Source organism: Triticum aestivum, chromosome 5B, assembly GCF_018294505.1.
Source record: "Triticum aestivum cultivar Chinese Spring chromosome 5B, IWGSC CS RefSeq v2.1, whole genome shotgun sequence".
Classification (NCBI taxonomy): domain Eukaryota; kingdom Viridiplantae; phylum Streptophyta; class Magnoliopsida; order Poales; family Poaceae; genus Triticum; species Triticum aestivum.
Genome location: NC_057807.1, coordinates 377262467 through 377406645, shown reverse-complemented (window position 1 = coordinate 377406645; position 144179 = coordinate 377262467).

Genomic DNA, 144179 nt, shown 5'->3' with positions numbered 1-144179 from the left:
GATTAACAAATTCACGAACATTTTTCTAATTCCGTAACATTTTTAAATTTGTGAAATTTTTGTATAATCCATGATTTTTTCAAATCATGAACTTTTCTAATGTGTGCTCATCTTTATTGAATTCATGTTTTTTTTTCAATTTTTGAATATAATTTTTTATCTTTTAAAAAACTGACTTGATATTTTCCTCACTCTTTAGTTTGTATATTTTTCCGGAAACTGGTGCGACCGAGCAATCGCTAGCACTGGAAACGAATGAGGCGACCAAAAATTCATGGCTTGCGGCATGTTTACAGGCCCGTGATCTACCGCAGAAGGGAGAGCTCCTATCGTGGCGACTATATGCGAGAGCTATTTCTCGCTTTAAGAGAGACGATAGCTTGCTCTCGCTGAAGGAATTGGCCTCTCGCGCAAGAAACTTGACCTGCCCATCAACACACTTATAAAACAAAAGGAGGAGGAAAAAGTTGCACACAAGAGGGATTGATCCCAGTACCTCCAAGAAGGAGACCACTGCTGCTAGCCAGCGCTGTTCATGTCTAGAACTGGGGGGCGTCCTTCTTGAGGTAACTAGAGCCTTTTTTTTTTCTTCTCTTTTTTTCTTCTCTTTTTTTATTCTTTTTTGCATTTGTTTCTCTAGTTTATTTTCATTTTTTCTCTAGTTTTTTCTCTAGTTTTTTTTCAGTTTTTATTTTTTTGGTTTTCTCTGGTTTTCTGTTTTTTATTTTATTTATTTTGATTCTACTTTCATCTTTCTTTGCTCTTTTAGTTATTATTGTACACTTTTTGTATATGGCGACAACATTTTTCTAATACACATCTAATATTTTTTTCAATACAAATTATGCATGTTTGTAATACATGGTCAATATTTTTTATACTACACAGTATTGATATTTTCAAAATACAAAATAAACATTTTTCTCGACATTTTAATACAAGATCAACATTTTCTTTACATATTCTTAACATTTTTTAAACCTTGATTAATAGTTTTTAAATAAAATGACTAAGATTTTTGAAATACATCATCAACAATGTTTCTGTACGCGCTTAGCATTTTCCAAACGCTTGATCAACATTTTTCAAACACTTGTTCAACATTTTTTTCAAGTCTTGGTTATTTTTTTATATACCTGATCAAATTTTTTCATCATTTATTTAATACACGGTCAACATTTTTGTATACACATTTAACATCAGGATATCAACATTTTCTTCAAATGGTTGATCAACATTTTGTATGCATGATACAAAATCATCATATTTTTCATAAGTGATCAACATTTTTTGTATACACATTCAACATTGTCCGAACGCTTGTTCAAATTTTTTCAAATACTTGTCCAATATTTTTTAATACTTATTCAACATTTTCAAATACTAGGTCAATATTTTTCAAATACTCGTTCAATATTTTTCAAATAATTTTTCTATATTTTCAATGTTTTTGTAGAGTATTTTTATAATATATTTTTAGAATATTGAAAGTATAAACAAAATTACTACCTACATTTTTGAACTTTTTTCATACACATTTGTATTTTTGTGTATACATGACAAACATTTTCTCTGTATGCATTTAACATTTTTTTTGCAAATGTTTGGTTAACTTTTAAAATGTTTTGTATGGAACCAGGGTTCGAATCTTGGTACTCCATTTTTAGTTTTTCGGTCTGTTCCACCAGCACTATAAAAATTCTTCTCGGGCCGGCCCATTAGCAAGTTCGCTTCTGCAAGAGATCGATCTAAATCGCGTGGAGCAGGACATATCAGCGTCCGCAACTATACCTCGCTTTACGCGAGTTGCGACTGTATCTCACAGTACGTGAGTTGGAATGATCTTTCGCGGCTGTAGGACTTCTCTGTCTAACGTAGCAAATGGCCGGACCCATTAGCACAGATTAATAAGAGAGATAGTGGATGAAAAGAGAGCAAAAGCGGGAATCTGACACAGGTCTCCTCAATAGTCGCAAGCAATGCTAGCCACTGGGTCCGTGTCGAGCTCGACATACTTGAGGTAAAGTAGCCGGGTTTCTCCACTGTTTTTTTTTACATCTGTTTTCTTTGTTCATTTCTCTTTTTTATTGGTTTTTTATTTCCCCTATTTTTTCTTTGTTTCTTTTCATTTTTATTGGCTTATTCTTTCTTTCTTTTTTCTTTGATTTTTTGTTTCTTTCTTGTTTTTCATAGGTTTCTTTTTCTCTCGGTTTTCACTATTTTCTATCCACAATTTTGGTACATATCCAATACTTTTTTCTAATACACATTAACATTTTTCAAATACAAGACCAACATTTTGAATACTTGGTCAACATTTTTGTTGTACATATCCACACTTTTTCATATGTTTGACTATTTTTTTTCAATAAATGTTCACATTTTTCGAATACATGGTCAACATTTTTCCTATTAGCATTTATTAATTTTCAAATGCCTTTCTAACACTTTTATATATACATGTAACATTTTCCAAATGTTTGATTAACATTTTTCAAATACCTGTTCATCATTTTTTAAATGCTTGATTAACATTTTTATATACATAATCACTTTTTTTATTCCAGGGTCACCATTTTATCTATACAAATTTAAAATTTTCCAAATGCTTGATTAACCTTTTTGAAAGACTTGTTCCATATTTTTTCAAGTGCTTGATTAACATTTTGATATACCTGATCGAGAAAATTTCATCATTTTTTTAATACATGGTGAACAAATTTTCAAATGTTTTTTGTTGAGTTTTTTTTGTAATATTGATCTGGAAATATAAATAAAGTAAAATAAAAAAAGTATAAATAACGAGAATATGACCGGTGGACTGTGATCTGTAGCGTGATGGGCCTACCCGCGGAGCTCGCCTTGAGAGAGAGATCTCTCGTCTCGCTCTAGGCCAGACATATGAAAGCACGAGCTTCTATTCGCCGACCAGGAAATAGAAAATGTTCCCAGATATCATAAAATATTTAGAATTTTAAATAATGTTCGGAAATTTCGAAAATGTTTACGGATTTGAAAAATGTTTTTGGGTTTCAAAAAATGTTAACGAATTAGAAAACATGTTCTGAATTAAAAATAATTTTCATGGGTTTCATTTGTTTCTTAATTTAAATGTTAAATTACTTATTCTTATATTTCAGAAAACATACATGAATCCTAAATTGTTCCGGTATTTCAAAATATGTTCCAAATTACAATTTTTTTCATGAATTTCAAAGTTGTTTGAGAACTAAAAAATGTCCATCGATTCAAAACTATTCACGAATTTCAAGTTTTTCCTTAATTTTTGAAATGTCCTAGAATTCGAAAAATCATGATTTTTTCTAAATTTCAAATAAACAATTGTGGATTAAAAAACTTGAATTTAGAAAAGTTAGAAATTATTTTAAAACGAAAAAAGTAAAATGAAGACCGAAATAAAAAAATCGTGAATTCATAATGGACAGGAACATATACCTATTTACATAACAAATCATATTGCAGACTAAGGCATAGCCTAGTGGTGGGAAGAGGCTGATGCCTTCCCACCCACCCAGGTTCAAGACATGGTACTTGCAATTTGGATTTGTTGCACCAATTATACTGTAGGGGGTTCACTTACAGTTTTTCTGTTAAAAAAATACATAACAAATCATATTATAAGCCCTTGCCTAATCAGCATTTCATGAGTTATCAAAATGCAAGAAAGGGTACTTAATCTTGTTGTTAAGTTAATTGTGAATGAAAAGATAAAGAAAAAAGGCTAGCAAATTTGAAAAATGAAAGAAACGAAAAAAATTAAAGAAAACCAAAAGAGATCAGAAGAAAACAAACAGAAAAAGAGATATAGGAAAAACAGTCGAATCCGGTAAATGAGCTTGCCCATTCAGCATCGGTAGCGTCCAGGAGGTACACGTTTCCGTGCTATCTATTGCGGTATGCAGGAAATAGGAGACACTCACAGAAGACACTCAATAGCGATCTTCTATCAGCAACAAAACCAAAGCTCTCACAAACTAAAAATTGGGACCACCTGTTTGGCGAACTGCACGCCAAATAGGGAGGAAATACGTACCCCCGCCTCCACGCACCCGTTCTTGGGCTGGCCCATGTACGGGGCGAGACGCCCCCGTCATTTTCATTTTGTTTTTTTGTCTTTTGTTTCTTATTTTCTATTTTTTAAATAATTTAGGATTTCAAGAATTAGTGAAATTTGAAAAAAATCTTTGAGAAATCATAAAATGTTCATGATTTAAAAAATGTTCATGATTTTAAAAAATGTTTGAGAAATCATAAAATGTTCGCAAATTCAAAGAAGGTTTGTAATTTTCAAAAATAATATTCAGGGTTTTGAAAAAATTGTAGCATATCAAGAAATGTTCGTATTAAAAAAATATTAATTTGAAAAATTATGTAGCATATCAAGAAACTTAATTGGAGGCTCCCAACACCACCACGAAGGTTCACCACAATGGAATGTATCTCCAAGGTGACCTCTTCCGTCTAGGGTGCCCAAACACCCAAGAGAAACAAGATCCGCAAAGGATTAGTGGGGGAAATCAAATATATCTTGGTGGAAGTGTAGATCGAGGCCCTCTCCTCCAAACCCTAGAAGATCAACAAGTTTTGATGGCTAGGGAGAGAGATTGGGTGAAAATGAACTTTAGGGCAACAATGAAACTTGGGGGATAGGAGGCATATATTCTTGGGGAACAAGACCCCCTCTATATAGGGGGGGGGGGGACAAATCCTACCGTTATCTGCTTTGCTCACACACAAGTGGTACTATCACTTAGTGTGGTAGTTCCATCTGTTACCTATGAGAACAAAAGTTCTGGAGCGGTAGTGTCGCCGGAGCTATAGTTTCGTCCACACGAGTGGCACTACCGCTAAATGTCATAGCAAACAGAGGAACCAATGGTAGTGTAGCGGCATTGGAGCGGAAGTATCGCAGAGAGTGGTATTAGCGTCCAACTATCGCTAAAGCAAATTGGGCAACAGAGACATGCATACCATTCGATTCACAAGCGGTACTAGACACGGTAGTAGCAAGCAGAAGTACTGCACCAGCGGTACTACCGCGCTACTACCGTTCTACTTCCATTTAATAAAATCGGGCAACAGAGAGTTGCACAGAAGGGATTTCTCGAGCGGTCGTAGCTACGATAGACCACAGTGGAAGTACCGCCTATGCGGTACTATCGTGGTAGCGAGCGGTACTACCGCTTGGGTGCAATCAAATTGCCCAAACAAACAAATGGATACTCCAAGTTGTGGGAAGGGTATGTGGGTGCATATGAGGTTGTGTGTGTGTTGATTCCACTCAAACCTTTCCAAAGCGGATCCCTCTTAATAGTACGGATTTCCTATGAATCAAGTCCACCAAAAAGGAATGTCGGAAAACTGTCTTCACTCTTTCTTTCACCGAGGGGAATAAAACGTCTTGTGCCATATAATAATATCTGAAATGCTAAATGCACATGGTTAGTCCGTAAAACACATTGTCATCAATCACCAAAACCATTAGAGAGAAGTATTCCATAACACTTGTGGTGGTGATAAAAGTCTTTCGGCTCTTTCTTCGAGGGTTTGTGAATATTTGGAAATTTATAGGTCAAGAATGATGGTAAGCAGAGCCACAAGGGGCCCACAAGCTAGGGTGGCACGCCTTATCCCCAGGGCATGCCCCCGCCTTGTGGGGCCCCCATGGGTCTTCTCGTCCTCCCCAAAAGCTTCTAGGGTCTCTTATTGTCCAGTAAAAATCATCCAAAAGTTTCGTCGTGCTTGGACTTATGTAGGTATGGATTTCGTGGAAAAGTAAAAACATGCAAAAAACAGAAACTAGCACTGGGCACTAAATTAATAGGTTATTCTAAAACTAATAATATAAAATGACATATAAAGTATACAAAAGTGATAAAATAATATGATTAACAATAAAAAATTATAAATAAATTTGAGATGTATCAGCACCCCCAATCTTAATTCCTACTCGGCCTCGAGTAGGTAATGACAACAAAAGAATTCTTGATGTTGAATGCTACCTAACCTATTCTTGATAAATTGATGGAATCATGGTATGAATATTGGGATACGAGTGATTCAAGGCAATAGTCTATCAATTTGACATTGAGACAACAATACATAAACATGCAAGTAAGCAATCATCGCCTTTGAAAAATAAAGATGCTAAATAACATGATCTCTACACACTTAATCATGGTGAGCATGGCATTCTTAGTCTTGCTAGCATAGAGATATCAAATTAAGAACAACCCTGGTGCCAAACCAAGCAATTAAATCAAAATTTATCTTGCTTCAGCTTTTTAAACTTTCACGCAATACTTGAGTGTGAGCCAAGGTCTTAGCATTGTATGTCAAAGAGAATGATGATAGGGGTGTACAAGGGAAGACAAAAGGTATGAGAAAGTCTCACATCAACGAGGCTTGATTGTTAGGCAATGCAGAGGCCTTACAGTCGATGTTAATGCGAGGAGAAGGGATTGCCATGCAACAGATGCACTAGAGCTATAAGTGTATGAAAACTCTCTATATGAAACTAAGTGGGTGTGCATGAAACTTACTTGTTCATGAAGATCTCAAGAATTTTGAGGAATCTCATCATCGGAATATGCAAGTCAAGTTCTATAATGTAAAAAATCCCACTAGTATACGAAAATGAAGGTCGTGAATATTCTCTATATGAAATGCATGGTGCTACTTTGGAGCACAAGTGTGGTAAGAGGATAGTAGCATGCCCATGTCTCTTTTCTCTCATTTTTTTGAATGGATTCATGGACCTCATCCCCTTTTTTTGAGGAATCATAAGTCTCTAATTCATATCCTCACAGGTAGGGGCATGTTACTTATGATGACTTGTTGGATTTCCCCGAAGTGGAAGTGTGAAGGAGTATAGTAGCAGATAGTATTTCCCTCAGTTAAGAACCAAGGTTTATTGAACAAGTAGGAGGCACCACACAAACAACTTTAACAACACCTGCACACAAACAAACCAATTGCTTGCACCCAACAAAGGCAAGGGGTCGTCACTCCTCTTGTTCTTGCTAGCCACACGATTAAAAGCAGATAGAAATATGCAAAGTGACAAAAAGTAAAATAACAAATGAGAGGGAAATTTTGGAGACTTTTGTATTGATGGAAATAGGCCCGGGGCCATAGGTTCACCAGTGGAATTTCTCTCGAAAGCATGGCAACCGTGGGTAAACAAATTACTGTTGGGAAATTGAGAGAATTGAGCATAGTTATAATTGTGACCATTCATGGCATAATCAATACATAGGCATTATTTCCGTGGCAATTATATGGTTAATCCAACTGCATCTACTACTATTACTCCACCCCAAGACAACTGTCCATCATGCATATTAAAGTATTAAGTTCACGATAAACAGAGTAACGCTCTAAGCAAGATGACATAATGTAGACAAACCCCAAGATCAATAAATATGACCAAACCCTGTTGTTTTATCCTTAGCAGAAACAATACAATACGTGCCTTTGCCCTCTTTGTCACTGGGCAAGATCACCACAAGATTGAATTTACCACAAAGCACCTCTCCCACTGAAGATAAATCAATCTAACTTGGACAAAGTAGACAGATAGATTGGAGAGAAAGACAAAACTATAAAATTATGCAACAAAGGAATTTCAAGAGGTGCATATAAACTCAATGAATAATCTAACCATAAACCCACAATTCATCGTATCCCAACAAACACACTGCAAAAGATTACATAAGATTGATCTTAGAGAAAACCATTGTATTGAAGATCGAGAGAGAGAGAGAGAGAGAGAGAGAGAGAGGTCTAGCTACTACTATGGACCTATAGGTCCTGAAGGAACTACTCACACACCATCATGCAGGCATCAAGGTTGATGAACATGGCCTACCCAATGACCCCCCCTGCGGTAGAGCACCGGAACAGGGCTCCGGATGGGATCGCTTCAGAACGGAGGCTTGAGGCAGCGATAAAATATTTTCGGGTCTCACTCCAAGTGACGGTGTCCTGGACTAGGGGGTGCTAACCTACTCGGCCCATACTCCTTGAGATGGGCCCATTGGTCCTCATTCATCTCGAAGTGGACCCTGGAAGCTACATAATGGGGGCGTGATCAGGACCGCATCTACCGAAGACTTGACGTACACTCCAAGACTTCTCCTGCCGCCTCCACGCCAAGATACACTACAAAAAAAGACACATCTGTGACATTTTGGGCCGAACGATTTTTTTCCTGTCATACTTATGAGACTTCTATGACGATAATTGTGACAAAACCCAGTAGCATCATAGATGTGGTGGGCTCCTACTTCTATGACAAAAAATCATGACAGAAAATAGGCTTTTCGTCCTGGGCGGGCCAGAGACGCAGTTGCATGACATTCTTTGGGCCGTCCATGATGGAAAAAACCATGGTAGAAGCGAGGGCGAGGAAAATTTCGGGGAGTTCCCGGTTATGGTGGGTGGTCGGGGGCCGAGCGATGCATGTTTCTCTCGTATACGTACGCGCGTGTGTGCGAGGCGTCTGGCTCTAACTGAACCCGAGCGATTACACTAGCTACATTACTGAACCCGAGTGATTCCTTCGCTACTATTGCTAACTGAAGCTTATCGAACCCTGCTGCCTCCTTCCCTTAATGAACAGTGAGCATTGCTAGGGGGTTTGGATGAACAGTTCCCGTTGGGGGTGGATGAACAGGACCCCGTGGTGTTGCCTCTGGATGAACAGGACCCCGATCGATCGAGCCGGTTGAGGCTGGATGAACAGGACCCTGTGGAGGGCTGGATGAATAGGACGACCCCATGGAGGCTGGATGAACAGTAGACGGTGGAGGGGTGGATGAACAGTAACCTATGGAGGGGTGGTTGAATAGGAGACTATGGAGAGGGCTGGTTGAACAATGCCGCTGGAGTAGCGCGCGGTGGAGGCTGGATGAACAGGAGCCCGTGGATGAACTGTCGCAGGTGGAGGCTGGAGGAGGTCGATGGTGGATGAACAGTAGCCCGTCGAGGCTGGAGGAGGTCGACAGTGGAGATGAACAGTATCCCGTGGAGTCCCGTTTTGCGGTACGCCACACCCCTCCCAATGAACAGGACCCCCGTTTCGACCGTAGAGCTCCAACACAAGTCCGTTTCCTCCGTTTTGCGGTACGCCACACCCCTCCCGATCAACAGGACCCCGTTTAGACCTTAGGAGGTCCAACACAAGTCCGTTTCCTCTGTTTTGCGGTACGCCAGACCCCTCCCGATGAACAGGATCACGTTTCGAACGTGGCCGGTCGAACACAAGGCCGTTTCCTCCGTTCTGCGGTACGCCAGGCCTCATTTCCATCGGCTGTTCCGTCAAAGCCCTCCCGATGAACACGACGACGCATTCCGTTCTGTCCAAGCCGGTTGGCTCCCACGCGTTCCGTTGGCTCTTGATGAACACGACGCGTTCCGTTGCCTCTCGATGAACACGACGCATTCCGTTGCCTCCCCATGAACACGACGGCGACGCAGTTTCTCTGTTCCGACCCAGCCATGTACACGAGCCCTGACCATACGTATGCGCGAGTAGACATTTGAGACCCCACCCGTATGTACGTACGTGGCCGTATTTTCTTTCTTGCACACTGGCCGTTGTATGTACATGTACATGCTACGTGCGCGCCTCTACTACGACACGTGCGCGCCTCTACATAGACCAGTATGTACGTACACGTTCGCGACCAGAATGACAAAGCTACGTACGCTTCGACCAGGTGGGTCCCGACTGTCATGCACTTCCTTGCGTGCGAAGATGTAGCTGGTGGGTCCCAGCAGTCAGGGGGGCGAATCGTTTTTTTGTCCGTAATATGGACACACTTCCTTGCGTGCGAAGATGTAGCTGGTAGGTCCCAGCGGTCAGGGGGAAATGTTTTTTCGTGAAATACGGTGGCCCGTCCGGTGGGTCCCTGCTGTCAGGTGGAGGAATCATTATTTTCCACGTAATATGGAGGCACATCCTTGCTGCGGCCGTGGACCTAGCTATTAGCCTCTCCACGTACAACACTCTTCTGATGGAAGTCGTTCCTTGACCACGTTGACTACGCTGCGCCAAGAGCACTAGGGCGGTGGACGATGGCGAGGCCTAGGAAGGGGACGACGCGGAGTCGGGGAAGACGTGGCAATGGAAGCTCGCGTGGGGAGGAGTATGAGGGTTCACTGGTTCGGCTGCGGTGTGAGGCCGCCGTCGCCGTAGAATAACAGGGGGTGTGGGTGAGTAGAGGGATGGCCTGGCCAGCGGTTTGAGTAGTAGGGGGTGGTGAGGCCTCCGCGGCATCATAGCCGACCATGGGAGGCAGGAGCACGCGGCACGACCGACGCTGGTTTGGGCGGCTGGAGCAAGAAGACCAGAGGTTGAAGAAGCACTACGGCCGTTGGATCAACATCATACGGTAACTGGAGCTAGAATCGTTCATATTGACTAAGTTGACAGAGCCCTCCGTCCCCGTCAACTTGGTAGGCCCACAAGTCAGCCTCCCACTATGCTGGGTTCCAGCTAGCAGGGGAGTATTCATTTTTTGTGTGTGTAATAAGGAGGCACTTCCTTGCGTGCGAAGATAGATGGTGGGTCCGACCTGTCAGCGGGGGCACGTTTTTTTCACAAAATACAGAGGCCCTTCCGGTGGGTCCCATATGTCAGGTGGAGGAATCATTATTTTGCGTGTAATAAGGAGGCATTTCCTTGTGTGTGGTCGTGGACCTAGCTGTCAGTCTCTCCATGCACAGTCTACTTCCGATGGTGTCGTTCATTGACCATGTTGACCACGCCGCGCCGAGCGCATCCAAGGTGGTGGACGACGCCGAGGCCCCGGACAGCAACGAGCCGGAGATGGGAAGACATGGGAGTAGAGTCACAGACGGAGAGGTGTACGAGTGTTAACTGGTTCTGGTGCGGTGTGGTTCGGCAGTCGGTGGAGAAGAACAGGAGGTGTAGAGGGGTGGCCTGGCCAACGGCAGAGTAGCGCTTCACAGCGAAGCGTGCTAAGAAGAGCTGCTAGCAGCAGGAGGCGGGAGGTGGTCCCGGCGGTGCTGGAGGAAGAAGACGAGAGATTGAAGATGGATGTGGTCGTTGGATGTAAATCCAACGGCTAACAATTTCAAAATCATTTTTTGACTAAGTTGACAACGACTTGCGTTGGCTTCGACCTATTGGCCCACATTTCAGCCTCCAAAAATATGGCACGTATTCAACCCATTTTTTCAGAATTTATAGTCTTTTTTGCGGGGTAGAATTTACAGTCAATTTGATATTTTTTTGAATTACAGTCCATTAGCTGGGCTGGGTGAACAAATAATGTAGCGTCCATGCGGCCCATTTATTTATTTTCCTAAAAAATTACAGGTCATTTGCACTTTCTCGAAATACACGATTTTGCTGGGCTGATTCTAATTATAATGTTGGGTTGGGCCAGCAATGTTATCAAAAAATAAACAGGGGCTGGCCATTTTGTTATAAATATATTTAAATAATAAGTGATTTATTATTACATTTTTTCTTAAATCTTACCAAGCTTTTGTACACAATCACTAGGATTTTCGTGCCAAAACAATCCAGGATTTTATTGTTAAGAAATTATTTTTATAAGTTAATAAGATGTGGGATATTGTTTTCTTACATATGTAAGTATATGTTAAATATATGATGAAAATAAAAATAATATATAATAACATATAAAATAATTTAAATATATATAATATAGTTAGAAGGGAAACATAAGTTGGAACAGGCATTCCTATTCTTACATAGAAAAATAGAACAGACCTCCGCGTTTTCTTCAAAAATATACATAAATTGGGCTGCTGATGTTTCATGAAAAAGAAAACCTTGGATGGGAGGTCCATAGGCCGGTCGATACATGATGGCCCTCAAGAAAATATAAAGAAGCCTATGGACCTCCCATCTGAGGTCGTGGGCTGCGCATGTTAAAACAGAAAGCCTAGACGGGGCAGCCCAAAACCCAGCTGATACTTGCTGCCCCAGTGATAATAAATGATACCTGCCAGCTCCCTGGCTTCATTGTGAATTTATCTCCTATAGTAACTACGTTGAAGAACCTAAAAAAATGTAACTATGTTGACAAACCCATGGGCCCCAACGTCAATATAGCATTAGGAGGAAGTATTTTTTCGATGAGGCACTTGCTTGCGTACGGCCATAGACCTGGTGGGTCCCGACTGTCTGCCTCTCCACGTACAATCCTCTCCAGATTCCTCTTGTTTGTTCAGCATGTTCACAACGGCAGACAACAGCGTCGTGGCGAGCGCACAAAGACGTAGGAGGGGATTCGACCACCTGAGGAAGTGCCTTATTATTAACGAAACTACTGAACTAGCCTAGTGGCCAAGTGACACTACCCGACAACTGTTCCGCCCAGGTTCAATTCCACCTATGCAGGGAAAATATCTCCAATTTTTTTGCCTCTGCCTTTATTGACATGTGGGTCCCCATTGTCATCTACGCACACCACGTCCAACACTTGCCAAAAATTCGTCCCTCGTTTTCTCTGTGTTTTGCACACTCGACATTGTGTGGGCATTTTGAAAATAACATATCTTTTTGACTGTGCATCATATGAAGATGTGCTATGCATGAATGTTGATCAGCATGATGTTAACTGGTTGGTAGTTCCATTTTCGACCATGAATAAAACTTCCAACATGATGTTAACCCTGTTTGAAAAGGCCGTGTTAATATAAATGCTCTGCCTCTGAAAGTTGTAGTTTCTTATCTGAAACTGAACTTGCAGTTTCTTATCTAAAACTGAAACTTGCAGTTTCTTCTCTGAGAATCACATTGTCTGCACTTTTATACTCCTATGAAACTAATATTTTTAAGTGCTAAAAATAGATCTCTAGAATTCATAAAATACTTCATATGCTCAATACTGCAAACATGAAATTCAAAAGACATTCATATCTGAAAGTACTCTCAAAATACACAACACAAAACACAATTCACAACCTGCAAATACTGACAACCCTAAGCTCCTCCCGACAATTCACAACCTGCTCGACTATTGGGCTGGGGGAGGGGGGCAGTCCCCTCCTATTGCTCGGCGGGAGACAGCCGCCCCGTGAGACGATGTGAATGGCGAGGGAGAGGATGACGGGGAAGCGTCGTTGGGCCAACTGCTTTTCTCCTCTTGCAGTTGGGTTCGGTCGACGAAGACTCCACCGGCTCGCTCTGGCACGACACCCTCACAAACGGCACCCTATAGATGCTCGATCCTTCAATCTCTGGTGGATGCTCCATCTGGGATCGATACTCCCACCACCGCTCCCTCACGATCGGATTCGGAGAATCTGTTTGCTCCATGGCCCAGAGGAGCAGCTCTATGTACTCCCGCGCGACTCCCTCCGGGAGTATCGCCGCCTTATCGCTCTATTGCAGATATTTGGCCATGGATGTCGCCGTCGATGCTAGTTGGTCCTTGTTGTCAAACCAAGACTATATCTCCAACATCCTAGCTAGCTTCACAGGGTCGCCGTCTGCAATCCTCACGTATCGGTTGTACTCCTCCATCGATCTACTTCTCCACAGAACCTTCACTCGCCGGTGGTGGTTTTTGAATGGAAGAGGAGAGGAGCAACGCTGGTTTTGGATTACAACAAGAGAGGAGTGATGCTGGTTTTGGATTGGAATAGGAGAGGAGGGGCGGTGGTTTTGAAATGGAAGAGGATAGGAGCGGCGCTGGATTTAGATTGGAACAGGAGAGGAGCGGCGGTGGTTTAAGAGGAGAAGAGTGAAAGAGCGACGCTGGTCTTGGAAGTATTTTTTTGTTTTGCGTATTTTGGGTCAAAGTTTGACCACGTACTGTATTTGACAAGCAAAATGTGAATGCATGTCACCAAAAAATGTATCGTCTGGTTCGTATCTGAATGTACTTTCAAATTATATGATTTTTGCAACGTATAACATATATTTTATTTGCGAAAATCATGGTCAATTATGACCCAGAATAAAAGGGATACTAGTTAATGTGGGGTCGCTTTCTTAATTGAACGGTAAATTGATTTTGATTTTGATCCAGTCACAGTGCGTCGGCCCTCTCGTCCAATCCTAAATCGCTGCCGTGCGCTCCTCTCCCTCTTCTCCATTGAAAAACCACCTCCTCTCCTCTCCATCATCTCCATTCCAAAACCACCGTCTCGCCTCTCCCACTTCTCCATTGCAAAACCACCTCCTCTCCTCTCCATCATCTCCATTCCAAAACCGCCATCTCGCCTCTCCCTCTTCTCTATTGCAAGACCACCGCCTCTCCTCCCATCTTCCAAAGCTAGCACCCGACCACTCAGAAGGACATCTATGGAGAGGATGCAGCAGTGAGTCAGGAAGATCACCGGCGGCGACCAAGCAAAGTTAGCCAAGTTGAAGGAGATCCTTACTTGGTTTGACAATAAGTGGGAGATTTCAAGGATGGTGAGGGCCATGTGGCAATGTATGCGAAAGAGCGAGATGACGGTGATGTACATGTACTCCTCGGCGGCAGTCACGCCGCATTCCTCTGAGTTCATCTAGTATCTTCCCTGGGTGATGGAGCAGACAGATTTTCCCGAGGCGACAGTCAGGCGGAGGTGGTGAGCGTACAGGTCGAAGGTCGAGCACCCAGAGGATAACGAATCGATCGAGTATGGTGTGCCGTTCGTGAGGGTGCAGAGCCAGCCGGGGCCACAGAACTATTCGTTCTCCCACCGCAAGAGGAGGCCGGATGGCGCGACATCGCTTCCCTGTCGTTCTCCATGGTTCCCTCGATGCTCGCCTCGTTTCAATGGCGGTGGTAGGGTTTAAGGTAAGCTTCGTAGTAACCTAATCTTCCACCTGCTCATGTTTACAATCAGTGTGACAGCTAATGAAAATCATGCTTAAAATCAGTCTCCAAGTACTATGCCAATCACCCTAAAATAGGTCTGGACCTTTGGGTCAAAGTTGTGACACAGTGTACAAATAAAGAAAAATAGATTGGTGCTTCTTTCTGAAAAAGGAGTACTCCCTAGAAAACTGCCAATATAAGCTACTAGTATTTGGTTAGAGGATTTGCTGCCGAGAAAGTTCCGTCCACAGAGAGCGCCACACATCCCACTGGTTGTGGCACCCCGGCTCAGAGCGACCGGTTTACCTTGCATTACCAGCCCAGAGATCTTGTCTTCTGGCAACACACAACAACTTGGTACAGAAAAACAACTGCTTTATTCATGCTAGCGGAGCATAGTTTATATTACAACAGTTAGCGAGGCCAAGCGGCACACACGGTGCGGCTGAACAATATGTACATTATTTAGTGAACATAAAGGGGCCTTGATCATGACAACTACACGACAGCGAAACAACGTCGTAGCGGAACTCCATAGCACATGGACACCGATGTGGACACGATCTAGACTCGGACATCACTCCTTTCCAACGAGACTTTCCTGAAATCTGGCATGACACGCCAGGTCAGTACATTGAATGTACTTGCAAGCTCACAACAAGCATAAACATAATGACAAACAATATCATGATATATAACCATTTAATCAACAATGCAACCATATATCCAACATGCTGTGAATATGCTCAACTGGTACTCGTACCACGAAATTGCTTACCGGACGTGATCATTTCCAGACCACAAACATGATGATCTCAAAAACACACTCGTGATCCTTACAGCGATCACAACCTGACCAACTCATGGCCCGTGATCCTTACAGCGATCACAACCCGACCAACTCATGGCCCGTGATCCTTACGGCGATCACAACCCGACCAACTCATGGACCAACTCAACACGATGGCCTCACTGCCATCCTCAGTACAAACTTACTGTGCAAATTTATAAGTGTTGACCCATGGTGTACCCTACTTTCGAGCATGTCCGTAACCGTGGACTCAGCTATCGATAGATTAAAACACTCTGCAGAGGTTAGTACACTGTACCCACACTACGGAACCCATGGCCTCGCACTCCCATTCGAGTGGACCAACGGCATTCCGACGAAACCATTTCATTGTCATGACACTCTCCCGGCCACTCCGACTCAGTCCCCATCGGGCTAGTCCTGGGTGTCCCCGTGTCTACCTCCAGACACCTCAACCACCGTCATGGCCACGATCCACTCTGGGACCCGGTACCAAAACTTAACTTAACAACGGGCTCACAAGGTTATGCCTGCCTACCAGGCCAGGGTACAACACGCCCATAACCTTCCCTAAATGGAGGCACCGACCAGAGGCACGACAATGAAACACATTAAGGCCGTCCCATACCGGCAAATGTGGTTGCACTAGGAAAGACTTGTTTCAACGGCACCATGACCCGGTGAACAACATATTCGAGTTGAGTTACTTATTAGCTTCAACTTAATGTGAAAATAACCAGTGTCATAATGCCATGCTATGCATCACTTAACACATGCATCACGTAACCATGCAAATAACTGAATCAACCATGCTCCCACGGAGCCATCATCAACTCATGCTACTTCTCTGGTTAAGATCACACCTCACTTAAACCAGAATCATTTCTAGCAATCTCATCATTTTTCATCATGCAAAGATAATAATTAAACTCCATGACCATATCCTTAATTCATTACTTGTAACTAAGTTCTTCTTAGCTTATCAACAAGATTTACTTCAAACTTTCTGTAATTCAAGCATTTTAACATGACAAGCATCTAATAGAATAATATCATTATATAACTACTTTTAAATGCATAAATATTCATAAGTTCAAGTAGGAAAATCACAAATATTGAAGTGGCACTATGAAAATGTTGATGTGGCTTGCCTTAGTGCTGATGAGGTTCAGAAAGCTCCTGGTGATCCTCAAGATAAGCTGGCTCTTCTAAAAATAATCAAAACCACAAAAAGAAAACCTCAAGAAACCTTCTGAAAATTACTAGAAAATCTAGACATTAAGGAAAAATCCCATCTTTTGGGCACTGTTAGATTTTTCGACATAGAACACAATGCGAAAAGAATCAATGCATTTGAACTTATAGATAAAAAGTTATGGCCATTTGAAGTTTCCTGGATTTAAATGAATTTGAAATAAATATTAAACAGACAGGTGGTGGTGGTGGTGGTGGTGGGGGGGGGGGGTGACGTCAAAGGCGTAAACACCCGGGGCGCCACCACTCATACCGTTAGCACGCGTAATGAGTGGCTGACTAGCGGGCCCCGCTAGTTAGGCCAGAGGGAGGGGAGAGATAAACAGAGGGAGGCAGCGCTTCGCTGGAGCACACGCCATCGACGAGGCTTCTTGGAGTCAAACGAGAGGGGGGGATCGATGTAATAGAAGTTTGCGCACCTGCCCGTGCTCGTAGCGTAGCTATAGGTGACCGGACGGTGTCGGAATCGTCCTCTTCGGCGGAGGAAGAGGGCGTAGGTTGCCGGAGACGAAGACGACCGTGGCTTGGGGCGGCTCCAGGGGCTCCAGCGGGGTGGGTTGGCCTCACCGATGAGTGGTGGAGGCCCTGGCAGGGTCACCTTGGCTTGGGAGGGGTCGTAGCTGCGGGGACGATCCGGAGGGGATCGTCGGCGAGCTCGACTTCAGGACGGCAGCCCGCGGCCTGCCCGGCTGGGCTGCGGCTTCTACTAGCTCATGCAGGATGTGGAGTGGCTGCGGGTGCTCCAAGAGGCTGGGGGTGGCGGATTTTATAGGCGGGCGGCGAGGAGGGTTCGGGCTCTGCCGGAGGACACCTATCCACGGCGCCCGGTGATGAATGGCGCCAGAGAGAGAGGGAGAAGATGACAGAGGTCATACAGGAATTGTGCGCGGGCGCCGGCGAGTACAGGAGCGAGGGGAAAGCGACGAGCATAGTGCACCGCGCACTGTGCCATTGGCCGGACTGTGCCCGTGCTCGCTGTGGCGAGCTCCGGCGTCGGCGAGTGCCAGGGGGAGTTAAGGAGGTGGAGACGAGGATGGTGGCGAGGCGGGGCAGGCTTTGGCCAGCTGGGCAGCGAGCACGCGCTCAACAGAGCGCCGGGCGGCACGCAAAGCGCGTGTTTTGCATGCCAGCACGCCCGGACGAACGCGGTCACCGCGTGAACCGTGACATCAGGCCACCCTAAGCGCTAACCAAGATGTCTGGCGTGAAGTCCTTAGTAAACTGAGGTGTTACCATGGTTTGGCTAGGATCTAGGTGCAGTAGAAATGAATTTGTACTGCTGGTAAGTTTCTGGACAGTAACTTTGGAGAGTTACTATGGTCAAACTACTGGGAGTTAAGGGCTGAGCTTTGGGGTTTTACTTACTCTTACTAAGGTAAATAGGTATAGGAAAAACCAGCTACAATGGAGCTAGTAAAAAGGTAGTTGCTGTAGAAACTGCCATTTCTGTCCAGAAATGACTTTATTTTCTGTAGCCAAAATATTCCAAAGAGTGGTGAAATATTTTTGCTCAGAAAGGTGCCCTAGGGTCCAAAGAATAATTGGGATTTTTCTCAGGATTTTTGGGGCAAGAAAAATTAGGGTTGCTTTGGAGCTCAAAGGGCTAGCTAGGGTTTTGGAGGGTAAAATGAATATTTTTCATTCAAGAAAAATATTCCAAGCAATATTTTGGGTTGAACCAGAGGTGAAATGATGGTTTTGAGGAGGAGAGGGAACACTTGGGTGAAAATCAAGGGGCACCCAAGTGGTTAAGTCCAAATGAAATGATTCAAAACTCCAAATTCAAAACCAACTCAACTGAAAATCAAGCAAAAGAAAGGAGGGCAAAAACCAGGCTGTCACAAACCCCCCCACTTAGAATGAATCTCGTCCTCGAGATTCGGTTGCTTTGGAAAACCATTCTGGATAACATGCCCTTAGAAGTTCTTCTGATTCCCAGGTTGATTCTGACTCGGTATGATGCTTCCATTGGACCTTGTAAAACTTTCGTGCTTTACTGCGAGTGACTCTTTCCATTTGATCCAAAAAATTTACTAGCCTCTCTTCATAGGTTAAGTCCTTTGCCAGCTCTATCTCTGTCAAATCGGTCTTTTTCTCGAGCGGTGATATGCACCATCACAATTGTGAAATGTGGAACACGTTGTGCATGTCTGACAGTTCAGGGGGCAACTCCAACTAATATGCCACATCACCTACTCGTGTCATAACGGGAAATGGACCAATAAATCTGGGTGCCAATTTTCCACAGATTTGAAACCTCTTGATTCCTTTCATAGGCGTGACTCGAAGATAGACATGTTCTCCGGGTTCAAAGCTGACCTGTTGGTGCTTTGCATCGTAATAACTTTTCTGTCGCGATTTGGCCAATTGCAATCTGTCTCGGATCTCCTTGACTTGCTTTTTGGCTTCCAGCATGAGATCCATTCCGAAAATACGGCTATCTCCGGTTTCAGACCAATTTAATGGAGTGCGGCACTTACGACCATACAAAGCTTCATATGGTGACATCTTTAAGCTGGTCTGGAAGCCATTGTTATACGAGAACTCGGCGTATGGCAAGCAATCTTCCCATTGTGGGCCTTGGGCCAAAGCACAAGCTCGGAGCATATCTTCGAGTATTTGATTTACCCGTTCTGTCTATCCATTCATCTGACGGTGATAAGCGGTACTGTATTTCAATTATGTTCCAAGGTCCTGATGGAGACGGGACCAAAAAGCGGAGGTGAAAAGCGAACCTCGGTCAGAAGTGATGGTTCGGGGAACTCCATGCAGACTGACTATTCTGGATACATACAGTTGTGCAAGCTCATCTGCTCGGTATGAGGTTTTGATTGGGAGGAAGTGGGCCACCTTGGTTAATGTATCCACTGTGACTCAGATCGCATTATTGCCTCGTCGGGTCTTAGGTAGTCCTGTGATGAAATCCATACAGACATCGTCCCATTTCCATTGTGACACTAGCAGCGGTTGGAGAAGTTTGGCTGGCTTCTGATGTTCTGCCTTTACTTTGCTGCATATGTCGCAACAGGCCACGAAATAAGCAATGTCTTTCTTCATTCCATCCCACCAAAATATTTGTCGAAGGTCTTCGTACATTTTTGTACCTCCAAGGTGGATTGAATACGAGGATTCGTGGGCTTCTGACAGAATCTTCTACTTCAGATCTACTTGATTAGGCACATAAATCCTTCCCCCACCCCACCCCTTTCTTCCTTGTTTGAACCAAGTAGTACTAGATTCGAGTGCATGAACTAGTTTGACCTCTTAACTGTAAAAATTTAGGTGGTTTTCGAATAGCCAATCGATCCTATCTACGGGGGGGGGGGGGGGGCTGAGAAGTAGTAAAAGATATAAATGCAGCGATGTCAGGAGCTTGTGAAGTAGAGCAAGGCCGGTTTTGAAGGAAGTTATACCTGAGGGTCGCCGGGATGTCGCTAGGTTGGCGGCGGGAGGCCGGATCTGCCCACGCTACGACAGCGAGGAAAGAAGGGGTCGGAGGCCCTCCCTCGCCAGCAGTGCTTGGGAGAGAACGGCAAGGCACGCCGATCGGGACGCGCCGACAGTGGGTAAGAGCCATCTTCGAGGACAACCGCGTGAATTTTGCACCTTCTCACCTTCCCCAGCGGAGAGATCTGGCTAGATCTGTGACCAGCGGTGAGCAGAGAGTGTGGCCACCGCTATCGTGTTTATATCTAGAGAGGACGGGACAGTATGAAGAGAGCAACACTAGCAAGCAAGTGCGGAGGCTCCTGCCTATATAGTGGAGTACTAGTTTTCTTTTGTCTACCGGAGCCAGCTTGACCTCGTCAATGACTGTCGAGAAGTCTTCATGCACGTGACCCGGAGGCGCAGTTGTCGTCATTTTGATTTGAAGCACCGGATTATAACATATAACACGAAAAAATGCCACATGACAAGAAATTATAACCTCACTGCCCAAAGGAGACAACATGAATCCCGCGGACAAACTAGACAAGGATCAAAGCTCAAATTAAAGATAAACTCGTAGAAAAGGGGTCCGTTGATAGATGTCCTAATTAACATAGTCGGCTTGACCTAGATGACAGCCTAGTAGTCTTCGTGCATGTGCCCCCAATGATTATCCCAACTCAGTTGTCGCTGTTTAACCCTCGCAGTGATCCAAAGCACATGACACCTAATTTTTTCAAAATGACAAGAAACCTTTTTTTAGATTTCTCACCAGAACTACAACCCTGTACAACACAACCTGCATGATATGTAAACGATAGCCAATCCAGGCGTGTCTGCTGGAGTCTGGTCACATGCATGGACGAACTAATCTTCCGTGTCTTGCAGGGATCGTCCATGCACCAACGTAGTACAACACTTCTCCTATCGCTCGTCTCTCTCTTCTATTAAGTCACCCGACTTGCGGGGCTGGGGAGTGTGCCTATGGTCGGTTCTCAATTGCGGTCCCACATGTGTGTGCAAACGCAATATGACGCGCGCTCCATTTGGAGAGCAGTGTGCCAGACCGGCCGACCATCTGGGGTGCGACGCAAACGCGACGAGCGTGCTGTATACTCCGTACATGTGTACCGCCATTTTCTTGAGGCTTTGCTCCATGGCGCAATCCATGGATACAAAATTAGTATACTGTACTATTTAAAAGTTGAGGGCGGGGCTTTTCCTGCGCGGTAGGCGGGGCAGTTCCGCCTAGTTGGTTCTGCAGAGACGTGAGAAGATGAGGGAGTAGGCTGCTGCAAACATAGGGCTGTGTGATTTGATAGCGAGTTACTACTGGACAGGTGGGGCCCCGTGATTTGACTTGCCATTATCATTTTAACTACGGCGCTACGACCGGCGTGAGTCTCCCGATTCCTGACCACCTCCATACAGGTGCCTCTCCCAATGCTCCACCATGTAGAGGCTGGCTCTTGCATGAGAGCCCACTTCTCCACTTTTTCCTTGCCTCTTTCCTCCACATATGCAAAAATGCCATGTAAAGCGGGCTTATATCCCACTATTGTGCTTACTTGCTCCTACATGTGCTAAGCTTGCCACATAGGCATAAAGTCTGATGTGGCAAGTTAATTAACAAGAGAGAGACTAGTTTGGTAACCTTAGTATCATACACCCGAGGAAGAAATGGTGCTAAGCGCATGTACCTAGGTGAGAAGATAATTTTGAGTCTATAGCTAATTAAATGAAGCAAACTTAGCAACAAAAAACTAATAAGCACCTATGCATTGTGGACTTGATTGCTAAGCCATTTAATGCTCTTAGCACCTCATCTAAGCACCATTTCGTTGGAAGAGGTCACTCCTTGGCAAATGCAATAAATACTACTGTACAAAGAAAGAGATTGAGAGAAGTAAAAAAATACACTTATAGCCAACCTTATAGCTACCTTGTTGTAGTATGAGTGACTAAGTGATGACTATGTATGACATGCCAACATCAGATAGCCTAACACACCATGTTAAATCTCCAAGGGCGCGACCGCACGAGCGAGCCGACGGTCGTGGTAGGCGCGACCATGATACGTCTGGCAGCCCTTGGATCTGAGATTGAACGGTCGCATGCTAAGTTGCTGAAAATTTGCAGAATAACCCTCCAGGATAGGATATTCACCCATAGGTCTAGAATCACGCCATGCAACCATTCGATCTCAGATCCAAGGGATCTTAGAAGCCCGTATCATGGGAGAATGGAAAGCCACTACCCTGCCGTTCGCATGCTGGCAGTTTGCTCCTACTCGTCCCTACACGTCCTTTAATATTACGGCAGTTCGCTCCTAGTCGTCCCATCCTTTCACATTATGGCAGTTCCACTAATCCTAACCCTCCTCCCAAATCCATGGCGTCCCAAACCTCCATGATCGGCGGTGGGTACAAGGTTAGAACCATCACCAGCGATGAGTTCGACATCATCTACACTCGTTCTTCCGCGACGATGAAATGATGCCTTGCTCGCTTCAGACGCATGTTCGAAAACTCAGATGATGAGTGGGTCGCTGGGCTAGCTGTTGAGTACACCACATTCCTGGGAGGAGAGAAGGATCTAAAGGAGGAAGAGAGGAAGAAGCCCACCGTGATCCAGGTTTGTGTGCATGACTTATGCTTCGTCTACCACATATGCCATGTCGATGTTGAATGCCAGGATTTTAAGAACTTCCTCAAGAGCGACCTAGTCAAATTCGTTACTGTAGACTTTACGAACGACAAAAGAGTCCTAGGTCGGATAGGCCTCGTTGTAGGCAACCCCTTGGACCTCCAGAAGAATAGGATGCTGCCCTCTAGTGGTCAGCCTTCAATGCTGACCCTGGCAGGAGCCATGGTTCATCCTTCGTACGGTAAACTGGAGAAACCTCATTACACGTTTCATCATCGTGCATGGCAGCGGAATGTACTAGATATAGACCACATCCACTATGCTGCAATGGATGGCTACCTTTGTTTCAATATCTACAAGGGTTGGATGAAGCGCAAGAGTCAAGTGTGCGGTTCAAGCAAAGAAGTATCGGCCAAGAGGAAGAGGGATAAGGACGAAGTCGAGGACGTGGGCGAGGACTCCGAGTAAGGTGGCAGTGTTGTTGCTCATGGTGGTTCTAATGCAGTGTCTACCGGATTATTTGCATAGTTTAATTTCAGGTGTGCTTAGTTTAATTTGAGGGGTGTGTTGTGCTGAGCCCCCAGCAGAACTATGTTATGTTTCTTCTCGTTACTTTAAGTCTTTAGTACGTACATACTAGTATTTCTTAAATTTCATCTTTTAGTTGGCATAGTACTACCACTCGTTTCTTCACATCATATACGTACAATATATGTGGCCAACATCATATAGCCAGCAGTTTAGTTGTTAAAGAATTTCAGGGTGCTTAGTTTTGTCAAAGAATTCCAGGATGCCTAGTTTTATTTGAGGGATGGGTTGTGCTGGACACCATTATTGTGACTAGCTTTTTTAATAGTACTATATGCATAATTTGGCGACGAGCGCTCTCTATATGTACTACCTTTTTTTTAATTTCAAGTTTTGCTCCATGGCGCAATCCATCGATACTACTCCATCCGTCCGGAAATACTTGTCATCAAAATGGACAAAAAAAGATGTATCTAGAACTAAAACATGTCTAGATACATCCTCTTTTATCCATTTTGATGACAAGTATTTTCAGATGGAGGGAGTACTACTGTACAAAAGTATACATTTTTTAAAAGGCTAGAGGGCGGGGCAGTCTAGCTTGGTCGGTTTCACGAGAGGCGAGGGCCTTTCTAATTTGATGGATCATTACTGCTAGAAGGCAGGGCCTTGTGATTTGATTGATCGTATAAATGTGCCGACGACCTGAGGAGGAGCAAAGAACCGTGCAGTATACTCAAGTTTCCACTGGAGTAGTACTACGACGGAGGAGCACGAAACACGGCAACCCAGTGCCATATGGCGATAAAAATGATCTAATTTGCTAGTCATCTTATTGTTAGCATTGTTCTATTCATGCCTTGCAGAGAACATGACACGTGAAGTGAAACACCTGAAGAAAAAGATGAAACACAGGAGCAAAAGAAGAAGGAAGATTATCACCCCAAATGATCTAATTCTCCACGGAGTCGTAACTGCTTCTTCATCGCCTCCACGACCTCCATCTCCTTGCGCGTCTCCTCTGCCATCTTCTTCATTCTGTCCATGAAGCGGGATTTCTCGACGCAAGCCTTCATCATATGTTCCACGGCCGCATTACGTACCTTGACAGCAGCCTGGTTCTAGATGCGGAGCTTCGCCAACTCCTCCTTCTGTTCCATGACGAGGGCCTAAAACATCTTCATCAAGGAACTACTATTATCATGCAGCTTCTTCTAGCCGGTGTTCTTCTCCTTCAACAAGTCGAGCTCGTGGCAGAGCTTCGCCTTGTCCTCCTGAAGTTGCAGGATTTCGCCGGTCGCCTTCTTCTTTGAGGCAATGCTCTCTTCAGCAGCATCACCAAGACGGCGGTCAACTCCCCCTGCTTATTGAGCTCAGTGGGCATGTCGTCGAGGCTCTCCTTCAGCAGCTCCACCAAGCCGTGGATGAACTCCTTCTGCTTATTGAGCTGATCGGGCATGCCGTTGAGGGATAACGACTCCAGCACCGCCGGCTCGACATGTTCGCCTCCACGGCTAGGGCGCTCCTGGGAGCCATCGCCTGCCCGTGAGAGATCTTTCGGGGTCTCTGCTGGTGGCGAGCCCTCTTTTTTTCCACAGCCTTGGTTGCCACTCCCTTGTTACGAGTAGTTCTCGACCTAGAGCTCTGCTCACCGGCCATGGCAAGGACAAACGAAGAAGAAGTACTTATGAGGAAGAAAGGTAGAGTAATTTTCGATTAGGTAGTTCCCCTTTTTATAACCTAAGTACTAGCACTAGTACTAATACCTGCATAGTGGGAACACGTTCAGGTTTGGTACGTACTAGTAGGTGTGGGCAGGCTTTCAAATGTGATGGGAACAAGGTAAAGATTAATTGATGGTTTTGGTTTTGAGGCCCGAAGCGGCTCCCGATGAGTTTAGTGGAACATAAATTTCAAGTAGACTACATTGCTCAAATGCGTAAATATTATGTTATTATCAAAAATTGGCACAAAATACGAAGGAGACCAATGGAAGTACTACTAGCAAACCATGATTTAACTACTCGCATGCGCGCAGTGGAGTAGTAATGTCTTTCTTCCGCCCTCACGACTTTACATGTGTCAAATTAACACATGGGGTGGATCTTGGTACAAAATTGCGTCCGCCCATGTACCCGCGTGTGCGTGCGAGGGAATGAGTGCGTGCGTGGCGTGCGTGCACATATTCACATTGTGCATGTATCGACAGTATGGCTCAGGGAGGACGAGTACATTCTTCTGGAACCAACAGCACGTCACTGTGATTAATCCACACAAGGAGGTCGCGACAACGCCTCCACATGTGCCACATGGCTTCATGAACTGTAAGAGAGACACTGTGTAGCGTGCCATTGGAATTCTAATTTACGTGTTTTGCACATACTCGAAGTACTAGTAAGGTACACGTACATTGCACGCATCAGATTTTGCAACCAAATTATGAATTAATACCACAATATAGCATGTAAACTCTGAGTCATATATGCCTGATGTAGATCTTCATTTAATTCTTATAGTTCATCTCATTCAAAATCAATTAGTTTTTATAAAAAAGCTAGGGCCTCTTGGATTCGTAGGATTTCCAAAACGCGGGAATAGGGAAAACATGGGATTATAGTAGAATGTCGGCTTGAATCCTACAGGATTGTACGAGTGTTTGATTGTGTAGAAAAAGCGCAGAATTCTTTCAAAGAGGTTTGAGTGGATGGGATGTTTCCTATGAAATCTAGTGCAAATGAATCATATGGAAAAATCCCTATGGTTTACAATCCTACGAATCAAACAACCAAGATAGAAAAAATTCCTAAGGATTAGAATCCTCCAAAATTCCTTTGAGAATCCTTTGAATCAAAGAACCTCTTAATCTATTTTATGATTCATGGAATTGAGCGTTGTAAATCATAAAGTAAAAACAAATAATGGCAATTCAACTAGAAAAAAAGTTTGGGCAGTTATGATACAGAAGATTCTAGAACAAAGGAGAACCACTGTTGTTTTGAGGTTTGTGCATTATGCTTAAGTTCAACCAGGAGTCTGCTAGATTGTACATGTGGAAAAATCCGGTGGGGGGCTAGAAGATGGTACGAGGGGCTGAGTGGAGGGAGACTATGAAGGAGTGCACAAGTGCGAGATCGATATTTAGAGAGAGGGGGCGAGAACGTGCACTATTGCGCGCAGTGGCGGAGCCATGAAAAATAAATGAGCTAGTGGGCCACGCATTGCTAATCCTTTACGAGGAGGGCCAATTCATGAACTTAAACCATTTTGACCAGCAATTGTCTAATGATCACATTCATACTAGCCTTAATATATAGTGATGTTGGGGGGGGCAGGGCCCTTGCTGCCCCCTGTCTTCGCCATTGTGTGCGCGTCTGAGAGATGAAGCGGAAGGCATGGATGATGAGAGGGGGACGTTGGATATATAATTAATGTGGGTGTATTAGCTATATATGTAGGGGTTGTTTGGTTCTAGGCCTAGGAGTGCCACACTTTGCCATACAATGTTGCCAAACTTGCCTAAGGTTACTTCTTCAAATGAGAGCCACAAGTTAGCAAGCCTAAGGGAATCTTGCCACACTTGTTGTGTGTATGTGATGTGGGACCATAGTGTGGCTTGCCTAAGATGTGGCTTGAACCAAACACATACCTAAGTTGGTCAAATTTGCCTAACCTTAGGTGTGGCAAGCTTTGGCAAACTTAGTCTCAAACCAAACAACCCCGTAATCCTATATAGAGAGGTATAGATTGATCGATGTGGACGTGGAAAAGAGGGTGAGACCTCATTAGATATATAGATTGATCGGTTTGTGTGGAAAACTATGAAAGACCTAGCTATATACACACACATAGAGGAACATCGATCGTTGCGCATGCACGCGTGAGAGATAAAGAATGCTCGATATGATGGAGAGGGGGATGTGTGTGGGTGTGTGCCTTCATGGGAGACGGACCTGAAGAAAAAGATTGCATGTGTGCGATGGATAATGCCGACTGGTAGTGTGTGTGCATGCATGCATGAGAGAAAGTTAGTGATACAATTATAAAGAGAAGACGACTGTGTGGTAAGACTAGGTGAGGTCATAACCAATGTAAAGTTGAATTCAAATATTTGAATAAGAGATCATGATGTTTGAAATCCATGCATGCATGAATATAACGGAGATCCGCGCAGTGTGGTTTGGAAACAAGCATGTTGTAATGTATACACATTGAACAAGGTCAGACTGATTTGAATTTGAGATACCGATGAAAGACATCGTTTGGCCACATTGCATCCGTGCATGGACACACTATTCTAATTGGAGATGATGGGTGGCTTTCGCATCACATATCTATATCTATACCCCTATATATATTATATATTATATTTTTTATATTGTGTGCGGGTAACTTTAACTTTTAAAGATGGTCGTTGGATGAGGCGAATCCGATGGTGCAGAGATGGCAAATTTGAGCACTATTGGCCGTTGGATATCATCTAGATTCCACCAGATTTCGCCACATGTACAATCTAGAAGACTCCATGGTTAAACTTAAGCATAATACACAAGCCTCAAAACACAACCACTTCTTATTTGTTCTAGAATCTTCCGTATCAGAATTGCCCAAATGTTTTTCTACATGATTTTCCATTATTTGTTTTTACTTTATGTCTTACAACGCACAATTCCATGAATCTTAAAAAAGATTAGCTTTCTTATAAAAACTAGATGATTTTGAATGAAATGAACTATAAGAATTAAACGAACATCTACATCATGCATGTCGGATGTTGGGTTCCGGCAGACCCTTGAGGTTCGAACTCTGGGGTGCGCGTGAAGATCTCTCCCCTATCTATCTACGTCCGATCATCTCGTGAGATCTAAGCTGAAAACGATGTACACCACAAGGGACACGAGATTTATACTGGTTCGGGCCACCGTTGTGGTGTAATACCCTACTCCAGTGTGTGGTGTGGTGGATTTCCTCAGGGGCTGATGATGAACAATACAAGGGAAGAACGGCCTCACGAGAGGTGTTCTTGAGCTGGTGCGATGAACTTCTTGGGTGGGTTCGATCGCCCCTCTCTCTCTTTCTAGTCCTCCAAAAGTCTCCCTCTTACTCTGTGGTGGCTAGCTCTATTTATAGAGGCCCTGGGCCTCTTCCCAAATATTGAGTGGGAAGGGCGCCAACAACGGCCATTTCGAAGGGGAACATCTAGTACAAGTTATCCTGACTAAAGTTGGTCTTCGGCTGCCAAAAGCACTGGCGATGACGCCGTCTTGGGCTCCACGGTGACCTCCATCCTACCGCTCCGCTGGTCTTGGTCTCGTTGCACTGAAATGGCAACCTTTTCCTGATGCCTCGATACTCCACGTATGTGCTTGCCCCCTTTGCACCAAAGAGGAAACAAGGACACTGCGCAGGCCGGCGCCTGCCTGGCGCCCGCCTGGTCTCGATCGTCATGGCTTGCGTCACGAGTACCTCACGAGGTACCCTGCCTTGATCTCTCCGCCTCCTCGCGAGCCTGCCTGGCGAGGCTGTCCCCGAGGAAGCCTTGCATCGTCCGCCCCACGAGGCTTGACCCCTCGCGAGGGTCTTGAGTTTGTGCTAATGAAGACGGGCCGTGCTGGGCCACCACTTGAGCCACGCCGCAGGCCACAGGCAAGCAAGTCTGGGGACCCCCATTCCCAGAACGCCGACATTAGCCCCTGGGCCCAAGGCGCGCTCGGACTTGGCTTAGCGGAGAAGCGAAGGGGCAAGTGCGGAGAGCCGCGGGCCCCATCAGCCTGCGGCCTTGGGCGCCGCGTGGCGGTTGATTGGACGTGGGCATCTCCACTTCCCTACGTTGCCTCGGCAACTGCTCGACTGACAAAAGGCTGGCTCTGGGTTAGGCTTACCTCATTACCTTCGTTCTCCTTGCTCGACATCCCCTTCCTTGCTCTCCGCCTACCTGCCTCCAAAATATCCAGATCTGCCGCATTCTTTCTCCTCCAGTGAACTATGCCCCCCCCGCAAGACTTCGGCCGGGGCTGCATCGGCCTGGTACTCACCAGCCCTGGTCTCTCCCAATGTGACAGAGAAGAATCTCGCCCTCACGCGCCGGATGGCGACGTCGCAAATCAACGAGATGGGGGAGACCGAGCTCTGCCATGGCTCCGCCCAGCCAGAGGACAAGGGGAGCACCTTCTATCCCCTCTTCATGAACGCCATCATCGCTGGTCTGGTTCCTCCCTTCTCTGAGTTTTTCCTTGCCGCCCTTCGTCAGTATCAGTTGCATGCTCTGCACATCCACCCCAACTCCATCCTCCTCTTGTCAATCTTCGCCTACTACTGCGAGGCGCATGTCGGGGTGGCGCCTTCCGTGGCCTTGCTGTGCCACTTCTTCCCCCTCCGGGTCTCCGGCGGCAATATCTCGGCGTGCGCGAGTTTTGTCGCATACTCCAAGTCCAACGCTATCTCGAAGGCCGGGAAGAGGGCCGAGGGCTTCCGGAGCAAGTGGGTCATGGTGGACGCCACGCATAGCGACCCCCTGCTGGAGGTGCCGACAAAGCAGGCCGAGGCCGTTGAGGCGTGGTCCCGCGCAAAGCTCGACGACCGGCGGGTGAAGAGGGTGTTGGAGAAGATGAACGCCGACCTGAGGCTGAGCAGTCTAAGGGCGGCGAAGCTGACCGGGGCCTCGCTCCTGTGGGAGTTTCTGTCACACCGGGTGGCCCATCTTCAGGTGCACTCGCGCTCGCTGTGGAGGCCTGCAGACGTGGATGTCGTCCTCCGCCTGAGCTTGGACGCCCTGAGCGACGAGGATTTGACCGCGGCCCTGTGCTGCTTGGTTGGAGAGGAAGTGGTAGGCCTGGTGGGTGCTCCAGACCCTTTGTTTCTCTGTGATGACTGGGAGCCGATGGTGGACGCCATGCCCACATTCGACAGGGTTGGCCTGGTGCCGGCGGAGGATCCTGAGGGTCAGGCGGCGATGACGACAGTGAACCTGTCCTTCGATGAATCCAGCAGGGAAGAGGAGGGAGATGGCGACGAGGATGAGGAGCGTCACTCGGAGGCGACCTTCGAGGGGTCGCGGGAGACTTCCCCCTGGCGCAGGTCCAAGGCCCTCCGCTCCTTGCCTGACGACGACGAGGCCGACACTAGGCGAGAGGGGGAGGACGCACCCCTGATCCCGAGGAAGGACAGGTCCGGACTGATCCCCCAAGGGTCTACCCGGCCCCTGCATCGGCCGAAGTTAACTCCAGCCCTTCAGGAGCGCCTTCTCCTGCAACTGGGCCTCCCGAGGCTGAGCCCCGCAAGAGGCTTTCAGGCTTAAAGCTTGGCCGGAGTCCGTGGGATCCAGCGGTGGTCAATCAGTAAGTGTTCGAATTCCGCCTTGCTCCTGGCTTTTGCTGTCTAGACCTGACATCTTCCATTGGACAGGCTACTGCCTGTGGCGAAGAGGCTGAGGGGAGATGCGGCAACCCCGCCTGGGACGGCCCCCTCGGCCGCGAGCACGTCTTCACTTGCGGGAAAGGGAGGTAGCGGAGCCCGCACGTCCCCTGCCCAATCATCCTCGCGAGGCCAGCAGGGATGCTCCGGCAAGGAGTCAGCCCCCATGGCCCCGTTGACTCTGGAGGTGCCTACGCTTGACGCTGTCGCCGAGGTGGCCCAGGCTCAGGGGGGTCCCTTCCTCCCAAGCCGTGATCATGCTGCCGTCCTCTCCTCCTACTCCACAGGCTCCCGTCTCCTCTGCTTCCTCTGCCGCCTTGGACCGTGCTGCCGACGAACTAAGCCGACTGCGTGAGGATCTCCGGAGCGCGGACCTCCGCCTGGTGGCCGGGCGCCTGGAGTTAGTCTCCAGCTAGGCTAGCTCCGACGCCTCCATCCGAACGGCGCTGAGCCAGGCTGTGGCGGCTTCCGAGGAGGGGAAGCAAGCCACCTCCCAGGCCATGGCTGCTCGCGACGAGGTGTTGAAGGATGCCTCTACTGCCAAGGGCCACTACAAGATGCTGGAGGGCGAATTGCAAGGGCTGCGTGATGAGCTCGCCAAGGAGATTCGCGACCGCAATGTGAAGGAGGAGGAGATGAAAGCTCAGGAGGCTGCTGTCAAGGAGCGCGACACCGAACTGTCAGCCGACCGTGACCAGCTGAAGACGCTGGAGTAGGCGCTGAAGGTGGAGAGGGCCGAACTGGATGGCAAGGCGAAGATCCTGGCCGAAGACCGCACGACCTTCACGCTCTACGAGGAGAGGGCCCGTGTAGCGCTGAAAACGCTCTACGACGGGGGCCTGGAGAAGCCACTGGCCGGAGCCAAAGAAGGTCCCGCTAAGCTGGTTCCCTTCCTTGTCGAGGCACTTGAGGAGGTCGTGATCGGCATCGGCCCCATTGCTGAAGTCGAGGCTCGCGTCCTCTCCTCCGCAGCGCTGATGCGGATCCTCAACCACGTCTACCTCCGCAACCCCGACGCCAACCTTGATGACCTGTTGGAGCCCGTGGACGCCAAGCGCTCCGCCGCTGCTGCTGAAGCCATCAAGGGTCCAGCGGAGGCCTTGCTGTCGAAGTTCCATGCCTTCAACACCGCACCCAAGCGAGGTGCTGCCGGCCCCGCAACCCCAGGAGGTGGGGCTGCCAAGCACGACTCTACCACGAGTGGTGGCGCGGCCCAGGGTTGATCCTCTCGCAGCCCTTTTCCCTGATTTGATTCATGCAACATGCACCATGCCTCGTGGGGGCGTTTAAATTCGTGTCTGGTATTGTGAGAACAATTTATGGTCTGTAATATTTGCTTCTAGATTTGCTACATTTTGCGATTTCCTTCCAATTTGCTTGTGTTATATGTCGGCAGAGCCCGACCCGACGCATACCTTAGCCGCCGTTAGCCCGACCGGATCACCGAGACGGGACTAAGGAGTGAGAGGCTACGTGACAAGTTAGGCTCCCGAGTCACGATGCTCAGGAGTCCCCCTTGACGTGCGAACAACAAATAGGGAGGGGGTGACGGAGAGGATTTGTCGTTCTACGTTGGTAGGGCCCGGCCCCGCGCATACCTCAACCACCGTTAGCCTTTTGGAACTAAGGAGTGAGGGGCTACGTGATCAGTTATGCTCCTGAGTCGCGATGCTTAGGAGTCCCCCTTGACGCTCAAATAAGTCTTCATACCTAGGCTCCGCTCGGGTTGGGCGCGTGATGACCAGGTCCGAGGGACCTGGCTGGGTGGAATGTGCTCGGGCGTGGCCCGGTCGTAGCCCCCGTGTCCACCCCCCTCGCGCGGCACTCCCGAGGGGAGGCTTTGCGATGGTGCCATACACTGAGCTCTGGGCTCCCTGAGGTTGATACAACCATGGGCTGCCCTTAGTTGTTTATCACCAGCGCGGAGCATAGTGCTTCCATATGTGCACGGGCATAGCCGCTCCTCGGCAGTGTCGTCAGCCAGCACGGAGCATGGTGCTTCCACTGGTGCATGGGAGGGGGGATCCCCTCCGGGAGGAGCCCCCGAGGTGTGTACAGCCCCGCCCTGACACGTGGCCAGCACGGTAGGGCTAGGAGAGGTGTATCTGGGCACCCGTGAGCCAGCGCGGGACTCACGAGGCCCTACCTCGAGGCGGGTTGCGCCTGGCTCTGGGACTTTGTCGGTGGTATGTTCCTGCAAGGTGGTTAGAATGCAAATGCTCTATCTCCTCAGGTCCCAGCCCTCGAGCAAACTCAGCCGCCGCTGGTATGACAGGTCGCGATGCCGTGGGTCAAGGCCAGGGGGTGAGGGCTGGAGAGCCAGTAAGGGCCCATGAGTTGTGATGCTCAGACACCCCCTTTTAACGTGCAAGCGCTTTGCATGAGAGTGGAGAGGTCCACGGTAGGCAACAGACGATAATCATGAGTAGGTTAAGCATGAAGGAGCAAATCCATTTAGATAGATGCGGAAAAAGCAAACACCATTGGGTTAGGCCCGAGCGGCTTGGGGATGATGCAGCCCGAGGGGGCGCGACGATGCGGGGTAGCTGATGATGCGGGGTGAAGGAGCCGATCCTCACGAGCCCTCGGGACTCCGAGCCTCGGGAGGCTCGGGCGACCCGACAAGGTCCATCTGCATCTCCTCCATGAGCGCGTGATGCTGAGCTTCCAGAGTGCTCCTCATCAGGCGCTGGTGGGCTGCAGCCGCGTTCGACAAGCTGAAGGGCATGCGAACGTAGCTGTGCGGCGGGCCCCCGCAACACCCCATGCGCGAAGGCCAGAAGCACTCCTAAGAAGCGACTCAATTGAGCCCTGGGTAGTCGATGAAGACGCGCAGCCCGCCATCCTCGCCTGGATGGGGAGCTACGCCAGGCAGACGGCGGTTGCTGCGCATGACTCTCGATCCTTCCAACTCCTGAGCGGCCTTGGTGATGAACTCCTGAGGGTTGGGTCCTTCTTTCCTTACGCCTTCCCGAGGGAAGCGTGCCGTGAAGCACGCCCCCAAGTGGTGCCCAAGTGCCTCCCTTGTGACCTTGGCAAAGTCGGTGGCTCCCCAGGAGAGAGCCCCCGAGCCCTGCCCGAGGAGGGCGCCGGGTGCGCCTTCCTATGCGATGGAGGGTGGCGCCCGTTTGGCGGGCGCATGTCCAGATGCGGCGCCTCCGGGGGTGCCTGCCTCCTGAGGCCTTGAACCAGGTGGTGTCTTCTTCTTCTTGGGAGATGCTCCAGGGAGGTTTCCACTCTTGCTGTCCGGGTCCTCGATCGACGCGGCCTGGAAGGCGCGCTCGAGGGAGCACACCGCATCCTTCTCTTCACAGGGGACCGTGATGACCCCACCACTTCCTGGCATCTTGAGGATGTTGTAGCCATGGTGAGTCACTGCCATGAATTTGGCTAGGGCTGGGTACCCGAGGATGGCATTGTATGGCAGGTGAATGTGGGCGATTTCGAAGTCAATGAGCTCGGTGCGGTAGTTGTTGTGCTATCCAAAGGTGACAGGAAGGCGGACCTGCCCGATCGGGATAGTGGGACCATCAGTGACTCCTGAGAAAGGCTTGGTCGGATGTAGCTGATCATATGGCACTTGGATATTGTTGAAAGTCTCGACGGACAGAATGTTGAGTCCTGCTCCGCCATCGATGAGGGTCCTGGTGACTTGCACATTGCTGATGACTGGGAACAAAGCATGGGGAGGACACCGGCCATTGCCGCGCACTTGAGCTGATCCGCTGAGCTGAACGTGATAGCGCACGCAGACCACCTGAGAGGGCGCGTGGCCTCAAGCTTGGGGAGGACTGCATTCACCTCGCGAGCAAATTGCTTGAAGATGCGCTATGAGGCTGGGGCCTGAGCGCCGCCAAGGATGCAAGCGATCGCACGTGGCTCCTAGAAGCCCCCAGCCCCCTCATTCTGATGATGGTCTTCATTCCTCCTTGGTGGTGGTAGCAGAGGAGGAAGGCCTGCGTTGCCCTGCGGGCGGTCCTCGCGAGGCTGATCTCTCCAAGCTCCCTCGTGAGGCTGGTCCTGCCAGCGGTCCTCGTGAGGTCGGTCACACCACCCTTGGCGAGGGCCACGGTCGTCCCATCGTGCTCCACCTCTTGCTCTGCCTCGGCCATAGCCCCAATCGTTGCGCTCGGGGCATCATCCGACACGGCCTTCTCGTACGGCCCTGAGCTCTTGGCATTCGTTGGTGTTGTGGGTGTGCAGATCGTGGTACACACAGTACCGACTGCCCTTGGACGACTCCGGCTGGTCCCTGCCGCGCTTGGTGTCCGGCTCTGCTGCGAGCACAACTGCTCCCTTGCGCTTCACATCTTTGGCCTTGGCTTTCTTCTCTTCTGGGTCTGCTGCTGGGAGCTCGAGAAGGGAGAGGCGTCCCTCCTCATCCCTTGCGCACTTGGTTGCCAGGTTGAACAACTCCAGTGATGTACATAGATCTTCATGGATTGCCAGCTCCTCCTTCATCTGGACGTGCGAACACCATCAGAGAACGCAGGGATAATGGTCTCCTCAGTAACCCTGGGAATCTTGAGGCGAGCATTGTTGAAGCGCTGGATGTACTTCTGCAAGGTCTCTCCAGGCTGCTGCTTCATGCGATGCAGGTCACCCATGACCGGTGGATGGTCGCGGGGGCCCTGGAAGTTGGCGATGAAGCGGGTGCGCATCTCGTCCCAGGAGGAGATCGTGCCCGGAGCCAGGTTCAGGAGCCAGGTGCGGGCATCGTCCTTGAGTGCCATGGGAAACCACTTCGCCATGAGCTTTTCGTCCCCGTTGGCAGCTTCGATGCCCAACTCGTAGAGCTGTAGGAACTCCGCAGGGTCTGCAGTGCCGTCATAGCGACGAGGCAGGTCAGGCTTGAACTTGCCTGGCCAGGCGACGCTGCGTAGCTCAGGGGTGAAGGCGCCGTAGACTGCGATGGCCACCAGAGCCCTCTGCTAATGCTGGGCTTGCTCCTGGGGATTACCGCGGACCGCTGCCTGGAGCAGCGCGGGATCTTGACGCGGTGGCGAAGGGATGTGTTCATGGCGTACCGGTGCCGGGAGCACGCGAGCACCTTCTTGGGGACGAGAGATTTCTTGGTAGCTCCTTTCTTGTCGCGCGGGCGCCGGACGCGGTAGATCTCGTCCTGGGGCCGCGCGCCTTGGAGCTAGGGCGCCTTCTTGGGGAGGAGCAGGCGGAGGCACTTCCTGGTCTGCGCCTACTGCGCAAGATGGAGGGCGAGGCAGCGAGAGGGACGGCATAGGAGAGCCCCCTGCAGCGCTAACGAGCTCGGTGATGCAAGCAAGCCAGTCCTCGTAGAGGTCGTCGACGGGACGGTAGTGGAGGAGCTCACGCGCCAGGAGCAATGCGGCGTGCGCATCCGCGGGGGCGCGACGGGCGTGGGCCGACGAACCGACTGGAGTCAGCGACGGGGTGGCGGTGCGGCCTTCCCGCCGCACCGAAGTATGCAGAGACGAGGCCTGCTTCTCGTTCCCCGCCGGGCCGGTGGCGGCGTTGGCGGCAGGCGACGGGGAACGACGGGGGCAGTCGCTGATGGGCGCCGTCTGGGCGACGCGGGCGGCGAGAGTAGCCCGACGCTCGGCGCGAGCCCGGCGAGCGTCAGCCATGGACACGACGGAAGATCGAACGCGGACAACGGAAGAAAGATTCCGGCGCACCCCTACCTGGCGTGCCAAATGTCGGATGTTGGGTTTCGGCAAACCCTTGAGGTGCGAACTCTGGGGTGCGCGTGAAAATCTCTCCCCTATCTATCTACGTCCGATCATCTCGTGAGATCTAAGCTGAAAACGATGAACAACACAAGGGACACGAGATTTATACTGGTTCGGGCCACCGTTGTGGTGTAATACCCTACTCCAGTGTGTGGTGTGGTGGATTGCCTCAGGGGCTGATGATGAACAGTACAAGGGAAGAACGGCCTCGCGAGAGGTGTTCTTGAGCTGGTGCGATGAATTGCTTGGGTGGGTTCGATCGCCTCTCTCTCTCTTTCTAGTCCTCCCAAAGTCACCCTGTCGGTGTCAAAACCGGCGGATCTCGGGTAGGGGGTCCCGAACTGTGCGTCTAGGCGGATGGTAACAGGAGACAAGGGACATGATGTTTTACCCAGGTTCGGACCCTCTTGATGGAGGTAAAACCCTACGTCCTGCTTGCTTGATATTGATGATATGGGTATTACAAGAGTAGATCTACCACGAGATCAAGGAGGCTAAACCCTAGAAGCTAGCCTATGGTATGATTGTTGTTCGTCCTACGGACTAAAGCCATCCAGTTTATATAGACACCGGAGAGGGCTAGGGTTACACAGAGTCGGTTACAATGGTAGGAGATCTACATATCCGTATTGCCAAGCTTGCCTTCCACGCCAAGGAAAGTCCCATCCGGACACGGGACGAAGTCTTCAATCTTGTATCTTCATAGTCTTGGAGTCCGGCCGATGATGATAGTTCGGCTATCCAGACACCCCCTAGTCCAGGACTCCCTTAGTAGCCCCTGAACCAGGCTTCAATGACGACGAGTCCGGCATGCATATTGTCTTCGGCATTACAAGGCGGGTTCCTCCTCCGAATAATTTATAGAAGATTGCGAACACCAGGATAGTGTCCGGCTCTGCAAAATAAATTCCACATACCACCATAGAGAGAACAATATTTACACAAGTTCAATCTACTGAGGTATTTTGTGGCGTGACGTCACACCACCACCAAGCTTTTACTCGAGTTGTTTTTATTGTACCACCTCAGCGCGTTTAGCGAAGCAGTTTCCTTGGCACGTCTTGTCAAAGCAGAGATCGTGTTCCCCTTATTCCGGGATTCCCATCAATACGGACGTGGGTAACCCAACCGCACCATTGATTGCGGCGCTTGGGAGATAAGCGAGTTTTATCAGGCCGGTGGGGACGCATGGTTTCGTCCGCCCATATAAGGGGATAAAGATCCACCCTTTTACCTATGCCTTCTTCCTCCTTTGCTTATCCATCTCCGCGAACTCGAGCTCCAGCGCCCAAGTCCGCACACCTCACCTCAACCTTCTCCAACTATGTCCGGAGTGGGAGGCAAGTGGATGGCCTCCTACGTTACGGAGGGGCACATCTAGAAGCTGCACGGCGCTGGATATCTGTCCAGCGACATCGCGCACCGGATCCCCGACGAGGGGGAGCTCATCCCCACCCCCAGGCCCCATGAGAGGGTAGTATTCTTTCCCATTTCCTCCGCGGACTGGGCTTCCCACTCCATCCCTTTGTCCGGGGGCTCATGTTCTACTACAGCCTGGATTTCCATGATCTGGCCCCGAATTTCATCCTCAACATCTCGGCGTTTATCGTCGTGTGTGAGGCCTTCCTCTCCATCCAGCCCCACTTCGGCTTGTGGCTCAAGACCTTCAGTGTCAAGCCGAAGGTTGTGAAGGGAAGCCAAGCGGAGTGCGGAGGCGCCATGGTGGGCAAGATGCCCAATGTTACTTGGCTCGAGGGCACCTTTGTGGAAACCATTAAGGGGTGGCAATTGGGGTGGTTCTACATCACCGAGCCATGTGACCCTGAATGGGCAGCAGCCCCCGAATTCAGATCTGGCATCCCCATACGGCTCACCTCCTGGAAAGAGAGTGGCCGGACATGGGGTGATTCGGAGGAGCTGACCGGACTTCAAGCCTGCATCCAAAAGCTAGTGAACAAGAATCTCAAGCTTGTCAACGTAGTCCAGGTCATGCTCATCCGCCGGATTCTCCCGTGCCAACAACGGGACTTCAATATGTGGGAGTTCGATCCAGCGCAGCACCAAACTTTAAGAGGGCTCTTCGACACTACGTACGAAGAGGCCTGGAGGGTGCTGTTTAAGGGCGCCGAGGTTCCCACATCCGCTACCGAAGATCGCGGATTCAGCTCGCAGCGTCCGGCTAGCGAGGTAAGCAATTTTGCCCTTTATGGGACACTTGTTTTCCATAGTTTGACTCTATGCTGGATCTAAACTCCCTCTCCTTTGACAGGACTGGCTGAAGAAGGCCGAGCAGACTAACTGTCCGACCCCTTTGCCAGAAGACCCAGCGGACGCCCGCTTAACAGGGCTGCTGGTTCCGGCACCCCACGTGGTGCCGGAGAAGAAGGCCAAGAAGAAGGCCACGGGCACTCGAAAGAGTTCCCGTTTTCAAGTGTCATCGGACGATGACTCCGAGGCGGACTCCTCCCACGAAGGCGAGGAGGAGAAGAAAGAGGCCTCTCCCCCAGCGGGGGGAGGGAAGAAAAGGAAGGCCTCCCCAACGAGGGAGGCCGAAGGGTCCAAGAAGGGAAGGACTCTTCCCCCGGACTGCTCTGCCAGTGCCAGCGACGACGACGAGGATTGGCCTCCAAGGGCCAAGCCCCTGGCAAGATCGTAAGTATCCGGACTCCTGAATAACTTCATGATTTTTCTTTTCACCACATGGTGTCTTTCTAATGCCACATACAACCCTGCAGTCCGCCGAAGGATGATCTTCCCGCTTCGTCGAGCGGGTCCTTGGGTGCGTCGGATATGGATTCCCTTCCGACCGCCTCCACCCCCCGTGATGCAGACGATGCCGAGGTGGGATCCCGGGAAGGGACCCGCCAGGAGGAGGAGGCCCCGGAGGTGCCGCAGGGCAACCTCCTGGACTTTGCACCTGAACCTGTAGTGGCTCCGGAGTCCGGCGGGCGGCCCCTTCGTAAGAAGGGCAAGACCGTGATGCCGGAGGCCTCCATCCAACCGGAGGCGCCGGATAGCTTGCTGGAGGCGCTCAACGGCGCTTCCATCAAAGAGGAACACCGCACCGTCATGAGTGCGGTGATTCAGAAGGTTCAGCTCGCCAAGAGCGGGCTGACCGAAGCCTGCAGCAGCCTTCTAACAGGCTTTGAGGTAAGAATTTTGATATATGTAAAATAGTACCGCATAGACAGTAGCCCCTGATGCTCGGTTCGGTGTTCGGAAAGAAAAGCCGGACTGAGGATCTAAAAAGATATACGCAGGAGTCATAAAAAATATGTCAACATGGGATTGCAGGCTGTGCTGCTGACCTCTGCCGCACTGACTGCGGAGGTCAATACTTTGAAGCAAAGCCTCGAGCGGTCTGAGAATGAGCTCGGCCGTGCCAAGAAGCAGCTCGAGGACAAGGAAGGTGAGTAACACCTTATTAAAATTGTACCTTACAGAAAAGGATTTGGTTGCAAGAAGAATGACAAGGATAACGTGGGTATTGTAGGGGCCACGAACGAGGTGGCGACCCTGAAGGAGGCGGTGTCCGCGGCCGAACGTAATGCGGCCGCGGAGCGCACCGAGCGAGAGAAGCAGGAGGCGCGGGTGGCGGAGGTATAGCAAGAGCTCCAGGCTCTCGTGGAAAAACATGAGAGTTTGGAGCGTGACTCGAAGACTCGAGAGTCCAAGCTTGCATCGGCTCTTGAGAGTGCCAAAGCCGCTAAGGCCGAAGCCTACAAGGCCCTCTAGGAAATCGAGGCGTTGAATAAAATAGCGGCGGGTAAGACATTTTTCATGCAAAGTAAGCATGTGAGTGTGAATTAGCTATCACTTACCCGAATTTGGAGCTCTCCAGGAGCGTTCGCAGATCTGCCCCGCAGCGTGTCCGATGCTGCCGCTTTCTATAGGGCCGAGGAGGGGAGCTCGACGGAGAAGGTCTTTTGGTCTTAGTATGCTGAGGCTAGACATCCGGTGCCCCTTAGCGACCAGCTGAAGCAGCTGGTCGAGCTCTACAAGGTGGCCGAACAGGCCATGAAGGGCCTCATAGTTCGGCTGTGGCCCAAGGAGGCCATGCCCGGGAGCTACTTTGGCCTGGTGCGGCGGCTGGTGGATGCGTGTCCATGGGTTGAAGTCATCAAGCACTCCGCCTGTATTGAAGGTGCCCGTCGGGCCCTTGCCCGCGCAAAGGTGCAATGGGCTGAGAAGCTTGTGACGGACGCGCCACCGCCGGGCAAGGAGTATCGCATGCCCGAGATGTATTATAAGAGTGTCCTGAAGGGTGCCCGCATTATTGCGGGTGAGTGCTCCAAAGATGTAATATTTGAGTAGACTCGCATTTTGTTATCCTGTGCACTGAAAACTTTGTTCATATGCGCTAAGAAACGCTTGTTAATTTAAAATATTGCCTTCTGTGCAGCCGTTTATCAGATCTGAGAGATGGCAAGTCGTCGGCTTTAGCCCCCATGCCATGAGTGCTGGGGTGTTCGGGATAAATTTGAGCACTCTTGTTCCCATTTTTGGGTCCATCTAGGGAGGCGCTCAACACAACGAACAAGGCAACCGGACTTATTATGCTTGAACACTCTCACTTAGCCATAGAATTCTATAATTTTAAATTTCGGCGAAGCCCCTAGTGTTCGGAAGGCCGAATTTGGGGCGCTATCCACGCCTGGGCCGGACAAAGCCGATTCCTCGCTCTAAGCGGCATAAGTCTTTAGGGACTCGAAAAAAACCTCTCGAACAGCGACCGGCTCTCGCCTCATCATGACAATTTTAGCTTTCTCCACTGAGGCGCTCGCCCAGCTCAACTGGGGCGCAATCGCAGTGGTTCTCCCAGTGCTACCTTAGCCGATACAACGGAACGTAAGGTACCAAAACATGGGAGCCGGGCAAACCCAACTATTGACCCAAGACATGATTCGGAGCCGATGCATATAATGCTATAAGTTCGGGGTGCCACACTTGTGAAAGTGTTTAGACTTATCACACCATGATGCGGGAAACATAAGCCCCTGGTGTATTTAGTTGTACCAAAGTGTACGGATGCAACATGTCATAGATGAACATATGTATAAGAAAGAAATGCAATTATAAGCAAAAAGGTGCTGCAGTGTTTATTCAAGAAATACTGCTGTGAATGCAGAACGATACAAATAGTGCGATAAGCAAGGGATGGGACTATTAAACATGTCCCCCTCCAGGGGTAGGCTGCAGAATATTGTATAAAACAGATTTAATGCTCGTAATGGTGACCACCTGGATATTCGTCGTAGCCTTTCTCCTTCCCTGGTTGTTGCATCGTGAGTTCGGCGGGTCTACTGCCGGACAGGGCCTCTGATGAACGGAGTCCTGTGGGTAAAAAAAGAAAAAGAGAAAAAAAGAACGACACACTTGAGAGCCCCTGGTGTGGTTAAGCCGCATTCTGGGCCTATCCTGGTCGTGCCCCTCCCCCTATGCCCATGGTATCTCCAGAGCGTAATGATGTACGCGAAGGACCAGTCTTGCAATTTTGCAGGGGCTGGGGTTGGGGCCGCATTGCTATGCATGCTCGGAACGTGCCAGGTGGTCTTGTTGTAGGTTACTCCGGGCGCGTTTAGCCGTGTCCGGTCGCTTAACGGCCGGACTCGAGAATTGCCTTAAGAGGCTGCACTGTACTTTTGCCACGAGAGCCGCTGTATGTTCCTCCATTCAGAGAGAGCGTTCAGTGTTTCCGTTGACCGTGATGACTCCTCGAGGGCCTGGCATCTTGAGCTTGAGGTATGCGTAGTGCGGCACCGCGTTGAACTCTGCAAACGCGGTACGTCCGAGCAGAGCATGATAGCCGCTACGGAACGGAACTATGTCGAAGATTAACTCCTCGCTTCAGAAGTTATCAGGGGATCCGAAGACCACTTCCAGTGTAACTGAGCCTGTACAATTGGCCTCTACACCTGGTATGACGCCTTTAAAGGTCGTCTTTGTAGGTTTAATCCTTGAGGGGTCTATGCCCATTTTGCGCACTGTTCCTGATAAAGCGGGTTCAGGCTGCTGCCACAGTCCATCAGGACTCTGGTGAGGTGAAATCCATCAACGATTGGGTCTAAAACCAATGCGGAGAATCTGCCGTGGCGGATGCTGGTGGGGTGGTCCCTTCGATCAAAAGTGATCGGGCAGGAGGACCATGGGTTGAACTTCGGGGCGACTGGCTCCATCGCGTATACATCCCTGAGTGCACGCTTCCGCTCCCTTTTGGGTATGTGGGTTGCGTATATCATGTTCACTGTTCGCACTTGTGGGGGGAAACCCTTCTGTCCTCTATTGTTCGGCGGTCGGGTCTCTTCCTCGTCATCGCTATGCAGCCCCTTGTCGTTGTTTTCAGCAATTAGCTTGCCTGCCTGCTTGAATACCCAACAGTCCCTGTTGGTGTGGTTAGCTGGCTTTTTGGGGGTGCCGTGTATCTGGCACGAGCGATCGAGTATTCGGTCCAAATTGGACGGACTCGGAGTAGTTCTTTTGAATGGCTTTTTCCGTTGACCGGGTTTAGAGCCTCTGAATCCAGCATTGACTGCCGTATCCTCACTATTGTCGCTATTAATGCGGCGTTTGTTCTTGTTGCGACGCGACCTGCCATTGCGGTCCTTGATATCCAGACTGCCAGAATTTTTGCTGAGGTTGTTGCTGCGGGCTAGCCAGCTGTCCTCTCCCGCGCAGAAGCGGGTCATGAGTGATGTGAGGGCTGCCATGGTTTTCGGCTTTTCCTGTCCCAGGTGCCGGGCAAGCCACTCGTCGCGGATGTTATGTTTGAAGGCCGCGAGGGCCTCCTCATCCGGACAGTCGACAATTAGATTTTTCTTAGTTAAGAACCGTGTCCAGAATTGTCTGGCCGATTCGTCTGGCTGCTGAATTATATGGCTTAGGTCGTCAGCGTCTGGTGGTCGCACATACGTGCCCTGGAAGTTATCAAGGAATGCGGCTTCCAGGTCCTCCCAACTCCCAATTGATTCTGCTGGCAAGCTGTTAAGCCAATGCCGAGCTGGTCCTTTAAGCTTGAGTGGGAGGTATTTGATGGCGTGAAGATCATCATAGCGGGCCATGTGGATATGAATAAGATAGTCTTCGATCCAAACCGCGGGGTCTTTTGTGCCATCATAAGATTCAATATTCATGGGTTTAAACCCTTCAGGGATTTCATGATCCATTACTTCGTCTGTGAAGCATAGTGGGTGTGCGGCGCCTCTGTATTGGGCTATATCACGACGAAGCTCAAAAGAGCTTTGTCTACTGTGTTTGGCCCGGCCGGACTTGCTGTGTCCGGCGCGACGGTTGTCGTCACATATCATGGGGCGCCCACGCGATCCGTAGATCGATCCTGATTGTCTTGCCTTATCCTCCAATATATCTCGCAAGTCCAGAGCATTCCCCTGTGGCCTTGTGCTTTTCGAGCGATGCTGGGGTACGGTTCTAGTGGAGGGCCTAGAGGCCTCTCTGTCGTGGCCACGGGGTGGTCGGTCAGCCGTATTGTCCGCTGGTGATGCAGGTTCATATGCCTCCTCCTCTAATCGGGGGAGCATCTTGCGTTTAGGGTAGCTTTTGGAGGGGCGTTCGTGCTCATGCTCTTCGGCCGCAAGGACTTCAGCCCATCTGTCGGCTAGCAGATCTTGATCAGCTCTAAGCTGTTGCTGCTTTTTCTTGAGGCTGTTTGCCTTGGCCATAAGCCTGCGTTTTAAACGCTCTTGTTCGACGGGATCCTCAGGTATGACGAATTCGTCATCGTCGAGGCTTGCCTCGTCTCCGGAGGGAGGCATGTAATCCTCTACCTCTTCGTTTGCCGCTCTCTCATGAGGACTGGCGTCTCCGTCCTCCTGTGCTGAATCTTGCTGGAGGGGGTTGTCTTCGACACTGTCTGGGGTGTTATTATCTCCGGTGCCGGAATCTCCATTCTTCCTGTGGCGGGATTTAGAGCGGCGCCGCTGATGGCGACGCTTGGGCTGTTTCTTGGAGGGGTCATCCTCCGCTGTTCCTTCGCCATTCCCATCCTTTGGGATATCCACCATGTATATGTCATATGATGAGGTGGCTTTCCAGTGCCCAGTAGGCGCTGGTTCTTGGTCGTCTCCGGCATCGTCATCCATACCGTCGATGTCTTCGGAGTCGAAGTCTAGCATGTCAGTTAGATCGTCGACAGTGGCTAGTAAGTGGGTGGTGGGTGGGCTTTGAATTTCTTCATCGTCCGCATCCCAACCGTCCTGACCGCAGTTCGGCCAGGGCTCTCCTGATAAGGAGAGATACTTTAGCGAACTCAAGATGTCGCCGAAAGGTGAGTGTTAAAAGATGTCCGCGGCGGTGAACTCCATGATCGGCGCCCAATCGGATTTGATTAGAGGGGGCGCTAGAGGTTCGGAGTCCGGCGAGGAGTCCGGCACCTCGGAGTCACGAGCTTCACAAGGGACAAGGTCAGTATTCAGCTCCATCGCCATAGAGGTTGCAGCCCCCGAGGCGGTGTCTAGCCACCCATCCTCGATCTGCGCAGCCGGCTCCGAATTGAGGGTCGGAGCGGACTCGTGTGCGGCCTCCAGGGCACTGTCCGGCTGCAGAGCTAAATCATGCCCATCGTGACAGTGCGGCGCGCTCGGCTGTGGCTCGAATCCATCGAAGATCAACTCCCCGCGGATGTCAGCGTGAAGTTCAAACTTCCAAATCTGACCTGATGGCCAGGGGCGTAGCTTTCGATCTGCTCCAGATGGCCAAGCGAATTGGCCCGCAGTGCAAAGCCGCCGAATACGAAGATCTGTCCGGGGAGAAAAGTCTCACCCTGGACTGCGTCGTTGTTGATGATCGAAGAAGCCATCGAGCCTATCAGTGACGACACAGAGGAACTCTCAATGAAAGCACCAATGTTGGTGTCAAAACCGACAGATCTCGGGTAGGGGGTCCCGAACTGTGCGTCTAGGCGGATGGTAACAGGAGACAAGGGACGCGATGTTTTACCCAGGTTCGGGCCCTCTTGATGGAGGTAAAACCCTATGTCCTGCTTGATTGATATTGATGATGTGGGTATTACAAGAGTAGATCTACCACGAGATCAAGGAGGCTAAACCCTAGAAGCTAGCGTATGGTATGATTGTTTTTCGTCCTACGGACTAAAGCCATCCGGTTTATATAGACACCGGAGAGGGCTAGGGTTACACAGAGTCGGTTACAATGGTGGGAGATCTACATATCTGTATTGCCAAGCTTGCCTTCCACGCCAAGGAAAGTCCCATCCGGACACGGGACGAAGTCTTCAATCTTGTATCTTCATAGTCTTGGAGTCCGACCGATGATGATAGTTCGGCTATCCGGACACCCCCTAGTCCAGGACTCCCTCACTCCCTCTTACTTTGTGGTGGCTAGCTCTATTTATAGAGGCCTTGGGCCTCTTCCCAAATATTGAGCGGGAAGGGCGCCAACAACAGCCATTTCAAAGGGGAACATCTAGTACAAGTTATCCTGACTAAAGTTGGTCTTCGGCTGCCAAAAGCACTGGCGATGACGCCGTCTTGGGCTCCATGGTGACCTCCATCCTGCCGCTCCGCTGGTCTTGGTCTCGTTGCACTGAAATGGCAACCTTTGCCTGATGCCTCGGTACTCCACATCTGTGCTTGCCCCCTTTGCACCAAAGAGGAAACATGGACACTGCACAGGCCGGCGCCCGCCTGGCGCCCGCCTGGTCTCGATCGTCATGGCTTGTGTCACAAGCACCTCGTGAGGTACCCTACCTTGATCTCTCCGCCTCCTCGTGAGCCTGCCTGGCGAGGCCGTCCCCGAGGAAGCCTTGCATCGTCCGCCCCGCGAGGCTTGACCCCTCGCGAGGGTCTTGAGTCTTGTGCTGATGAAGACGGGCCGTGCTAGGCCACCACTTGAGCCACGCTGCAGGCCGCAGGCAGGCAAGTCTGGGGACCCCCGTTCCCAGAACACCGACAATGCATATATGACTTAAAGCTTACATGCTATAATGTGGTATTTATTCATAATTTGGTTGCCAAATCTCATGCATGCAATGCACGTGTACCTTACTAGTCTAAATGGTGTTTGTGTGTGTGTTGTGCGTGTTGAGGTGCAAATTATCTTTTTTGGGTACACGTTAAGCTTGTTCTCCCGAAATTTCAAGCCGCGCCTTGTTATGCAGAAATTTCAAGCTAGCGTCTTTGTCTATCATGCTGCGAAACTCCCGCCTCTTCAACCCGCGCCTTTTTACCCCAAAATATTTAAGATATATCTTTGTCTCATTGTGCTTCGACAACTCCCTCCATCTCAACCCGCGCCTTGCTATTCCAAAATTACAACGCGCGCAAAAACTCCCACCTCTTGTGAAATCCCGACATGTGAAATGCCTGTGGTATCCCTGAACCAAAAGAACCGCCTCAAATTGGTGGGGGTAATTTCATAACTTACCCCACATTTCGGACAAGCGTGTCCCTAAGACATGGTTCCCCGCTCCCATCCCATCCGCCCACCAATTCATACACCGAGGCCGTGAAAACCCGCGAAGCCCCACACCCTCCTCCATCCGCCACCCAGCCGGAGCCTCTTCCCCGACGATGTCGTCCACAGCAACACCTCGACGTTGCTCATCCACCGTACCGGATGAGGATCCGTCGTCGATCTCGTCATCCTGCAGGTTCAGCCACCCCGTCCTCCACCTTCAAGGAGCTGCCTCGATGTTCCCATCGTCTTTTGCAATACCTCCATTCCCACACCGCCATCTTCACCTGTACCATCAAAAGAGCATCATCATCACCGTTTCCTCGGATGAAGCTACGACCTAATCAGCGCCACCAAAGAGGTTGTACACTAATCGCCGCATTTTCTTCTTGATTCGATCTCACGGTGCTGCCGGCGCTCGGCCCCGAGCCGACACGGCGTGGCTCCATCCACGGCGGCATCGCCGGCCACTTCCTCCACGGCGTCGCTCACTCGGCGGCGACGTCCACATCAGTAGGAGCTGCTGCTACTTTAGCTCTCACTCACGATGCTGCTCTGCTCTTGCTCTCGATCCCCTGCCTGGTCTGCTCTTGCTATTGCTCTTGCTCGCGCTGCTGCTCTCGCTCTTTCTCTTGCTTACGATGCTACTCCGATTTAGCTACACTTCAGTCGACTGAATCGCCTTTTGGGTCAGTCGATTTTCAGGGGGTGGGGGGGGGGGCTTGCAAGAATTAAGGAAGAACCAACCATAGCGGGGAGGGGGGCTCGGCAGAGAGGTACCCCACTATCCATCTTAGGGTTCAGGGCGGGGGAGGTGGCATGGGGATCGCTGGAGAAAAAGCTCGGCATGGGGGGCCTAGAGGGATGGCCGGGGCGGAGGTGGACCAGCGGTGGGGAGTGTTTTCGGGGCAGGCGGGGCGGCACACCGCCGGCCGTGGGCGGCGGGGGGCGGCTGTTTGGCCGGTGGTGGCTGGCGGCTCAGGGGAGTGGACGTTGAATATGAACTGGAGGCCCTTGATTTCGTATCCAGTGACTGCAAAATTGACTGACTAGAGATGAAAAGTCAGTCGACTGACGTGTAGCCTCACCACTAGTTCATTCAGTTTTGACAGTAAAATATAGTTTTGACAACAAAATTCAGTTTCGACAGTTAAGTTCAGTTTCGACAGTTAAATTTAGTTTCGACAGTTAAGTTCAGAGATGAGCGGCTGATGTATTTTACATCTAGCAGTTTTTGGTTATGTATTTTACGTCATCTATTGGAGATGCTATTAGAATTCCCCTCAGGTTAACATCGTCTCTCTTGTCCTGCTTCAGCCTCGGCGTCGTACAACTCACTGGAGCTGCTCCAACGATGAAACTCTCCATCACAGCGGGGCAGTACCTCGGGCTCCATCTCTAGATGCCTAAGATCTTCTTCCCCTCCTCTGACAACCAAGTCAGCCGGAGCATCCTCACCGGCCAACCCAATCACGCTGAGATTGACATGGCTTTGCCAAAGAGGTTGTACACTTGTTGCATCTCTTTTTTACTCTACATGTTATATATATTTTCCACTGAGCACACATAGTAACGTGAAATACGATTATTTTATCCTACTATATGACAAGCAATGAGGTACTAGGCAACTTAGCTATCCGTGATGGACTCTCTTGAATGCCATAATTATTTATCTATGCGTGTTTGAATTATGCATTTGTCGATGGGCCTGGGAGTTGAGCTAGTAGGGCAGTGGCCTGGGTCCAAAGTAATAGAAGTAGCACAAGAACATTTTTTAGTGTAGGATTTTCCTTGCTCAAGCCTGCCTACTAGAATTGCCAGTGCTTGAAAGGAGAAGTGAATGAAAAACATAGGAATTTGAAAGTTTCCTATGGTACTACTTTTCATGAATTTGGTGCAAAGGAATGGAGCAAAGGAAAACTATAGGATTTGTTCCTTTAGTGTCTCCTTGAATGAAGAACCATAGGAATTCTAATTTCCACTTGTCCTCCTTTTCATATTCCTATTAATGAAGCACAAAACTAAGAGATAGTAGCATAATAGCATTATAACCATACATTTTCTTGTGGTTTGACTTAATCTCACCATGCTTCTTTGCATCCTGTGATCTTCCAATTCTTGTGAATCAAACACCCAAATTGGCAGAAATCCTGTGTTTTCAAATTCTCTGTTTTGCACGTGCATTCCTATCCTATTCCTGTCAATTTCCAATCCCTGCATTGTTAGAATCCTCAAATTCAAACAAGCCCTTACACAATTACTTCTGTTACAGATATGTGTCAAAGAAAACCTTGTGTGGTTTGTCCTGCTCCTGCGGTGCTGTGTTCCACCCCAACTTAGCTGCTCCAACGATGGAAGGGTTCACCACAGCAGGGATCCGCTCTCCAGACTGTCTTTCGCTGCCTTAGATCTTCTTCCCCGCTGCCGGCAGCCACGACAACTGCATTACCATCATCAACTGAGCAGATGACCTTGAGGACTACACGGGTCCGCAAGAGAGGTGATACATCTTGAGCTTGCGTTGCTTTTCCTTGAAGAGGAAAGGGTGATGCAGCAATAGTAGCGTAAGTATTTCCCTCAGTTCTTGAGAACCAAGGTATTAATCCAGTAGGAGGCTCCTCAAAAGTCCCACACACCTACACAAACAAACAAGAACTCGCAACCAACGCGATAAAGGGGTTGTCAATCCCTTCACGGCCACTTGCGAAAGTGAGATCTGATAGAGATAATATGATAAGATAAATATATTTTTGGTATTTTATAATATAGATTGGAAAATTAAAGATGCAAGTAAAAGTAGATGGCAGACTTATATGATAAAAGATAGACCCGAGGCCATAGGTTTCACTAGTGGCTTCTCTCAATATAGCATAAGTATTATGGTGGGTGAACAAATTACTGTTGAGCAATTGATAGAAAAGGGAATAATTATGAGATTATCTCGGAATGATCATGTATATATGCATCACGGCCGTGACATGTAGACCGACTCCTGCCTGCATCTACTACTATTACTCCACACATCGACCGCTATCCAGCATGCATCTAGAGTATTAAGTTCATAAAGAACAGAGTAACGCATTAAGAAAGATGACATGATGTAGAGGGATAAACTCATGCAATATGATATAAACCCCATCTTTTTATCCTCGATGGCAATAATACAATACATGCCTTGCTGCCCCTGCTGTCACTGGGAAAGGACACCGCAAGATTGAACCCAAAGCTAAGCACTTCTCCCATTGCAAGAAAGATCAATCTAGTAGGCCAAACCAAACTGATAATTGGAAGAGACTTGCAAAGATAACTTAATCACACATAAAAGAATTCAGAGGAGATTCAAATATTTCTCATAGATAAACTTGATCATAAACCCACAATTCATCGGATCTCGAAAAACACACCGCAAAAAGAGTTACATCAAATAGATCTCCAAGAAGATCGAGGAGAACATGGTATTGAGATCCAAAGGGAGAGAAGAAGCCATCTAGCTAATAACTATGGACCCGAAGGTCTGTGGTAAACTACTCACAACTCATCGGAGAGGCTATGGTGTTGATGTAGAACCCCTCCATGGTCGATTCCCCTTCCGACGGAGCGTCGGTGAAGGATCCAAGATGGGATCTCGCGGATATAGAATGTTACGGCGGTGGAAATAGTTTTTCATGGTCGCTTCTGATGTTTTCGGGGTACATGGGTATATATAGGAGGAAGAAGTACGTCGGTGGATGCCCGAGGGGCCCACGAGATAGGGGGCACGCCCAGTAGGGGGGGGGCGCCCTCTACCCTCGTGGCCGCCTTGTCTGCTTCTTGGCTTGCACTCCAAGTCCTCTGGATCACGTTTGTTCCAAAAAGATCGCTCCCGAAGGTTTCATTCCGTTTGGACTCCATTTGATATTCCTTTTCTTCGAAACACTGAAATAGGCAAAAAAACAACAACACGGGCTGGGCCTCCGGTTAGTAGGTTAGTCCCAAAAATGATATAAAAGTGTAAAGTAAAGCCCATAAACATCTAAAACAGGTAATATAGTAGCATGGAACAATCAAAATTATAGATACATTGGAGACGTATCAAGCATCCCCAAGCTTAATTCCTGCTTGTCCTCGAGTAGGTAAATGATAAAAACAAAATTTTTGATGTGGAATGCTACCTAGCATAATTCTCAATGTAATTTTCTTTATTGTGGCATGATTGTTCAGATCCAAATGATTCAAGATAAAAGTTCATAAAACATAAAAATCATAATACTTTGAAGCATACTAACAAATAATCATGTCTTATCAAAATAGCATAGCCAAAGAAAGCTTATCCCTACAAAATCATATAGTTAGGCCATGCTTCATTTTCATTACACAAAATACTCCCATCATGCACAACCCCGATGAGGAGCCGAGCAATTGGTTCATACTTTTTAACGCGCTTCAGCTTTTTCAACTCTTATGCAATACATGAGTGCAAGCCATGGACATAGCACTATGGTGGTATATGGTGGTGGTTGTGAGGACAAAAAAGGGAGAAGATAGTCTCACTTCAACTAGGCGTATCAACGGGCTATGGAGATGCCCATCAATAGATATCAATGTGAGTGAGTAGGGATTGCCATGCAACAGATGCACTAGAGCTATAAATGTATGAAAGCTCAACAAAAGAAACTAAGTGGGTGTGCATCCAACTCGCTTGCTCACGAGGACCTAGGGCATTTTGAGGAAGCCAATCATTGGAATATAAAAGCCAAGTTCTATAATGAAAATTCCCACTAGTATATGAAAGTGAAAACACAAGATACTCTCTATCATGAAGATCATGGTGCTACTTTGAATCACAAGTGTGGAAAAGAGATAGTAGCATTGTCCCTTCTCTCTTTTTCTCTCATTTTTTGGTGCGCTCTTTGGCCTCTTTTTTTGGTGGGCTCTTTGGCCTCTTTTTTTATTTGAAGTCCGAAGTCTCATCCCGACTTGTGGGGGAATCATAATCTTGATCATCCTTTCCTCACTTGGGACGATGCTCTAATAATGACGATCATCACACTTTTATTAATTTACAACTCGAGAATTACAACTCAACACTTAGAACAAAATATGACTCTATATGAATGCCTCCGGCGGTGTACCGGGATATGCAATGAATCAAGAGTGACATGTATGAAAATTATGAAGGTGGCCTTGCCACAAATACGATGTCAACTACATGATCATGCAAAGAGCAATATGACAATGATGGAGCGTGCCATAATAACAGAACGGTGGAAAGTTGCATGGCAATTTATCTCGGAATGGCTATGGAAATGCCATAATAGGTTGGTATGGTGGCTGTTTTGAGGAAGGTAAATAATGGGTGCATGATACCGGCGAGAGTTGCGCGGCATAATAGAGGCTAGGAAAGTGGAAGGGTGAGTGTGCGTATATCCATGGACTCGCATTAGTCATAAAGAACTCATGTACCTATTGCAAAAGTCTACTTAGCCCTCGAAGCAAAGTACTACTACGCATGTCCCTAGAGGGATAGATTGGTATGAAAAGACCATCGCTCGTCCCCGACTACCACTCATAAGGAAGACAATCAAAAGAGTACCTCATGTAACAAATTTGTCACACAACATTTACCATACGTGCATGCTACGGGACTTGCCAACTTCAACACAATTATTTCTCAATTTCATAATTACTCACTATCATGACTCTAATATTACCACCTTTATATCTCAAAACAATTATCAAGCATCAAATTGATCCTAGTGTTTAATGCACTTTCTATGATAGTTTCTATTATACCCAACTTGGATGCTCATCATTCTAGGACCAATTTCATAACCATAGAAAATACCATGCTGTTCTAAAATACTCTCAAAATAATATAAGTGAAGCATGAGTGATCAATAATTTCTTCAAAATTAAGCAACCGCCGTGCTCTAAAAGATATAAGTGAAGTACTAGAGCAAAAATTATCAAGCTCAAAAGATATAAGTGAAGCACACAGAGTACTCTAATAAATTCTAATCAAGTGGGCTTCTCCCAAAAGGTATGTACAGCAAGGATGATTGTGGAAAACTAAAAATCAAATACTAATATCATACAAGATGCTCCAAGCAAAACACATATCATGTGGGGAATAAAAATATAGCTCCAAGTAAAGTTACCGATAAACGAAGACAAAAGAGGGGATACCTTCTGGGGGCATCCCCAATCTTAGGCTTTTGGCTATTCTTGAATATCTTGGGGTGCCATGGGCACCCCCAAGCTTAGGCTCTTGCCACTCCTTATTCCATAGTCCATCAAATCTTTACCCAAAACTTGAAAACTTCACAACACAAAACTCAACAGGAAATCTCATAAGCTCCGTTAGTGAAAGAAAGAAAAACCACCACTTAAAGTACTGTAATGAACTCATTCTTTATTTATATTGGTGTTAAACCTACTGTATTCCAAGTTCTCTATGGTTCATACCCTTACATACTAGCCATAGATGCATCAAAATAAGCAAACAACACACGAAAGTCAGAATCTGTCAAAAACAGAACAGTCTGTAGCAATCTGTAACTGTCGAATACTTCTGGAACTCTAAAAATCCTACCAAAATAGTAAGTCCTTATAAATTTGTCTATTGATCCACAGCAAAAAGAATCAACACTAAATCATGTTTCTGTGAATAACTAAAATTATTTTCATGCGCGCAAAGTTTCTGTTTTTCAGCAGAATCAAATTAACTATCACCATAGGTTATCCTATAGGTTCTGCATGGCACAAACACTAATTAAAACATAAAAACACATCTAAACAGAAGGTATATGCAAAAATTTATTACTAAACAGAAACAAAAACAAAAAACACAAATAAAATTGGGTTTCCTCCCAACTAGCACTATCGTTTAATGCCCCTAGCTAGGCATAAAAGCGAGGATAGATCTAAGTAGTGCCATCTTTGGCACTCAATTCTTCAATGGAGCACTTATAATCCTTAGGAATTTCTTCCTTTTTAGTAATGATTAAGATTTTAGGCAAGAAATCGAGAATTTCGTTTGTAGCAAAAGGTTCCTTAATGATAGCAATAAGATTGGGATGAACACTTATTAATTTGAGATCGACATTTCCTTTGCTAGAAGATTTACCCTTATTTTTAGGAATATACATGACCTTGGCAATTTTGGTAGGAGGAGTGGGAGTATTTTTCACAGAAGAAAAGGCAGACCCTAAGTTGGTGATAATATCCTCCAATTTACCAATTCTTGTAGAATCAAGATCTATTCTTTCATTAACTATCGGTTCTTTTTCTCTAAAAAATTTCAAAGTAACTCCAACCCTAGATCCATATTGGGTAATTTGATTGTGGATCTTTTATCCAAATTTTCAATTAACTCAACAGTGGCAACTTTATTTTTAATAATTTCAAGCCTTTGCATAACATGCTCCAAAGTTAAAACGGTTCCATTAACCAAAAGAGGGGGTGGACCGAACAAGTCTAACGTAGCATTATAAGCATCAAAAGTGTGGCTACCCAAAAAGTTCCCTGCAGTAATGGTATCAAGAATATATCTATTCCAAGGAGTAATGCCTACATAAAAATTGTGAAGAAGAACGGAAGTGGATTGCTTCCTAGTAGATCTATTTTGAGCATAGCAAATTCTATGCCAAGCATCTTTTAGATTTTCTCCCTCCCTTTGTTTAAAATTAAGAACTTCATGATCGGGAGTACTAACGACAATAGGAGGACTAGCCATAGCGACAAGCAATCCAACACACAAGCAAACAAAAAGGCAAGCGAAAGAGAGAGGAGATTGGGAAAGAGAGGGCGAATAAAACGGCAAGGGTGAAGTGGGGGAGAGGAAAACGAGAGGCAAATGGCAAATAATGTAAATGCGAGGGAGATGAGTTTGTGATGGATACTTGGTATGTCTTGACTGGAGTGAAGACCTCCTTGGCAATGGCGCCAGAAATCCTTCTTGCTACGTCTTGAGCTTGCGTAGGTTTTCCTTGAAGAGGAAAGGGTGATGCATCAATAGTAGCAGAAGTATTTCCCTCAGTTTTTGAGAACCAAGGTATCAATCCAGTAGGAGACTCCTCAAATGTCCCACACACCTACACAAACAAACAAGAACTCACAACCAACGCGATAAAGGGGTTGTCAATCCCTTAACGGCCACTTGCGAAACTGAGATCTGATAGAGATAATATGATAAGATAAATATATTTTTGGTACTTTATAATATAGATTGGAAAAGTAAAGATGCAAATAAAAGTAGATGGCAAACTTATATGATAAAAGATAGACCCGGGGCCATAGGTTTCACTAGTGGCTTCTCTCAAGATAGCATAAGTATTACGGTGGGTGAACAAATTACTATCGAGAAATTGACAGAAAAGCTACTAATTATGTGATTATCTAGGCATGATCATGTATATAGGCATCACGTCCATGACAAGCAGACCGACTCCTGCCTGCATCTACTACTATTAATCCACACATCGACCGCTATCCAGCATGCATCTAGAGTATTATGTTCATAAAGAATAGAGTGACGCATTTAGAAAGATGACATGACGTAGAGGGATAAACTCATGCAATATGATATAAACCCCATCTTTTTATCCTTGATGGCAACAATACAATACGTGCCTTGCTACCCCTGCCGTCACTGGGAAAGGACAACGCAAGATTGAACCCAAAGCTAAGCACTTCTCCCATTGCAAGAAAGATCAATCTAGTAGGCCAAACCAAACTGATAATTCGACGAGACCTGCAAAGATAACTTAATCACACATAAAAGAATTCATAGGAGATTCAAATATTTCTCATAGATAAACTTGATCATAAACACACAATTCATCGGATCTCGACAAACACACTGCAAAAAGAGTTACATCGAATAGATCTCCAAGAAGTTTGAGGAGAAGATGGTATTGAGATCCAAAGAGAGAGAAGAAGCCATCTAGCTAATAAATATGGACCCGAAGGTCTGTGGTAAACTACTCACAACTCGTCGGAGAGGCTATGGTGTTGATGTAGAAGCCCTCCATGGTCGATTCCCCCTCTGGCGGAGCGCCGGCGAAGGCTCCAAGAGGGGATCTCGCGGATACAGAAGGTTACAACGGTGGAAATAGTTTTTCGTGGTCGCTTCTAATGTTTTCGGGGTACATGGTTATATATAGGAGGAAGAAGTACGTCAGTGGACGCTCGAGGGTCCCACAAGATAGGGGGCACGCCCAGTATGGGGGGGGGGCCTCCACCCTCGTGGCCGCCTTGGCTGCTTCTTGACTTGCACTCCAAGTCCTCTGGATCACGTTTGTTCCAAAAAGATCGCTCCCGAAGGTTTCATTCCATTTGGACTCCGTTTGATATTCCTTTTTCTTCGAAACACTGAAATAGGCAAAAAAAACTGCAATACGGGTTGGGCCTCCGGTTAGTAGGTTAGACCCAAAAATGATATAATAGTGTAAAGTAAAGCCCATAAACATCCAAAACAGGTAATATAATAGCATGGAACAATCAAAAATTATAGATACATTGGAGACGTATCAAGAGGCTGCACTCTTCCGTGTCTGCTTACGTTATGCATCGCTTAATATGATGACATGCTACATTATCGTCGTGTTCACCTATTAGACTCCGAGTCAGGTCCAAACTAATGCTGAAACTTGAGTTTTTAAATGGTTGTGGGGTACATATTGGGGTAGCAATCAGTACTATCTGTCTACTATGTGGTTAATCTCGGGTGTCTACTATGAGTTTCATGTTGGGTGCAAACAAACATTAAAGGAGCCATTATATGTATTTTTTAACTAAAGCTATTATCTGCCTGCTATCATTGGTTTTGGGTCTATCCACAGTTTTCTACCATCACTCTGGATTTGTGCATGCACTCCTTACATAATCTCACTATGTTTTATTCCTATGCATGCCAGTTATTGTACACAATGGAACTGATCATGTAGAGCAAAAGAGACAAGCCTTGCGTGGCAATAAAATTTCATGCAGACGTCGCTCCATGGTGGGCGCAAAGGCAGCCCCCTCCACCCATTTCGGATCGTAATCAAGAGAAAGATAACTGTTCTGAGGGGGATTCAGAAGGAGAAGACCACTCCTATTTACCCCATGAGGCTTCACTCTAACTTGGCATGCTGATGTTGGTAATATCATGCATATGGTGCCTTGCATTGCTTACTGTATACATCAAAGATGTCATCTGCTTAGTTTAGACATGCTTTGTGTCAATGCCATCTGTTTAGTTTCTTTATCGTATATGTGAATCATGCAATGCCATCTTGTTTAGCCAGACATCATATATGTGAATTTTGCAATGCCACCCTAGTTAGCCAGTCATCTTATATGTGAATTATATCACGCCATCAGTTTTTATTGTGTGTTAAATTTGTCAACAATTTTAGTACATTCAATTACTCTTCCTGTGCATCAGCCATTCGGCATGGTCATGGAAAAATCTGGAGTGGAAACAAGGTCTTGGGAGCAGACAATGCTATCTGACGAAGCGCATGTCTTGCTGGTTATAGATAGATCCTCAGAGGAGGATTCAGAGACAGATGACCAGTCCTATCCCCCCCGAGGTGCATGATCTAACTTGGCAGGGTTATGTTGCTCATATCATGCGTATGGTATCTTGCATTGCTATGTCATTTGCTTAGTTTAGACATGCTTTGTGTGAATGCCACCTGTTTAGTGTCTAATTACCATATATGTGAATTGTGCAATGCCTTCTTGTTACAAGACATTATATATGTGAATTATGCAATGTTATCTTGTTGCAAGGCATTATATATATGAATTATGCAATGCCATGCTGTTTAGGCAAGCGTCATATATGTGAATTATATCATGCCATCCTTTTTTTGTATTTCTCATTGCTTTTCTCGACAATGTTTGTATATTCAACTGCTCTTCCTGTGCATCAGCCATTTGAATTGGTGATGGAGAAATCTGGAGTGAAAACAAGGTCTTCAGAGCAGACAATGCTACCTGCTGAAGCAGATATCTTGCTGGTTACAGATAGCTCTTCAGAGGAGGAGTCAGAGGCAGATGACCAGTCCTATTATCCCCCTGAGGTGTATGCTCAAACTTGGCAGGGTTATATTACTCATATCATGCATATGTTGTATTGCAATGCTTAGTTTTTACATCATATACTCAATATTGAATGCCATCTCCTTAGTTGACACATCATATATGCGATTGCCCTCTGCTCACTTCCTTAGTATATAAATCATATATTTGAATTATATCATGCCATGATTTTTACATAGACAGCATGTATCTGAATTATGGCATGCCAACCCATTTTCTAAATACATAATATAGTTATATCATCTCATCCTATTTACATAGTCATCATATTTTAAATTATGTCATTCTATCCGTGAATTATATCATGCCATCATGTTTCCATCGACGACATGTTTGTGATTTATGGCATGCCAACCACTTTAATAGACACATTGTATAGTTATATCATGTCATCCTGTTTACATAGTCACCATATTTTGAAGTATGTCATTCTATCCTGTTTAGTTAGCCATCACACATGTGAAATTGTGTCATGCTATCCTGTTTAATTAGCCATCATATATGTGAAATTATGTCCCCCTATTCTGTTTGCTTAGACAACATAAATGTGAATTATTTCATGCCTTGTTTTCTTCCCTACTATCCATTGCACATGTCTATCTTACAATGTCTGTACATTCAATTACTTTTCTTGTTTATCAGCCATTTCAATTGGAGGGGGTGATGGAAGTATCTGTGGGAGTAAAAACACAGTCTTCAGAAAAGATCGTGCTACCTGTCGATGCAGATAGAACCATGGTTGTACTTGCCCAAGAACCAGCCCCACAACACATACCCTAGATTCACGCAGATTGTACCCCTACCCAGTTGGACAGAGAACCAGCTACACCCCTTCTAAACCCAACCCCAGCAGATAGTAACCCAGTTCCCATTGACACAACATCATCTCCACCACAGAGCACCCAAACATGAGCAGTTAGTAAGGCATCTGCAGTGCCCAAAGCACAAGGCCACCACTTCGAACCCCAAGTCAACGCTTAAAGAAGAACAAGAATTGTTCTCAGGTCAGGTTCTGTAGCTATGGTTCATAATACTTTGCTCTTGCATCACTGTATTTACTCATACCAACTAATTTCAAATTTGAAGGATGTAATTGAAACTCCAATGGTGCAACAGGTATGTTTTAAACTTGTTTCTTTAACGTGTTTGCCGTTGTAACTTGCTCTATGTTGATTTCAGTTTCAATTGAATAAATAGTTATGTTCTCATGCCATGCACATTACAAGTGTTGTTATTGCTGTGTAGTTTCCCACACTTATATTCTGTCTATGCTGCTTTGTCTTAAATAGATATGATTCGAATTGTATCTATCTTGATTTGGCAACATAAACTAGAATGATATAGACCATACAGTGACCATACTACATAGATATATGTTTGTTTCATGCTGTTATCCTGTCCACCTTACTACTGAACTGGTTTACCAAAATGAGTTTCATATACTACATTGTAAACCTGTGATGTGTTTGTTTGTTTGTTTGTTTCTCTTTTAGAACACGGATACAATATTGGAGAAGAGTACCCCGTTATGCAATGGTAAAGGAAGTAATGCAGATAAGGTTCAAGATAGTGAGACATCCCTGTTGGTATCCAAGAAAGCTGATAAAAACTATACTGAAGACACTGAGACAACCCCAAAGTCCTGTCTTGATGTAGTGTTCGAGTTACTGGCTACTACTGCTGGCACCAGCTCTTCGAACTTGTTGCCTGAATCAGTTCAGCTTCTTGAGTCTCAACTTCAAGTTGAAAGACATCGATCAGATGTTATGCGACAGGAAGCCGAAGGACTGAGGAAGTCCCTGCAGAATTCAGATGCATACTTTTTTGTGCAACAACAAGTGTTGGAGGATTTAAGCACCAAACAAGAGAAATTTAATACTCTTGCTAAGCATCTTGCCAGCATTATGGGTACCTAGGATATTGTTTCTTGATCTCTTCTGAAGTGGTTTCAGTTCTGGACTTGTTTTTCTGCGGCGTTTATATGCTGCTATGTTCCCTATATTTGCACTGGTGGCGAACTTTGATGCCCAGTGGATGTAATATGTGTAATAGCCGTGATAGCCTGGCGTAAGTTGCTTGCTTCTTTATTTCCTTATTGTCTTGTTTATTTCTTTGCTTGTACTCAGTGCAGTTCTTTTTCCACGGTTTGCTAGTGGCCGCAATAACCTACTTTTTAAAACTAGGCCACAATAACCATGGGCTACATATTTACTGTAGTTACAATTCCCCTCCTACGGGCCATAGAAACAATGGTGTTTCTACGGGTCGTAGAAACAATGGGCCTTATACGGGTCGTAGACACATTGGGCCTTCTACGAGTCGTATCATCAATGGGACTTCTACGGGCCGTATGATCGATTGGCCAAACATGGGCCAATAACAGACCGCATTATGGCCATAAATGGGCTAGAGTTGGAATCGTCCGTTCATGGGATGACCATAACGAGCCGTCATTAATCAGCCATATTTGATGACGCTATGAAAATGGCCCAACGTATTAATGGGCCACAAACAGGCCGACTGTAACCTCAGGCTGAATTTGGCCCACAAGCAGAAAATGACAGTAAAGGGTCATAAGTAAACGAATGCTAGAAACGAGCCCAAGAATAAATGGGCCCTGAGAAGGCCGAAAGATAACATGGGCTGGAAACGGCCCAACGGAATGGCAGGCCGTTAATGGGTATAAAGTGATACACTGTTGATTACAGTCCAGTTTCACCACGGACCGTTAATGGGTATAAAGTGATACACTGTTCATTATGGGCCAGGTTAACCACTGGCCGTTACTGGGCCAAGAGTTACAAAGGGCCTCATATGCGCCGAAAGACGTCATGGGCCATACATGGGCCAGAAGTTAAAACGGGCTGGAATCATATTGGACGGCCCAGATGACGCTACTGCGTCTAATTTGGATAGGTCGTAACGGGCCCTGGGTTAGCGGGCTGTAAATGGGCTATATGCAAACAGGCCGTTAACAGGCTTTCCATGGGCCGGCCTGCCACCTTTTGACCAAGTCAAACGGGCCAGCCTTTTCACAGGAATGGGCCTCTGTTGGGTCGTGCCACATGTTGACGTATCATAGGCGCCTTCTGTCCAATGAGTGGATGACATCTGTCCCAACGGTGAGCCGACACGTGTTTCCTCCACCCAACGATGATTTTACACATGGAAAATCCCCATTGGTCGGGGCTGTTAATGGGTTATCGGATCCAAAATCGGCCCCGATAGCTTAACGGCATTCCGTTACGGTGGATGCCACGTGTCAGTCACCCTTGACGAAAGCACTTCTGTGACGCGTGATTTATCGTCATGGAAGTGGACAGTTCCGTGATGATAATTTTGGTAATGTCATGGAACACTTCTACGATAGCACAGGTATGACTATCTTGATTCTGTCATAAAATCGTCATGGATGTAGATGCATGACAGAAAACATGACCTACTGTGACAAATATGTATCATCACGGAAGTATATTTTTTTTGTAGTGATACCGACCTTGTAACCCTATGCAATCTCATTCACCTAGACCTAGAGTTAGAGCACATCTTATGATATTGAGGTAGATCAACTCTATACGATACATCTCCATCCATATAAACAAGAGCAGGACGTAGGGTTTTACTTCCATCAAGAGGGCCCGAACCTAGGTAAATAGCATCTCCCTGTTCCTGTTACCCCCAATCCGAGATCCATAGCTCGGGACCCCCTACCCCTAGGTCTGCCGGATTTCACACCAACACTGGTGATTTCGTTGAGAGTTCCACTATGAGATCGGCAAAGGATCGATGGGATTGTCGATTAACGACTCCAACCTCACGTGCACAATTCTCATGCCCAAGATTCCTGTCACGGAAACACCCTTCCTCCTTCACGAGCTCGAGGCAGCCCATTACTCCTCTCCGGCCCCGGCCGAACCCCCTTTCAAAGGTGAAGGGCCGATGTACTTTTTGGAAAGCGACTCGGACAGCGGCCGACTAGACGTAACCGATGAAACTGATCTTCAAATCAGTCCAGCCAATTTGACGGCCATAGGCCTGCCACAGGATGAGGATGCTAGGGCTTTGAGCCCATGATCCCTAGAGATCAAAACTCACCCACCCACCTCCCACATCAAGTATCGCCGCGATAACTCGGGCCCACCAGATGTCTGGGATCTAGCCTACGTGCAACAACTCCCCGACGAATCAATCATACATTTCCGGGTCAGGTTCTTGTCAGTCAAAAACAAGATGCCGGACTACCAGGACTCAGATATCATAACAACTTTCCAGCGCAGATGAAAGGATACATGCATTTTGAATGCCCTCACCCGCCTTGTGTTCAAACACTCCCGGAATTGTCCCATCCGGTGTCCAAATTCTGCACCACCAAAGATGCTTGCCTGGTTAGGAAAAGCACAGATTCGATATGTGAACACAACTTCAAACATGATAGACCAACACCTCAGTGCGAGTCCCGCACGCAGAACATACCGGCCAAGCGACCTCGGAAGAACAAGAAAACCTCTAGTCACCCCGGGACTATCCTTGATGGCCTCCTGGATAAACCATGCTCGATACATGTTATTCTGCTTAATTCCTGCCCGACCCACAACCTTTGTTACTATTGGATGGTGAGGCAAGGGGATAAAGGCGGACCCACCATCCTAGCGGGCACCCCTGGTCACACAGAAGAGTCCTCGGGCAAGGACGAGTCATGATGATCTATGAGACCTTTACGTCCAACAACCAGCACAAATGGGCCATGTGGGAAATCAATTCTATTCGACAGGTGCCAACTCAGGGTGCATGGATAGGCATGTCAATCACCTTTAATCATAAAGCTGAGGACGACCCCGAACAGGTGCCCAACCATGCTGGTCCTTGAACCAATTTCGGGAAGCTACCGTCTATAGAAAGTACTCATGGACGGAGGCAACAACTTAAATCTTATATACACAGACACTCTAGAAAGAATGCAAATTGATAAATAACATATAGAATAGAGTAGCAACACCTTTAATGGTATCATACCTGGGCGAGAAGCAAGTTGCACCGGGAACATAACCTTGGACATGGTCTTTGGAACGCCGGACAGTTATCGATCCGAAGAAGTTATGTTCCACATAGCGAGTGGATATCATGCCCTCCTAGGGCGGACACCTTCTCCAAGTTCCAAGAAGTACCACACTACGGCTACATGAAGCTCAAAATGCCGGGCCCAAACGGAATCATTACCATCTTGAGCGACCCCGACAAAGCACTCAATGCCGAAAACAAAATGGTGCCGCTTGCCCTCAAGTCCCTGTCTGAAGCCCTCGTGGCCAAGGAATTAAACACACTATGAGCCAAATTCGATCGAGATGATGCCATCCTCTACAAATGGCCAAAGGCCCTGTTTGTTTCAGCTTCGCTTGGATTTTAATCACATGTGGATTTGCTTCACCGGCAAATCTGATTCTGAGAATCTGCTTCACCACCAAAGTACACTTTGAGGTGCTTCAGGAAATTGCACTATAAATGGTCCAAATCCAGATTTGGCTTCACTAGCAAAGCTGATTCCAAATAGCTATTTGTTTCAGATTCCAGATTCGGCTTCACTGGCAAAGCTGAAATTGCTCCTAGAATCCGAAACAAATAGGGATAATATATAGCTCATTCAAGCTACCTGAGGAAATAGTTAAATTCTGAGTACACCCCACAGACCCAGCTAAAACAACTTTCGTAGGGACAAACCTAGATCCCAAGATTGATGAGGCTTGCCGCCACTTCCTTAGTGTAAATTGGGATATATTCGCCTGGCACACCTCGGGCAAGCCAGGAATACCCCGCAAGCTTGTGGAGCACAGCTTGAACAAACTAAAGGGATATAATACCGTTAAACAAGCACTTCGGCATTTCTTCAAACCCAAGTGTCAAGCAATGGGCGAGGAACTGGACAAACTACTGGAAGCCGTGTTCATCTGAGACATAAAACACCTCGACTGGCTTCCCAATTTGGTCATAGTACCAAAAAAGGATAGGTCATGGCGCCTCTGCGTCGATTTCAAAGACCTCAATAAGGCCTGCCCCAAGGACCCCTTCCCCCTACCGCGAATTGACGAAATTGTGGATGCCACAGCCGAGCATGATTCACTATGCTTTCTGGACGCCTATTCAGGATATCATCAAATAAAGATGAAAGAATCTGACCAGGGGGCAACATCATTCATCACACCTTACGGGTCGTTCTGTTTTAACACGATGCCCTTCGGCATAAAGAACACTGGTGCCACATACCAGCGCATGATTCAATCATGCTTGGAGAAACACATCGGGAAAAACATCGAGGCCTACGTAGATGATGTTGTTGTCAAAACCAAACACGTCGGACAGTTGGTAGAAAACCTCTGCGACACATTTGCCAGCCTACGGAAGTATCAAATTAAACTCAATCCGGAGAAATGTGTCTTCAAAGTCCTAGATGGAAAACTCATTGGCTTCACTGCATCCAACCGAGGAATCGAAGCCAACCAAGAAAAATATGAGGCTTCGATCGCTTAGAGGTACCAATAGAGCTCAAACATGTACGAAAATTAGCAGGTTGCGTGGCGGCGTTAAGCCGCTTCATCTCAAGACTCAGGGAGAAGGCCTTACCCTTGTATCAGTTGTTAAAACAAACAAAGACCTTCGAATGGACCGAGGAGGCCGTGAGGGCCCTCGAAGATATCAAGGCCCTACTCGCCACTAACCCCATCCTCGCACCACCAGGTATATGTGAGCCAATCATATTATACGTCTTAGCCACAAAATAGGTGGTCAACGCAGTACTCGTGGTCGAACGAGATATGGAGGGTCACAAGTTCCAGGTCAAAAGCCCGTTTACTACGTCTCCGAGGAATTTACCCCATGCAAGACACACTATCCTCACTATCAAAAGATAGCCTACGTCGTTTTTATGGCGTCACAAAAAACTTCGGCACTACTTCCAAGAGGGCTTGGTAACTGTTGCATATGATGTCCCGTTAAGTGACATAATTAATAACAGGGATGCAACGGGGCCTATAGCCAAGTGGGCCATAGAGATCCTACCCTTTGAAATAACTTAGCATTGAGCTATTAAATCTCAGGTGCTGGCTGACTTCGTGGCCGAATGGATGTAGCAGAACTCTCTCGAGAGTACAACAATTATTCGCATTGGACCATGTACATTGACGGTTCCAAAATGCTTGCTGGCCTAGGGGCTGGCGTAGTGCTTACGTCGCCCACGGGAGACAATATTTGGTATGTGCTACAAATTATGTAGACCGACTCCAATAACGCGGCCGAATATGAAGCCCTGTTACATGAACTCCGGATAGCAGTCTCTATGGGTGTCAAACGCCTGGAGGTCCGAGGTGATTCCAACCTTGCCATCTCACAAGTTAATGGAGAATTTGACGCAAAGGACCCGAAGATGAGAGCCTACTAGAATGTCGTCTGAAAAATCTCGGCCAGGTTCGAGGGGCTTGAATTCCATCACATACCCCTAGATAGTAACCAGGCTGCAGATATACTCGTCCAAATGGGTGCTAAGCGGGACAAAGTCCCAAATAACACCTTCCTCGAACGACTCTTCAAGCCATCCGTAGTCTGGTGAGTGAAACGTCTCCAACGTATCTATAATTTTTGATTGTTCCATGTTATTATATTATCTGTTTTGGATGTTTTATATGCATTAATACGCTATGTTATATTATTTTTGGGACTAACCTATTAACCTAGAGCCTAGTGCCAGTTTCTATTTTTCCTTGTTTTTAAGTTTTACAGAAAAGGAATACCAAATAGAGTCCAAGCGGAATAAAACTTTGGCGATGCTTTTTCTTGACCAGAAGACACCTGTAGGACTTGGAGAGGGGGTTAGAGGAGTCCAGAGGGGCCGATAAGCCCTCAAGGTGCGCCCTAGGGGGGGCCTGGCTTGTGGACACCTCGGGAGTCCTCTAACCCTAATCTTTGCTCCATAAATACCCAAATATTCCCCCAACATCAGAGGCATAAACCAAAATACTTTTCCGCGGCCGCAACCTTCTGTTTTTGTGAGATCCCATCTTGGGACCTTTTTTGGTGATCTGCCGGAGGGGGATTCGATCATGGAGGGCTTCTACGTCAACCCCATTGGCCTTCTGATGGTGCGTGAGTAGTTTACCACAGACCTACGGGTCCATAGCTAGTAGCTAGATGGCTTCTTCTTCTCTCTCTCTCTTTGATCTTCAATACAATGTTCTCCTTGATGTTCTTTGAGATCTATTCGATGTAATACCATTTTGCGGTGTGTTTATTGAGATCCGATGAATTGTGGATTTATGATCAGATTATCTATGAATATTATTTGAGTCTCCTCTGAACTCTTTTGTGCATGATTAAGATATCTTTGTATTTCTCTTCGAACTATCGATTTGGTTTGGCCAACTAGACTGGTTTTTATTGCAATGGGAGAGGTGCTTAGTTTTGGGTTCAATCCTGCGATGTCCTTACCCAGTGACATAGTAGGGGTAGAGATGCACGTATTGTATTGTTGCCATCAAGGGTAAAAAGATGGGGTTTTCATCATATTGCTTGAGTTTATCCCTGTACATGTAATTATTATGGGAGATGGAAATATGGTTGTAGAAATTTTCATGTTACTAAATTACCTCTCATTATGTTGAGATTACTATTGTTTCTTTCTTCTTCCTTGCATATGCTAATTTTTGCTTGTCTTGATAATTTGTTTTCTTATAATGTGCCTATGCATAGGAATTACGTTAGACTTAAACTTGTTTTTCACATGCTACATGAGGCTCTCTTCGTGTTTCAATTATTATCTTTCATGTGAGCATCATTGAAATCTCAATGCCTAGCTAAAAGGCTTTAAAGAAAAGCATTTGTTGGGAGAAAAATCAATATTTTTATTTTCTTTTTTATGATTTCACATATTATTATTGTTGTAGTAATTGTGTTTTGGTGTTTTAATTAGTGTTTGAGCCAATTAAGACCTTTGGGATGGGCTATGGTGATAGTTGATTTGATCTTGCTGAAAAGCAGAAACTTTTGCGTCTAGTAGCAGAATTGTTTAAAATCACAGAAGCGTGATAAAATTATGATTTTTTTACACAATATTGATATAAAAATTGCCCAGGTTTTCCTAATTTTTAGAATTTTTGGAGTTACATAAGTATACGAAATTTCCAGATTGCTACAGACTATTTTGCTTTTGACAGATTCTGTTTTCTTTGTGTTGTTTTCTTATTTTGATGAATCTATGGGTATTATCGGGGGGTATGAACCATGGAGAAGTTGGAATACAGTAGATATAACACCAATATAAATTTAGAATGAGTTCACAATAGTACCAAAAGTGGTGATTTATTTTATTATACTAACAAAGCTTACTAGTTTTCTGTTGAGTTTTTCGTTGTGAAGTTTTCAAGTTTTGGGTAAAGATTTGATGGACTACGGAATAAGGAGTGGCAAGAGCCTAAGCTTGGGGATCCCCAAGGCACCCAAGGTAATATTCAAGGACAACCAAGCATCTAAGCTTGGGGATGCCCCGGATGGCATCCCCTCTTTTGTCTTCAATTATCGTGGGACAAGATGGCCACCTATGGGGCCATCGACCCCTTGTGATTTAGTAGGGGGGAAGAGAACATTGCACAAAGAGCGGAGGGTGCAGCACAGCAGGACAACAATCACACGTGTAGTTTTACCCAGGTTCGGTCTGCCGCGAGGTGTAAAACCCTACTCCTGCTTTGGTGGATTTATGAGAGGACCATGGTGGAGACACAATGCTCTAGCCCGACAAGGTCGCCTCGGGACGAGAGCTGCTACGTGCGTATGAGTGTACAAGGGTCCGAATCTTTCTACGGTTGCCACGACCCTCCTTTTATAGGTCAAGGGGTCACCACAATGGCAAATCTGTCATTGCATACTGATTAGATAGCAAATAGTGCTATCATACCTAACTCCGCAGGCAGGACAAAGCGCATTAAATGCGCTGCTTAGTGTCACATCGTAGCGCAGCCCAGTAAGCCTTGCCAGCGGCCACCTTCTCGCCTGCCTGCATGATATGTCTCTGGACGGGTGTCATTTGGAGGTGATTTTCCTTCGGAAGTGGCCGCCACATGCCAAATAACTGCCACTTAGTCACTTGGGGGCTCGACACCGCACCGATCGGTGACTTGCGTTGCTGTGAGGTGGAGCAGTGGAGCCTTGGCGGGGTAGTTCGCCCTTTGTGTCCCCGCCAAGCTTGCCGGGGCATTCTTGAGACTTGTCTTCGGGGCAACCTCGACCTCGCCAGGCTCGCCTGCTCGGCAAGGGAGGTTTCTCCTTAGTGGTATCTTGCTTCATTAACTTGACTTGGTCTTCTTGATCCACCCTTTGGTTTCCCAAAGAGCCATCTGTCTAGCTTGATCTTGTCTTGGGTGTTGTAAGTTGTTGGTTTGGTGGTTTGCCGTCCGTGCACCAGTCAGGGGGAGACATACACCCCTGTTTGTGTACCCCGACAGAAGCCCCCGGGCATGAGCCATACGTGTCCCTGGGCACGTTGGGTTAGGCTCGAAACAGTGCGCAGACATGTGGTGAGAGAAGGCTGCGCATGCAGTGATTTGTCATGATGACCAGTCTATCCAACGTCCACTTAGCATAATTACCGCGGGTCGTGGGGTCATGGGACTGCAACAGTTAATGTGAAATGGTAACTTTTTGAAGAGTCACGCCCTCCCACAGTCCTTTGCCTTGAGAGAGGACAACACGGAAGGGTACTGCTCATTCATCGTCTGATTCGCCCCTCCACCATCTTCTTCCGCAAGCCAAGCGACCGCTCTTCCTCCTTGCCCACACTCACCGCTGATCCCCACCCAACTTCCTTCCCCCATCCCTGCCGCAACCCGAGGAGATGGGGAAGAAAACCACCGCTCCCAAGGGGAAGAGAACGACCACTGGTGGCTGCCGAGGGGAGCAAGAAGGGAGCGACACATCTGGATAAGAAGCGATGGGAGACGTCGTCTTCTTCCTATTGAACCTAGACGGCGAAGTGCTGAAAGCAAGGTACAAATATCTATGGGGGAGGGAGGTCCCGAAGGGGCATGGCACACCCAAGGTTCTGGCAGAGAGGAAAAAGGAGCCACCAGATTCATACCAATTCTTTTGCGCATACTTCATCTGCGGCCTTTGCCCTTATTTTTCGAATTTCTTCGAAGCAATGATGGTGATCTATGGATTCCATCTTCTGGACTTCACGCCAAATGCAATGGCGTGCATGGCGATTTTTGCCCATTTGTGCGAGAACTTCATTGGAGTTGCCCCCAATGTCGACTTGTTTAGGCACTATTTTGTCCCGCGGGTGGAGAATAGAGCCCACCATTCCGGGAACATAAGTTGGATGCCACGGTGGCAATGGAAAACTAGGATTATCTCCCTGGTTAGTAGCGTGGAAGATGGGAAGAGTAGAGGGCGGATTGGTGCTGGATCCATGACGAGAAGGGCCCAGATTTTTCCCAAGCGCGGACAGAGTGCATTAAGCGGGCAACGATTGGAGGGAAGTTGGACTTATCGATGACAGGCTCCGCCCAGCAATAAAGAGGATCACACACCTAAAGGCTACGGGCTAACCATCGGGCACATGGGGGCCGACTTCCTCCATAGTTGCATTGCGCCACTACAGAAGAGGGACATGTTTGCCTGGCAGTATGGGATGCTGCAGAGAGGATGAGGTTGTACCATGTCCTGACCAATAAATCTATCAGTCTACGGCCATGCTTGGTTGTGCAAACAACTATTCGGCAGCCTTGGGCCATTCAAGTTGCTGGAAAACACCATCCCACTGAACATCAACTCTGCCCAGGACCAGATTTTGAAATGGATGCCAGATTGCAACGCCCATGGAGTTTCAGGCGATTGGCAGTTGCCCAAGCTCAACGAAGAGCTTGCATGGTCCCCCATCTTGGTGGAATGGGCTACCAGGGTGGAGACCAATATGTACAAGCGCACCTCCAAGGTGGAGGAGGCGTACATCAAGATGCGGATAGAGGAGGACATGGAACTCCATGCTGCCGCAATGGCGAAGGCCGGGAAGGTAGCAGAGGGAAACGAGAAGGCTGAGGATGAAGGCTTTTTCCCACGGCAGAAGAGAGGCATAAGCCATGGAGGAGGCTGCCGGGGATGATCCTGCCAGGGACGAGCCTGCCGGGATGAGCCTACCGGGGACGAGCCTTCCAGGATTGAGGATTTATATGCCGCAACAGCGAGGCCCAAGAGGAAGAGGGGGTTGAGGAGGCGGAGCAGCCCGAGGAGGAGTGGCTCGCGGAAGGCTCTCAAGCCCCCGAGCCAGTCTTGGACCAGCGCCCTCGCAGGCGGGTAGCCAACCGGGGGGCAGTGGTTCCCGATCCTACGCCTGCCGCCAAGAAGGTGAAGAAGATACCTCCAGGGGCAGCAATGTGACAACCTAGATTTGCCTTCTCTCTTTTTCCGGACTTTCATTTGCATTTGCTTTGGATTTGAAGTTTTGAATCAATTCAAATGGACTTGAACACTTGGCCTACCCTTGATTTTCACCCAAGTGACCCATCCACCTCTAACTCACCTTTGCTTCTCTGAAAAACTCCAACAAAAGCCCAAGGAATATTTTCATAAAGGAAAAAATATTCATTTTCCTCCCTGAAAATCACTTCAGAGAAGTATGCTCCAAAGCAACCCCTAGATTTCTTGCTCCAAAAATCCTGAATAAATTCACAAATATTCTTTGAACCCTAGGGCACCTTCCTGACCAAAATTATTGCATAAATTTTTGGAATATTTTTGCTACAGAAAATCATTTCTATTCTAGACAAAATGATCACTTTGCACACCAATTATATTTTTGCTTGATCTTTTGGGGCTGATCTTTTCTGAGCTTGATTACCCTCCTAAGAGATTGCTAAACTCCAAAGCACAACCTTTAGTTCTCACTAAATTTTTCTCAGTAAATCTCACAAGTTTTTGTCCAGAAACTTGCCAAGAAGAAATCCACTCCCACAGTTCACTTGTGACCCGACCAACCGTGCAAAATAACCAAAACTACTAAGGACAACCTACCAGAAATGGTGTTTGCGCTTAGCTCAGCCTGATGCCAAAGTTCACGCGGTGACCACGTTCGTCCAAGGGGGTTGGCATGCGGCCGACACGCTCTGCGATGCGCCAGCTCCTCTGTTTCGCGCGTGCTCGCTGCCCAGGCTGCGCACCTTGCCAAATCACGCCCCCATCCTTGTTTGCACCTCATTAACTCCACCCTGGAGCTCGCCAACGCCAGAGCTCATTGAAGCGAGCACAGGCATGGCGCGACCAAGGCAACAGTGCGCCCGTGCCCCTGTGCTTGTCGCGTATTGCGCTCCTGTGCTTGTCGCAGCTCGTCTACATCACCCGCGTGATCTCCGGCGTCTTCACCCCCTCTCCCTGAAGCCATTCGTCGGCGGGCGACACTCCAGAGAGTTCTGGTGAGCTCTCGTTCCCTTCCTCGGCCTCGCCTATAAATAGAGCTCCCCGAGCTCATTTTTCTCTGCACACACACTCAACACACCTCCACACCATCCAGGAAGCTGCAGCCCGACCGGGTAGGCCTCTGCCCGCCGTCCCCGCCCCTAGCTTGCTGACGATCCCCGTCCTCTGCCCCCTCCCTCTCCAGAGCTGCTCGAGCTCCACTGACCACTCCGGCGTGTTCATGGTGGTCCATTGGTGCATGCTGGTGTCGTTGGAGCTGCTGGACTGGCCCTGCTTCACCAGAACCAACATCTTTGACGAGCTCCGCCCGCTGCCATTGCTGGAGAGCTCCGTTCTGAGCCTGTCCGGCCACCCCTAGCCACGCTAAGGGTATGGGAAGGTGCGCCTCCATCTCCTCTACAACCCTATCCTCCTAGATCTCGTTGCTGGGCACTCCTCGTCGGAGAAAGTGTCGTTGCCGCGCCGCTCGGCTCTGCTTCTCTCCCCCTCCCCCTCCGGCCAGACCACTGGGGCCTGCTGTTAGCCACTCAGGCCGAAGCCAAAGCGGTATGAGTGGTTGCGCCCAGCCGGTTTACGCCTTCGACGTCACCCCCTTTGGTTTTTCCTTTAATTCAAATTTAGTTCAAATTTGACCAGAACTTTGACTAGCTGTAACTTTTTATTCTACAAGTTCAAATGAGTTGATTCTTTTTGCATTCTGTTCTTACTAGAAAATCTTAGCAGCACACCCAAGGTGGGATTTGTCTTTGCTTCCTACAATTTCTGGTAATTTTCAGAAGTGTTCTTCATATTTTTTTGTCATTTGATTTATTTTCAGAAGGTGAAGCTTGTCTTGAAGGCACCCAGGAGGAGTGTGAAGCTCCTCTGTACTAAGGCAAGCCACAACAACATTGTCATGGTGTCTTTGCAATATCCATGATTTTCTACTTGAATTTATGTGATATTCCTTGCATATAGTATTAAAATAAATAATGCTTGTGTTATTTAGTTTGTCCTGATCAAAATGCTTAGTTAACAGAAATGAATGCCTGAACTAGTGAGACATAGCTTGAGTAGTTGAACTAAGTAAGTTTGTCATGGCTATAAAAATATAATCATCGGTACTACTATTCCTATACGCATAATGAGTTTTATTTGATAAATGCCAACTAAAGTGATGATTATAAATAACCAGTAAGAAAGAACCAAAAATGTTTAAAGTTGAGTTTGTGCAAGTAGACCTTTGAATAAAGTTGATCTGTTATTTCTTAGTGATATATGATGCATGATATATGATTGCATATGAATGGCATATAGTGACTCGAGCATTTTTATTTTCAAGTTAAACCTGATGATAATTGAACTTGAACATGAAGTTTGTCGGGTCATGGTGCCACTGAATCGGGCTAAGAAGTGCAACCACATTTGCCTTAGTATGGGGAGGCCGTTAGTCATCCCGTTGTCATGCCTTTTGTCGGTACCTCCAATGAGGTAAGGTTATGGGCGTGCGTTACCCTGGCCCGATAAGCAGACATAACCTTGTGGACCTATTGTTGTTATGGTACCTTGTCCCCATTTGGGACTATCTATTTGCCACAATGGTGGTTGTTTTTCCTTTAGTAGGCTCGGTCACCCATGACTGATTCAAGTGGGGAGTTGGTTGGAGTGGTCGTAAGAGTGTCATGGCAATTGGAGAGTTCTATCGGAATGTCGTTGGGCCACCCGAATGGGAGTGCGAGGCCATGGGTTCCGTGGTGTGGGTAAAGAGCGCTACCTCTACAGAGTGTATTAATCTATTGATAGTCGTGCCCGCGGATAAGGCCTAGTCCGTAAGTAAGTCACAACATGGATCAACTTTCATAAATAAATCTTGCACACCAAGTTATTTGCATTGCACTGGTTGAATCATGATGATGTCAGTGAGACTGACTCTTGTGGTATCACTTGTGATCCGGGAGTGACCACTGTTTGGTTACGAGTTAACCTGTTGAACCAAGTATGGTTTCATTCGTTATCCGTCGTGATCACTGTTCGGTTGCGAGGCAACCTGTTGGTAAGAGAGAGTCCGAGTGACTCAATGCACAAGTTTGGTTTCACTTCATGAGTAGCATGTTGATGTTTTCATTTAACTTGATTAAATGTCATGATATTGTTTGTCATTATGGTTTTGTGTGCTGTGAGCTTGCAAGTACATTCAATGTACTGACCTGGCGTGTTATGCCAGATTTCAGGAAAGTCTAACTAGAGCGGAGTGTTGCCGTGTCTAGACCAGGTCCACATCGGTGTCCCTGTGCTATGGAGTCCCGCTACGTCGTTGTTCCACTTCCATGTAGATGTTGTGCTCGAGGCCCCTTTATGTTCAGTAAATAATGTACATATTGTTCAGCCACATCGAGTGTGCTGCTTGGCCTTGCTACTTGATGTAATGTCACACTATGCTTCCGCTAGTTTCAATAAAGCGATGATTTCTGTACCAAGATGTTGTGTATTGCCAGAAGACATGATATATGGGTTGGCAATGCAAGGTAAACCGGTCGCTCTGAGCCAGGGGTGCCACAATGCTTGGTATCAGAGCCGCGCTGACTGTAGGACACGCTAGACCCCGACACGTGAAGTAAGTGTTAGTTTGCTAATTGAGTGCCGTTAGTATTTGCATCTGGATGCTGCATTGCATGCATTAGACTTATTGTTATTTCTAACTGGTTAATGGTTGTGAGTGTAGATGGCTCCGGTGCTGTATCCATGTCAGTTGCAGCTAATGCCCTACACTTCTCCGCATCTTCTTTGTAGCGTGTGGCATCGATTGTACCCTCACGACGATGACCCATCATATCAGGTGTACCGGGAGCGTCTAGCCGACTCCATGTATGAGTATCATGTCGTAATTAATCTGTGCACCAGTTCGTCAGCGGGTTCTTACACTCGTTCCTCTCGGAGCGGTTATGCATCCACCACCGCTCAGGTCGTCCAGTATGCTACATTCGAGATTCTTGTTGAGTTACGCTATGATGAGGCTCGAATGCAGAACCACCCAGGTTTTCATTTCTCCCCATCTCTGCACGATGATGGTCGTGTTCGCTTTCATTCCATTGATCCGGCGTCTGATAGTGACACTAGCCACCTTTCTTGATATATCACTGCTAGTTATCTTCTGATTCACGAGTTGGCTCGAGAGCTGAATCATGCTCGTTTTGCTTTAGCTGCCGCTAGATCCTACCCTACTCCACCTTCTATTGGATTTACTCCTTATATTCTGCCCAGTTCTTGCTTGCCTATTTCTCCAGTTACTCCCCCGAGTAGCTCAGGCACCTCGACTGCGAACCCACACAATGCTCCTACTGAGTGGACGTACCTTCTTGCTACCCCCGCAGCTCCCATGATACCTTATCATCCCGTGCCTACCCCTGAGGGAGAGCCCTTGAGGCAGCATCGTTGCATTACCTTTAACCCAGAGGTTTCGATTGGCGTCGTCAGTTCAGTATCTGGGTCTGACTCAGGAGAGGATCCGGCAGCACCGGCAGAGTCCTAGAGCGTCTGAGTATCAGCAGTGGTCATGTGATGTACGGATGTAGTTGTATGAGCCATGATGCATGTAAGCGAGTAGTCGCACCCGTCATGATGTCTACCTTTCATGTATGAGTCTATGTATAATTATGTTGGAACTTTTTATTCGATTGCTGTGTTTCTCGGTTCTTTTGTTTGTTTTTTTGGGTTTGTCGCTGGCGTTTCTTGCCATGATTGGATGTTTCTCATCACAGTTGCTCTTATTGGGAAAAATAAATAGTAGGATGACACGGGGAGGCAGCAACATGCAGGCTTGTGAGGATGTCTCTGTTTGTCGCTCAGCAAGACAGGTAGGACACTCCCCCGAGCCGTATCCGCAACCACCGCCTCCACCGCCAAATCCACCCTCCATTGAGCAAATTATGAGCATGTTTGAGGAAAGAAGGAACAATGATCTGATCGAGCTGTTAAAAAGTGTGCAACCTATGGTTGGGCAGAATGGAAATCAAAATGGCCATCACTCCAAGCTGTCAGATTTTCAAAGGACTAAGCCTCCCATTTTCCGTCAAGTGGTTGACCCGTTGGAAGCAGATGATTGGTTGCGAACTATTGATAAGAAACTTGAGATTGCTCGCACTGACGAAGCTGACAAGGTTCCGTTCGCTACCTACTACGTCATGAGGTTGCGTTGGTTTTCCTTGAAGAGGAAAGGGTGATGCCGCAATAGTAGCGTAAGTATTTCCCTCAGTTTTTGAGAACCAAGGTATCAATCCAGAAGGGGGCTCCTCAAAAGTCCCACGCACCTACACAAACCAACAAAGAACTCGCAACCAACGCAACAAAGGGGTTGTCAATCCCTTCACGGCCACTTGCGAAAGTGAGATCTAATAGAGATAGTATGATAAGATAAATATATTTTTGGTATTTTATAATATAGATGCAAAAAAGTAAAGATGCAAATAAAAGTAGATTGAAAGCAAATATGATAAGAGATAGGCCCGGGGGCCATAGGTTTCACTAGAGGCTTCTCTCAAGATAGCATAAGTATTACGGTGGGTGAACAAATTACTGTCGAGCAATTGATAGAAAAGCGAAAAATTATGAGATTATCTAGGCATGATCATGTACATAGGCATCACATACGTGACAAGTAGACCGACTCCTGCCTGCATCTACTACTATTACTCCACACATTGACCGACTCCTGCCTGCATCTAGAGTATTAAGTTCACAAAGAATAGAGTAACACATTAAGCAAGATGACATGATGTAGAGGGATAAACTCAAGCAATATGATATAAACCCCATCTTTTTATCCTAGATGGCAACAATACAATACGTGCCTTGCAACCCTTTCTGTCACTGGGTAAGGACACCGCAAGATTGAACCCAAAGCTAAGCACTTCTCCCATGGCAAGAAAGATCAATCTAGTAGGCCAAACCAAACTGATAATTCGAAGAGACTTGCAAAGATAGCTCAATCATACATAAAAGAATTCAGAGGAGATTCAAATATTTCTCATAGATAAACTTGATCATAAACCCACAATTCATCGAATCTTGACAAACACACCGCAAAAGAGATTACATCGAATAGATCTCCACAAGAGAGGGGGAGAACATTGTATTGAGATCCAAAAAGAGAGAAGAAGCCATCTAGCTAATAACAATGGACCCAAAGGTCTGTGGTAAACTACTCACAACTCATCGGAAGGGCTATGGTGTTGATGTAGAAGCCCTCCATGGCCGATTCCCCCTCCGGCGGAGCATCGGCAAAGGCTCCAAGATGGGATCTCGCGGATACAGAAGGTTACGGCGGTGGAAATTGTGTTTCGGGTGCTCCCTGGATGTTTTTGTTGGGGAACATTGCAGAAAATTAAAATTTTTCCTACGGTTTCACCAAGATCCATCTATGTGTTCATCCAAGAAACGAGTCAAGGGAGAGAGTTTGCATCTACATACCACTTGTAGATCACGAGCGGAAGCTTGCCAAGGGGATGGTGATGATGGAGTCGTACTCGAACGTGATTCGGATCACCGATGTCCTAGTGCTGAACGGACAGCACCTCCGCGTTCAACACACGTACGGGACGGGAGACGTCTCCTCCGTCTTGATCCAGCAAGGAGGAAGGAGAGGTTGAGGAAGGCAGCTCCAAGGGCAGCACGACGGCGTGGTGCAGTTGGTGCAGCAGTATTCTGACAGGGCTTCGTCGAGCACGTACGGAGGAGGAGAGGTGTTGGGGAGGGGAGGGGCTGCGCCTTGGCTTGTGGTGTACAGCAGCCCTCCCCTCACCCCTCTATATATAGGGGAAGGGGCAAGGGGGGCCGGCCCTCTAGGGAAACCCTAGAGGGGGGCGGCGGCCAAGGGGTGGGGGGCTTGCCCCCCAAGCAAGGGGGTGCGCCCCCTTTAGGGTTTCCCCCCCAACCCTAGGCGCATGGGCCCAGGGGGGGGGGCGCCAAGCCCACTAGGGGCTGGCTGCTATCCCCACGTAGCCCAAGTGGCCCCCCGGGAGGGGTGGCCCCTCCCGGTGGACCCCCGGAACCCTTCCGGTGGTCCCGGTACAATACCGGTATGACCCCGAAACTTTCTGGTGCCCATTTAACAACTTCCCATATATAAAACTTTACCTCCGGACCATTCCGGAACTCCTCGTGACGTCCGGGATCTCATCCGGGACTCCGAACAACATTCGGTAGTCACATACTAGTCTTCCTAATAACCCTAGCGTCACCGAACCTTAAGTGTGTAGACCCTACGGGCTCGGGAGACATGCAGACATGACCGAGACGACTCTCGGGCAATAACCAACAGCGGGGTCTGGATACCCATGTTGGCTCCCACATGCTCCTCGATGATTTCATCGGTTGAACCACGATGTCGAGGATTCGATCAAACCCTGTATACAATTCCCTTTGTCAATCGGTACATTACTTGCCCGAGACTCGATCGTCGGTATCCCAATACCTTGTTCAGTCTCGTTACCGGCAAGTCACTTTTACTCGTACCGTAATGCATGATCCCGTGTCCAACACATTGGTTACCTTGAGCTCATTATGATGATGCATTACTGAGTGGGCCCAGAGATACCTCTCCGTCATACGGAGTGACAAATCCCAGTCTTGATCCGTATAAAACAATAGATACTTTCGGAGATACCTGTAGTGCACCTTTATAGTCACCCAGTTACGTTGTGACGTTTGATACACCCAAAGCACTCCTACGGTATCCAGGATGGTCAAAGGAAGAGATACTTGACATTGGCAAAGCTCTAGCAAACGAACTACACGATCTTTGTGCTATGCTTAGGATTGGGTCTTGTCCATCACATCATTCTCCTAATGATGTGATCCCATTATCAACGACATCCAATGTCCATAGCCAGGAAACCATGACTATCTGTTGATCACAACGAGCTAGTCAACTAGAGGCTCACTAGGGACATATTGTGGTCTATGTATTCACACGTGTATTACGATTTCCGGATAATACAGTTATAGCATGAATAAAAGACAATTATCATGAACAATGAAATATAATAATACTTTTATTATTGCCTCTAGGGCATATTTCCAACAGTCTCCCACTTGCACTAGAGTCACCAATCTAGTTACATTGTGATGAATCGAACACCCATAGAGTTCTGGTGTTGATCATGTTTTGCTCGCGAGAGAGGTTTAGTCAATGGATCTGCGACATTCAGATCCGTATGTACTTTGCAAATTTCTATGTCTCCATCTTGAACATTTTCACGGATGGAGTTGAAACGACGCTTGATGTGTCTGGTCTTCTTGTGAAACCTGGGCTCCTTGGCAAGGGCAATAGCTCCAGTGTTGTCACAGAAGAGTTTGATTGGCCCCGACGCATTGGGTATGACTCCTAGGTCGGTGATGAACTCCTTCACCCAAATCGCTTCATGCGCTGCCTCCGAGGCTGCCATGTACTCCGCTTCACATGTAGATCCCGCCACGACGCTCTGCTTGCAGCTGCACCAGCTTACTGCTCCACCATTCAACATATACACGTATCCGGTTTGTGACTTAGAGTCATCCAGATCTGAGTCGAAGCTAGCGTCGACGTAACCCTTTACGACGAGCTCTTCGTCTCCTCCATAAACGAGAAACATGTCCTTTGTCCTTTTCAGGTACTTCAGGATATTCTTGACCGCTGTCCAGTGTTCCTTGCCGGGATTACTCTGGTATCTTGCTACCAAACTTACGGCAAGGTTTACATCAGGTCTGGTACACAGCATGGCATACATAATAGATCCTATGGCTGAAGCATAGGGGATGACACTCATCTCTTCTTTATCTTTTGCCGTGGTCGGTGACTGAGCCGAGCTCAATCTCACACCTTGTAACATAGGCAAGAACCCTTTCTTGGACTCATCCATTTTGAACTTTTTCAAAATCTTATCAAGGTATGTGCTTTGTGAAAGACCTATGAGGCGTCTCGATCTATCTCTATAGATCTTGATGCCTAATATATAAGCAGCTTCTCCAAGGTCCTTCATTGAAAAACACTTATTCAAGTAGGCCTTAATGCTGTCCAGAAATTCTATATTATTTCCCATCAAGAGTATGTCATCTACATATAATATGAGAAATGCTACAGAGCTCCCACTCACTTTCTTGTAAACGCAGGCTTCTCCATAAGTCTGCATAAACCCAAACGCTTTGATCATCTCATCAAAGCGAATATTCCAACTCCGAGATGCTTGCACCAGCCCATAAATGGATCGCTGGAGCTTGCATACTTTGTTAGCGTTCTTAGGATCGACAAAACCTTCCGGCTGCATCATATACAGCTCTTCCTTAAGATGCCCGTTAAGGAATGCCGTTTTGACGTCCATCTGCCATATCTCATAATCATAGTATGCGGCAATTGCTAACATGATTCGGACGGACTTAAGCTTCGCTACGGGAGAGAATGTCTCGTCGTAGTCAATCCCTTGAACTTGTCGATAACCCTTAGCGACAAGTCGAGCTTTATAGATGGTGACATTACCATCCGCGTCCGTCTTCTTCTTAAAGATCCATTTGTTTTCTATCGCTCGCCGATCATCGGGCAAGTCAGTCAAAGTCCATACTTTGTTTTCATACATGGATTCTATCTCGGATTTCATGGCTTCTAGCCATTTGTTGGAATCTGGGCCCGCCATCGCTTCTTCATAGTTCGAAGGTTCACCGTTGTCTAACAACATGATTTCCAGGACAGGGTTGCCGTACCACTCTGGTGCGGAACGTGTCCTTGTGGACCTACGAAGTTCAGTAGCAACTTGATCCGAAGTACCTTGATCATCATCATTGGTTTCCTCTTCAGTTGGTGTGGGCATCACAGGAACATTTTCCTGAGCTGCACCACTTTCCCGTTCGAGAGGTAGTACTTCATCGAGTTCTACTTTCCTCCCACTTACTTCTTTCGAGAGAAACTCTTTTTCCAGAAAGCATCCGTTCTTGGCAACAAAGATCTTGCCCTCGGATCTTAAGTAGAAGGTATACCCGACAGTTTCCTTAGGGTATCCTATGAAGACGCATTTTTCCGACTTGGGTTCGAGCTTTTCAGGTTGAAGTTTCTTGACATAAGCATCGCATCCCCAAACTTTTAGAAACGACAGCTTAGGTTTCTTCCCAAACCATAATTCATACGGTGTCGTCTCAACGGATTTAGACGGTGCCCTATTTAAAGTGAATGTAGCTGTCTCTAGAGCGTATCCCCAAAATGATAGCGGTAAATCGGTAAGAGACATCATAGACCGCACCATATCCAATAGAGTGCGATTACGACGTTCGGACACACCGTTTCGCTGAGGTGTTCCAGGCGGCGTGAGTTGTGAAACGATTCCACATTTCCTTAAGTGTGTGCCAAATTCGTGACTTAAATATTCTCCTCCACGATCTGATCGTAGGAACTTTATCTTTCGGTCACGTTGATTCTCCACCTCATTCTGAAATTCCTTGAACTTTTCAAAGGTCTCAGACTTGTGTTTCATTAAGTAGACATACCCATATCTACTTAAGTCATCAGTGAGAGTGAGAACATAACGATATCCTCCGCGAGCCTCAACGCTCATTGGACCGCACACATCGGTATGTATGATTTCCAACAAGTTGGTTGCTCGCTCCATTGTTCCGGAGAACGGAGTCTTGGTCATCTTGCCCATGAGGCATGGTTCGCATGTGTCAAACGATTCATAATCAAGAGACTCTAAAAGTCCATCAGCATGGAGCTTCTTCATGCGCTTGACACCAATGTGACCAAGGCGGCAGTGCCACAAGTATGTGGGACTATCGTTATCAACTTTACATCTTTTGGCATCTACACTATGAACATGTGTAATATTACGCTCGAGATTCATTAAGAATAAACCATTGACCATCGGAGCATGACCATAAAACATATCTCTCATATAAATCGAACAACCATTATTCTCGGACTTAAATGAGTAGCCATCTCGTATTAAACGAGATCCAGATACAATGTTCATGCTCAAACTTGGCACTAAATAACAATTATTAAGGTTCAAAACTAATCCCGTAGGTAAATGTAGAGGCAGCGTGCCGACGGCGATCACATCGACTCTGGAACCATTCCCGACGCGCATCGTCACCTCGTCCTTCGCCAGTCTCCGTTTATTCCGCAGCTCCTGCTGTGAGTTACAAATATGAGCAACGGCACCGGTATCAAATACCCAGGAGTTACTACGAGTACTGGTAAGGTACACATCAATTACATGTATATCAAATATACCTTTGGTGTTGCCGGCCTTCTTATCCGCTAAGTATTTGGGGCAGTTCCGCTTCCAGTGACCCTTCCCCTTGCAATAAAAGCACTCAGTCTCAGGCTTGGGTCCATTCTTTGACTTCTTCCCGGTAACTGGCTTACCAGGCGCGGCAACCTCCTTGCCGTCCTTCTTGAAGTTCTTCTTACCCTTGCCCTTCTTGAACTTAGTGGTCTTATTGACCATCAACACTTGATGTTCTTTCTTGATTTCAGCCTCTGCTGACTTCAGCATGAGAAACACTTCAGGAATGGTCTTTTCCATCCCCTGCATGTTGTAGTTCATCACAAAGCTCTTGTAGCTTGGTGGGAGCGACTGGAGGATTCTGTCAATGACCGCCTCATCTAGGGAGGTTAATATTCAGCTGGGTCATACGGTTGTGCAACCCAGACATCTTCAGGATGTGCTCACTGACAGAACTGTTTTCCTCCATCTTACAACTGTAGAACTTGTCGGAGACATCATATCTCTCGACCCGGGCGTGAGCTTGGAAAACTAGTTTCAGCTCTTCGAACATCTCATATGCTCCGTGATGCTCAAAACGCTTTTGGAGCCCCGGTTCTAAGCTGTAAAGCATGCCGCACTGAACGAGGGAGTAATCATCAGCACGAGACTGCCAAGCATTCATAATGTCTTGGTTCTCTGGGACGGGAGCGTCACCTAGCGGTCCTTCTAGGACATATTGTTTCCTGGCAGCTATGAGGATGATCCTCAGGTTCCGGACCCAGTCCGTATAGTTGCTGCCATCATCTTTCAGCTTGGTTTTCTCTAGGAACGCGTTGAAGTTCATGTTGACATGAGCGTTGGCCATTTGATCTACAAGACATATTTGCAAAGGTTTTAGACTAAGTTCATGATAATTAAGTTCTAATCAAATTATGAACTCCCACTCAGATTAGACATCCCTTTAGTCATCTAAGTGTTACACGATCCGAGTCGACTAGGCCGTGTCCGATCATCACGTGAGACGGACTAGTCATCGTCGGTGAACATTCTCATGTTGATCGTATCTTCCATACGACTCGTGTTCGACCTTTCGGTCTCCGTGTTCCGAGGCCATGTCTGCACATGCTAGGCTCGTCAAGTTAACCCTAAGTGTTTTCGCTGTGTAAAACTGTCTTACACCCGTTGTATGTGAACGTAAGAATCCATCACACCCGATCATCACGTGGTGCTTAGAAGCGACGAACTGTAGCAACGGTGCACAGTTAGGGGAGAACACTTCTTGAAATTTTTGTAAGGGATCATCTTATTTACTACCGTCGTCCTAAGTAAACAAGATGCATAAACATAATAAACATCACATGCAATTATATAGTTGTGACATGATATGGCCAATATCATATAGCTCCATTGATCTCCATCTTCGGGGCTCCATGATCATCTTGTCACCGGCTTGACACCATCCCATGATCTCCATCATCGTGTCTTCATGAAGTTGTCACGCCAACGACTACTTCTACTTCTATGACTAACGCGTTTAGCAATAAAGTAAAGTAGGTTACATGGCGTTCTTCAATGACACGCAGGTCATACAAAAAATAAAGACAACTCCTATGGCTCCTGCCGGTTGTCATACTCATCGACATGCAAGTCGTGAATCCTATTACAAAGAACATGATCTCATACATCACAATTCATCATTCATCACAACTTCTGGCCATATCACATCACATGATCAATCGCTGCAAAAACAAGTTAGACGTCCTCTAATTGTTGTTGCATCTTTTACGTGGCTGCAATTGGGTTCTAGCAAGAACGTTTTCTTACCTACGAATAACCACAACGTGATTTTGTCAACTTCTATTTACCCTTCATAAGGGCCCTTTTCATCAAATCCGCTCCAACTAAAGTGGGAGAGACAGACACCCGCCAGCCACCTTATGCAACTAGTGCATGTTAGTCGGTGGAACCGGTCTCACGTAAGCGTACGTGTAAGGTTGGTCCGGGCCGCTTCATCCCACAATACCGCCGAAGCAAGAAAAGACTAGTAGAGGCAAGTAAGATGACAAGATCCACGCCCACAACAAAATTGTGTTCTACTCGTGCAAAGAGAACTACGCATAGACCTAGCTCATGATGCCACTGTTGGGGAACGTTGCAGAAAATTAAAATTTTTCCTACGGTTTCACCAAGATCCATCTATGTGTTCATCCAAGCAACGAGTCAAGGGAGAGAGTTTGCATCTACATACCACTTGTAGATCACGAGCGGAAGCTTTCCAAGGGGATGGTGATGATGGAGTCGTACTCGAACGTGATTCGGATCACCGATGTCCTAGTGCTGAACGGACAACACCTCCGCGTTCAACACACGTATGGGACGGGAGACGTCTCCTCCGTCTTGATCCAGCAAGGAGGAAGGAGAGGTTGAGGAAGGCAGCTCCAAGGGCAGCACGACGGCGTGGTGCAGTTGGTGCAGCAGTATTCCGACAGGGCTTCGCCGAGCACGTACGGAGGAGGAGAGGTGTTGGGGAGGGGAGGGGCTGCGTCTTCGCTTGTGGTGTACAGCAGCCCTCCCCTCACCCCTCTATATATAGGGGAAGGGGCAAGGGGGGCCGGCCCTCTAGGGAAACCCTAGAGGGGGGCGGCAGCCAAGGGGTGGGGGGCTTGCCCCCCAAGCAAGGGGGGTGCGCCCCCTTTAGGGTTTCCCCCCCAACCCTAGGCGCATGGGCCCAGGGGGAGGGGCGCGCCAAGCCCACTAGGGGCTGGCTGCTATCCCCATGCAGCCCAAGTGGCCCCCCGGGAGGGGTGGCCCCTCCCGGTGGACCCCCGGAACCCTTCCGGTGGTCCCGGTACAATACCGGTATGACCCCGAAACTTTCCGGTGCCCGTTTAACAACTTCCCATATATAAAACTTTACCTCCGGACCATTCAGGAACTCCTCGTGACATCCGGGATCTCATCCGGGACTCCAAACAACATTCGGTAGTCACATACTAGTCTTCCTAACAACTCTAGCGTCACCGAACCTTAAGTGTGTAGACCCTACGGGCTCGGGAGACATGCAGACATGACCGAGATGACTCTCGGGCAATAACCAACAGCGGGGTCTGGATACCCATGTTGGCTCCCACATGCTCCTCGATGATTTCATCGGTTGAACCACGATGTCGAGGATTCGATCAAACCCTGTATACAATTCCCTTTGTTAATCGGTACGTTACTTGCCTGAGACTCGATCGTCGGTATCCCAATACCTTGTTCAGTCTCGTTACCGGCAAGTCACTTTACTCGTACCATAATGCATGATCCCGTGGCCAACACATTGGTAACCTTGAGCTCATTATGATGATGCATTACCGAGTGGGCCCAGAGATACCTCTCTGCCATACGGAGTGACAAATCCCAGTCTCGATCCGCATAAAACAATAGATACTTTCGGAGATACCTGTAGTGCACCTTTATAGTCACCCAGTTACGTTGTGACGTTTGATACACCCAAAGCACTCCTACGGTATCCAGGAGTTACACGCTCTCATGGTCAAAGGAAGAGATACTTGACATTGGCAAAGCTCTAGCAAACGAACTACACGATCTTTGTGCTATGCTTAGGATTGGGTCTTGTCCATCACATCATTCTCCTAATGATGTGATCCCATTATCAACAACATCCAATGTGCATAGCCAGGAAACCATGACTATCTGTTGATCACAACGAGCTAGTCAACTAGAGGCTCACTAGAGACATATTGTGGTCTATGTATTCACACGTGTATTACGATTTCCGGATAATACAGTTATAGCATGAATAAAAGACAATTATCATGAACAATGAAATATAATAATACTTTTATTATTGCCTCTACGGCATATTTCCAACAGTTTTCAGGGTACGTAGTCTTATATAGGAGGAAGAAGTACGTCGGTGGCCGCCCGACGGGCCCACGAGACAGGGGGGCGCACCCTGTAGGGGTGGGTGTGCCCTACCCTCTCATGGCCGCCTCGGCTGCTTCTTGACTTGCACTCCAAGTCCTTTGGATCATGTTCGTTCCAAAAATCACGCTCCCGAAGATTTCATTCCGTTTGGAGTCCGTTTGATATTCCTTTTCTTCGAAATACTGAAATAAGCAAAAAAAACAGCAATACGGGATGGGCCTCCGGTTAGTAGATTAGTCCCAAAAATGATAATAATGTGTAAAATAAAGCCCATAAACATCCAAAAGGGGTAATATAATAGCATGGAACAATAAAAAATTATAGATATGTTGGAGACGTATCACTACCCACTATCTTGATGGAGCCGCTGCTATATTGTGGGATAATGCTAAATCTCTGTGGCCTGTGGGAGAAGAAATTATGTGGACTAATTTCAAGGACCAATTTCACATGTATCATATTCCAGCTGGTATCATGAAGGTCAAGCAACGCGAATTTCTTGGTCTCACTCAAGGAAGTCTGTCAGTAAGCGAATATTTGCACAAGTTCAACCATCTGGCCCGTTATTCCCTCTATGATGTGGCCATAGAAGAAAGGAAGATCGACAGGTTCCTTGGAGGATTAAATCAACACCTCAGGAGTGCTCTCTATATGCTCGACTTTCCAAATTCAGTCTTTGGTGAACAAGGCCCTCATTGCAGAAAGAGAGTACAAGCCGGTGCAAGACAACAGACCCGCAAATGATGACGACAAGCATAAATCTGAGCCGAAGAAGGACAGACAACCCATACAGAAGGCCCATACGTGGCAACAGACTCAAGTGGAGTATAAACCAAATTGGCAGCAAAATGTGAACGTGACCAACCGAGTGCACGAGGAGCGTCAGTGCAACAATGCCTGCTTTAATTGTGGCCTGACCGGACATTATGCCAGGCAGTGTCCCAAGAAGTCAAATACTCCATTTTGGCCGCAAGTCAATCACATGGGGCCATATCATACCCAGAAGATCATCCAAGGGCAAGTTCATAACCTCTTCGCAGATGAAGCCCTGGATAACCCCGAAGTTGTCATTGGTATGTTTCTCGTTAATAACATACCTTCAATAATTTTATTTGACTCTGGGGCTTCCCAATCTTTTATTTCTCGGAGTTTCGTTGCCCAAAACAAATTTCCTTGCTTGCTTTTGGGAAAAAGTATGCTGGTTCAATCCCCGGGATCAGTGATCAAAAGCCATCTGGTCTGCAAAAATTTGGAAATTGATATCAAGGGAGTCCGTTTTCCAACCACTTTGATAGTCATCGAGTCGGCCAAGCTGGATATTATTTTGGGAATGAACTGGTTGACTCAATATCAAGTATGCATAAATTGTGCGACCCGAGAAGTCACCCTGACAAATCAGGAAGGGCGAGCCATAAAATTTTATGCCCACAAAGATATACCCAGAAGGGAGATGGTCTTCACTACAGTAGCTAAAGAATTGGACCTGATTCCTGTGGTCAGTGAATTTCCCGATGTATTCCCTGAGGAATTACCTGGAATGCCCCCAGACAGAGAGGTTGAGTTTGCAATTAATCTTGTACCTGGGACTGCACCATTGTACAAAAAGTATTATCGGATGCCTTCCTCCGAACTTGTGGAGTTAAAGAAGCAGTTGGATGAGATGCTGCTGAAAGGATATATCTTCCCAAGCTCGTCACCATGGGGATTACCTGCAATATTTGTAGACAAGAAAGACGGTGCACTACTAGAAAAACAGCTATAGCCAATATGGACACTAATGGCACACTATACATGTGGTGCGCCATTACTAAATAGTAATGGCACACCATGTGTAGGTGCGCCATTAGTAAACAAAACAGTAATGGTGCACCAGGTGAAAAGTGCGCCATTGCTAAGTTTGACCAAGGTTTGACCCAGTCATACACATAGTAATGGCACACTTTGTATAGGTGTGTCATTACTAAGTTGACATAGTAATGGCACACCTTTACAAAGTGTGCCATAACTATGTGTATGACTGGGTCAAACCTTGGTCAAACTTAGTAATGACGCACTTTGCATAGGTGCGCCATTACTAACTTTGACCAAGTCATACACATAGTTATGGTGCACTTTGTGAAGGTGCGCCATTACTAACTTTCTAGGTGGCCAAAAATTTCACCAAATGCACCCCCCTGGACCACCTTTTTAGTTTAAAAATAAAATAAAATAAAATGATGGAAATGTAAAAAAATAAAAGAAAATAAGTTTCCCATGTGATATGTGGTCTAGTTGTTGGGAAAATTTACAAATATGAATTTCGACTTTATTTGCAAAATCTCTCTGGAATTTAGTAAAATGGGCATAACTTTTGCATACGAACTCAGATTAAAAAGTTTTTTATATGAAAAATCATCTACTCGAAAAGTTACATCCGAATTCAACTAGGGGAACCCCATTGAAGATTTTTAGAATTCCCAAAAACCTAACAGAATAAAAGATACGGGGATTTTAAGATCTAGAGGGGGAAAAATGGAAAAAATATCAAACTTAGTAAAGGCGCACCATTTGCTAGGTGCGCCACTAGTAACAGAAAAAAAATTGGTTTCGAATTTTTTTTGGAAAAAATGTTCAAAATATGATACGTAATATGACTGGGAAGTTTGAAATATTTTTTCAAAATTTCATCACACTCATGAACATGAACAAAGTCCTAGACATCAACAAGGTTTAATAGGATTGATATGATAGATATATCAACAAGTGCCTGTTAAGTGAGCTGGTGCTGGGTTTGGATAGAATTGAGAAGTTAAGTATGCTGGGGCTGGAGTAGTGTGAGGATGGGTGACCTTCGAGGAAGTTTGACCATGGAGTGCGATTTGACTTGAGGTTAAGCATATTGACCCGTGATTAAGCCATAGTAACCCGAGATTAAGTAAAAAACGAAAAAACATTCTAAAAAATTGAAAAAAATATTTGAAAAAAAATTCTAATTTTTTTTGAAAAAATATTGGTAGTAATGACGCACTTCTATGTGGTGCGCCATTAATAGCCAAAATAAGTGCGCCATTAATAGCCTATTTTCTAGTAGTGGTGGTCTCAGAATGTGGGTGGACTGCCGTCAGTTGAACGATGTCACCATCAAGAACAAATACCTGCTACCAAGGATTGATGATTTGTTCCATCAGCTCAGTGGCGGAAAAGTATTTTCCAAGATTGATTTAAGGACCGGATATCATCAAATGAAGATCAACAAGGAAGATATTCCTAAGACCGCGTTCACTACCCGTTACGGTCTCTTTGAATATACGGTGATGTCCTTCGGTCTCACAAATGCCCCCGCCTTTTTCATGCATATGATGAATAAGGTGTTCATGGAATTCTTGGATAAGTTTGTGGTGGTTTCCTTCGATGATATTCTCATATACTCTAAAGGTGACGAAGAACACAACGAACACCTCCGAGCAGTCTTACAGAGACTCCGTGACCATCAGCTGTATGCAAAATTCAGCAAGTGTGAGTTTTGGCTCAAACAGGTCGGATTTCTGGGCATGTTCTATCAGCAGAAGGTATCACAGTGGATCCCAGCAAAGTGAAAGATGTGCTTGATTGGGCAGCACCCACGACGGTATCCGAAGGCCAGAGTTTTCTTGGATTAGCTGGATACTACCGTCAGTTCATCGAAGGATTCTCCAAAATTGCCAAGCCAATGACAGAGCTTCGCAAGAAAGACAAGAAGTCTGAATGGACTGAGGATTGCGAGCAGAGCTTTAACGAACTAAAAACCAGATTGACATCAGCATCAGTACAAACTCTCCCAGACATTTACCGCAACTTTGATGTGTATTGTGACGCATCCACAAGGGGTATTGGGTGCGTACTTATGCAAGATGGCAAGGTGGTAGCTTATGCATCTCACCAGCTACGACCTCTTGAAGGAAATTATCCTCCACATGATTTGGAACTGGCCGCTGTTGTGCACTCTCTAAAGATTTGGAGACATTAACTCATTGGAAAGAGGTGTCAAATATTTACCGACCACAAGAGTCTCAAATATATATTTACCCAGCTAGACTTAAACCTTCGACAGCGAAGATGGCTCGAGTTGGTCAAGGACTATGGTCTCGGCATAAATTACCATCCGGGAAAAGCCAACATGGTGGCTGATGCCGGTCTTGCAAGAGATTACTGGAATCTTTGCCTCCAGAACTCCAGCAAGAGATTGCTCAGCTCAACTTGGTAATTGTAAATGCTGGTCTTGCGAATATTTTGGAAGTAACTCCTACTCTCGGAGAGGAGATTCGCATGGCATAGGCTGAAGAAAAGACTCTGCAATGACATCTCCATCGTATGCGAGAAGGGCCGACTCAAGATTTCTCAGAGGACGCACTGGGTACACTTAGGTTCCGAGGAAGGATATGCGTACCTGAGCAAGAAGATTTGAGGAAGAAAATTTTGGCAGAAGCACACGAATCCACATATTCGATACACCAAGGCGGCACTAAAATGTACAAAGACCTTCGACAGATATTTTGGTGGGATGGAATGAAAAGGGACATCGCATATTTTGTCGCTTGTTGTGACATCTGCAACAAAGTAAAGGCGGAAAACTAGAAACCCGTCGGACTTCTCCAACCTCTACCCGTCTCGCAATGGAAATGGGATGGTGTTTGCATGGACTTTATCACCGGTCTACCCAGGACTCACCGAGGCAATGATGCTATATGGGTCATAGTGGACACTCTAACTAAAGTGGCTCACTTTATTCCCATCCACACCACCTTTCGTGTTGATCAACTTGCACAATTATATGTGTCCCGGATTGTCAATTTGCATGGAGTACCAAAAACAATCACTTCAGACCGAGGTTCATTGTTTACCTCCACCTTCTGGTCCCGGCTCCATCAAGCTTTGGGGACCGCTCTCAAATATAGCACCGCCTATCATCCACAGACAGACGGACAGATAAAGCGGGTAAATCAAATCCTTGAAGATATGCTTCGAGCATGTGCCTTAGCCCATGGACCCAAATGGGAAGATTGTCTGCCATGTGCAGAATTCTCATACAACAACAGTTTCCAAACCAGTCTGAAAATGTCACCCTTTGAAGCTTTGTACGGCCATAAGTGCCGCAGTCCATTAAATTGGTCTCAAACCGGAGACAATCGTATCTTGGTACTGATATAATATTAGAGGCAGAGAAACAAGTCAAGGAAGTTCGAGATAGACTACAACTGGCTAAGTCACGATAGAAAAGTTATTATGATGCCAAAGATCGGCAAGTTAGTTTTGAACCTGGTGAACAAGTGTATCTACGAGTCACACCCATGAAGGGAGTCAAGAGATTGCAGACCCGAGGCAAATTGGCACCAAGATATATTGGTCCGTTCCCTGTCATGACTCGAGTTGGCACAGTTGCTTATCAGTTGGAATTGCCACCAGAATTTCGGAAGTACACAACATGTTACATGTATCACAACTAAGAAGGTGTATTTCACCACCCGAGAAGGGGACTGATATGTCAGAAATTGAGCTTACCAAAGTTTTAACTTATGAGGAGAGACCGTTCAGAATCTTGGATGAGGCAGAAAGGGTCATACACAACAAAAGCGATCAAATTTTACAAGGTCCAGTGGGCGCACCACACCGAAGAAGAAGCAACCTGGGAAAGAGAGGAATTTTTAAGGACAACCTACCCAGAATTGTTTTCCCAAGCAACCGAATCTCGAGGACGAGATTCATCTTAAGTGGGGGAGGTTTGTGACAGCCTGGATTTGCCTTCTCTCTTTTTCCGGACTTTCATTTGCATTTGCTTTGGATTTGGAGTTTTGAATCAATTCAAATGGCTTTGAACACTTGGGCCTACCCTTGATTTTCACCCAAGTGACCCGTCCACCTCTAACTCACCTTTCCTTCTCTGAAAAACTCCAACAAAAGCCCAAGCAATATTTTTCATAAAGGAAAAATATTCATTTTCTTCCCTGAATATCACTTCAGAGAAGTATGCTCCAATGCAACCCCTAGATTTCTTGCTCCAAATATCCTGAATAAATTCACAACTATTCTTTGAACCCTAGGGCACCTTCCTGAGCAAAAATATTGCATAACTTTTTGAAATATTTTTGCTACAGAAAATCATTTCTGTTCTGGACAAAATGATCACTTTGCACATCAAGTATATTTTTCTTGATCTTTTGGGGCTGATCTTTTCTGAGGTTGATTACCCTCCTAAGAGATTGATAAACCCCAAAGCACAGCCTGTAGTTCTCACTAAATTTTTCTCAGTAAAGCTCACAAGTTAACTTGCCAGGAACAAAGCCACTCCCACAGTTCACCTGTGACACAACCAACCGTGCAAAACAACCAAAACCACTAAGGACTACCTGCCGGACATGGTGTTTGCGCTTAGCTCAGCCTGATGCCAAAGTTCACGGGGTGACCATGTTCGTCTAACGGGTTTGGTATGCGACCGATGCCCTCTGCGGTGCGCCAACACCTCTGTTTCGCGCGTGCTTGCTACCCAGGCTGCTGCACCTTGCCAAATCATGCCCCATCCTTGTTTGCACCTCATTAACTCCACCTCGGCGCTCGCCGACACCGGAGCTCGCCGCAGTGAGCACGGGCACGGCACGGCCAAGGTAACAGTGCGCCCGTGCCCCTGTGCTCGTCGCGTATCGTGCTCCAGTGCTTGTCGCAGCTCATCTATAACCCCCGCGTGATCTCCGGCGTCTTCTCCCCCTCTCACTGACGCCATTCGTCGCCGGGCGACACTCCAAAGAGCTCCGGCGAGCTCTCGATCACCGCCTCGGCCTCGCCTATAAATAGAGCTCCCCCGAGCTTGTTTCTCTCCACACACACACACTCAACACACCTCCACACCACTGTAGGAAGCTGCAGCCCGGCCGGGCAGGCCTCTGGCTGCCGTCCCCACCCCAAGCTCACCGGCGATCCCCGTCCTCTGCCCCCTCCCTCTCCAGAGCCGTTTGAGCTCCACTGACCACTCCGGCGTGTTCTTGCTGGTCCACTGGCACGTGCTGGTGCCGTTGGAGCTGCTGGAATGGCCCTGCTTCGCTGGAACCACCATCTCCGACGAGCTCCGCCCGCTGCCACCACTGGAGAGCTCCGTTCCGACCCGTCCGGCCACCCCTAGCCACGCTACGGGTACGGGCAGGTTTGCCTCGATCTCCTCTACAACCCTATCCTCCTAGATCTCGTCGCCGGGCACTCCTCGCCGGAGAAAGCATTGTCACCGTGCCGCCCAACTCTGCTTCTCTCCCCCTCCCCCTCCGGCCTGACCGCTGGGGCCCACCGTCAGCCACTCAGACCGCAGCCGAAGCGGTATGAGTGGTGGCGCCTTCGACATCACCCCCTCTATTTTTACACCTTCGACCTCACCCCCTCTATTTTTTTATTTTAATTCAAATTTAGTTCAAATTTGACCAGAACTTTGACTAGCTGTAACTTCTATTCTACAAGTCCAAATTAGTTGATTCTTTTTGCATGCTATTCTTACTAGAAAATCCTAGCAGCACACCCAAGATGGGATTTTTCTTTTCTGCCTAGAATTTCTGGTAATTTTCAGAAGTATTCTTGATATTTTCTTTTGATCATTTGATTTATTTTCAGAAGGTGAAACTTGTCTTGAAGGCACCAGGAGGAGTGTGAAGCTCTTCTGCACTAAGGCAAGCCACAACAACATTATCAGGGTGTCTTTGCAATATCCATGATTTTCTACTTGAATTTATATGATATTCATTGCATGTAGTATTAAAATAAATAATGCTTGTGTTATTTAGTTTTTCATGATCAAACTGCTTAGTTAACAGAAATGAATGCTTGAACTAGTGAGATATAGCTTGAGTAGTTGAACTAAGTATGTTTGTCATGGCTATAATAATATGATCATCGGTATTATTTTTCCTATATGCATAATGAGTTTTATTTGATAAATGCCAACTAAAGTGATGAGTATAAATAACCAGTAAGAAAGAACCCGAAATGTTTAAAGTTGAGTTTGTGCAAGTAGACCTTTGAATAAAGTTGATCTGTTATTTCTTAGTGATACATGATGCATGATATATGGTTGCATATGAATGGCATATAGTGACTCGAGGATTTTTATTTTCAAGTTAAACCTGATGATAATTGAACTTGAACATAAAGTTGGTTGGGTCATGGTGCCACTGAATCAGGCTGACAAGTGCAACCACATTTGCCTTAGTATGGGGAGGTCGTTAGTCGTCCCATTGGCATGCCTTTTGTCGGTACCTCCAACGAGGGAAGGTTATGGGCATGCGTTACCCTGGCCCGGTAAGCAGACACAACCTTGTGGACCTGTTGTTGTTATGGTACCTTGTCCCCGTTTGGGACTGTTTATTTGCCAAGATGGTGGTTGTTTTGCCTTTGGTAGGCTCGGTCACCCATGACTGATCCCAGTGGGGAGTTGGTCGGAGTGGCCGTAAGAGTGTCATGGCAATGGGAGAGTTCTATCGGAATGTCGTTGGTCCACCCGAATGGGAGTGCGAGGCCATGGGTTCCGTGGTGTGGGTAAAGTGTGCTACATCCACAGAGTGTATTAATCTATTGATAGCCGTGCCCGCGGATAAGGCCCAGTCCGTAAGTAAGTCACAGCATGGATCAACTTTCATAAATAAATCTTGCACATCAAGTTATTTGCATTGCACTGGTTGAATCATGATGATGTCAGTGAGACTGACTGTTGTGGTATCACTTGTGATCCGGGAGTGATCACTGTTTGGTTACGAGTTAACCTGTTGAACCAAGTATGGTTTCATTCATGATCCGTCGTGATCACTGTTCGGTTGTGAGGCAACCTGTTGGTAAGAGAGAGTCTGAGTGACTCAATGCACAAGTTTGGTTTCACTTCATGAGTAGCATGTTGATGTTTGCATTTAACTTGATTAAATGTCATGATATTATTCGTCATTATGGTTCTATTTGTTGTGAGTTTGCAAGTAAATTCAATGTACTGACCTAGCATGTTATGCCAGATTTCAGGAAAGTCTAACTGGAGCAGAGTGCTATCGTGTCTAGACCGTGTCCACATCGGTGTCCCTATGCTATGGAGTTCTGCTGCCGTGCTCGAGGCCACACCAAGTGTGCCGCTTGGCCTTGCTACTTGATGTAATGTCACACTATGCTTCCGCTAATTTCAATAAAGTGGTGTTTTCTGTACCAAGATGTTGTGTATTGCCAAAAGACATGATCTCTAGGTTGGCAATATAAGGCAAACCGGTCACTCTGAGCCGGGGTGCCACAAGCAAGCCGGATGCGGTGCACCGACAGTCCTCTCGCCTTTCTGGGGCTAAAGCCCCTCCCGCTAAGCAATTGGCAGCCATGGGAGTCGACTCTAGCTCCCAGTCCAGCTCGGGCTCCTCGCTGAGCTCTTCCTCATCGGAGTCCCCTGCGCCCCAACAAGGCTCGAAGTTGCCAGTAAACTCCATTTCTCCGCCCCACAAGAGAAGTAGGGCGCCCTCATCGCCCATTGTGTTCGAGCTGAGCTCCATGCTCATCGACGAAGAGTAAGAAATAATAATCTCCTTTCCTTGTCGCAGTTTCCACTTATTCTCTTGCTTGTTGACTAATCGTTGCTTGTTGTCTTTGTCAGGGAGGAGGAGGAAGATGGCGAGACCCTCATCCACCGGACTAAGCGGCTTAGGCACGCAGAGCCGCCGAAGACTGTGGAAGGTGCGGGCCCAGCAGGAAGCAGCGGACGACCTGACACCAAGCCCCCAGCTCAGCCTCCGGCCTAAAAGTGCAGAGATGGCTCCTCCCATTGGAAGTGATAGAGGAGAGATCCCCACCTCCATTGCCAAAGGAGGGGAGGAGACCAATCAGGGCGAGCCCTTCTAGGAGGGGCCCACCTCGCCTGCTAATTAAGTCGAGGGATCCCCGCCAAGGGTTTCCATGGAAGGGTCCGCCCAAGGTGACGCCATGGTTACCACAAGAGGGGATGGTGATCTTGGCCCGGCAACTGTCGTTACTAGGGAAACTAAAGCTCCTCCACGGCAGGCATCTCTGGGTAATCCATCTGGTCTTCTTGCATCCTGCTTCTTTTATCATCTAGCTCCATGCTCCTGGCTTTTTAACGATTCTGTACTCATGTCATTGATTGTTGACTCTGCCTACAACCCCTTTGAGTGAAGATCCAGAACTGCTGGAAGAGGTGGCAAGCATAGGGAAGGATGCCGCGGAGGAAGCCTCCAAGATTGCTGCCGCGGAGGGGCAGGAACATGCTTCCAGGGGTATCCAGGAGCTCCCGAAGGAATCAGGGAAAACCCCCGGCAGCACCTCAGGGTCGGGGGTTTTGGTTGAAGAGAAAATCCCCCTCCAAACCATGGACCCCTTCCCTCATTTGGCACCTCAGCGGGAGCACCGCCTCCAGCTTTGAGTCAACTGGTGCTGGTGCTTGCACAACCTGGGCTCGGAGCTTCTGGTTCATCAGCGGCAATGAGCGCAGAACTTGATGGATAGCTCCAACGCATTCTCGCGTCGCTATACCAGGGGGTCGAAGAGGCAGATGACTCCACCGTTGTCGCCATGGACTTGTCTTTCCTGGAGTCCATGGTGGCAGACATTAAAGAGATGAAAGCTCGGCATAGCCAGAAATGGCAGGTGCTCAAGGAGCAACGCGAGTCTGCCAACAAGGTGGACCATAAGCTGAGGAAAAAAGGTATCTAGCTCGCAAGTGGCACGACAAGAAGTTTCAGGTCCTCATGAGGCAGCAAGAGACAATCTCGATGGTGAGGGAGGATGTTATCGCCCGGGAGGCTCACCTGGTGGAGCGCAAGGCCTTTCTAGACGCCAAGGAACAGGACATCTCTCTCTGGGAGGAGAAGCTCGAGGCCACCCTCCGCGCCAAGGACGATAATCTAAAGGCCCTCATATAGTAGCACACAAGGGAGCTGGAGGACAAGCACAAGGCTGCCCTAGATGCCCGCACTGTCGACTCTGCCGCCCAACTGAAGAAGCTTGCCGATGACCTTGCCACTGCCTCTAGTGCCAAGGTTGATCTCGACCAGCAGCTGGTCAAGCTAACAGAGGAGCTTGCCAGGAGTGCCAAGGAAGTCGAGACCCTCAAGGAGGAGGCATAGAAAGTAGAGATCCTTCTGAAATATGTGCAATCGTAGCTCTCCTCCAAGATCCAAGACCTTGCGACTGCCAACGGCACCATTGAAGACATGAAGGCCACGATTGGCACCTTGGAAAGCTTGGTAGAATCCAGTGGGGCTCGCGAGAAACAACTGGCGAAGGATATGCACACCACAAGGAACCTTTGAAAGGAAGCAGAGGACAAGCTGGCGAATCACTCCGAGCAATTTGAGCTTTGGATCAAGAGCTTGATCTACATCGCCTAGCGTCTCACTGCCCAAACTGCAGCGATGGGCATGGAAGGGCGAGTCTACTCGACAAGCAAGCATGAGGTCCCCAGCATCAAGCTAGGGGTCTTCTTCAACAAGCTGATAGAAAAGCTGAAGGCGCATGAAGAGGGAAGGGCCGACCGCTTTGCGAGCGAATCTCGGAAGCTTGCCTGCAATGCCCTCTTCGTGGTCCTGAGCAACATCGCCTGCCGCCATCCAGAGCTCGACCTTGTCGACGGCTTCAGGAAGCCGCTGGAGGGCGCAGACATTTATGCTGCCAAGGAGAAGGCCGCCCCTTATGCCGACAAGGTCCTTGGCGTCCCCACTGCTCCACGAGGCCACCAGGCCAGGCGTTGAATTATCCTCACCACTGCGTTGTCCTGTAACAAAACATGGTGCATGTCATGTGTTTAGAGATTGTACTACCTATGCTTGTGTGGAACTGATGCTTTTACTTAATCTTAGTTCCATGTTTATCCCTTTAGAGTTCACCCATTGGTGCTTGTATGATTAGTTTATGTGCGTATTTCGGTTGCCTGCCGGTATCATACTGCCGCGATTGTCGTAAGGGTCGGGCCCTTATAAGTTATCTTGGCGAGGATACGTCCCGACAGGTTTTTCCTTGGTAGTTTTGATGTTGCCACCCATTCTGCGAGCACGCTTGAAATAGAGCAAGGGTGTAGACAAAAACTAATAAGGTGCCATTCATACGCCAGATTTCCTCATACGAACATCTTGGTATTCAAGGGATAAGTAGATGCTAATTCTGAGTCGATAGTGGAGCAAGGATTGCGTGGACTTAGCTCTTATCCTTGCTTCCTCCCACTCCTTTTAGCCGCGGCCGCTTGTCACGTTCGCATGCTTCAGGAAGGATGGTGCCGCACGTGTTGTTCTCTGGCTCCCGGCAGGTGCCAGCGAGAATCATATGTATCTTGCGGGTGGCTGGACGTGATGCAGGGCATGACCGATTTCTCTCTCCTCTTCACATTTTTTAAACAATCTGGTGGCGGCTAGCATAAAAGTCGTGCAAACACGGATGGCCTTGATGGAGCACACTTGTCGGGGCATCGATCAACGGATTTGCACCAGCACTCAACTCAGGATTTCCCTAGGCAGGGTAAATGCTGAACAAAGTATCGCGTGGTGCTCATCAACATTGACGATAATAAAACCTAGAGTAGCTCGATTGTCAATAAGTGAGAGTGGGCGAGAGAAGAACCTTGTACCCATACACCTTGTTCCTTTTGCTTGAACCGTGCTCGCATGGCAACCATGCTGCCTGAACCTTTAGGGGTTGTCACGCCGCCATCATTACTCGCTCCTGCCGCCGCTGCGGCCGCAGTGGAGGGAGGCGATGGAGATTGGGGAGGATGGGCAGGGAAGCGATATCGCTCATCCTCTCCGTTCCCATAATTCTCTACCTTTTCTCGGGCATCATGGATGATGAGGCCGTCGATGAAGAAGATGGTGAAGATGACGCGCTGCGGACACTCTCGGGTTTGCGCAAGCATTTCCCCCCTACCTGGTATGCCAAAGATGTCATGGGAAAACACAACCACTTATGGGGCCATCGACCCCTTGTGGTTTGGTAGGGGGAAGAGCACATTGCACAAAGAGCGGACGGTGCAGCGCAGCACGACAGCGATCACACAAGCAGTTTTACCCAGATTCGGGCCACCACGAGGCGTAAAACTCTACTTCTGCTTTGGTGAATTGATGAGAGGGCCGTGGTGGGATGCAACGCTCTAGTGTAGGATCGAAAGTATGTCTAAGGGGGGGGGTGATTAGACTACTTGACCAAATAAAAACTTAGCCTTTTTCCCAATTTTAGTCTTTGGTAGATTTTAGCAAACTTAGCACAAGTCAAGCAATCTTAACACAATTCAATCAAGCATGCAAAGAGTATATCAGCAGAGGAAAGTAAAGCATGCAACTTGCAATAATGTAAAAGGGAAGGGTTTAGAGAGTGCAAACACAATAGGAGACACGGATGTTTTTATCGTGGTTCTGATAGGTGGTGCTATCGTACATCCATGTTGATGGAGACTTCAACCCATGAAGGGTAATGGCTGCGCAAGTCCACGGAGGGCTCCACCCACGAAGGGTCCACGAAGAAGCGACCTTGTCTATCCCACCATGGCCATCGCCCATGAAGGACTTGCCTCACTAGGGGTAGATCTTCATGAAGTAGGCGATCTCCTTGCCCTTACAAACTCCTTGGTTTAACTCCACAATCTTGTCGGAGTCTCCCAAGTGACACCGAGCCAATCTAGGAGACACCACTCTCCAAGAAGTAACAAATGGTGTGTTGATGGTGAACTCCTTGCTCTTGTGCATCAAATGATAGACTCCCCAACACTCAACTCTCTCTCTCATAGGATTTGGATTTGGTGGAAAGAAGATTTGAGTGGAAAGCAACTTGGGGAAGGCTAGAGATCAAGATTCATATGGTAGGAATGGAATATCTTGTCCTCAACACAACTGTAGGTGGTTGTCTCTCAGAAAATGTAAGTTGGAAGTGTAGGTACATTCTGATAGCTCTCTCTCCACGAATGAAGACAAAATCTAACTGTTACACACAACTTACCAATCTCGGTGGGACCGAATTGAGAAACTCAGTTGGACCAATTCAGCAAATGATGTGACCGTTAGGATTTTCGGTGGGACCGACATGAAACTCGGTAGGACCGATATGGTTAGGGTTAGGGCATAACATAATCTCGGTGAGGCCGATTACACCAACTCAGTGAGACCGATTTTGGTAATGGACACAAAAAGGGTTGGTTAGGCAAACTCGGTGGGACCGATTCGCTCATCTCGGTGAGACCGAAATGTTACGAAAGGGAAACAGAGAGTTTGTATTGCAATCTCGGTGGGACCGATCGCTCATCTCGTTGGACCGAAACGTTACAAAGGGAAACAGAGAGATTACAATCCCATCTCAGTGAGACCGAGATCCCTATCGGTGAGACCGATTTGCCTAGGGTTTGTGGCAATCTCTATGACATCTGAACTCTTTGGCACCGGATAGAAAGAATCGGTGGGGCCGAGTTTGACTTTTGGTTTAGGTCATATGTGGATGTGAGAAAGTAGTTGAGGGCTTTGGAGCATATCACTAAGCATTTTGAGCAAGAAAGCCATTAAGCAACACCTCATCCCTCCTTGATAGTATTGGCTTTTCCTATAGACTCAATGTGATCTTGGATCACTAAAATAGAAAATGTAGAGTCCTGATCTTTGAGCTTGAGCCAATCCTTTTGTCCTTAGGATTTTGAGGGGTCCACTTTTCTCATCCATGCCATGCCAATCATTGAGCTTTCCTGAAATATTTATCTTGAAGTAAAATTAGCTCAATGAAATATATGTTGTTAGGAATTACCAAAACCACCCAGGGATAGTGGCACTTTCAGTCTCCCCCTTTTTGGTAATTGATGAAAACATATAGATCAAAACTTCGACAAATGATAATAGGATTGAAGAACATTGTCGCTTTGAGAAGTATGTGAAAAGTAAGAGCTCCCCCTAAATTTGTGCATTATTTAAAATTTGCTTTGGACTGCAAATGCACAAAGAATTAGAATCATGGGTTACTCTTCAAGGTCACATACATCTTGGTGGAGCGCTCAAAATGACAATAATTAAACACATGCACTCATCACCAAGCAAAGTGAATGATCATATAGAGATATAAAAGGATAATGTCATCCAACAAGCATTAAGGTAGCATATGATCAAACACATGATCATCCAAGTATCTCACAAACGACATAGAGTATTAAGCAAACAAGCAAGCAAAAAAAGTTCAACCACCAAAAAGACAAGAGAGAACAAAAGCAACACTCTCACTCGAAGCCTATGATCTATACATTTTTCTCCCCCTTTGGAAACAAGTTGCCAAAAAGTTCACAGAAAATGCATAGTGCTAAATGACTCTCAGGCTTGGTCTTCATGTGATGGTGTAGAGATGGCTTCTTGGAGGAAGACTTCTGTTGATGCAGCTGGAGCTGGTGGAGAGGGTGCTGGAGCTGGATGTACTGAAGCTGTAACTGGGGCAGATGATGTAGCTCTGGTGTCTGGAACAGGCACTGCAGCAGATCTCTGTCCTCTGGGCACTCTAGCAAAAGCATCAGTAGTTAACTTTCCCTTCTTCTCCTCAACTTCCTCCTGAAGTTGCTGGGTGTGCTCCTGCTACCATCATAACTAGGAGAGGGACTAGTGCCCTCACTCATGTGAACTTGCTCCTCAGACTTGTTCTGACTGTCACTCTGATCTGACATGATGCAACCACGGACAGCAGACCCTGTGAATAGATATAAATGAGGTAGAATAGATGAGCATCACAAAGCACAGAGGCTTTTGCAAAAAGATTGAGTCAAAAACTTAGTTTTAGTTTTCCACAGAAAGCATTTCGGAGCTACCGATTTGTAAACTCGGTGATACCAAAGAAGCTTTTGGAATCTAAACTAGTGAAATCGGTCAGACCGAGTCACAATTTAGTGGCACCGAGACTGCTAGGGTTTCACAAAGTCCTGAACTCGGTCACACCGATTTGCAATTCTCGGTCAGACCGAGAATCACATGTGCACTGGCCTGAGCCAAATCGGTGGGACCGATTTCCACAACTCGGTCGGTCCGAGATGACTTCAGTGGAAACCTAACCCTAAATTTTCAATCCAAAACTAATCAACGGAGTGTTTTCATTGGATAGGAAGTTCTCAATCGTGGCAAGATACATGGCAACATAATGTGCTAGGAATCGGAGTGAGGATAGCACAAAGTTTCAAATCCATACCCTAGTTCAGCGATGGACTTGCTACGGCGGCAACGGCGGAGACGATTCCCGTTGACGGCGGCAGAGACCAGTGGCTGGAGGTCGCTGGCAACGAGGAGGACGATCTGGACACCCGAGGAGGCAGAGCAGGCAGTGCGCGGGTGAAGAGGTTCGAAAAAATTTCCAAATTTTGGCCCGAGGGTATATATAGCCTGACCCTGTCGGTGTGACCGAGTGGAACAACTCGGTGGTACCAAGATGCATAACTGCAAGTAGTTACTGCAACTTGGCGTGACCGAAATGTTCAAATCGGTTGCACCGAGATTGAAAACCTAGATCAACTTAGTGAACTCAGTGTGACCGAAATGGATTTGTCGGTCAGACCAAAATGCACAAAGAGGTTTTGGAAGTTTAAGTCTATGACGAATCGGGGACTCCGAGTGCTCCTCACACAGAGTGGTTCAAATCTGACTTGATCAAACTTTATGATGTAGCATGAATAGAGTTTGAGACAAGAAAAGCATAGATATCTAGAGAAGGTTCTTAGGTATTCTTGTCTATCCACTTGGCAAAATAAAAGAAACCAAACAATCAAAACTACAAGTGGATGTCCTCGAATGAGTGAAATATGCAACCAACATGCTCGCACAATAAAATTTCAAATGAAATATGTGGAGAAGCATGCACAACCATTCTAGCATCTATCAAGCAATTAGCGATGACTAGGTCATCTATATATGAGTATATTGACTTAGGAGTCAAATGAGAACATTTGATCATAGGTCATACTCATCGTTTAAGCACAAGTGGGGTTACCACTTTTACATAAAGCATTGTTGTGTTCACACCATTAGAGTTGCTTTAGCTCAATTCTTGGAGTAAAGCTCCCCCTAGATGTGAGATTCCCCCTAAGAGGGATGAACTAACCTTGGGTTTTGTCGATGATGACTTCATGTAGGTGTTGAAGATGTGGATGCTCAACATTGAGGTAGATCATTTTGAGCAATCCTTTGGAGTGATTTGCACTTTCAATACCTACATGGGTTAGTCCCACAAGGAACAAACAAGGATATCCATAGACATAGAGTGATGCATACACCAGATGTTGTCCATGAAAGCATTAGGTTACCTTGTCCCTTGTCTTACCAACAAGAGGGTTTGTGACTCCTTGAACTAGTGCAAGATGTGGAAGTTGATTGCACTTGTTCTTGCCAAAATGATAAGAGTGTAGTATGTTGGCGGAGTCACCCTCAAGAACTCTCTAGTTCTTCTTCTTCGGGATCCACATCATCTTGATGGGAATCCTTGGAGTTGTAGTTGTACGATGAAGTAGAACTTGATGTAGTCTTGGGAACCCACTTGACCAAGGCCTTAGGAGCTTCTTCAAATGCATCAATCTCCTCTTGAAGCTTGTCCTTGACTTTCTGCTTGTGGTCTTGTGGTGGAAGATCATCTTGAGCTTGTGTCCCTTTGAAGAAGTAGGATCATACTTCTCTTGTTGAGGAACACACTTTGTCTTGGGGTATTGATCTTCTTCCCACTCAACTCCATTGGCATTGAACTTTCGTTCAAAACCAACACCTTCGTTCTTCCGGTGCCTTCCTTGCTTGCGTACAATTTCCTCGAATTGCTTACTCCCGGCAAGGCTCTTGTAAACACGTTTCTCTATGATTCCCTTCAATAAGCTATTTTCTTGCTCAAGTGTAACTTGGATAAGAGAATCATTAGTGGAATCAAGAGAACTACTAGAAGCAACAATATTGGATTTAACATGATTATTGTTACTACTAGAGGAAGAATCTTTCTTGTTCTTGTTACTAGACTTGACTTGAGGCATGTAAGTAGATAAGAGTAAACACTTGGCAATGTAAGAAGAACTTTTCTTGCGAAGATCATCATTGATTGCCTTTAAGAACTCATGCTCTTGCTCAAGATTGAGCTTTTCAAAGCGTAACTTCTCATGAGTCCTTAAAAGTTCTCGATGATCTCCTAAGATAGTTTCATGAGCTAACTTAAGAGTGTTTAGTTCTTTAGTTAGGAGCTCAATCTTCTCCTTATCATTGTCATTCGTTTTATCTTGATTAGCATGATTAATTAACATTTCATCATAGTATTCATCACTAGAGTTGTCAACAAGTAAATCATCATCACCTAACAAGTCATCTTCATCACTATTGAAATCAACATACTCGGGGTGTGATACCTTTGGGACTTTAGCCATGAAGCATCTTCCAAGTCCTTCATTTGGTGAGTCAAATATGTCATAGGAGTTGGTTGACACAAGTGCTAGACCGGCAACACCTTCATCTTGAGTATGTTCACAGTCAGAGTGATAGCTTCTCTCGGAGTGATGGTCGGAGTCGGAGCCAGATAACCATTCACCAACATGAGCTTGATGTCTTCGTTTTGTGTAGCTCCTTGATGACTTATCTTTCCTTTCTGAATCCTTGCTTCTCCGGGATGTTCTTCGTTCATAACGATCATCTCTACTCCTCCTCTCTCTTGGTGATGTCTTCTGTTCTACATCTTCTTTTAGGAGAATCTTCTCTTCTTTTGTAGGGTGCCGTACACTCATTGGAATAGTGTCTGGGTCTTCCACAATTGTAGCAATTACACTCACGACTAGAAGATCTTTTGTCATTGTAGGACCTTGACTTGGAACTTCTTTCCTTGCTTCTACTCTTGTAGAACTTGTTGAAGTTCTTCACCATTAGGCTCAATTCTTCATTGAAGGTTTGCTTCTAACTTGATGATGTGGGAGCTTCACATGAGGCTTTGTAAGCACCACTTGACTTGTTGTGGAGCTCCTCCTTATCCTTGAGTGACATCTCATGAGCAACAATTCTTCCAATGACTTCCGTTGGCTTGAGATCTTTGTAATTGGGAATCATTTGGATCAATGTGCACACGGTATCATATTTTCCATCCAAGGCTCTTAGGATCTTCTTGATGATGAATTTGTCGGTCATCTCTTCACTTCCTAAGCCGACAATCTCATTTGTGATGAGAGCAAGCCTAGAGTACATTTCAGCGACACCTTCACCATCCTTCATCTTGAACTTGTCAAGTTGACTTTGAAGAACATCCAATTAGGATTCCTTGACGGAATTGGTACCTTCGTGCATGTCAATCAAAGTATCCCAAATTTCCTTTGCATTCTCAAGACGGCTGATTTTGTTGAATTCTTCGGGGCACAATCCGTTGAAGAGGATATGACATGCTTGAGCGTTGTATTGCAGCATCTTCAACTCTTCCGCGGTAGCTTGACGGTTAGGTTCTCTCCCATCAAAGAATTCACCTTGCAAGCCAATACACACAATAGCCAAATGGCAGGGTTATGTCCAAGAATATGCATTTTCATCTTATGCTTCCAACTAGCAAAATTAGTACCATAAAAGTAAGGACTTCTACGGTGGTAATTTCCCTCGCTAGACGCCATACTCTCCTAGGTTGTGAAACCAAGGCTGTGACCACCAAAAACTATGGAGATCAAAGCAAATGGAGACCAAAGCTCTGATACCACTTGTAGGATCGAAAGTATGTCTAGAGGGGGGGTGATTAGACTACTTGACCAAATAAAAACTTCGCCTTTTCCCAATTTTAGTCTTTGGCAGATTTTAGCAAACTTAGCACAAGTCAAGCAATCTTAACACAATTCAAGCAAGCATGCAAAGAGTATATGAGCAGCGGAAAGTAAAGCATGCAACTTGCAAGAATGTAAAAGGGAAGGGTTTAGAGAGTGCAAACACAATAGGAGACACTGATGTTTTTGTCGTGGTTCCGATAGGTGGTGCTATCGTACTTCCACATTGGTGGAGACTTCAACCCATGAAGGGTAACGGTTGCGTGAGTCCACGGAGGGCTCCACCCACGAAGGGTCCACGAAGAAGCAACCTTGTATATCCCACCATGGCCGTCGCCCACGAAGGACTTGCCTCACTAGGGGTAGATCTTCATGAAGTAGGCGATCTCCTTGCCCTTACAAACTCCTTGGTTCAACTCCACAATCTTGTCAGAGGCTCCCAAGTGATAGCTAGCCAATCTAGGAGACACCACTCTCCAAGAAGTAACAAATGGTGTGTTGATGATGAACTCCTTGCTCTTGTGCTTCAAATGATAGTCTCCCCAACACTCAACTCTCTCTCACATGATTTGGATTTGGTGGAAAGAAGATTTGAGTGGAAAGCAACTTGGGGAAGGCTAGAGATCAAGATTCATATGGTAGGAATGGAATATCTTGGCCTCAACACAAGTGTAGGTGGTTCTCTCTCAGAAAATGTAAGTTGGAAGTGTAGGTACGTTCTGATGGCTCTTTCTCCACGAATGAAGAGTGGGTGGAGGGGTATATATAGCCTCTACACAAAATCTAACCGTTACACACAACTTACCAATCTCGATGGGACCGAATTGAGAAACTCGGTCGGACTGATTCAGCAAATGATGTGACCGTTAGGATTTTCGGTGGGACCGACATGCAACTCGGTAGGACCGATATGGTTAGGGTTAGGGCATAACGTAATCTCAGTGAGACCAATTACACAAACTCGATGAGACCGATTTTGGTAATGGACACATAGAGGGTTGGTCAAGCAAACTCGATGGGACCGATTCGCTCATCTCGGTGAGACCGAAATGTTATGAAAGGAAAATAGAGAGTTTGCATTGCAGTCTCGGTGGGACCGATCGCTCATCTCAGTTGAACCGAAACGTTACAAAGGGAAACAGAGAGATTACAATCCCATCTTGGTGAGACCGAGATCCCTATCGGTGAGACCGATTTGCCTAGGGTTTGTGGCAGTGGCTATGACATTTGAACTCGGTGGCGCCGGATAGAAAGAATCGGTGGGTCCGAGTTTGACTTTTCGTTTAGGTCATATGTGGATGTGAGTAGTTGAGGTCTTTGGAGCATATCAGTAAGCATTTTGAGCAAGAAAGCCATTAAGCAACACCTCATTCCTCCTTGATAGTATTGGCTTTTCCTATAGACTCAGTGTGATCTTGGATCACTAAAATAGAAAATGTAGAGTCTTGAGCTTTGAGCTTGAGCCAATCCTTTTGTCCTTTGCATTTTGAGTGGTCCACTTTTCTCATCCATGCCATGCCAATCATTGAGCTTTCCTGAAATATTTATCTTGAAGTAGCATTAGCTCAATGAAATATATGTTGTTAGGAATTACCAAAACCACCCAGGGATAGTTGCACTTTCATCTAGCCCGGCAAGGTCGCCTCAGGACGAGAGCTGCTATGCGCATATGAGTGTACAAGGGTCCGAATCCTTTCTAAGGTTGCGAGGACCCTCCTTTGATTGATCAAGGGGTCACCACAATGGCAAATCAGTCATTGCATACTGATTAGATAGCAAACAGTGCTATCATACCTAACTCGTTAGGCAGGATAGAGCGCATTAAATGCGCCACTTAGTGTCACATCATAGCGCAGCCAGGCAAGCCTTGCCGGGCCGTTCGGCCACCTTGTCGCCTGCCTGCATGACAGGTCTTTAGACAGGTGTCATTAGTAGGAAGTGGCCGCCACTTGCCAAATAACTGCCACTTAGTCACTTGGGGCCTCGACACCGCACCGATCGGTGACTTGCGTTGCTGGGAAGTGGAGCAGTGGAGCCTTGGCGGGGTAGTCTGCCATCAGCGTCCCTGGCAAGACTTGTCTTCGGGGAAACCTCGACCTCGCCAGGCTCGCCTGCCCGACAAGGAAGGTTTTTCCTTAGTGGTATCTTGATTCGTTAACTTGACTTGGTCTTCTTGATCCACCCTTTTGTTTCCCAAAGAGCCATATCTTTAGCTTGACCTTGTCTTGGGTGCTGTAAGTTGCTGGTCCGGTGGTTTTCCATCCGTGCACAAGTCAGGGGGAGACATACACCCCTGTTTGTGTACCCTGACATCAATCCATCGGTAAATTTACTTGAGGCTATATTTTTATGCACCACATGATATGTGTTTTTCTTGGGCTTCTTGTATGATATGAGTCTTTCCTTTTTAGTTTGCCACAATCATCCTTGTTGTACACACCTTTTGAGAGGGACACGCATTAATCGTAATTTATTAGAATACTCTATGTGCTTCACCTATATCTTTTGAGCTAGGCAGTTTACTCTAGTGCCTCACTCATATCTTTTTAGAGCACGACGATGGCTTTATTTTATAGAAATAGTTGAACTCTCATGCTTCACTTATATTATTTTGAGAGTACTAAATAGCATGGTAATTTTCTTAGGTTATGAATTTAGTCCTAATATGATAGGCATCCAAGAGGGATATAATAAAAACTTTCATATAAAGAGCATTTAATAGATGAGAAGTTTGATTCCTTTCATTTGTTTTGAGATATAAAGATGGTTATATTAGAGTCATGCTAGTGAGTAGTTTTGGATTGGTAGAAATACTTGTGTTAAAGTTTGTGATTCCCATAGCATGCACGTATGGTGAACCGTTATGTGATGAAGTCGGAGCATGATTTATTTTTTGATTGACCTCCTTATGAGTGGTGGTCAGGGATGATCGATGGTCTTTTCCTACCAATCTATCACCCTATGAGCATGCGTGTAGTACTTTGTTTCGATGGCCAATAAAATTTTTCAATAAGTATGTGAGTTCTTTATGACTAATGTTTAGTCCATGGATTGTACGCACTCTCAGCCTTCCACCATTGCTAGCCTCTCTAGTACTGTGCAACTTTCGCTGGTGCATTATACCCACCATATATCCTTCCTCAAAACAACCACCATACCTACCTATTATGGCATTTCCGTAGCAATTCCGAGATATATTGCCATGCAACTTTCACCATTCCGTTTATTATGACACATACCATCATTGTCATATTGCTTTGCGTGATCATGTAGTTGGCATAGTATTTGTGGCAAAGCCACCGTTCATATTTTTTATATACATGTCACTCTTGATCATTGCACATCCCGGTACACCACCGGAGGCATTCATATAGAGTCATATCTTGTTCTAGAATCGAGTTGTAATTCTTGAGTTGTAAGTAAATAGAAGTGCAATGATCATCATTATTAGAGCATTGTCCCATGTGAGGAAAGGATGATGGAGGCTATGATTCCCCCACAAGTCGGGATGAGGCTCCATACGAAAAAAAGATAAAAGGAAAAAATAAAGAAAAAAAGAAAAAAAGAGAGAGAAGAGAGAAGGGACAATGTTACTATCCTTTTCCCACACTTGTGCTTCAAAGTAGCACCTTGATCTTCATGATCAATGGTACGCGTCGGTGCTATACAAACGGTTTTAAACCCCTTTCCACGAAGACATTTGGAACCGTTGCCAAGTGAGTGTGGGCGATAGGGGGGTCCTTCCCACATGACCCAGAAACCGTGAGGTGATAGTGAGGGAGTCCTGGATTAAGGGGTCCTCGGACATCCGGACTATGTACTTTGGCCGGATTGTTGGACTATGAAGATACAAGATTGAAGACTTTGTCCCGTGTCCGGATGGGACTCTTCTTTGCATGGAAGGCAAGCTTGGCAATTCAGATATGAAGATTCCTTTCCCTGTAACCGACTCTGTGTAACCCTAGCCCCTTCCGGTGTCTATATAAACCGGAGGGTTTAGTCCGTAGGAAACCAACAATCATAACCATAGGCTAGCTTCTAGGGTTTAGCCTCTACGATCTCATGATAGATCAACTCTTGTAATACTCATATCATCAAGATCAATCAAGAAGGAAATAGGGTATTAGCTCCATCGAGAGGTCCCGAACCTGGGTAAACATTGTGTCCCCCGCCTCCTGTTACCATTAGCCTTAGACGCACAGTTCGGGACCCCCTACCGAGATCCGCCGGTTTTGACACCGACATTGGTGCTTTCATTGAGAGTTCCATTGTGTCGTCGCCATAAGGCTTGATGGCTCCTTCAATCATCAACAACGCCATCCAGGGTGAAGTTTTTCTCCCTGGACAGATATTCGTATTCGGCGGCTTCGCACTGCGGGCCAACCCGCTTGGCCATCTGGAGTAGATCGACAGCTACGCCCCTGGCCATGAGGTCAGGTTTGGAAGCTTGAACTACACGGCCGACATCCGCGGAGACTTGATCTTTGACAGATTCAAGCCTACGATAGCCACATCCGGCCGCCACGATGAACATGACCTAAATTTGTCATGAGATGGTGTGCGGGAGATTGCACCTGTAACCACACTGGACCTAGATCCAGAGCAGAGCACGCCATCCTAGGACGGGAGGCTCAAACCGACGATGGAAGCCGCGGACTCAACGGCGCTAGAGCCGAACACAGATCTTACCTCCAATGAGGCCTGTTTCATGGGAACCTCGGACTCATCTCCGGCCATAGGCTCCGAACCGCGTGTATCCACACCCATTGAATCTGACTGGGCACCGATCTTAGAGTTCAGCTCCGCGGACATCTTCCAAAACTCACCCTTAGGCGATGTGTTAAACTCACTAAAGTCCCTCTCCTTGTCAGGAGATTCTTGGCCAAACTATGTCCGGCTTGAGTGGGAAGCGAACGACGAAGGACTTCGTTGCCCACCCACCACCCACTTGATAGCCACTGTCGACGATTTAATCGACATGCTTGATTTCGACTCCGAAGACATCAACGGTATGGACGACGAGGCCAGAGAAGAACAGGAACCACCGCCCACATGGCACTGGACAGCCACCTCTTCATACGACATATACATGGTGGATACACCCAAGGAAGACGATGGCGATGGCATAAAAGATGCAGTTGATGACAAACTTCCTGAGAAGCAGCCTAAGCGCCGATGTCAGCGGTGCCGCTCTAAATCACGGCATGGTAAAAATAGCGATACCGGCACAAGAGATAATAACACTCCGGACGATGCCGAAGACAATGAAGACCCCGCCAAGCCAAGCTTTGAATAGGCTAAATGGGAAGATGGGCAAGCCAGCCCCGATGAACAGGCCGTGAACGATGACTCGAAGGACAACAACTACATGCCTCTCTCCGAGGACGAGGTGAGCCTCGGCGATGAAGAATTTATCGTGCCAGAGGATCCCGTCGAGCAGGAGCGCTTCAAGCACTGCCTTATAGCCATGGCAAGGAGCCTGAAGAAGAAGCAGCAGCAGCTTCAAGCTGATCAAGATCTGCTCACTGATAGATGGACTGAGGTCCTGGCAGCCGAGGAATACGGACTCGAGCACCCAACCAAAAGTTATCCGAAGCGCAAATTGATACCTCAATTTGACGACGAGGCATTAGAGCCAGCACTAGCAGTGTATAATGCGGCTGACAGACCACCACGTGGCCGAGATAAAACGACAATTCAGCACGAGCACCATCCGGCATTGCCTCGCCGAACGGATACAAACACAACAGCTTAGAGATACACACATGACCTGCGTACGATTTTGAAAATAGAGCAGAACAAACCAGATCGATCTACGGATCACGGGGGTGCGCCCCAACGTGCAACGACGGCCGCCAAACCGGATATAACAAGTACAAACCTGTCCGGGCCAAGTACCGCAGACCGGCTCCATTCGAGCCACTTCCAGATATATCCCAACACAGAGGTGCCGCACACCCCCTCTGCTTCACTAATGAAGTAATGGAGCATGAATTTCTAGAAGGGTTAAAACCCGTACACATTGAATCATATGATGGTACAACAGATCGTGCGGTATGGATCAAGGACTTCCTTCTCCATATACATATGGCCCGCGGCAATGATCTCCATGCCATCAAGTATCTCCCGCTAAAACTCAAAGGGCCAACTAGGCACTGGTTGAACAGTCTGCCAGAAAACTCCATTGGCAGTTGGGAGAACCTGGAAGACGCATTCCTTGACAACTTCCAGGTAACTTACGTCCGACCTCTGGATGCCGATGACTTAAGTCATATAATCCAATAGCCCGGAGAGTCAGCCAGGAAATTCTGGACTCGGTTCTTAACTAAAAAGAACCAAATCGTCAACTGTCCGGACGCTGAAGCCCTAGCAGCCTTTAAGAACAACATCCATGATGAGTGGCTTGCCCGACACCTCGGCCAAGAAAAGCCGAAGTCCATGGCAGCCCTCATGACGCTCATGACCCGCTTCTGTGCGAGCGAGGATAGCTGGCTAGCTAGCTCGCAGCAACAACACCTCAAGCAAACCTGGCACTTCGGAAATCAAAGATAGTAATGGCGATAACTCTGAAGACATGGCCGTCAATGCCGGATTCAGTAGCTCCATGTCCGGTCAGCGGAAAAAGACATTTACTAGAAACAATCCGGGCCTGTCCAGTCTGACCGCATACTCGATCGTCCATGCCAAATCCACGGCACCGCCGACAAACCAGCCAATCATACCAACAGAGTGTTGGAAATATGCCCTAGAGGCAATAATAAAATGGTTATTATTATATTTCCTTGTTCATGATAATTGTCTATTGTTCATGCTATAATTGTATTAACTGGAAACCGTAATACATGTGTGAATACATAGACCACAACATGTCCCTAGTGAGCCTCTAGTTGACTAGCTCGTTGATCAATAGATGGTTATAGTTTCCTGACCATGGACATTGGATGTCATTGATAACGGGATCACATCATTAGGAGAATGATGTGATGGACAAGACCCAATCCTAAGCATAGCACAAGATCCTGTAGTTCATTTGCTAAAGCTTTTCTAATGTCAAGTATCATTTCCTTAGACCATGAGGTTGTGCAACTCCCGGATACCGTAGGAATGCTTTGGGTGTACCAAACGTCACAACGTAACTGGGTGGCTATAAAGGTGCACTACAGGTATCTCCGAAAGTGTCTGTTGGGTTGGCACGAATCGAGAATGGGATTTGTCACTCCGTATGACAGAGAGGTATCTCTGGGCCCACTCGGTATTGCATCATCATAATGAGCTCAATGTGACTAAGTAGTTAGTCACGGGGTCATGCATTACGGAATGAGTAAAGTGACTTGCCGGTAACGAGATTGAACGAGGTATTGGGATACCGTGGATCAAATCTCGGGCAAGTAACATACCGATAGACAAAGGGAATTGTATACGGGATTGACTGAATCCTCGACATCATGGTTCATCCGATGAGATCATCGTGGAACATGTGGGATCCAATATGGGTATCCAGATCCCGCTATTGGTTATTGGCCTGAGAGGTGTCTCGGTCATGTCTGCATGGTTCCCGAACCCGTAGGGTCTACACATTTAAGGTTCGATGACGCTAGGGTTATAAAGGAAGTTTGTATGTGGTTACCGAATGTTGTTCGGAGTCCCGGATGAGATCTCGGACGTCACGAGGAGTTCTAGAATGGTCTAGAGGTAAAGATTTATATATGGGAAGTCCAGTTTCAGTCACCTGAATAGTTTCGGGGGTTATCGGTATTGTACCGGGACCACCGAAAGGTGTCCAGAGGTCCACCGGGTGGGGCCACCTGCCCCGGGGGGCTTGATGGGCTGAATAAGGGGGGGGGGAACCAGCCCCTAGTGGGCTGGTGCGCCCCTCCCCAAGGGCCCAAGGCGCCTAGGTTTGAAAACCCTAGGGGAGGGGGCGCCTCCACCTTGCTTGGGGGGCAAGTCTCCCCCTCCTGGCCGCCGCCCCTCCCCTCTAGATGGGATCTGGAGGGGGCCGGCCCCCTCTCCCCTTCCCCTATATATAGTGAGGGTTTTGGGGCTGCCAAGAACAAGAGTTTCCCTCTCTCCTAGTGCAGCCCTACCCCTCTCCCTCCTCGTCTCTCGCAGTGCTTGGCGAAGCCATGCTGGAGTGCCACGCTCCTCCATCACCACCACGCCGTTGTGCTGCTGCTGGACGGAGTCTTACCCAACCTCTCCCTCTCTCCTTGCTAGATCAAGGCACAGGAGACGTGACCGGGCTGCACATGTGTTGAACACGGAGGCACCGTTGTTTGGTGCTTAGATCGGATTCGACCGCGATCTGAATCGCTTCATGAACGACTCCACCGACCGCATTCTTGTAACGCTTCCGCTTAGCAATCTTCAAGGGTATGAAGATGCAGTCCCTCTCTCTCTCTCTCATTGCTAGTCTCTCCATAGATTGATCTTGGTGATGCGTAGAAAATTTTGAATTTTTGCTATGTTCCCCATCACAGAGAATGTTGGGTCTTTAAACAGGCCAGCAAGTTAAATGCCAAGAGCAGAGAAAAGGGATCACAAAGCGACGATGACGAGGAACCCCTACCACCGAACACAGGGGGACAGAAGAAGTTTCCTCCCCAAGTCAAAATGGCGAATATGATATATGCCACCTATATCCCCAAAAGGGAGCAGAAGCGCGCACTAAGGGACGTCTACTCGATGGAGCCAGTCGCCCCAAAATACAACCCATGGTCCTCCTATCCGATTACTTTCGATCGAAGGGAGCATCCGACCAATATCCATCACGGCGGTTCAGCCGCACTGGTGCTTGACCCTATCATTGATGGATTCCACCTCACACGCGTCCTCATGGACGGTGGTAGAAGCCTGAACCTGCTTTATCAGGATATAGTGCGCAAAATGGGTACTGATCCCTCAAGGATCAAACCTACCAAAACCACCTTTAAAGGTGTCATACCAGGTGTAGAGGCCTGGTGCATGGGCTCCATCACACTGGAAGTGGTCTTTGGATCGCCGGATAATTTCCGAAGCGAAGAGCTACTCTTCGATATCGTCCCATTCCACAGTGGTTATCACGCACTGCTCGGACGAACCGCATGTGCCCGTTTCAATGCAGTGCCACACTATGCATACCTTTTTCTCAAGATTCCTGGTCCTCGCGGTGTCATAAAAGTTAATGGAAATACAGAGCGCTCCCTCCGTACCTAGGAGCACACCGCGACCCTTGCAGCAGAAGTACAGAATAGCCTTCTTAGGCAAAGCCTCAATTCGGCAATAAAGCCTTCAGACACCGTCAAGCGAGTCCGAGCTACTCTGCAATAGGACCGTCCGGCTCGTCCAGAGCTCAGCTAGCAATTCGGCCTCCGTCCCAGCCCCAAGAAAGCGGTGAAATTTGTGTCGCGCATACACAACTACACATTTAAAATACCATGGGCACAGATGGAGGCACAACTGGACCATGGTCCATAATGCGGCTCAACCGCACCTGATCTGCATAACTTCGCTTTTTCTCTTTCAGGTTTCTTCTGTTCTTGAGGCCTTTTGTGATAAACCTGCTCATCGGACCCATAGTGAAATAGATACACCAAGAAAGCTAGGGGCTTGGACATACAAGGGAATACCCAGGTGGTCTCTACTAATGATCGTCATACCTATTTTAAATACCCGCACGCAGCCCACTCTTGGTAATGGCATGTTAAATAGCCTTATTTGCTTATTGCACTACTTGTATACATATGCGTTGACGTACTAATCAAATTACAACTAAAAATAATCGACAGTTTTTGCTCATTACCTGATTTTTCCTTGTCTAGTTATTTTTTTAATTGCACTCGTACATTCTGGTACGCCTTAATTCGCCAGGGGCTTCATCATACCCCATAACATGGCAAGAAAGCTTGAACACTTTTACAGTACAGTTCGGCACCCCAAACTTATAACATTATATGCATTGGCTCCGAATCATGTCTTTGGTCAACAGTTGGGTTGCTCGCCTCTTGTGCTTGCTACTCTACGTTCTGCTGTATCGGCTGGGGTAGTAAAGGGAGAACTACTACGATTGTGTCCTGGTTCTTTCGGACGAGCACCTCAGTGGAGAAAGACAAAAACTGACTGTCATGATGCGGCGAGAGCTGGTCAGCTGTTCGAGAGGTCACAAAATCCTTAACGATTTCTTCCACATTATGCGATAACTAATGCATCGTGCGACGGATCGGTTTTAATCCAATCAACTGTTTTCTAACGCCCTAAGTTCGGTCTTCCGAACACTAGGGGCTGTGCCTACTTTCCTTTTGTCAAACTCCTATGGCTAAGTGAGGGTGATAAACCCTTATAGTCTGATTGCCTGGTTCGTCGCGCTAAACACCTCCTTTAAGGACCAAAAATCCGAAGTAAAGAGTGTTTAGATTTATCCCGAACACCCCCGTACTTCCTACGTGGGGGCAGAAGCCGACGACTGCCAACTCTCAGCATTAATTTAAAAAACGGCCGCATAGGAGGTAATAGTTAGAATAACAAGCATTATTTCACATCACGATCTTGTTTCATATTACAGCATAGGGCAACATGCATACATTCATGGGAAGATAATATCCTTGGAACACTGCTCCACCACAAGGCGGGACCCCTTGAGGACACTGTCATAATACAGCTCGGGCTTGCGGTACTCTTTCCCTTCGGGCGGTCCTTCGGTCATCAGCTTCTCAGCATCCATCTTCGCCCAATGCACCTTGGCGCAGGCAAAAGACATTCGTGCACCTTCGATGCAGACCGACCGCTTGATGGCGTCAAGCCGAGGACATGCACTAACCAGCCGCTTCACGAGTCCGAAGTAGTTGCTGGGAATCGGTTCGGCAGGCCATAGCCGGATAATCAAATCTTTGAGGGCTAGTTCAGCCGACCTATGCAGCTCGACCAGCTTCTTTAGCTGATCGGTAAAAGGTACTGGGTATTCCGGCGCAAGATATTGCGACCAGAACAGCTTCTCTGCAGAGCTCCCCTCTTCGGCTCGGTAGAATTGTTCGGCGTCAGACACGTTGCGCGGCAAATCTGCAAACACCCCTGGAGAACTCCGAATCCGGGTCAGTAAACGAAATCTTTCCTTCACGTATTTGCTTTGCATAATAAAGGCCTTACCCGCGGTGATCTTTCGGGCCTCCTGGATTTCCTGGAGGGCGCCTTGGGCTTCAGCCAGGGCATCGCGTGCGGATTGGCAAGCCTTGGTGAGTTCGGACTCTTGATCCTTTATACTCTGCTCCAAGGTCTCTCACTTCCCTATAGTTTCTTGGAGCTCTTGTTGAACTTCAATGACCCAGGCCTCGTGGTTTTCACGAGTGGCCTGCTCCTTGGCCGCCCTTTTCTCGGCCTCGGCTACCGCCTTCTTTAGAGCCTCGACTTCGGTCGTTGCTCCTATTACATAACACGACATTTTCTAGTCAAAATAACTATTCACTTGTATTTAAATACAAACAAAGTTATCCCATACCTTGGGTATTCTCTAATTGCTTTTCACTTGGCCGAGTTCCCTTTCGGCCAGCTCCAGTCTCTGCCTTAGTCCGGAGACCTCCGCAGTATGAGCGGTTGCAGTCAATAACGACGCCTGATTATTCACATAGGTATTTCCTAATTAGTCTCCTGCGAAATATATTTGATCCTCTGTCCAGCATTCTTTTCGAAACACCGAACAGTGCATCAGGGGCTACTATCTATATTATGACATTCTTTTAACTTCATTACTTACCTCAAAGTCTATTAGAAGGCTGGTGGAGGCTTCGGTCAGCCCGCTTTTGACGGACTGAACCTTCTCAATCACCCACCCATAAGGGTACGGTGCGCTTCAACGATGGAAGCACTTTGCAGCGCCGCCGACAAAGTATTCGGCACCTCAGGGTGGACTGAGGTTGCCGGTGGAATAGGCGCACCACCTTCAGTTGAAGAAGGTTGCTGGCCTAACTTCGGAAACGTATTGGTCTCCGGTGTTGTCTCTGGCTGGGGGCCGAATTTGAGACGGCCCCCGCCTTCAGCATCCATGGGGGTCTGGTCCCCCATGAATCCGGCCACTGGGGTTTGGCCCTCCGGCACCGTCTCGACGGTCTCCCGAGCTTCGCCCTGGCCTGGGCCCCTTTGGGACGACACCTCAGTGTTTTCCATGTCTATGGGGGAAGAGGCCGTCGGGATGGTCTCGCTGTCCATCGCATCTGGGTCCAACGAATCTTCTAACGAAGATTGCCCGATGTTGGACCCAGCCGGACTGCAGAATATGCGGCTCGATACATTAATGCTATGCAAAAGTGAGACTGGATATGTGAATATGTCCGGGTTTTCTTTGTACTCACAATTTGGCCAGGGGCTTGACCCTGGGCTCCCACTCCGGGCTGCTGTCGGTGGCTGCGTGGATTCATCTGGAAGGGAGGCTTTCCCCTTCTTAGACATTTCGGCCTCCAAACGTGTGGAGGCCGTCCTCTTCTTCCCCCCCTCGCGGGGGGAGACTGGATTTCCTCTTCCCCCTCCTCCTCTTCCTCGTCTTCTTTGGCGGAGGATTGGGCTTTGGTGTCTTCGGACACCACATCCGAAGTACCCTTGCGACAGAGCCCGCCCCTGGTCTCCTTGGCCTCCTTCTTGGCCTTCTTCTTCGGTGCCTTATATGGCACCGAGACCAGCATCTTCATCAGAAGTGGGGCCGGCTTGTTCTTCAGGTAGCGGAGCCGGACAGTAGATCCGCTCTGCCTTCTCCGTCCAGGCCTCGGAGAATCATCGGGGAAATATTAGGTGTTTTCCCCAGGGTATACAAATAGAGGATACACCATGAAAACATATAAAGACTCACCGGACTTGTGGGGCGGGACGCTTTGTGCCTGTGATCCTCAGCGGTGTCCGACCACGACTTGTCGTGCTTGAATAGCACCTTCCAGATGTCTTCGTGCGTCGTGCCGAAGAAGTCCAGCAAGGTTTGGTGCTTGGCCGTATCAAACTCCCATAGATGGCAAGTCCGACGTTGGCAAGGAAGGATCCGGTGAACTAGCATCACCTGGACCACATCGACAAGTTTGATATTCTTGTCCTCCATGCTCTTGATATGCGCTTGGAGTGTCGTCAGCCCGTCGGACGAAGGCCAGTCTAGGCCCTTTTTGGGCCAGGACATGAGCCGCAGTGGGGCTCCGGATCGAAATCAGGGATGGCGGCCCATTTGGCGCCGCGTGGCTCGGTAATATAGAACAACTGTTGTTGACAACCTTTGATGGACTCGTTGAATTTACCCGATGGCCATTTGATGTTGGGATCTTGCTCACCATGGCTCCTCCGCACTCAGCGTGTTCGCCGCCGACCACCTTGGGCTTCACGTTGAAAATCTTTAGCCACAGCCCGAAGTGTGGCGGGATGCGGAGGAACGCTTTGCATGCGATGATGAATGTCAAGATGTTGAGGAAGGAATTGGGGGATAAATCATGGAAATCTATCCCGTAGTAGTACATAAGGCCGCGAACAAATGGGTGGAGGGGAAACCCCAGCCCGCGAACGAAGTGAGGGAGGAATACAACCCTCTCGTGGGGTTCTAGAGTAGGGACGATTTGTCCCACCGCTGGGAGACGGTGTGCGATCTTCTTGGCTAGGTATCCGGCCTCTCAGAGTTTCTTGATATCCTTCTCCTGAACGGAGGAGGCCATCCACTTGCCTTGCGCTCCGGATCCAGACATGATTGGAGTGCTTTTTGGGCGGAAGTGATGGGTGCTTGGGCGCTGGAGCTCGAGAATGGATGAGCAGAGGAAGGAGATGGCGCGGGTGAAAGTGGGGAATCCTTATCCCTTTATAAAGGCAGTAAAAATCGTGCGCCTCCCCGTTCACCCTAAAACTCGCTTATTTCCCAAGCGCCGTGCTGATGGCACGGTTGGGTTACCCATGCCCGCATTGATGAGAATCCCATGATAAGGGGACACGATCTCTGCTTTGACAAGACGTGCCAATAAAACCATGCCTCGAAATACGGAGGGGCAGGATAAAAACGGTTCGAATAAAGACTGGGCCGTGGCGTGATGTCATGCTATGAGTTGTCAGAAGATTGAACTCGTGGGATATTATACTCTCCACCGTGGTATGTGGAGTTTGTTTTGCAGAGCTGGACATGATTATTTTGTTCAAGATCTAGTTTGTAGTATTTGGAGAAGGAACCCGCCTTGCAATGCCGAAGACAATCTACGCGCCGGACTCATCGTCATTGAAGCCTGGTTCAGGGGCTACTGAGGGAGTCCTGGATTAAGGGGTCCTTGGTCAGCCAGACTATATACTTTGGCCGGACTATATACTTTGGCCGGACAGTTGGACTATGAAGATACAAGGTTGAAGACTTTGTCCCATGTCCGGATGTGACTCTCCTTTGCGTGGAAGGCAAGCTTGGCGATTCGGATATGAAGATTCCTTTCCCTGTAACCGAATCTGTGTAACCCTAGCCCCTTCCGTGTCTATATAAACCGGAGGGTTTAGTCCGTAGGACAACAACAATCATAACCATAGGCTAGCTTCTAGGGTTTAGCCTCTACAATCTCGTGGTAGATCAACTCTTGTAATACTCATATCAAGATCAATCAAGCAGGAAGTAGGGTATTACCTCCATCGAGAGGGCCCGAACCTGGGTAAACATTGTGATCCCCGCCTCCTATTACCATTAGCCTTAGACGAACAGTTCGGGACCACCTACCCGAGATCTGCCGGTTTTGACACCGACAGATAGGCCCTCTTGGCACACAAGATGGGTTGTGTGCGATCGGGCGAGGCATGTAAACCCTATTGTTTCCGTTCGTATGTATATACCACACGGTGAATCCCAGAAAAACATTCTCGTTCGTATGTATATCACACACAATCAATCCCAGGAGCAAGTTTCCGTTCTTATGTACATCCCACACAATGAATCTAGGGAAAACGTTTCCGTTCGTATGTACATCCCACACAGTCAATCTAGAGAAAACGTTTCCATTCATATGTACATCCCACACAGTCAATCCAGGGAAAATGTTTCCGTTTGCATGTACATCCCAAATGATTAGGCCGCTATAGTCGTGTGAAAAAGGTGGACATAAACATTTAATCTGCCGATATGTTTGTGATAGGTACATTATCGCACACGACCGAAGAATGTAAAATGTGTGTGGTGCCTCTACTAACACCAACGTGTACATTTTCATAACTGTGTGCGATTGGTATTCCTATCACACACGCACACTGGTTTGAAACATTTTCTATATTACCATGAATCACACACGCATATGAGACGAAACCATGTGTGCGTCCGAAGGGCATCACAAACGTTTCATGCCAAAGAACTGTCTGTTTACTTTTTTCATTGCACACGTTGTTTTCTTTCTAACCGTGTGCAGATTATTTTATTCACTCCTATACAATTTTTTTGTTGTAATTTATTATTCAAATTGGAAATTTTGGAATATGAAACATCCAATTCAAATTCTCAGCACAATGGTTCAACAACGAATCCATAAATAAAATTGTCAGTACAATATGTTCAGTAATTATAGGATTAGACAGCAATTAACTATGATGAACCACAATATTTATAGGCGGTAAAGGTGAAGAGACAAGTGTAGATCATTTTGACTGCCGATGTTGTTGAAGAAGCGGAATGCGCATAATGTGCCTTCTTGCATGCCATAGGCACGAACAACTTTTGTCCAACTCCTTGTGACGATCGCCCCCTCATCCTTCAACGCCTTCTGGAAGACTTCTAGAGCATTATCATGGTAGCATGAATTATATACTTTAACCTTAGTTGCCTCCACTCCAGTCATGTAGTTTGCAAGGTAATCATTAGTAAATAGCTTCAGAAACCACTGAAAAGAGAAAAATATCAAATCATCAGGTCTAATAGAGTAACTTGTTGTGGGAAGGGGGAAAAGGCAATAGATTACTTACCATCCTAAAGTTCACTGATGTCTTGGACAAAGTGTAAATAAAGAGCTTAATTCCCATCACCCATTTCTTTTGCCTAACAATCTTTCTTAGTTTCCTCACTTGACGCTTGTTCATAAATATCTCATTTCCCCATACGCAAAAGGGATCGAAGCATGGATCGTACCGCTCATATACGTACCTACAAGCAACCAGTAAATGTTAGAAGCTAAATGAGATTGCACAAATGATGTAAAATACAACTACCTACATTCCTAAGTACAAGTATTTTTAGATATTTCAATATGAACTACATACGGATGTATATAGAATTATAGATATAGTTTAGATTAGAATCTAGATTCACTCATTTTGCTCCTTATGTAGTCTATATTGGAATCTCTAAAAATACTTAAATTTAGGAATAGATGGTGTATAAGACATGGGATGCAGCTAACCTCGATGGCAAACAACAGCATCCCCCATTGTAGCCCTGTGTAAGTACATGGAAAGCCAATGTTAACTACAACAGGGTTAATATCCATCAAAAATAGCAAATGGTAATAAAACAGCAGCATCTGTAGTGATATCTTCATTGCGAAAGAGTAGCACGGTAGAAAAGGGACGACTTAAAAAATGGATACAACTCTTAATTGCAATAGGCTTAACAACATCCTAATTCATGTTTTGTAGGTATGTAGTCATTGAAATACAACTGTTTAAAAATGGATATAACTATTAATTGCAATAGGCTTAATGGCCATTGAAACTGGTACTGATAAAAATGCAATTGGAAGAGTTAAACATCACAAGGCAGGTGCTGCCAGAGCAGATAATGGCCCAGTTGTCTATAAAATGGCAGGGAAAATAGCTAAAACGTGTTAGGCATGTTTACTACAAGATGCTTAAGACATCGACCATACGAAACATAGCCATTAATTGCAACTTGTATTGGTAAGATTGAACTGGTGAGTTCATACTTGGTAAGTCCTGAGAGGTAGTTGCTGGGGCACTTCATCTTGGCCAAAGCCCGCCCAAAGTCAGCGGCGGCGGTGGCAAGCTCTTCCTTCGGGTCGAAGCATGGATCAGTGCCCCCGACAAGTGTATCTACAAGAAGCAAGTAAATGTTAGAAGTCAAACTGCAATTGCACAAATGATGTAAAATACGGTAAGACATGGGATGCTGCTAACCTCGACAGCAAAGAACAACATCCCCCGTTATGGCCCTGCGTAAATACATGGATAGGCATCTTAAGTACAACAGGGTTAGCATCCACCAAAAATAGCAAATGGGCAGCATCTCTAGTATATCTTCATTGCGGAGAGTAGCATGGTAGCAAAGTTTGTTGCTGGTATTGGTGAAATTGAACTGAACAGTTAATACTTGAACATCATAAAGTGTGCAATACTGAAATAAACAAGGCACGAACATGCTTAATACATCAACCGTACAAAACATAGCCATTGGAAGTGGTATTGGTAAGATTTAGATGGTCAGATCATACCTGTTAAGTCCTGGGGGGGTAGTCGTAGGGCACTTCTTCTGGGCCAGAGCCTGCACCATGTCGGCGGCGGCGGAGGCGAGGTGTTCCTTCGGGTCAACACGCACAGCGGCCATCGCGCCATGGACCGCCATTAGCTCCTCGACCTCCACGTGATATGTGGTTGGGCTTGCACGGCGATGCTTTGGAGGTAGGGACCGTGGGGATTTGGAGGCATGAGGATGTTTCGTAGGCACCATTTAAGCAATCAGGTCGGGGCCGTGATAGAGATCGGTGGGTTACCTGACTGGATCTGGGCAGAATGTAGATGCGGTTGAAGCTGTGGTTGCGGTGGTTTGAGATGCCGTAGGGGGTGGCGCATGGCGGGGGGGGGGGGGGAAGGGGGAAGTGTGGGAGGGAGATACTGAGGAGATTTGATGGATGGGGATGTGGTTGGAGGAATACATTCTGAAATCACGCACCTAATGAAAATTTCGCTGCGAAACTTGAAACTTGGGCGGGGGAACACACAATGGAGACGAAGCACGTAAAATACTCGTGTGTGAGAAAACAGAAAATTGGCAGTTCCCGTCTCCAAAAAAATGTACACGTGTAGTCGATTTTTTTCGGTCAATGGTACACCTGGTTTATTAGGAACCATCGCACAGGTAACAGACTTATGGATGATTAACGCAAAAAAATGCACATGGGCACATCATAGAAACCGTGTGTTTTGTGATCTTCTAATTATTAACGCAAAAAGCGCACACGGTCATGCATGCTAATCAATGCTCAAAGCCCTCAAAGGATGCTCATTGTACATTAATACTACAAACTTAAAATACTACTGGTAATTTCCTCTAATACTACAAACTTAAACTACTTCTCACATGCTGCCATCGGGGCATGCTGGCCAGACGCTGGCGTTCTCCTTCCCGGCCCTGTAGGCGGCAGCCAACCGTGCTTTGATCTCCGCCAAGTTCTCCTCATCACGGCGTGTGGTCCCTTCTTTCTTGCGGCAGCGGGACTCTCTTTTCTTGACTGCTTTCTGCCTTTTCCGATCCTCCCGTGTGGCTTTGGCCGCCTCTAGATCCACCGCCCATTCGGCCATGGCAGCCTCAAAGTCCGCTAACGTAACTGTGTGGCCGCCGGCGATGATGAACTCGGTGCGGCGAGATGCCATCGCTTCCTTACCATGTGTGCGGTCGCGGGCGGCGATGAATGCGGCGCCACGGGATGCCATCGCTTCCTTGCCAGTTACTATGCGCTACGGTGCCAGGAACGACGCTTGGAGAGAGCTCTGGGATGGAGGGGCCGGCAATGGTTCGATTTTGGTGATTTCCCTCTCAAAAGCATGGAACTTCCCCGGCGATGGTTCGATTTATGAAGAGCGTGCAAGACGACATAAGCCAAACCTTCTCAAATTTTCACCAGGGCATGGTGAGGTCATACCATGGCACCATGCCAGGCGTCATGTTTTTCAATCATTTATTTCATTTTTTCTATAGTTGAAAACCCAGTAAACAAACGTTTGTGGTTGACTATTGCCACACATTTCATCGAAATATCTATCCATTCCTTGTAAAAGGCATGAGAATTTACTAAATGGCACGGGCATCATTTTCCAGACCGTTCTTTTGCACCCTTTCATGCATCGATTGTTTGAACTTGAATTATGTGCATTAATGCCTAGAAAATGCACATAATCCCCTAAATATGGTAAATGAACTCGGAAAAGTGTCAAATTTTAATGCGGTGATTTGCAGCGTGTATGTTCATCTTAGAAAAAACTCATGGACAAAGGACAAAGGAAATTTGGATCCCCCTTCAATCTTGGTGATTTCCCTCTTGAAACCATGAAACTTCCTCGGTGATGGTTCAATTTATGAAAGGCGTGCATGACGACATAAGGATAACATTCTCAATTCTTTACCAGGGCATGGTGAGGCCATACAATGGCACCACTCCAGGCGTCATGTTTTTCAAGCATTTATTTCATTTTTTGTATAGTTGTTACCTAGTAAACAACGCGTTTAGGGTTGACTATTGCCACACATTTCCTTGAAATATCTGGCCATTCCTTGTAAAAGGCATGATAATTTACTAAATGGCACGAGGATGGTTTTCTAGACCGTTTTTGTGCACATTTTCAAGCACCGATTGTTCAAATTTGAATTATGTGCATTAACGCCTAGAGAATGCAAATAATCCCCTAAATATGGTAAATGAACCCGGAAGAGTTTCAAATTTGAACGTGGTGATTTGCAGGGTGTCACTACTAGGAAAAAGGCTACTAGCAGCACGGGTAAAATGGCTTTTAGCAACGCGGGCACCCGCGCTACTAGTATCGCGCTACAGCTAATAGTTAGTAGTAGCGTTGGTTAAACCCGCGCTACTACTACCAAAGTTTGTAGTAGCGTGTGCCACCCATGCTACTGCTATTTCGTACCCGTGCCATTACTAATGAAATAGTAGTAGCGTGTCCATGCTACCAACGCTACTAGATCCTAAATACTAGTAGCGTGTAGTTTTCCCCACGCCACTACGAACTAATTTATGATTAAAAAAATAAAATCCACCAATTCCATTTTATGCATACAGTTCCCAGTAAACACAATGGTGAGCACTGCTGGGCTCCTATTTCATGGTTAACCGGAAACCAAAGGAAATAAATCAGCCAAAAAACCTCATTATGCATTGCTACTCACAAATGACCACTTCAAAGAACATGCAAGTATCTATGTCATTAACAATTGCAAACATAAGTTTCTTTTTACTACAGTTGTTGTATGTACTATCACACAGTTCCTCATTCTGTTCTCACTTAATAATAAGAAGAATGAAAAGAAAAGATAGAGATAATTTGCCGCAATTGCACTTCAGTGTCATGGATTCAGTCTGCCGCTTCAACATCTCATTATCCTGCAGCACTTTGTCGCTATCTTCTACCTATGAATAAAAACAGACCTTACTTGTCAGAGAAGTAAATTTGAAACCTTATTACAACATGTATGCTAAGTCGCTAACCCATATAGATAGCTAGAACAAATGTGAAAACTTTCCATGTTGCCGAGTAAGTATATGAGCAGCCCTCAAAACATCAATTAGCAAGTACTTGACACATACAAACTTGTACAGAAAAAATAACACTTCCGAATTTAATTGGCTTCAAAGATCGCAAGGAAGGCATACTGATGAGCTGCAATGCAATCTTCAATGTTTAGTACTTGTACATGCTATGCTCCTGCGATGCAACCCCTAGCTCATGTGGCTTCACAAAGTCTACATTGTATATGACATTTTTTAGCAAAGGATGAAACTGCATACATATACATCTCAAATCATATGTAGTATGTGTCTAGTCATCCTACGATTGCCCGAGCTCAGAACTGTATTTCTTATAGAAACTTTAGACATGTTCAGGAAACACATGTAGTTAACAAAAATTAACTAGACAAAGTTAGATGATAGTGAAGCTTAAAGCTGCAGTAAGAAATATTAGATATACACATTTTGAAAATCAACCTCGGTGGAACATCATAAGATTGCATTTAGATTTCTGAATTAAACATAGGCATATCTCATTGTCTAAAATAAAGGCACTCGAAACAGAAAAGGGCATAATAGATTTCAAAATAACTCAACAAGCTGCTTCAGCTAGCATCATAGGAGGGGATGTACATGTATAAAAATTGAGAGACCAAAGACCTTGTTGCGCTGTGCAGTCTCTTTTTCTTCTCTCTACGAGAATTTGTGTCGTCTCTTTACGCTGTGCAGCATAGCATGCAGCCTGATGTTGCTGAACCTATGATGTTGCTGAACAGAGGATATGCTCCTTTAGCTGATCATTTATTCCTGCGTAAGCTGGAAATTTGGTTTGGTGGAACTTGACTTGCACAAATGTCTGAACCTAACCTCATATGGAGTACTACACTACACGTAAAATACAGGTCGGGGATACTTCTTGGCTTTTAAGAGCTTCTAGTAACTAGACCAAGTGAATTTGTCAGATTATAATGAGCCGTAAATAAAATACAGAGGATTCATCCCACAAAAAAGATCTAAAATTACACAGCATTGCAAAATCATGAACAGACAAAGAACAGAGCAACGAATTTACTGTAAGTCAGAGAGAATTCCGACATTTTTCTAGTAACCACAACAAACTGAATTTGTTAGATTCCAACAATTGATAAATAAAATGATTCATCCCACCATGCAGATGTAAAACTCCATAGCATATTAAAATCATGAACAGACGGGTAACAGAGAATGAATTTACTGTAAGACATAAATTCATATCAACATGTGATGTTGCTGAACTAATGGGCATATCTGAGTATGACTCGAGCTGTAAAACCTTCTGTTGAGCTGGCCCGAGGAGCTCGGGCGTCCCTCATCTCACCGCCGCTGCCGTCTGTCATACACTTAATTAGAGCCCAATGCAGTGTTCAAAGTTAACCATGAAAAACATGGAGTGATGAATCAATTCAATATCTTTATAAGTGGATACTCTAGTAGACCTGCAAGAGCAGATATGGTAGTAACTAAAATCATATAAAGATTCAAGGTTAAAGATTATAAATCCAATTTCTCATTAGCATAAAAATATTAGTTCCATGAAGAAGTTTGTCGACAGATATTTTCTAGTGTTTCTAAGACAGTGACTGAAACATCATGAAAGAAAACACAATTCTGCATTTTAATTAGGGGGGAGCTTTAGTTCTAAAATACTTGAACTGTGACTGAAAGATCATATATACTATTAGAAAAACAGACCAAAAGCCCCGCAGAAAAAAACAGACCAAAAGAATTAACTTCCTACTTACAGTGGCAAGAAAATCTTATATGAATGTGTTATAATAAATAATGCTAACCATGAATTCTTCTTCCATATAACAAAGGAGTGATGAAAACAAAAAACCTGTAATTCAAGTACGACATGCAGTTAGTTAATTATTTGCACGTCAACAGTTCTAACGTCTAGCTACAGATCTTCAAAGTAAAGATTATGAACTCTATTAGACATGATTATATCAATTATACCAAATAGAAAATAATTCAATATGTTGTATATCCGTTAAACAAAGTTCAATCTATCTTCTGATTATTAGTGTTTCAGTTAGGTGATTAGACCTTCTATGGCCGCCCGTTAATAGGTGAGCCATGACTTTTTACAGTAAAAAATGCAAAGGAAATAATAGGTTACTCCATTGATCTAACTAGTAGTGAATGATGGGCATATCTAATTATACGGCCACGTTGATCACACCTTACTAATTCTGGCCGGACACTAGTAACACAAGAAAAGCAAATCGACCCAAGCTAGTTTTCCTAGACTACTACACCGATGTAGATTTGTAGACTAATAAGTTTGGATTAAGCTAACAATGTTTACTGCTATTGTACGCAGCCAGGGTAATGACTAGACTAGCATGTGCACGCAAGGAGGGAGGGGCCGGGGTTACCCACAGCTGCAGGAAGATGGGTGGGAGGGTGCAACATTCAAGGAAAGGGAGGTCCGTCCATGGCTTGCTTCCTCCTCAAGTGTTTGCGGGACGAATCCTCGGGCTGGTCTAGGGTTTTGTCCTCCTGCACTGCAGCAAAGAAAAGGAAGGGCCACCCTGACATCATCACCAACACAAGAGAAGAGAGCAACCAACAACATGAGCAGAAGCAACCCAAAATCAAAATGAATCTGAGCACCGTGATGATGGTGCTCCATGGCTTGGGCACCCCGACAAGATTTTCTTCTCCTGCCGCAGAGAAAAGGAAGGAAGCAGTGGCAGGGCGACTGGGGAGATGCAGGCGACCTCCGTCGCTTCGCGTGTCTCCTGGCTGCCGGCTCACCCGCGGGTTGATCTGGGACTGGGAGGGAAGGTGCGGGCGACGGATGTAGGGGAGAAGGAGAGGGAGAGGCTGGGGATCACCGGTGGGAAGGTCGCCGGGGTGGTGTGCGACGGTGGCGGCGGCGTGGGATGGGAGGGAGACGAGGGGTGAATTCATGAGAAGAGAGGAGGTGGAAGGAATCTGGATCAAGGGTTGGGTGTTTTTTTTGAGACAAACAGTGGTGGGTGGAGTGGGACGGTTGGTGGGGTGATCGGGTGTGGGTGGTGTGGGAGTATACTAGTAGCGTGGGCATTTGACCTGCGCTACAGCTATTCACAAAGTAGTAGCGCAGGTTTATAACCCTCGCTACTACTATAGCATGTCCCGGGGGCAATGCAGAGACCACTTAGTAGTAGCGAAGGTTGAAAACCCGCGCTACTGCTATCAACTTAGTAGTACCGAGGGCTAAAAACACACGCTACTAGTAAGTACCGGTAGCGAGGGGTATAAACCCGCACCACTAGTAAGCGTCTGTGTATAAGCTTTTCCCTAGTAGTGTGTATGTTCATCTTAGAAAAAAAACTCATTGACAAAGGACAATGGAAATTTGGATCCCCCTTCAATCTTGGTGATTTCCCCCTCGAAACCATGGAACTTCCTCGGTGATGGTTCGATTTATGAAAGGCGTGCATGACGACATAAGGATAACATTCTAAAAAATTTACCAGGGCATGATGAGGCCATACCATGGCACCACGCCAGGTGTCATGTTTTTCAAGCATTTATTTCATTTTTTGTGTAGTTGTTACTCAGTAAATGACGCATTTATGGTTGACTATTGCCACACATTTCCTCGAAATATCTGTCCATTCCTTGTAAAAGGCATGAGAATTTACTAAATGGCACGAGTATGGTTTTTCAGACCATTCTTGTGCACCTTTTCATGCACCGATTGTTCGAATTTGAATTATGTGCATAAATGCCTAGAGAATGCAAATAATCCCCTAAATATGGTAAATGAACACAGAATATTGTCAAATTTGAACGTGGTCATTTGCAAGGTGTATGTTCATCATAGAAAAAAACTCTTGAACAAAGGACAAAGGAAATTTGGACCCCCCCTTCAATCTTGGTTGAAAATCACATGTGTGTCCTTGGGTGAATTTCTAGGTCTCATGCAAGAAATGGGAATGAAATTCAAACATCAGGACGTCGTGGCTCGGCCGGAAAGATTGAGAAAATTGGTTTTCTAATTCATGTAAATCCAAAACACGCCTGAAAATCGTGAAACTTGGCATGGTGTCATGACATGGCACCAACATGCTGCGGTAATTTTTTCAGCCGAATTGGGGCAAGCTTTGGTCTAAGCTGCTTGCAAACCGGAGCTTCTCTCAAGAAGGCGCGTGGTTCCGAGAGGGAACTTGACACCTCCGTGTGTGAAATGACATATGTACACTGCCTTCTCCTGCCTTAATTTGTTTACACGGGCAGATTATACCAAATAGAAGTATCATGCTAAATTTTGGAATTATTCTGGGTTTGTTTGGCCTTTTTTGTACATTAATTGAATTTCTGGGCATTTAATGTGCATAGTTCAAATTTGAACTACCAGCACATGCTCCAGTGCACCAAAGTTGGTTGAAAAATCACATGTGTGTCCTTGGGTGAATTTCTAGGTCCCATGCAAGAAATGAGAATGAAAGTCAAACATTTGGGCATCGTAGCTCGGCTGAAAAGATTGAGAAACTTCATTTTCTAATTCCTGTAAATCCAAAACACGCCTGAAAATCATGAAACTTGGCATCGTGTCATGACATGGCATCAACATGCTGTGGTAATTTTTCTGTCCAATCTGCGAAGGCGCACCCATTAAATATCAACAAAGTCATTTTGGAACAAGTGTTGTCACGTTACAAATCGGAAACACAACTATTATTGAAACCGTGGGCGTTCTACTTACCAGTTACGTGTCGCAACGCGTCCCTTTTTTTATTGGCTAGGAGGTGCCGTGCGGGCTAGCTATTTGAGTACGTGAGGCGTGCGATCAGATCCCTACCCGTGCTCATCGAGAGGAGAGCCCTTTGACCTCTATCCACTGCACACCTCCATCCCAACGTCTCCATTAATGGCACTCGAGCCCCTGTTTCATGGAGTGGCTATGTCTCATTGGACTGAGATTTAAGAGAGAAAAGTGAAAAAACTGAAAAGAAAGTTTTGCATGGATCTTGATGTAAGATCCGACGGACCTATATAGCATCAACTACGACTTATAGCAAGCATGATGAATATAAGGACGATGATAGTGGATAATAGTTATCTTACATATCTAGGAAGATGACTAAAATAGCCACTTGCGGCTACGCCCGAAATACACAAGGGAAAAAGAAGAAGGAAGACGCGTACAACGATCTGGCTCACTGATCTCTACTTTCTTAATGCGCTGTAGGTCGCAGAGACTAGTTCTCGGCGTGAGCGGCGATGATCTCTTTCATTGGTTTCATGTCCTTAAAACGCTGCTCAGAAGCAACCGTGGATTCCTCCACCAGCCTTTCTCGCTCGATGTGTTGCATGGCATTCTCGTCCATAAGTTTATTGACGATGACGCCCGTCCTCTTCAACAAGGCATCGGTCTCCTCCGCCTGCTCCGCCCTTCCGGCGATCTTTGCCCTCAGTAGGTCGCAGTCGGCCCGGAGTTGTTCAAACAAGGCATTCAACTCGTCCTGCAGCTTCATCCAGCCGGAGATCTGATCCATCTGGCTATGGACGATCACATGCATGCACCTGTAAGAGTCCTCACCTGCCCGAGAGAGATTTTCCCAGGCCGCCGCGGCGCAGGAGGACATCTTTGCTGCATTCGTGGTGCAGCAGGACATCTCTGCTGCTTCCGCGGCGCGACCGGTCTAGTCTGCTGCATCGACGACGTGACGGGACCTCCATGTTGCTTCGGCAGCACGGCGAGACCTCCGTGCTACTTCGGCGGCACGGCGGGACATGTCGGCTGCATTCGCAGCTAAGCGGGACATCTCTCGTGCTTCCGCTTCCATGCTCGCCTCTCCGTGGTGGTAATCTCTCGATCGAGAACTCAATCTGGCCATGGTAGACGCAAGAGAACGATGCTGAATGACTTGTTTGCTTTTGTGGATGAGGAGTTGAGGAAGGAATGTGCAGTCATCTTGGCATAGTATATTATATATAACCGAGTACTAATACACTCCTAAGTGGGAAACTGTTTAGGTTTTGATCGGTGTGGACAGCTTTGCAATTTGGAAGGTGACGAGACGCAGGCTCAAAATTTATTGATGATTCTATAATTTCTAAGTGTGGCACTATTCCCAGACGAGGTAACGTGGGCACGCTTTCTCGGCCGCATATGTGGCATTTGGTGCACCGTAATAGGCAATGTCAGCACACGTCTTGTTCCAAGAATCGTGCACACTCGTTATTACCATCGTGCACGCTTCTTTTAATTAGAATGTGCGCCCGTGTAGCGCACACATGTTGATCTGTCTAACTGTTTCTGTTTGTTGTGGCTAATCGCAAACAGTTCATCCGTGTGAAGTGTATGCCATCAATCGCGCATGCTTCTTTTAATTAGAATGTACACGCTTCTTTTAATTAGAATGTGCGCCCGTCGCGCACGCTTCTTTTAATTAGAATATGCGCCCGTCTAGAGCACACATGTTGATCTGTCTAACTGTTTCTGTTTGTTGTGGCTAATCGCAAACAGTTCATCCGTGTGAAGTGTATGCCATCAATCGCACACACCTTTGATTTGGCTGACCGTTTCTGTTCTGTTGCCTAATCAAAAACAGTTAATCCTTCTGAAGCGTATGCCCTTAATCGCACACAATTTTATCTAGCTGTCCGTTTCTGTTGTTTCGCCTCATCACAAACAGCTAATCTGAGTGAATCGTATGCTATGTATCGCGCACACATTCATCTGGCTGCCCATTTCTTTTGTTCCTCCTCATCACAAACAGTTCGTTGAACTAAACCATATGCCGTGCATCGCACACGCAACTAAAATCCTAATCGTGTTTGATGCATCCATCATTGTAAACGTTTTGAACATTTTTGACGGTTCTCTGACACCACCATTTGCGATTATTGCATCGCACACAGTTTCTCAAAGGGTCACTGATCGTAGTGTCGCGTTAGCAGCATCCTGCAGTAGTGGATAGATAGTCTCCTATTTTGTCACTTTCATATACTAGTGGGAATTTTTGTTATAGAACTTGGCTTGTATATTCCAATGATGGGCTTCCTCAAATTGCCCTAGGTCTTCGTGAGCAAGCAAGTTGGATGCACACCCACATAGTTTATTTTTGAGCTTTCATACACTTATAGCTCTAGTGCATCCATTGCATGGCAATCCCTACTCACCTGCATCGATATCAATTGATGGGCATCTCCATAGCCATTATTTTGCCTAGTTGATCTGAGACTTTATCCTTCTTTTTGTCTTCTCCACAACCACCACATTTATTCCACCAATAGTGCTATATCCATGGATCATGCTCATGTATTGCGTGAAAGTTGAAAAAGTTTGAGAACATCAAAAGTATGAAACAATTGCTTGGATTGTCATCGGGGTTGTGCATGATGAAATACTTTGTGTGATGAAGATGGAGCATAGCCAGACTATATGATTTTGTAGGGATAACTTTCTTTGGCCATGTTATTTTGAGAAGACATGATTGCTTTATTAGTATGCTTGAAGTATTATTGTTCTTATGTCAATATTAAACTTTTGTTTTGAATCTTATGGATCTGAATATTCATGCCACAATTAAGGAAATTGCATTTGATAAATATTTTAGGTAGCATTCCACATCAAAAATTCTGTTTTATCATTTACCTACTCGAGGACCAGCAGAAATTAAGCTTGGGGATGCTTGATACGTCTCCAGTGTATCTATTATTTTTGATTGCTCCATGCTATTATATTATCTGTTTTGGATGTTTTATACGAATTAATATGCTATTTTATATTATTTTTGGGACTAACCTATTAACCTAGAGCCTAGTGTCAATTTCTGGTTTTTCCTTGTTTTTGAGTTTTACAGAAAAGGAATATCAAACGGAGTCAACGGAGTAAAACTTTCGCGATGATTTTTCTTGTACTAGAAGACACCCATAGGACTTGGAGAGGGGTCAGAGGAGTCCTGAGGGGCCCAGAAGCCCTCAGGGCGCGCCCTAGGGGGGCGCCCCTGGCTTGTAGACACCCAAATACCCAAATACCCCCAACCCTAATCTTTGCTCCATAAATACCCAAATATTCCCCCAACATCAGAGGCATCCACCAAAATACTTTTCCACTGCCGCAACCTTTTGTTCCCATGAGATCCCATATTGGGACCTTTTCCAGCAATCTGTCAAAGGGGGGTTCGATCACGAAGGGCTTCTACATCAACCCTATTACCCTTCTGATGATGTGTGAGTAGTTTACCGCAAACCTACAGGTCCATAGCTAGTAACTAGATGGCTTCTTCTCTATCTTTGATCTTCAACACAATGTTCTCCTCGATGTTCTTGGTGATCTATTCGATGTAGTACTTTTTTGTGGTGTGTTTGCCGAGATCCGTTGAATTGTGGATTTATGATCAGATTATGTATGAATATTATTTGAGTCTTCTCTGAACTCTTTTATTCATGATTAAGATATCTTCGTATTTCTCTTCGAACTATCGATTTGGTTTGGCCAACTAGATTGGTTTTTCTTGCAATGGAGAGGTGCTTAGTTTTGGGTTCAATCTTGCGGTGTCCTCACCCAGTGACATAGTAGGGGCAGCAAGGAACGTATTATATTGTTGCCATCAAGGCTAAAAAGATGGGGGTTTTGTCATATTGCTTGAGTTAATCCCTCTACATCATGTCATCTTGCTTAAGGAGTTACTCTGTTCTTATGAACTTAATACTATACATGCATGCTCGATAGCGGTCGATGTGTGGAGTAATAGTAGTAGATGCAGGCAGGAGTCGGTCTACCTATCACGGACATGATGCCTATATTCATGATCATTGCCTTAGATATCGTCATAACTTTGCACTTTTCTATCAATTTCTCAACATTAATTTGTCTACCCACCGTATGCTTTCTTCAAGAGAGAAGCCTCTAGTGAAACTTATGGCCCCCGGGTCTATTTTCCAACATATATTTTCAGATCTATAAACCAAAATATACCTTGCTGCAATTTATTTACTTTTATTTTGTTTTATGTTTTAGTAACCTTTTATCTCTATCTCTATCATATCTCATTCTTGCAAGTGACCTTGAAGGGATTGACAACCCCTTTGTCGCGTTGGATGCAAGTGTTTGATTGTTTGTGTAGGTGCATAGATTGGAGACTTGTTTGTACCTCCTACTGGATTGATACCTTGGTTCTCAAACTGAGGGAAATACTTACCTCAACTTTGCTGCATCACCCTTTCCTCTTCAAGGGAAAAACCAACGCAAGCTCAAGAAGTAGCAACAAGATGACAAGGGAGCATAGGAATGAAACGACATCGGGCAACCTACCCCACCCAAAGACAACAAAGAGCAAGACATAGTGGGTGGCTCGGCTATTTAGAAAACAACTTCTTTACACGAAGTCATGGAAGTGATTGCACCATGGACCGAGCCGCTCCTCACATACCTACTCCATAAAGAACTCCCCGAGGACGAAACCGACACATGTTGGATTGTAAGGAAATCTAAGGCCTATAAGGTTCATGAGGGAGAACTCTATAAGTTAAGGACTACGGGTGTCCTCCAGCGATGTATATCTGAAGAAGAAGGAAGACTATTACTTCTGGAGATACACTCCGGCATGAGCATACATCACGTCGCTGGTCGAACCTTGGTCAGCAAGGCTTTCCGAGCTGGTTTCTATTTGCCGACGGCAGGTACCGATGCCTCCACGCTAGTATACTGTTGCCCCTGCTGTCATGTGTTTGCCAAACAAAGCCACATGCCCCTCGTGCCCCCTGCGGCCCTCCGCATTATCCATATTACCTGGTCTTTCGTGGTCTGGGGGCTAGATATGGTCAGCCTACTCAAGGGCAGATCAGGAAAAAAGTAAAAATCTCCTTGTCATGGTAGACAAGTTTACTAAGTGGATCGAAGAAAAGCCAGTTACCTCGGTTGGGGCCATCCCTGTAATCGAATTTATCTTAGGGGTAGTACATCGTTATGGTATCCCGCACAGTCTGATACCAGACAACGGGACAAAATTTATGGCCAAAGATGTCAAAACATGGTGTGCAAAAATGGGCATTAAGCTCGACTACGCGTCCATATATCACCTATAGTCAAACGGGCAAGTGGAACATGCCAATGGACTAATCCTAAGTAGCATCAAGCCTAGGATAGTACGCTCCCATAAAGAAGCCAACTGCAGATGGGTAGAGGAACTTGATTACGTCCTATGGGGTTTGTGCACCACGCCGAACAGATCCACCGGGTATACCCCATTTTTTTGGTGTACAACACCGAGGCAGTACTCCCGTGCGATATCATACATGACACACCTCGGGTACGCATTTATGAAGAGCGGGAGGCCGAGCTAGATCGGCAGGATGCTTTGGACGGTCAAGAAGAGGAGCACAATGTTGCTCGGGCACAACCCGCCATTTACTAGCAGCAAGCCCGACGTTATCACAATCAGGAGGTTTGCACAAAGGGCTTCAACATAGGGGACCTAGTCATGGGGATCATCCGGAAAAGCAGAAGCATAAACTATACCCTAAGTGGGACGGGCCATTTATCATTGACCAAGTCCTCATCGAACGCGCCTACCGAATTCAAGATCCGGTGGACGGGCGCCTAGAACCCAACCCCTGGAATGCGGTGCTACTCCGACGTTTCTACGGTTGAAACAACGAATGCCGCTCATCTATGTATATACATGATACGTCTCCAACGTATCTATAATTTATGAACCATTCATGCTATTATACTATCTGTTTTGAATAATTACGGGCTTTATTATACACTTTTATATTACTTTTGGGACTAACCTATTAACCGGAGGCCCAACCCATATTGTCGTTTTATTGCCTATTTCAGTGTTTCGAAGAAAAGCGATATCAAATGGAGTCCAAACGGATGAAACCTTCAGGAGCGTGATTTTTGGAACGAACATGATCCAGGAGACTTGGTGTGCAAGCCAGGGAAGCGTCGAGGAAGCCACGAGATAGGGGGCGCGCCCACCCCTCGGGGCGCGCCCTCCACCCTCATGGGCCCCTCGAGGCTCCCCTATCCGACTTCTTTTGCCTATATATTCCCATATACCATATAAACATCAAAGGAGAAGATAGATCGGGAGTTCCGCCGCCGCAAGCCTCCGTAGCCACCAAAAACCTCTCGGGAGCCCGTTCCGGCACCCTGCCGGAGGGGGGATCCCATCACCGGTGGCCATCTTCATCATCCCGGTGCTATCCATGACGAGGAGGGAGTAGTTCACCCTCGGGGCTGAGGGTATGTACCAGTAGCTATGTGTTTGATCTCTCTCTCTCTCTCGTGTTCTCTCTATGGCACGATCTTGATGTATCGCGAGCTTTGCTATTATAGTTGGATCTTATGATGTTTCTTCCCCTCTACTCTCTTGTAATGGATTGAGTTTTCCCTTTGAAGTTATCTTGTCGGATTGAGTCTTTAAGGATTTGAGAACACTTGATGTATGTCTTGCCGTGCTTATCTGTGGTGACAATGGGATATTCATGTGATCCACTTGATGTATGTTTTGGTGATCAACTTGCTGGTTCCGCCCATGAACCTATGCATAGGGGTTGGCACATGTTTTTGTCTTGACTCTCCAATAGAAACTTTGGGGCACTCTTTGAAGTACTTTGTGTTGGTTGAATAGATGAATATGAGATTGTGTGATGCATATCTTATAATCATGCCCACGGATACTTGAGGTGACAATGGAGTATCTAGGTGACATTAGGGTTTTTGTTGATTTGTCTCTTAAGGTGTTATTCTAGTATGAACTCTATGATAGATTGAACGGAAAGAATAGCTTCATGTTATTTTACTACGGACTCTTGAATAGATAGAATAGAAAGGATAACTTTGAGGTGGTTTCGTACCCTACCATAATCTCTTTGTTTGTTCTACACTATTAGTGTCTTTGGAGTGACTCTTTGTTGCATGTTGAGGGATAGTTATGTGATCCAATTATGTTATTATTGTTGAGAGAACTTGCACTAGTGAAAGTATGAACTCTAGGCCTTGTTTCCTACCATTGCAATACCATTTACGCTCACTTTTATCATTAGTTACCTTGCTGTTTTTATAGTTTCAGATTATAAATACCTATATCTACCATCCATATTGCACTTGTATCACCATCTCTCCGCCAAACTAGTGCACCTATACAATTTACCATTGTATTGGGTGTGTTGGGGACACAAGAGACTCTTTGTTATTTCGTTGCAGGGTTGTTTGAGAGAGACCATCTTCATCCTACGCCTCCCACGGATTGATAAATCTTAGTTCATCCACTTGAGGGAAATTTGCTACTGTCCTACAAACCTCTGCACTTGGAGACCCAACAACATCTACAAGAAGAAGGTTGTGTAGTAGACATCAAGCTCTTTTCTGGCGCCGTTGCCGGGGAGGTGAGTGCTTGAAGGTATATCTTTAGATCTTGCAATCGAATCTTTTTGTTTCTTGTTTTATCACTAGTTTATTTTATAAAAGAAAAACTACAAAAAATGGAATTGAGTTTGTCTCATACACTTTATCTTTTTAATATCTTTCGTGAGAATGATGGTAAGGAAAATTGTGCTCAAGTGCTAGAGGAAGAATGCATTAGAATGTTTGGCAATAAATATTTGAATGATGAGCATGATTGCAATGTTGTTAGTATGAATTCATTGAATATACATGATGCTAATGATATGCAAAGCCACAAGCTTGGGGATGTTATGTTTGATGAAGATGATATGTTTAGTCCCCCAAGTTTTGATGAGAAAATTTATTTTGATGAAAGCATGCCTCCTATTTATGATGATTATATTGATGAAAGTGGGTTTGGAAGAGTGTCAACTTTAGGAAGTAGTGATCCCACTATTTCGGAGGATGTTGAATCTTATTGTGATGAACATGGAAGTGGATTTGGAAGAGTGTCAACTTTATTTAGTGATGATTCCACTATTTCGGAAGAGGTTCCAATTGATTATGAGAACAAAGTCGCTATCTATGATGATTATTGTGATGACTTGTATGCTATTAAGAATAATGATAACCATGAAACTTGTCATCATGATTTTAGTTTTCAATTGGATTATGCCTCACATGATAATTATTTTGTTGAGTTTGCTCCCACTAGTATTCATGAGAAGAAATTTGCTTATGTGGAGAGTAGTAAACTTTCTATGCTTGTAGATCATGAAAAGAACACTTTAGGTGCTGGTTATATTGTTGAATTCATTCATGATGATACTGAAAATTATTATGAGGGGGTAATATATGCTTGTAGGAATTGCAACAATATCAAGTTTCCTCTCTATGTGCTTAAAGTTTTAAAATTATGCTTGTTTTGCCTTCCTATGCTAGTTGATTATCATTGCCATAAGTTGTTTGATCACAAAATCCCTTTGCATAGGAAGTGGGTTAGGCTTAAATGTTCTAGTCATATTCTTCATGATGCTCTCATTATGTTTCAAAAAAATTCTTATCTTTTATGTGAGCATCATTGTCATCATCATGCCTAGCTAGGGGCGTTAAATGATAGCGCTTGTTGGGAGGCAACCCAACTTTATTTTTGTTCCTTACTTTTTGTTCCTGTTTAGTAATAAATAATTCATCTAGCCTCTGGCTAGATGTGGTTTCATGTTTTAATTAGTGTTTGTGCCAAGTAGAACCTTTGGGAAGACTTGGGTGAAGTCTATGCGATCTTGCTGTAAAAAACAGAAACTTTAGCGCTCACGAGAATAGCTGCCATTTTTTACTGAAGAGTCATTTTAGGTTGATTTTTTTTTGAATATGATTCATAGACAAATTCCTCAGGTCCACCAATTTATTTAAGAATTTTTGGATTTACAGAAGTATTCGAATGATACAGATTACTACAGACTGTTCTGTTTTTGACAGATTCTGGTTTCTATGTGTTGTTTGCTTATTTTGATGAATCTATGAGTAGTATCGGAGGGTATGAACCATAGAGAAGTTAGAATACATTAGATATTACACCAATATGAATTTAGAATGAGTTCACAACAGTACCTAGGTGGTTTTTATTTTCTTATACTAACGGAGCTTACTAGTTTTGTTTTGAGTTTTGTGTGGTTGAAGTTTTCAAGTTTTGGGTAAAGATTCGATGGACTATGGAATAAGGAATGGAAAGAGCCTAAGATTGGGGATTCCCAAGGCACCCCAAGGTAATATTAAAGGACAACCAAGAGCCTAAGCTTGGGGATGCCCCGGAAGGCATCCCCTCTTTCGTCTTCGTTCATCGGTAACTTTACTTGGAGCTATATTTTTATTCCCCACATGATATGTGTTTTGCTTGGAGCGTCATCTTATTTTGTTAGTATTTGCTTCCTGTTTTTTGAATAATGTTTTACATCTCTATTTTCAATAAAAATGTCAAGGATAGCCTTTACCATGCTTATTTTGCTAGTATACATGTTGCTGTTTGAAAACAGAAAGTTTACCGCTGTTCCAAAAATTCCCTAGAAAAGTCAGAGAATGATATACTGTTGAAACTTTTTGCATAATGAGCTCTGATAAATCTTCTACAGCATAGTACTTTTCTTATAATTTTTGGAGTTAGGAAAGTATGATGAATCTTGCATTCTTTACAGACTATACTGTTTTGGCAGATTGCTGTTATGTTTGCATTGTTTGCATATGTTTGCTTGTTTAATGATTCTATTTGAGGATAGGAGTATTAAATATACAGATACATTTACTATTCAATGTTGAATAATAATTTTAGTGATTTTTTACAGTAGAAAATGATAAGGTTTTGCATTGGTTTATACTAACCTATCTCACGAGTTCTTGTTGAGTTTGGTGTGGATGAAGCTTTTGATAAAAAGAGAAACCATGATATGAGAGGAATTAAGGAGACACAAAAGTTCAAGCTTGGGGATTCCCAAGGCACCCCAAGATAGTATTTCAAGAAGTCTCAAGCATCCAAGCTTGGAGTGCCCCGGTAGGCATCCCACTTTTCTTCTTCAATAACTATTGGTTAGTATCGGTTGAACCTAAGTTTTTGCTTCTTCACATGAGTCGTGCTATCCTTGCAATATCATTTTATTTTGTTTTGCTTGCTGTTTGAATAAAATACCAAGATCTGATATTCTTAAATGAGAGAGAGTCTTCACATAGCTACATAATTATTTAGCTACTCATTGATCTTCACTTATATCTTTTTGGAGTAGTTTGTCATTTACTCGTGTGCTTCACTTAAATCCTATGAGTAAATGGTTGAATGAGTTGAATGTCATAAATCTGAAATTATATATCTCTCATTTGCTTATCCCATGGGAAGTAATGACTTCACATCTAAGAAGTATAGGTTGTAAATTTATTGAAGGTTAGCAAGCATTGTATTGGTCATTTGAACAATTCATGAAAGAATATTGAAGGAAGAGAGATTTCACATATAAATATACTATCCTAGACATCTTTTATAATTGTGAGCACTCATTAAGTATGACATGCTAAAGAGTTGATGTTGGACAAGGAAGACAATGTAATGGGTTATGTTTTCTCACATCTCAGTTAAAGTATATTGTCATGGATCATTCAAACATGTTGAGCTTGCCTTTCCCCCTCATGCTAGCCGAAATTCCTTACACCAAGTAGAGATACTACTTGTGCTTCCAAATGTCCCTTAAACTAGTTTTGCCATGAGAGTCCACCATACCTACCTATGGATTGAGTAAGATCCTTCAAGTAAGTTGTCATCGGTGCATGCAATAAAAGTTGCTCTCTAAATTTGTATGACTTGTTAGTGTGAATAAAATAAGCTTTATACAATCTTGTTATGGAAGCAATAAAAGCGACGGACTACATAATAAAGGTCCATATACAAGTGGCAATATAAAGTGACGTTCTTTTGCATTAAGATTTTGTGCATCCAACCATAAAAGTGCATGACAACCTCTGCTTCCCTCTACCAAGGGCCTATCTTTTACTTTATGTCTTTTACTTTATGCAAGAGTCAAGGTGATCATCACCTTTCCCTTTTTCATTTTATCCTTTGGCAAGCACCTCATGTTGGAAAGATCCTGATATATATATCCAATTGGATGTAAGTTAGCATGAACTATTATTGTTGACATCACCCAAAGGTGAATACGTTGGGAGGCAACACTATAAGCCCCTATCTTTCTTAGTGTCCGATTAATACTCCATAACCATAAATATTGCATGAGTGTTCGCAATTGTAGAAGACTATATGATAGTTGAGTATGTGGAGTTTGCTAAATCAAAGCTCTGACATAGACCCTTCCTGAAAATAAGATGAATTGCAATTGTTTGATGACTGAGAATGAAGTTTGCTAGTTTTCAAGAAAGTTTATGGTCTATGCTTTAACATGTGAATAGCTTGTTACTTGATCTTGAGAAGTTTTATGAGATGAATTACTATTATGACAAATAATCATGCTAGAAAAGGTGATTGAAATTATCATTGATCAAACTTGTGCACCTGCTAGCATTCACACTTCATAAATTCTTTCTTTTATCATTTACCTACTCGAGGACGAGCAGGAATTAAGCTTGGGGATGATGATACGTCTCCAACGTATCTATAATTTATGAAGCATTCATGCTATTATACTATCTGTTTTGAATAATTCCAGACTTTATTATACACTTTTATATTACTTTTGGGACTAACCTATTAACCAGAGGCCCAGCCCATGTTGCTGTTTTATTGCCTATTTCAGTGTTTCGAAGAAAAGGGATATCAAATGGAGTCCAAACGGAATGAAACCTTCGGGAGCGTGATTTTTGGAACGAACATGATCCAGGAGACTTGGAGTGCAAGCCAGGGAAGCGTCGAGGAAGCCACGAGATAAGGGGGCGCGCCCAACCCCCTGGGTGCGCCCTCCACCCTCGTGGGCCCCTCGAGGCTCCCCCGACCGACTTCTTTCGCCTATATATTCCCATATACCCAAAAAACATCAAAGGAGAAGATAGATCGGGAGTTCCGCCGCCAAAAGCCTCTGTAGCCACCAAAAACCTCTCGGGAGCCCGTTCCGGCTCCCTACCGGAAGGGGGATCCCATCACCGGTGGCCATCTTCATCATCCCGGTGCTATCCATGACGAGGAGGGAGTAGTTCACCCTCGGACCTGAGGGTATGTACCAGTAGCTATGTGTTTGATCTCTCTCTCTCGTGTTCTCTCTATGGCACGATCTTGATGTATCGCGAGCTTTGCTATTATAGTTGGATCTTATGATGTTTCTTCCCCTCTACTCTCTTGTAATGGATTGAGTTTTCCCTTTGAAGTTATCTTCTCGGATTGAGTCTTTAAGGATTTGAGAAAACTTGATGTATGTCTTGTCGTGCTTATCTGTGGTGACAATGGGATATTCACGTGATCCACTTGATGTATGTTTTGGTGATCAACTTGCGGGTTCCTCCCATGAACCTATGCATAGGGGTTGGCACATATTTTCGTCTTGGATCTCCGGTAGAAACTTTGGGGCAGTCTTTGAAGTACTTTGTGTTGGTTGAATAGATGAATCTGAGATTGTGTGATGCATATCGTATAATCATGCCCACGGATACTTGAGGTGACAATGGAGTATCTAGGTGACATTAGGATTTTGGTTGATTTGTGTCTTAAGGTGTTATTCTAGTATGAACTCTATGATAGATTGAACGGAAAGAATAGTTTCATGTCATTTTACTACGAACTCTTGAATAGATAGAACAAAAAGGATAACTTTTAGGTGGTTTCGTACCCTACCATAATCTCTTCGTTTGTTCTCTGCTATTAGTGTCTTTGGAGTGACTCTTTGTTGCATGTTGAGGGATAGTTATGTGATCCAATTATGTTATTATTGTTGAGAGAACTTGCACTAGTGAAAGTATGAACTCTAGGCCTTGTGTACTACCGTTGCAATACCATTTACACTCACTTTTATCATTAGTTACCTTGCTGTTTTTATAATTTCATATTACAAATACCTATATCTACCATCCATATTGCACTTGTATCACCATCTCTTCGCCAAACTAGTGCACCTATACAATTTACCATTGTATTGGGTGTGTTGGGGACACAAGAGACTCTTTGTTATTTGGTTGCAGGGTTGTTTGAGAGAGACCATCTTCATCCTATGCCTCCCATGGATTGATAAACCTTAGGTCATCCACTTGAGGGAAATTTTCTACTGGCCTACAAACCTCTGCACTTGGAGGCCCGACAACGTCTACAAGACACCACTTTATTTTTCCTAGTTTTTATGTTTTAAACACCTCGGGGCATCTTTTGAATGACCTCGAGAGCACAAATCAATATAGCATGTTCTATTCAAAATATGCTTTGTTCCACCTCTTACACACTATTGTCTTTCAAGCGAAAATATGCATCGATTGGACTTAAGA